Here is a 144,179-nt window from a genome sequence, read left to right on the forward strand (position 1 = left end):
TATTGTGAAGTGGAAACGTCTAGGAGCAACAACGGCTCCGCCACGAAGTGGTAGGCCACACAAGCTAACAGAACGGGACCACAGAGTGCTGAAGTGCATAAAAATCTTCTGTCCCGGGGCCTCCCGAGTGGCGCAGCGGTGCTAGAGCCGTCTCTACAGACCCGGGTTCGATCCCGGCCTGTATCACAACCGGCCGTTATCGGGAGTCCCATAGGGCGGTGCACAATTGGCCCAGGCTCCTGATCTGATTCAAATGGAAAACCAAGACTATTTGCATTATACCCCCCCCCCCTTTATTTAGCACTTACATTCTTACATTGGCTCTGTATACACTCACAACTACTACACTGACACTCCAAGACACACACACACACACACACACACACACACACACACTACATGCACTCACACACACAAAATACACACACACATACATATTGATGACACACACTTACACACTCTTCATATATACGCTGCTGCTATGCTGTTTATTATCTATCCTGATTGCCTAGACACTTTTACGCTTACCTACATTTACATATTATTTAAATCAGTGGTGGAGAAAGTACTCAAATGTCATACTTGAGTAAAAGTAAAGATACCTTACTAGAAAATGACTCAAGTAAAAGTGAAAGTCACCCAGTAAAATACTACTTTAGTAAAAGTCTAAAAGTATTTGGTTTTAAATATACTTTAGCATCAAAAGTAAATGTAATCACAAAAATAGATCAAAAAATTAAAGTATAAATCATTTCAAGTTCCTTATATTCAGCAAAACAGACTGCACAATTTTTTTGGGGACAGATAGCCAGGGGCACACTCCAACACTCAGACATAATTTACAAACAAAGCATTTGTGTTTAGTGACTCCGCCAGATCAGAGGCATTAGGGATGACCAGGAATGTTCTCTTGATAAGTGTGTGAATTGGACCATTTTCCTGTCAAAATGTGACAAGTACTTTTGGGTGTCAGGGAAAATGTATGGAGTTAAAAGTACATTATTTTATTTTGGAATGTAGTGAAGTAAAAGTTGCCAAAAATATAAATAGTGAAGTAAGGTACAGATACCCCAAAAAACTACTTAGTAAAGTAGTACTTTAAACCACTGATCTCAACTACCTAATACCCCTGCACAATGACTCGGTACCGGTACTCCCTGTATATCCTCTTTACTGTTCTTTTATTGTTTTACTATTTCCTTTTTTTTCTTTCTTATTTGCATTTTTTTCTCACTTTTTAACTGAATTGTTGGTTAAGGGCTCATATATATATATTTGTTCACCTTTATTTAACCAGGTAGGCTAGTTGAGAACAAGTTCTCATTTGCAACTGCGACCTGGCCAAGATAAAGCATAGCAATTTGACACATACAACAACACACAGTTACACATGGAATAAACAAAACATACAGTCAATAATACAGTAGGAAAAAAAGTCTATATACAATGTGAGCAAATGAGGTGAGATAAGGGAAGTAAAGGCAAAAAAAGGCCATGGTGGCGAGGTAAATACAATATAGCAAGTAACACACTGGAATGGTAGATTTGCAGTGGAAGAATGTGCAAAGTAGAAATATAAATAATGGGGTGCAAAGGAGCTAAATAAATACAGTAGGGGAAGAGGTAGTTTGGGCTAAATTATAGATAGGCTATGTACAGGTGCAGTAATCTGTGAGCTGCTCTGACAGCTGGTGCTTAAAGCTAGTGAGGGAGATAAGTGTTTCCAGCTTCAGAGATTTTTGCAGTTCGTTCCAGTCTTGGCAGCAGAGAACTGGAAGGAAAGACGACCAAAGGAGGAATTGTCTTTAGGGGTGACCAGTGAGATATACCTGCTGGAGCACGTGCTACGAGTGGGTGCTGCTATGGTGACCAGTGAGCTGAGATAAGCCGGGGCTTTACCTAGCAGAGACTTGTAGATAACCTGTAGCCAGTGGGTTTGGCGACGAATATGAAGCGAGGGCCAACCAACGAGAGCGTACAGGTCTTAATGGTGGGTAGTGTATGGGGCTTTGGTGACAAAACGGATGGCACTGTGATAGACCGCATCCAGTTTGTTGAGTAGAGTGTTGGAGGCTATTTTATAATTAACATCACCGAAGTCGAGGATCGGTAGGATGGTCAGTTTTACGAGGGTATGTTTGGTAGCATGAGTGAAGGATGCTTTGTTACGATATAGGAAGCCGATTCTAGATTTAATTTTGGATTGGAGATGCTTAATGTGACTCTGGAAGGAGAGTTTACAGTCTAACCAGACACCTAGGTATTTGTAGTTGTCCACGTATTCTAAGTCAGAGCCGTCCAGAGTAGTGATGCTGGACGGGCGAGGAGGTGCGGGCAGTGATCGGTTGAATACAATGCATTTAGTTTTACTTGCGTTTAAGAGCAGTTGGAGGCCACGGAAGGAGAGTTATGGCATTGAAGCCCGTCTGGAGGTTAGTTAACACAGTGTCCAAAGAGGGGACAGAAGTATACAGAATGGTGTCGTCTGCGTAGAGGTGTATCAGAGAATCACCAGCAGCAAGAGCAACATCATTGATGTATACAGAGAAGAGAGTCGGCCCGAGGATTGAACCCTGTGGCACCCCCATAGAGACTGCCAGAGGTCCGGACAACAGGCCCTCCGATTTGACATACTGAACTCTATCAGAGAAGTAGTTGGTAAACCAGGCGAGGCAATCATTTGAGAAACCAAGGCTGTCGAGTCTGCCAATAAGAATGTGGTGATTGACAGAGTCGAAAGCCTTGGCCAGGTCGATGTATACGGCTGGAATAATGTCTATGAATAATGTCTCTTATCGATGGCGGTTATAATGTTGTTTAGGACCTTGAGCGTGGCTGAGGTGCACCCATGACCAGCTCTGAAACCAGATTGCATAGCGGAGAAGGTACGGTGGGATTCGAAATGGTCGGTAATCTGTTTGTTAACTTGGATTTCGAAGACCTTAGAAAGACAGGGTAGGATAGATATAGGTCTGTAGCAGTTTGGGTCTAGAGTGTCACCCCCTTTGAAGAGGGGGATGACCGTGGAAGCTTAACAATCTTTGGGAATCTCAGACGATACGAAAGAGAGGTTGAACAGGCTAGTAATAGGGGTTGCAACAATTTCGGCAGATCATTTTAGAAAGAGAGGGTCCAGATTGTCTAGCCAGGCTGATTTGTAGGGGTCCAGATTTTGCAGCTCTTTCAGAACATCAGCTATCTGGATTTGGGTGAAGGAGAAATGGTGGGGGCTTTGGCGGGTTGCTCTGGAGAGTGCCGGGCAGTTGACCGGGGTAGGGGTAGCTAGGTGGAAAGCATGGCCAGCCGTAGAGAAATGCTTATTGAAATTGTCAATTATAGTGGATTTATCGGTGGTGACAGTGTTTCCAAGCCTCAGAGCAGTGGGCAGCTGGGAGGAAGTGCTCTTATTCTCCATGGACTTTACATTGTCCCAGAACTTTTTGAGTTAGTACTACATGATGCAAATTTATGTTTGAAAAAAGCTAGCCTTAGTTTTTCTAACTGTCTGTGTATATTTGTTCCTAACTTCCCTGAAAAGTTGAATATTACGGGGGCTATTCGATGCTAATGCAGAACGCCACAGGATGTTTTTGTGCTGGTCAAGGGCAGTCAGGTCTGGAGTGAACCAAGGGCTATATCTGTTCTTAGTTCTGCATTTTTTGAACGGAGCATACTTGTCTAATATGGTGAGGAAGTAACTTTTAAAGAATGACCAGGCATCATCTACTGAAGGGATGAGGTCAATGTCATTCCAGGATACCCCGGCCAGGTCGATTAGAAAGGCCTGCTCGCAGAAGTGTTTTAGGGACAGTGATGAGGGGTGTTCGTTTGGTCGCAGACCCATTACGGATGCAGGCAAGGAGGCAGTGATAGCTGAGATCTTGATTGAAAACAGCAAAGGTGTATTTGATGGGCAAGTTAGTTAGGATGCCATCTATGAGGGTGCCCGTGTTTACGGATTTGAAGTTGTACCTGGTAGGTTCATTGATAATTTGTGTGAGATTGACGGCATCAAGCTTAGATTGTAGGATGGCCGGGGTGTTAAGCATGTCCCAGTTTAGGTCACCTAGTAGCACGAGCTCAGAGGATAGATGGGGGGCAATCAATTCACATATGGTATCGAGGGCACAGCTGGGGGCAGAGGGAGGTCTATAGCTTGCGGCAACGGTGAGAGACTTGTTTCTGGAAAGGTGCATTTTTAGAAGTAGAAGCTCGAATTGTTTGGGTACAGACTTGGATAGTAATACAGAACTCTGCAGGCTATCTTTGCAGTAGATTGCAACACCGCCCCCTTTGGCAGTTCTATCTTGGTGGAAAATGTTATAGTTTGCGATGGAGATTTCAGTATTTTTTGTGGTTTTCCTAAGCCAGGAATCAGACACGGCTAAGACATCCGGGTTTGCAGAGTGTGCTAAAGCAGTGAGTAAAACAAACTTAGGGAGTAGGCTTCTAATGTTAACACGCATGAAACCAAGGCTTTTACAGTTACAGAAGTCAACAAATGAGAGCACCTGGGGAGTGGGAGTGGGGCTAGGCACTGCAGGACCTGGATGAACCTCTACATCACCAGAGGAACAGAGGAGAAGTAAGATAAGGGTACGGCTAAATGCTATACGAACTGGCCGTCTAGCACGTTCGGAACAGAGAGAAAAAAGGAGCAGGTTTCTGGGCTCGATAGCATAGATTCAAGGCATAGTGTACAGACAAAGGTTAGGTAGGATGTGAGTACATTGGAGGTAAACCTAGGCATTGAGTAATGATGAGAGAGATATAGTCTCTAGAGACGTTTAAACCAGGTGATGTCATTGCATATGTAGGCATATTGAGCAGGGCTAGAGGCTCTACAGTGAAATAAGACAGTAATCACTAACCAGGACAGTAATGGACGAGGCATATTGATATTAGAAAGAGGCATGCGTAGCCAAGTGAACATATGGGTCCAGTGAGTGGTTGGGCTGACTGGGGACACGGCGATTCAGACAGTTAGCAGGCCGATACTAATAAGCTAACAGTTAGTAGGCCGGGGCTAAACAAGCTAGCAGTTAGCAGACCGGGGCTGGCAAGCTAGCAGTTAGCAGACTGGGGCTAGCAAGTTAGCCTTTGGGGGACGTCGCGATGGGGGTAAGTCTGTTTTTGCCTCTTTGTGCAGTGACGTCGATAGACCAGTCGTGGAATTAGTAGGGTTCCAGGTAGCTCTAGGTAGCTAGCAGGCCTAGCAGGTTAGCAGAATGGGCCTTCAGCGGGCGTCACGCCTGAGGGGCCTGTTGGAGTCCTCGGGCAGATTATGTCGGTATTCCAGTCGTAGAGGATCGGCGGGGTTCCGTGCCCCGTACTGGTAGTAGAAGGGGTCCGGATATTGTAGCCCAGGAGTGGGCTTCGGTGGTAGCACAGGAGCCCTGGCCGGGCTAGCTTCAGGCTAATTGGTGCTTGCTCCGGGATGGAAACGCTAGCAAGGAGTGGTCACCCGGGATTGCGGTTAGCTAGTTGCGAAGATCCAGATGAAAATGTTCATCTGGAGTTTGCGGTAGGAATCCGGTGATATGGAGTGAAATAGGTCCGTTATGCTCTGGTTTGAGTCACGTTGTTCGAACTGACGAGAGCTTTCCGAGCTAAAGGTTAGCTGATGACCGCTAGCAGTGGTTTGCTAACTGATAGCTGGTAGGTAGTTGGCTGGCTATCTTCAGTTGAGGGATTCCAGATCCGAAGTAAATAGAAATGCTTTAGAAAAAAAAGCTGATCCACGCCACATTGGGTGAGGCGGGTTGCAGAATAGTATTTAGAAGTTGCTGTTTAGGAAGATATTTTTAAAAGATATGTGAAGAAAAAGATGTAAAAATATATATACAAGGGACAGGACAAAGACAAAGACGTCTGACTGCTACGCCATCTTGGATCTCGTAAGTAAGCATTTCAAGGTAAAGTATACCTGTTGTATTCGGTGCATGTGACAAATACAATTTGATTTGATTTAGAAGTATAATTTAGTTGCTAGTGGCAGCCGACACCGGTCGGGCTTCAAGTTGAGTTACTCAATGAGAGGGGCAGCACTAAGCTACCCTGCAACGTCACTTCCTGGAGTAGCTCAAACTGAGCATGGTATGTCTACATGACTGACTTAATTTGGATTCAGTGCGCTATTAGGTCTTCACATAGGAATGAATGGTGTCATGTAATCAATGGCTTTGTCCATTCATATATGCAGTCATTGACTTAACTAATGAGTCAGTGGTGATGTATCCATCAATCTTCTCCAATAATGCCCCTGGTTGTAACTGCGGCCCCTCAGAAGGCTCGCTGGTGATGAGATTGGAGAGCTTGATTGGTGAGCTGGAGATGTCACTGCTGTCTGTGACTCTGATTGGTTTCAGCTCAATGGATTGCTCCGCCCCCACAGAGGGGAAAAAACTTCTGTTGGTGAGGCTTGTCTGGACTGAGCTATCCCAGACTTCTGTGGGTGACTGTGGACAGTACCCTTTTTGGTGCAGGTGTTGAGTAGAAGAGGATGAGCAGGAAGGTGAGAGGGAGGGCAAGGAGGAAGACATGGATGAAGAGTAGGAGGAAGGGTGCACAGGGCAGAATGAAGAGGAGGGAATGGTGGTGGAAGAGGAAGAAAGGTGGGGGAGTTTGGGGTGAATGAGAGGCGTCCTCTCTGACATGTTTGGCCTGACGCTCAGGATCTCGATGTCACTGCAGACACAGTCCCCCACCTTGAGACACCGCAGCCTCTCACTGGTCTGTAGATGTGATGGACAGAATAGAGGATGAATGGAATCAGGCGAGAAGTTGCACAGTCATTCTATCAGATTGCAAAACAATAATTGTGACTATAACATACTGTACATCCATTTATTCTCATCTGTTTAATTAAGGTAAATCCAAATGAGAGAAAACACCTCGGACAAAGAGGCAGTACTCATCAACTTCAGACCCATGAGACATATGAAAGCCTGAACAGAACTGCACGGTACCTCATGTAGGTGGCGGTCCAGTTCAATTGGTTTGATGTTCATCCCAGCCGGGTACCCAAACAGCTCCACTATACAACTCATCAGCCTGGAGGATAGCCACAGAGGTTAGACAGGGCTCACATTACACATTGACTGTTAAGGATGACATAGTGGTATGGAGGACCAATGTTAATCTTGAAAAATAAATTGTGCATGAAAATGTTGAATGGATAGTGTTTAAAGCTTCTCACATTTTCCAGAATAGACACAGGAGGATGGCGAGCCCCAACAGCAGCAGGAGAGGAGTTAAGATCTTAGCCAGGAGAATAGAGGCTGTCACAGGACACAGCAGCACATACTGTAACACCAGGTCATTACTACTAGGCTCAGAATGTCATGATCTAAAATACAAATGTGCTTTCAGATTTAAAAAGAGTGAGCAACACACCACATAATTGTGTGCTTACGGGACATTAGGCTTTATTTTACAGGTAAAATTTTGTCAAAATGTAGAATTCCACCTAAATAGACATACCCAAAAGTTATTATTTATCTTGAGAGAGCCATAAACAATACCTAGTAATTATTGTACTGCCAGAAAGATCAAAATCTCCCCTTTCTGGTAAAAAATATGTATACATTGCTGAGGTGTAGTCACTTTTGAGGACACGGAAGTGGGGGAATAAGGCATGAAATGATTGAAATGCTTTCTAAACATAGTAACAATCAAATCATAAATAACTTACTATAATATTTTCACTTCTCTTATAACTGTCAAATAAATATGATCATACTTAGTGACCGTGCAAAATTGGCACCATTTCATATAACTTATGACAGAGCGGCATGTGAAGCGGGACAACCAGAGCTTTCACGGTGTGCTGTGCCGTTCACAGAACGTTCTGTACACAGAAAAGTTGGTCTGAAACCAGTCCAGAACCACTCAAAGTCCCCTATTTAAGGGACTTAACGTTTAAGAGGTTTAATTAATACATTTCAGTATGAGCCAGTCTGCCCCTGCCCCTTCCCCTAGAGTGCTCCAGCCGGAGTTTGACTCACGGATTGTCTGGGTCTTGACAGTTACAGTAGTTTGCGGGCCTGGTCCAACATTAGTGAGTGCACTCAGATGGAAGGTGTACTTCTGGTGCTCCTGCAATCCTACTATGGTTAGAGACTTATTGTGGGGGTCCGCCACCGTCTTGGTAAAAGGACCTAGATACAGGAAACACTGTGTCAGAGGAACAAATCCTCTCATGACTTCTTTTAAATTGAATTGCTTGTTACCCATGTTGACATTGATGATACCCACTTGGCACATGACCTGGTGACCTCTGGGACCCTGTCTTGTGCATGGTTACCAAGTAACCAGTGATGAACCCTGGGTGAGAGTGGTCGTCCTCATGGTAACGCCACTCCAGTGTCACAGAAGAGGAAGTTGTTCTAATGGGCTCAACCAGCCTGGGAGACTGGACAGGCTCTATAGGTTGAGAGAAAGGAGGAAGAGAGAAAGAGAGGGGAAGGGGTTGAACATGAGAGAGACATCCCCTACAACTTTCACAAGCCATCTCTTACTTGTCACAACACATAATCACAACGTAACCCACTCACTGAGTTCCTGGGAGTAGCCAGTGCGGATCCCCAGTAGTTTGTCTCCTTCGTCAGTGCAGCCATATATATCAAAGGTGTACCTATGACCCGCTTTAAAATCCCCTGCAAAATATAAATATTGTAACTAAAAGGTAGTGCCAGTAGGCTTTAAGTTGAAATAGATTTTGGACAGTTTCCCTTTTGTTTGTTACTACTGTAATTACAGTATTACTACACAGCAACTTCATGTAAAATGTTACCTACAAGGGTAATGGTGGTGTGTGTAAACCTGTTGTGTGATACCTGCTGGTAGGGACACTGATGTGTTTCCCACTGGCACCCTCCTCCATTGCAGAGTGCAGGAAACTCCGCTTCCCACTGTGCACCACTCCACAGTGTACCCACAAGTGACAGCTTCCTGCTCTTTCCAGATGAGGTGGAAGCCTCCGCTGGCACTGCCACTCACACGCGTGGCATTCCGAAGATACTCTGGACGAAAGACAATACGAGAGCTAGAGACAGTCTCACTCACAGAACTGCTGTAGGCCCAAAGAAGAGCAACCTGTGTACAACTGTAACAGCAGTAAGACAAGAATGTTGGCTCAGTTATCAGCACTGGTATCAGCACAAGAATTGGAAAATATGTTGGTACAGCCGTTTTGGAACAGGTGTTGGCACAAAGCAGGCAGGTATAGAGGGCTTGCAGGTGACGTACGACGCCTCCTGGCGGCCATGTTGGAAGACCACCGCATGAATTCTTACGACATCAACAGCTGAGTGGCTGCCCCAAATTGCATGATAACAGTGCCTAAAAAAATTTACACCGAGGAGATAAGTCTCAAGAACTGTCAGAAAAGCAAAGAAACTGTTTTGCCTGTCAAGACCTGAACCCAGACAGCTGTCATTACAGGGTCTGCTCCGATAATTTCATCACTGGTAAGTCTGATTTCAAGTTTAGTTGTTAGCTGTTATGCTAACCAGGTGTTAAAAACAAGACCAAGTTAGCCAACATTAGCTAGTTAAAAAAACTTGTAGTCTAGCTATTAGCATGAGTCTCTTACATAGGCAGTGCATGAGTTTCAAGTTTTGGGGAAGCAACTTTTTCACCATAAAAATTAACCTTTAATAAAGCATTGCATGCATCTATCATTGCACTTGCATACTAATGTAAGCCTACTATTCCTAATTTGATGAGTAGATTGGGATAGTCATAATTGAGGCTATTAATGAGGGCTTGGTGGTGTAGGCCTATAGGCTATATCAGAGTCGTTTCTTTCCTTTGCACAAGAAAAATGTGGCGTTTGATAAACATGCAATTTTACTATACTTTATATGACTGGAAACAATATTTTTTAATACGGGAAATCACAGGGTAGCCTAGGCCTACTCTGTTGACTACCCAGACTATTTGCATTGCCCCCCCCCCCCCCCCCCCTTTACGCTGCTGCTACTCTCTGTTTATTTTCTATGCATAGTCACTTTAACTCTACCTACATGTACATATTACCTCAATTACCTCGACTAACCGGTGCACCCGCACATTGATTGACTCTTGACCGGTACCCCCTGTATATAGCCTCACTACTGTTATGTTACTGCTGCTCTTTAATATATATATATTTTTTTTACTCATCTATTTTATACTTAACACCTATTTTTCTTACAACTGCATGGTTGGTTAAGGGCTTGTAAGTAAGCATTTCACTGTAAGGTATACCTGTTGTATTCGGCGCATGTGACAAATAAAATGTGATTTGATTTGACACTGACAACAGATCAATTAAAATAACCTTGTCATCGAATGCAACCATGTAATCTAGGCCTATGAAAAGGGGATACACAAATGGTACAATATGACATCCATCTACCCTGGAGGAGGACATTATTTTCCCCAAAACATTCAGTGGCACTGAACCAATGATATTTTGAACTTTATTCAACTGAGGAGGTTAAATGTATGGACATCACAGCATGGGACAAATGCCTCAATGGCATAAGACAACCTGCTGTGTTGACTATTGGTTGTTCCAGCCCAACAATAGATTGAATCTTTATATGACACCAAAACACCTGAATGAATTAAACATAACCAAAATAATCAAGAGCCCTGATGGTATAGTTGACCTGAAAAAGTGATATTCTAACAGCTGGTGTGCTTTTCATTTCTTTATGGTAGGTTTACCAGCTGACCTCTATCAAGACACCCATGCCGACTGGATTCCCACTGTGAAGATGAGCAATGCTGCAGCAGCATCAGTTTTTACTTCTACTTCGCCCTTTTCTAAATATGGAAGGAGACGGTGTCATTGGCTGTGCTTTGGTCAATCTGAATGATTCTGTTGTGCCATTTGAGTAGAGCAACTTCAACTTGTCATCATGATAAAAGTGCCCCTTAAACCACATGAATCATAACATTTAATTTGGAACAACATGTAAAAACTATTGTTCATGATATTGTAAACATACTGTACTTTAATAATAGGCTATATTGTTGTATGGGTGAAAATAAAAGTATTTTGTCATCTCTGCTTTGCCCCATTGAATAAAAATGATTTCTTATAGCCCAACTATTTTCTTTCTTTATATTTTAAACAAATGTAGCATAGACAATGTAATTATTGTGGTAGACTTATGCAAAGCATCTTCATTATCACAGTAGCACCTCCAAGTGCCACTCAGACCTTCTGGGAGAAAAGTATCTAGCTTTACTAGGTGGTAAAAGTTGTGTGTGTGTTTTAAGATAAGGATCCCATTATCTCCTGCTTCCATACCTAGATTACAAGGGTTGGATTTTCTATGTCAGCACAAGGCATGTACAACATCTAGTATAATGATTAGCCTCATACATTGTCTACTGGTATCATTTTTGTATTGAGAAGATACACATTGTTTATATATTGTTGAGATACAGTGTATAAGTTCAGCTATTCTCTGCTTCAGATGCACTATGTCAAGGGGTGCATTGTAAATGCCCATAAGGCTAATGCCATCATATTGTAGGCCAGTGGTTCCCAACTCTGGTCCTCGAGTACCCCCGGCAGTACACATTTGTATTGTAACCCTGGACAAGCACACCTGATTCAACTTCTCGACTAATCATCAGGCCCTCAATGAGTTGAATCAGGTATGTTTGCCGGGTCTACAACCAACATGTGTGCTGTTGGGAACCACTGCTTTATTGCAGGATGGTGATCTGTGATTAATCAACATTGACACTAGTTCATCTTGAACAATAGTTCCCTTCAAAGAATCAACACTCATAAATGTCAAAGTGTACCGTACGATAACTCATATGTAAAGGTCAGACATGTTAGTAACAAGTAGGGTATTATTACAAAAGCATAATTTCAGGTGAACAAAAAAAACGGTAACAGTCTACTTGACACCCATACACAACACACTGTGTGATTCAGGCCGCTACTCCACCACTACCACATATCTACAGTACTAAATCCATATGTATGTGTGTATAGCGCGTATGTTATTGTGTGTGTGTATAAATGTGTCTGTGCCTATGTTTGTGTTCCTTCACAGTCCCCGCTGTTCCATAAAGTGTTTTTTTATCTGTTATTTAAATCTAATTTTACTGCTTGCATCAGTTACTTGATAAGGAATAGAGTTACATGTAGTCATGACTCTATGTAGTACTGTGCGCCTCCCATAGTCTGTTCTGGACTTGGGGACTGTGAAGAGACCTCTGGTGGCATGTGGACCGAGCACGCCCACATTCTCATCGATGGGGCTGCAGTGGAAAAGTTTGAGAGCTTGAAGTTCCTTGGTGTTCACATCACCAACAAACTATCATGGTCCAAGCACACCATGACAGTCGTGAAGAGGGCACAACAAAAACTATTCCCCCTCAGGAGACTGAAAAGATTTGGCATGGGTCCTCAGATCCTCAAAGGGTTCTACAGCTGCACAATTGAGAGCATCCTGACTGGTTGCATCACTGCCTGGTATGGCAAATGCTTGGCCTCCGACCGCAAGGCACTACAGAGGGTAGTGCGAACGGCCCAGTACATCACTGTGGCCAAGCTTCCTGCCATCCAGGACTACTATACCAGGTGGTGTCAGGGGAAGGCCCTAAAAATTGTCAAAGACTCCAGCCACCCTAGTCATAGACTGTCCTCTCTGCTACCGCATGGCAAGCGGTACAGGAGCACCAAGTCTAGGTTAAAAAGGCTTCTAAACAGCTTCTATCCTAAGCCATAAGAGTCCCCCCCTCTCCACACCACTGCCACTCTCTGTTGTCATCTATGCATAGTCACTTTCATTAACTCTACCTACATGTACTGTATATACTACCTCGACTAACCGGTGCCCCCGCACGTTGACTCTGCACCGGCACTGTATATATTGTTATTTTTTTACTGCTGCTCTTTAATTACTTCTTAATTTAATTTCTTATTCTTATCTGTATTTTTTTTTAAACTGCACTGTTGGTTAGGGACTCGTAAGTAAGCATTTCACTGTAAAAACAAGAATGTGTCGTTCTTCCTGGACATGACCTGGCTGGCAAACTACTGGGGTTGTGACGGCAACTCAAAAGTACAATTCTTGTCTTTCAAGATTTTGTCAGATATACTTGGATGTGTAGTGTCAGTGTTTGTTGCTGGCATGTCATCCCTAAGTTTGCTTATCTTGCCAATGAAAAATTCATTAAAGTAGTTGTCAATATCAGTGGGCTTTGTGATGAATGAGCTATGTGATTCAATGAATGATGGAGCCTAGTAGTCTTTTTTCCCCCAAAATGTCATTTAAAGCTTTTTACTATAATTCCTTATATAATTGATCTTTGTTTCATAGTATAGTTTATTATAATTTTTTATTTTGTTTAGACACATGATTTCTTAATTTGCTGTGCGTTTGCCAATCAGTTGGGCTGCCAGATTTACTTTCCATAACTTTTTCCTCATTCCTCTCAACCATACACTTTTTCAATTCCTCATCAATCCAAGGGGATTTAACAGTTTTTACAGTCATTTTCTTAGTGGGTGCTTGCTTATTAGTAGCTGGAATAAGCAATTTCATAAATGTGTCAAGTGCAGCTACTGGTTGCTCCTCATTATACACCACAGACCAGCAAATATTCTTTACACCATCAACATGTAAATCACTACAAAACTTATTGTATGACCTATATTAGGCCCAGCCTTTGGAACTTCAGTTTTCCTAGATATGGCTACTATATTGTGATCACTACATCCTATGGATTTGGATACTGCTTTAAAGCACATTTCTGCAGCATTAGTATAGATGTGATCAATACATGTTGATGATTTAATTCCTGTGATGTTTGTAACTACCCTGGTAGGTTGACTGTCAACCTGAACCAGGTTGCAGGCACTGGTTACAGTTTGAAGTTTTTTCTTGAGTGGGCAGCTTGATGATAGCCAGTAAATATTTAAATCACCCAGAAAATATACTTCTCTGTTGATTTCACACTTATTATCCAGATACTGACTGTTAGCACTTGGTGGTCTATAGCAGCTTCCCACAATAATGGGCTTTAAGTGAGGAAGATGAACCTGTAGCCATATTACTTCAACAGTATTTAACATTAGTTTATCTCTAAGCTTCGCAGGAATGTGGTTCTGAATATAGACCGCAACACCGCCCCCGCCGGAATTTCTGTCTTTTCGGGTAGATGTTATAACCATGTATTGCTACCACGCTTTCTTTGATTTCCACAGCGAGTGACGTACCTCCATTGTTGGTTGGTTGGGTCGAGAACAGCTCCGTTCTCCAGGAAAGGGGGAGACCCCTTCAGGTATGGAACCCTGTCGAGCACCGGCCAGTCGGCTGTAGAGAGCTGAAACGGCGGCCAAACTTCCAGACCAGAGCGGAGTCCGGCTACTGGGGTGGAAGAAAATGAAAAAGTAGGCGGGCGTGGGTTCCCCAGTAGCTTGTGTAGGTTTGCTACTTGCTTGCTAAGAGTAGCTGCTTCGCTCCTGTAGTCCTCCGCAAGCAAGCAGTTGCTACATTGAAAGTCAGCGTGGGTCCACATTGTCCCGGAACAAAGCAAAGTAAACACAGCTCCTGCAGTGCTGGAAACGTTCAATAGCGGCTTCCATTTGAGACTGCCGAGCCAACTAGGTTAGCTGGGTATTCGTGTCTCTCCCCCTATGCGGAATCTGGCAGGATCCCGGGACAGACAGCAGCGCTCACAGCCACTTAGCCTAACAGCCGCAGGATCCAAAATAAATACAATTATATAAAAACACTGTCAGCTTTTAAACCGAGGTCTTTAGTTCAGGTTTCGGCGTTCAACAGCGTTCTGTCACACCCTGATCAGTTTCACCTGTCCTGGTTATTGTCTCCACCCCCTCCAGGTGTCGCTTGTGTTCCCCAGTGTATTTATCCCTGTGTTTCCTGTCTCTCTGTGCCAGTTCGTCTTGTATGTTTCCAAGTCAACCTGTGTGTTTTCCCTTTCTCCTGCTTTTTGCAATCTCCTTTTTCTAGTCCTCCCGGTTTTGACCCTTGCCTGTTTTCTGGACTTTGTACCCGCCTGCCTGACCATTCTGCCTGCCTTGACCATGAGCCTGTCTGCCACTCTGTACCTCCAGAACTCTGATCTGGTTTTGACCTTTTTGCCTGTCCATGACAATTCTCTTGCCTACCCCTTTGAATTAATAAACATTGTAAGACTCCAACCATCTGCCTCCTGTGTCTGCATTTGGGTCTCACCTTGTGTCTTGATACATTCAACAACAATAAACATTTGTTGCACTCTGATGAAGAAGCATTTTAATCATCATAATCATATAAGCGAGATAGGCTTCTCCCGTACATGTCCGTATGATATTCATTAGTCAAAAAAGAGGGTGTCTTGTCCTGATCCTGAAATCTGCTCCTACATTCATCCCAGTCATCAGCAACAGAGCATTAGGGTAGGTGCATGTCGATTTGAGGACTTACACCATATTGACTCTGGTCATCCAACATGGCGCCTGGTGTGTTTGCTAGGTGATTTGTGACGCAACTGCGAGCCCTCTATTGCCACAGGTGTTGATAACTGACCTATTCTCTCCACCGGAGGTATGGTGATGTGGCCTGGGGGGGAGGAGCCAGGCTGAATAATAGCCTGGATGATCATGTCACATTGCCCTGGGCCAATGGAGATCTCAGTCTGTGTCTGCTCTCTGTCCCTCCACAGGATCCACTGGGACCCCTCCTGCCTCCAACGTACCTTGTAGCCCTGGATTTTTACACTAGATGCCGAGCCACTTAATTGCTGAGGAGAAAGAGAGAGATGTTCATGTGCTGAGATTTTATCAGCACAATGTAAGACCGGGTTCAACACTCAATAAACCAATAATCTGAAATGTCTTTCTCTCCTCGTCTCCTCTCTTTCATCTCATCCTGCAGTAAGGCCTCACCGGGGTCCAGAGCAGAGTGACGTTGCGCTGACCATGGGACAGCAATCTGACCCTCCTCCACACATCCAGCCTCACCAGGGAGTCTGCACAAAGAAGCAGGAAGAGGGTTCATCAACCCATCAATAAACCTTCAAAAAGAAGTAACTTCACCACTCCACTATGATTGAACTCACAGGTAGTGAAGTGCGTTGGTTGTGTCCACTCTCCCTCTAGGTTCCCTCTCACAGCACAGCGCGCCCTGGTGGCGTAACGGGTGTTGGGCGAGAGCTGCTCCAGGCTGACATCACAACGTTCGTCCAAGCCTCCATTGCACACCTGATGCTAACACAGCCACAGGACATGACAGAATGTCACTGGGTTTATATCAGACCCATGTGAAACACCTGGGGTGTATTCATGAATGCAAACTGCAGCAAAACATTTTGCAATGGAAAACAGTTTGCAACAAATAGTTTCCACTGGACAAATTCAGGTAGGTCCTTCCCCGTTTTGTCCCGTTTGCTTCTGTTTGTTTCCTTGTGAATACACCACTGATCCATCAGTGGTAGTGTGGTGTAGTTCAGTCTAGACAAAACATCACACATTTGAAGGATAGCCACTAAAAACATGTCAGATCGGACAAGAGACCATTCTGTCAAAGCTGATGAGCTAGTGTGAGCTATATTGATAATTACATTTTGTCACCTGTCAATGATTGTTTTTCCTCACCATGGATGTGCTCTGTAGGTCTGCTGCTTCAGCCAGGCTTGTCGGTCTCCTAGGCTCTACTGGGTCTGCTGTGACCTGGCAGAAGAGCTCCACCCCAGACAGGTTCCCCCTCACAACCCAGGACACGTTGGCTTCAGTCACCCCTGGACTCACTTTCACTCCCTCTGGGACTGGGAACACTTCACACACACAGCATGCAAATACAATAGATCTTATGATCTAGATACCACTGATGATCAAAACGTTGTCACACTAACGGTGGTATAGGAGAAAATTGAGACTTTTTTTCCAATGTTGTGGGTGCACACCAACATTACTCATTGAATGTTAGTCATAAACAGTGTTGTAATATAAGAGCTGCATGACATTTATCTCAGTATTTCCTGTCCTCACCTCTGTCAGTGATGTTGAAGCTGTAGCTTTGTTTCTCCTCTCCTAGCTGGTTTCTGACTACCACTGAGACATGATACCACTCTAAGCCTGGGACAGCCTGGAACCTGCAGGACCACTCATCACACGTAATAGGATCCTCACCAGTGTTCCTGCACAAACACAGTGGAGAGAGAGGTAAGAGATGTGACTGACACAGTATGATCATTATGCCTCCACGTGTGTGTGTGTGTGTGTGTGTGTGTGTGTGTGTGTGTGTGTGTGTGTGTGTGTGTGTGTGTGTGTGTGTGTGTGTGTGTGTGTGTGTGTGTGTGTGTGTGTGTGTGTGTGTGTGTGTGTGTGTGTGTGTGTGGACTCACTTTATGTGAAGGGTGTGTGTGCGTTTGTAGGGTTCATACAGGTTAGCAGGTCTACCAGGGTTCCAGGTGCAGATAACAGTTCTCAGGTCCTCAGTCCTGCAGCTCAGGTTCTCCGGCCTCTGAGGAGAAACTAGATCACAAACAGAAAGTAATGGTGAGGTGAACTAGAAAAGGTACATTTTTTGAAGAAAATGTATGTTCTTGCTTTAGTTGTCTTAAAGGCCCAGTGCAGTCAAAAACGTGATTTCCTGTGTTTTATATATGTATCCAACCTATGAAGTTAGAATAATACTGTGAAATTGTGCAAATGATAATAATGACCTTTTAGTGTAAGAGCTGTTTGAAAAGACCGCCTGCATTGGCCCTTTAATGGGGTATGTGGAATTAGAATGGAGCAACTGACTTAACACAGACATGAAACGTATTTACTTGGCTAGGTCATTCCTACAATCCAGTGCATTTTCTGTCCCCAGGAAATATTACCTCTTAGTGTAAAATGTGGATTCCAAAGGCCTTTAAATATAAAGTTAGGTGTCATTCAGCATAAAACAAAAAGCTATGGATCTCAAAGATAATTTTGGGATTTTGTTTTTAGTGGACGAAGGCGTTTTTGCCACGTCCCCGCTATTCATCAACTTCTAAATTATGAGAAATATAAGCTATTCAAAATCTTTCTTCATTTTTTTATAATCCTACTTAAAATCGCTCTTATTATCCTTTTTTTTCATGATTATTGTATTTATTATTATTATATTTAAGATTCTCTGTGTGTCCTTGATTTCACTTTCCACCCTGTTAGTTTGTAGTAAATCCTCTTTAAAAAAATACCCCCCCTTGAATGTTTTGGTACATCTACCGGAAAGCTTTGTTTACACCTATTCAGCATCGTTAACACCGTCTTAAGACTTAGCCCCACCCATCTCTTTAAGGAGTCATGTCAGGCCATGTGCTAAACAGAGTGACTAAGGTAGTGTAGTAAACAACCAAAGCTTTCAAGACTAAAAGTGCTAAAAGTAGTAGCCTACAATAAGGAAAAACTCCAGGTAAAAATACACTTCATCTAGTCCTTGGCCTATATCCTAGTCTGACTTTGAAAGTGTCCAGATAAAAATAATATATAAATATTTTATCATTATTAGATGAAGCTTACCCGACACACTTGTCTAAATTGATGGGTAATTTGAAGAAAATGCTATAACCACCCCCGAGCCACACCTACTAAGTGGATGGGTCACTATTGTCTAGACATGTACACATGTTCAGGAAATACAATAGATGGCTGTAATCACCCCCAGACACACCTGGCAAATTTGATGGGTCATGTAATAATCCGGCCGAAGTGGAGTCTTTCGTTTAGACATGTAGCTAGCTAAACAATGAACCGGCATAATACCAACTCATACTACTACCAATACAAACATTGTCATAGCTGTAGTATGAATCTGCAGGTAGCTAAAGCTACCTAGCTAACATTAGGCTATAACTAGCAATGCAAATGGATTTCTGATTTAAATAATATTACTACACAGATCATACACCTAACATTAGCTAGCTAGCCAGCAAGCTAACATTTGCTAGCTAACTAACAGTGTGCTTTAACTTGCAATAAAAACAACTTTCTGACAAAATTAGAAGCTTATATCTGAAAATGTAACTAGACTCTTACCCGTATACATGGTTGAATGCTTCACGGCAGACTGGAACCATTTAACTCTGTTTTGTTTGTAGCTAACGTTACATCTTGTTTGGCCAGCGTTGTGTCAAGTCACTCCGGTTCACACTGACCGTGGTGTGTGCCGAAAGTAGCCCATCACTTTTTCCAATTGATCTGGCGATAGCGCCTGCTAAATTCAGGATATCAATGTTGTTGAGAAAAGTAGCAAAACTTTTGTAGTTCTCGAAGACTAATGTTATATCTTTTAAAAACAGAGCGGTAGAAAGGACTGCCAACACATACTGAGCAGTTCACGTTATAAACAGAAGCGAGCTACATGGCCGACCAATCCAAACTCATCTCCCGGCATGTCCAGCCCATCCATTATCTCAGCCAATAATGGCTAGCGGGAAGGTTCCAACTTTTTCTGCACCTAAACCAACTAGGCTCATAATTTAGCAATTGTATTCGTATTTATGGATGGAATAGAAGTTTGTTATTAAAGCACATGAAAGTTCACATGTTCCAGAAGGCATTTCTGCCACAAAAAAAAAGCATTTAGATAAAAAATAAATGTTTACGTTCTACCTGGGGCGGCAGGTAGCCTAGTGGTTAGAGCATTGGGCCTGTAATTGAAAGGTTGCTGAATCGAATCACCGAGCTGACAAGGTAAAAATCTGTCGCTCTGCCCCTGATCATGTCAGTTAACTCTCTGTTTCCCGGTAGGCTGTCATTGTAAATAAGAATTTGTTCTTAACTGACTTGCCTAGTTAAATAAAAGGTTAAAAAAGTATTGATGTGTGACATATCCCTAGTTTCTTGAATCGAGTCACATATTGTGATCACTACATCCGATGGATTTGGATACTGCTTTAAAGCACATTTCTGCAGCATTAGTAACGATGTGATCAATACATGTTGATGATTTCATTCTTGCGCTGTTTGTAACTACCCTGGTAGGTTGACTGATAACCTGAACCAGATTTGCAGGCACTATACTAAATACTTATCTATTTTTCCATGTTTCATGTTGTTCATCTGTTTGTTTCACTCACACTGTTAGGCTACATTTTTTGAGAAAATGAATCAAATTTCTAAATGTTAAAATAGGTTTCATATAGTAGTTCAAATCCTCCAAAAGTGTTTATCATTATGCTACTGTCACTCCCACTGATTTATGGCTAATTTAGGTTCCAAATTTCAACCTTGTTAGGTTCCACCTGGAAAATGCACCTAATAGGGTGGAAATGTTGCTGAAAAATATAGTAAATAAATGACTAATGAAAATATTTCTTTCTTTTTGTATAATATATTAATATTTTATGTATATTTAGATACATATTTGTTACTAATTTCATTACAATTACTAATTACAGTTACATATGTATAAAAAGCCTGATATAAGTAATTGTAATGAAATGTATATATATAATTGTTATTAGTCATTGTGATGTAATTAGCGAGCAACAATGCATATATACTTAAGTGATAATGTAACGCTCGTCATCGGTGGAAGGAAGAGTGGACCAAAGCGCAGCGTGGAAAGTGTTCATGATATTTATTACAAGAAACACTCAAACAAAAATAACAAATCCAAAAACGAAAGCGAACAGTTCCGTCAGGCACAGACACTAAACAGAAAATAACACCCCACAAAACTAAAACGGAAAATCACAACTTATATATGATCCCCAATCAGAGACAACTATAGACAGCTGCCTCTGATTGGGAACCACACTCAGCAAAACAACAAAGAAATAGAAAGCATAGATTTTCCCACCCGAGTCACACCCTGACCCAACCAAACATAGAGAAAAATAGGGATCTCTAAGGTCAGGGCGTGACAGATAATGACATCGAAGCCGGTGTTTGAAAGACATATTGGCAAACTTAAATCGGACTCAACACTGCACTTTCACACCTGGACAAAACACCTATTTTATGTGAGAATGCTGTTCATTGACTACAGCTCAGCGTTCAACACGATAGTGCCCACGAATCGTATCACTAAGCTAAGGACTCTGGGACTAAACACCTCCCTCTGCAACTGGATCCTGGGCTTCCTGACGGGCCGCCTCCAGGTGGTAAGAGTAGGCAACAACACGTCTGCCACGCTGATCCTTAACACCGGGGCCCCTCAGGGCTGTATACTTAGTCCCCTCCTGTATTCCCTGTTAACCCATGACTGCGTGGCCAAACACGACTCCAACACCATCATTAAGTTTGCAGATGAAACAACAGTGGTAGGCCTGATCACCAACAACGATGAGACGGCCTATAGGGAGGAAGTCAGAGAACTTGCAGTGTGGTGCCAGGACAACAACCTCTCCCTCAACGTGAGCAAGACAAAGGAGCTGATTGTGGACTACAGGAAAGGAAGTTACTTGCTGTCCACATCACCAATGAACTATCATGGTCCAAACATACTAAGACAGTCGTGAAGAGGGCAAGACAAATCCTTTTCCCCCCCAGGAGACTGAAAAGATTTGGCATGGGTCCCCAGATCCTCAAAAGGTTCTACAAGCAGCACCATCGAGAGCATCCTGACCGGTTGCATCACCGCCTGGTATGGCAACTACTCGGCATCTGACCATAAGGCGCTGCAGAGGGTAGTACATCACTGGGGCCAAGCTTCGTGCCATCCAGGACCTATGCAATAGGCGGTGTCAGAGGAAAGCCCATAAAATTGTCAGAGACTCCAGTCACCCAAAGTTATAGACTGTTTTCTCTGCTACCGCACGGCAAGAGGTACCGGAGCACAAAGTCTAGGATCAACAGCTTCTACCCCCAAGCCATAAGACTGCTGAATAATTAATTAAATCACCACCGGACAATTTACATTGACCCCCCTCACTTTTGTTCACTGCTGCTACTCACTGTTTATTATCTATGCATAGTCACTTCACCCCCAACTACATGTACAAATTACCTCAACTAACCTGTACCCCCGCACACTGACTCGGTACCAGTGCCCCCTGTATATGGCCTCGTTATTGTTATTCTTATTGTGTTACTTTTTATTATTCATTTTATTTTAGTCTCCTTGGTAAATATTTTCTTAACTCTTCTTGAACTGCACTGTTTGGTTAAGGGCTTGTAAGTAAGCTTTTCACGTTAAAGTTTACACTTCTAGTATTAGGCACATGTCACAAATAATGTTTGATTTGGTGTAGTAACCAAAAAAGTGTTAAACAAATCCAAATATATTTTATATGAAATTCTTCAAAGTAGTCACCCTTTCCTTGATGACAGCATTGCACACTCTTGGCATTCTGGAATGCATTTCAATTAACAGGTGTGCCTTGTTAAAAGTGAATTTGTGGAATTTCTTTCCTCCTTAATGTATTTGAGTCAATCAGTTCTGTTTTGACAAGGTAGGGGTGGTATTTGGTAAAAAAATTGGTAAAAGACAAAGCCCATATTTTGTCAAGAACAGCTCAAATAAGCAAGGAGAAATGACAGTCCATCATTACTTTAAGACATGAAGGTCAGTCCATCCGGAAAATTTGCAATCACAAACACCATCAAGCGCTATCATGAAACTGGCCCTCATGAGGACCGCCACAGGAATGGAAGATCCAGAGTTACCTCTGCTGCAGAAGACAAGTTCATTAGAGTTACCAGCCTCAGAAATTGCAGCCCAAATAAATGCTTCTCAGAGTTCAAGTAACAGACACATCTCAACATCAACTGTTCAGGGGAGACTGTGAATCAGGCCTTCATGGTCGAATTGCTGTAAAGAAACAACTACAAAAGGACACCAATAATAAGAAGAGACTTGCTTGGGCCAAGAAACATTCGATTTGTTTAACACTTTTTTGGATACTACATGATTCCATATGTGTTACTTCATAGTTTTGATGCAAATGGTAGTCCCACTAAGAGCAAAGCAGATTGGAAGGTGTATCGCTGCAGAATGCTGTGGTAGCCATGCTGGTTAAGTGTGCCTTGAGTTCTAAATAAATCACAGACAGTGTCACCAGCAAAGCACGGCCACACCATCACACCTCCTCCTCCATGCTTCACAGTGGGAACCACACATGCGGAGATCATCCGTTCACCTTCTCAACTGTCCTCCGGCTACATCATTGTGCTACTCACAGTGCTGTTGAGGCTACTGTAGACCTTTGCAAAATAGTGTGTTTTAATCAATTGTTTGGTGACGTGAATATATTCAGCATAGTTTTATCTAAAAAGGACAACATTTTAAATGTTTTACAATTGACATGTTTATGAAATTCACTGAGGAGGATGGTCCTCCCCTTCCTCCTATGAGTAGCCTCTACTGGTTCAGCCCTGTTATTGCTTTCCACCCTGTTAAAATAATAATTTGACAATACCATCAAATGTTATGCATTTTCTGGCAACTTGAAGAGGTCAACTTAACATGTAAAAAGGTTGACCAAGTTCTATTGTTATTCACTATTATTTGAGAAAAATAGGCTGCAAATAAAGCGCTGGTTCTGATAATAGCATACGTTTCACTCAATAATCATTGTTTTATAATTATTTTAAGGGGGAAAAATGAATGTTATGGGTTAAGGGACATTTGATGTCTTAGAAAATCTAAATCTAGATATATGCTGTACATGTATTGTTAACACTTTCAGATAGTTACATGCTGACCAGACCGGACACGTCGCGTGAGCGAGCGTCGCAAAATAAATGTAGAAATCCATGTTATTCAATTATTGCACCCACACTGCTCGCGAGCGTCTGCGACGCCAAGGGCTAAAATTGAAATCATTCCTATTTCTGACGCAGATCGCGCTGCAAGTCCTGCCTCTCCCATCTCCTCATTGGTTTATAGAAGCAGGTACCCACGTGCCATCTCCTCTTTGGTTATACCCACGTGGGTGATCGAAAGACGAACTGTTTTGCCGGTAGTCGTGGTAATACAATGAAAGTTTAGATGCGATCACCATATAATTTAAACGATGAAAAAGCCTGGAAGGAGGAGAGATGACTAGAAACGATTCGGTTGGCCGTTTTATGTATGGATTAATTGTCGGAGTAGAGGTCCTTGTGCATTTCAGGTAAAATAACAACTCAATGTTTATATCCCAGGACAAATTAGCTAGCAACAGCAAGCTAGCTAAATAGGACAAATTAACGTTAGCTAGCAAGTGCAAGCTAACTAGCTAAATTGCCATACATGTTTAATGCTTTTCGACCTGTCCCCAAATTAATGTCATTGGTTCAGAGTTTGTTTTGATATTTTAACCTGCGTGTCGTGATCGCGTTTGGTGTGGGGTGGCAAAATACATTTATGCACGATAGCGCACGATGGCGCACGCGCACAGCCGGTTTGGGTTCCGTGTTAGTTTATGTCCCTAACAGGGAGGAAATATCTGATGGTCAATGTTTAAACAATCTGCCTATAATTATTAGGATTTATGTGCCTGAGTTTGACCAATATGTTTTTCTAAGTTTCAAACATGTCCTTTTTCTGACAGAATTATATACACTGCTCAAAAAAATAAAGGGAACACTAAAATAACACATCCTAGATCTGAATGAATGAAATATTCTTATTAAATACTTTTTTCTTTACATAGTTGAATGTGCTGACAACAAAATCACACAAAAATTATCAATGGAAATCAAATTTATCAACCCATGGAGGTCTGGATTTGGAGTCACACTCAAAATTAAAGTGGAAAACCACACTACAGGCTGATCCAACTTTGATGTAATGTCCTTAAAATAAGTCAAAATGAGGCTCAGTAGTGTGTGTGGCCTCCACGTGCCTGTATGACCTCCCTACAACGCCTGGGCATGCTCCTGATGAGGTGGCAGATGGTCTCCTGAGGGATCTCCTCCCACACCTGGACTAAAGCATCCGCCAACTCCTGGACAGTCTGTGGTGCAACGTGGCGTTGGTGGATGGAGCGAGACATGATGTCCCAGATGTGCTCAATTGGATTCAGGTCTGGGGAACGGGCGGGCCAGTCCATAGCATCAATGCCTTCCTCTTGCAGGAACTGCTGACACACTCCAGCCACATGAGGTCTAGCATTGTCTTGCATTAGGAGGAACCCAGGGCCAACCGCACCAGCATATGGTCTCACAAGGGGTCTGAGGATCTCATCTCGGTACCTAATGGCAGTCAGGCTACCTCTGGCGAGCACATGGAGGGCTGTGCGGCTCCCCAAAGAAATGCCACCCCACACCATGACTGACCCACCGCCAAACCGGTCATGCTGGAGGATGTTGCAGGCAGCAGAACGTTCTCCACGGCGTCTCCAGACTCTGTCACGTCTGTCACATGTGCTCAGTGTGAACCTGCTTTCATCTGTGAAGAGCACAGGGCGCCAGGCGAATTTGCCAATCTTGGTGTTCTCTGGCAAATGCCAAACGTCCTGCACGGTGTTGGGCTGTAAGCACATCCCCCCCTGTGGACGTCGGGCCCTCATACCACCCTCATGGAGTCTGTTTCTGACCGTTTGAGCAGACACATGCACATTTGTGGCCTGCTGGAGGTCATTTGTCTCCTGGTAGCGCCTCCATGCTCTGGACACTACGCTGACAGACACAGCAAACCTTCTTGCCACAGCTCGCATTGATGTGCCATCCTGGATGAGCTGCACTACCTGAGCCACTTGTGTGGGTTGTAGACTCCGTCTCATGCTACCACTAGAGTGAAAGCACCGCCAGCATTCAAAAGTGACCAAAACATCAGCCAGGAAGCATAGGAACTGAGAAGTGGTCTGTGGTCACCACCTGCAGAACCACTCCTTTATTGGGGGTGTCTTGCTAATTGCCTATAATTTCCACCTGTTGTCTATTCCATTTGCACAACAGCATGTGAAATTTATTGTCAATCAGTGTTGCTTCCTAAGTGGACAGTTTGATTTCACAGAAGTGTGATTGACTTGGAGTTACATTGTGTTGTTTAAGTGTTCCCTTTATTTTTTTGAGCAGTGTATATATACAGTTGAAGTCGTAAATTTACATACACCTGAGCCAAATACATTTAAACTCAGTTTTTCACAATTCCTGACATATATTCCTAGTAAGGATCACCACTTTATTTTAAGAATGTGAAATGTCAGAATAATAGTAGAGAGAATGATTTATTTCAGCTTTTATTTATTTTGTCACATTCCCAGTGGGTCAGAAGTTTACATACACCCAATTAGTATTTGGTAGCATTGCCTTTAAATTATTTAACTTGGGAAAAACGTTTCGGGTAGCCTTCCACAAGCTTCCCACAATAAGTTGTGTGAATTTTGGCCCATTCCTCCTGACAGAACTGGTGTATCTGAGTCAGGTTTGTACGCCTCCTTGCTCACACGCTTTTTCAGTTCTGCCCGCAAGTTTTCTATAAGATTGAGGTCAGGGCTTTGTGATGGCCACTCCAATACCTTGAGTTTGTTGTCCTTTAGCCATTTTGCCACAACTTTGGAAGTATGCTTGGGGTCATTGTCCATTTGGAAGACCCATTTGCGACCAAGCTTTAACTTCCTGACTGATGTCTTGAGATGTTGCTTCAATATATCTACATAATTTTCCTCCCTCATGATGCCATCTATTTTGTGAAGTACACCAGTCTCTCCTGCAGCAAAGCACCCTCAGAACATGATGCTGCCACATCCGTGCTTCACGGTTGGGATGGTATTCTTAGGGTTGCAAGCCTCCCCCTTTTTCCTCCAAACATAATGATGGTCATTATGGCCAAACAGTTCTATTTTTGTTTCATCAGACCAGAAGTCATTTCTCAAAAAAAAGCACAATCTTTGTCCCTATATGCAGTTGCAAACCATAGTCTGGCTTTTCTATAGCGGTTTTGGAGCAGTGGCTTCTTCCTTGCTGAGTGGCCTTTCAGGTTATGTTGATATAGGACTCGTTTTACTGTGGATATAGATACTTTGTACCTGTTTCCTCCAGCATCTTCACAAGGTCCTTTGCTGTTGTTCTGGGATTGACGTTCATCTCAAGTAGACAGAATGCGTCTCCTTCCTGAGCGGTATGATGGCTGTGTGGTCCCATGGTGTTTATACTTGTGTACTATTGTTTGTACAGATGAACGTGGTACATTCAGGCATTTGGAAATTGCTCCCAAGGATGAACCAGAATTGTGGAGGTCTACAATTTTTTTCTGAGGTCTTGGCTGATTTCTTTTGATTTTCCCATGATGTCAAACAAATAGGCACTGAGTTTGAAGGTTGGCCTTGAAATACATCCACAGGTACACCTCCAATTGACTCAAATGATGTCAATTAGCCTATCAGAAGCTTCTAAAACCATGACGTCATTTTCTCAAATTTTCCAAGCTGTTTAAAGGCACAGTCAACTTAGTGTATGTAAACTTCTGACCCACTGGAATTGTGATACAGTGAATTATAAGTGAAATAATCTGTCTGTAAACAATTGTTGGAAAAATTACTTTCTGTCAATCACTAAGTAGATGTCCTAACCGACTTGCCAAAACTATAGTTTGTTAACAAGAAATTTGCGGAGTGGTTGAAAAACAAGTTTTAATGACTCCAACCTAAGTGTATGTAAACTTCCGACTTCAACTGTATATATATATATATATATATATATAAAGCAAAAGTTATGAGGTCCAAAAGGCACCATAATGACCCGGCTAACATATGCCTAGGACAATGTGAAGTGCTTTAACGTTTGCGAAATCTGCTATAACATTGTAATGAAGGCCTTATGACAGAGGTCAAGATGGGAGAGAAAATACTCCTCCATACTAACAGCTGATGAAGTTGGAGCAGTAGGTGTTCCTCTTCTCTGTTGTATCCTCACACCAGGAGTACACCCCGGAGCCGGATGCTTGTGTGATGTTTAGGTTGTGGACAGCAATGGCTGTGACTCTGTGAGTGATGTTGATCAGGGGGTAGCTGGTGGTGGAGTTGAAGGTCATATTGGTGACGTGGATGCCTCTAGGAGGGACACAGCAGAACAAGATAGTGGAGCCCTCCTTTAACACCTGCTGGTAGGGAAACATCTTGGTCTTTTTCCAAACTCTGTCCACTGTGTCTTGGGCACCTGGATGGGGAAGGAGGAGATATAGATTATTAGGGGTCCAAGCCCCCGAGGGGCTAAAACCAATTAAGGCTACTCCTCCTAAAATGTTTATTCAAATGTCACAAATATTGATATAAATGATGTATGTACTCATGTGATATTAAACATGACATAATCAAGTCTATATCTCATTACTCAAGGCTGCAGTGTCTGTGACCCTATCTGCTGTATGGTAGCTTGACCTGGACCTATCATGTCTGTTGTTTCACCAATTAACATGATTTATTTTTGTACTATTTCCAAGCATACCCAAAACAAACCAATACATTTGTCCAATAATTTGTGCAATAAGCCTGGGGACGAGGTTAAACTTTACAAGTTTTACATAAATATTACAAAATGAATCAAGCAAAAATCCCCAGCCTCTAGCAAGAGTCTTGATTGAGCAACTTTGATGAGATGATAGTTAAAAAGAGAAGAGGAAAAGGAAGAGGTCTTCTTTCTTAAAAATGGCAACGCACAGAGATCTGATAACATGACAAGTGTTAGAAGCATAGCCTTTTCTAACAGACATGAACAACTACATTTTTCACCATAATTTGTCTTCCATTGGCTCCAGTCACTTGGGTCTGCATGGCTGCAGAAACGTCGTATTCTGATTGAATGGTCAGCACATTGTAAAGGCAGAGTAGACACCCAGGTCCATGTTAACGTGGAGTCACTACCCAAAGGACAGCTACTCACTTTACTCTATATGATAGAAATCAGAAATGAAACACATCATGAAAACACAGAACAGCCAAATCTGACTGGTATTACTAATTTTAACTGTCATGTTTATTGTCCTACTGGCATGTCTTTGTTTATTGTCTTGCTGTCAAGTCCTTTCCTGTGTACATACAGTGCATTCGGAAAATAATCAGACACCTTTCCTTTTTCCACATTTCGTTACGTTACAGCCTTATTCTAAAATGGATAAAATGTTCCTCATCAGTCTACACACAATAAAACAGGTTTTTAGAAATGTTTGCAAATATTTTCATAAGTATTCAGACTCTTTGCTATGAGACTCGAAATTGAGAACAGGTGCATCCTGTTTCCATTGATCATCCTTGAGATGTTTCAACAACTTCATTGGAGTCCATCTGTGGTACATTCAATTGATTGGACATGATGTGGAAAGGCACACACCTGTCTATATAAGGTCCCACAGTTGACCGTGCATGTCAGAGCAAAAACCAAGCCATGAGCTCGAAGGAATTGTCAGTAGAGCACTGAGACAGCATTGTGTCGAGGCACAGATCTGGGGAAGTTACCAAAAAAATGGGATTCCCGAGTGGGGCAGTGGTCTAAGGCGCTGCATCCTGGTTCGAGTCCAGGCTCTGTCGCAGCCGGCGGCGACCAGGAGACCCATGGGGCGGCGCACAATTGGCCCAGCGTCGTCCGGGTTAGGGGATGGTTTGACCGGCAGGGATGTCCTTGTCCCATCTCGCTCTCGTGACTTCTGTGGCGGGCCGGGCGCATGCACTCTGACACGGTCGACAGGTGTCTGGTGTTTCCTCCGACACATTGGTGTAGCTGGCTTCCGGGTTATTCGGGCATTGTGTCAAGAAGCAGTGTGGCTTGGTTGAGTTGTGTTTTGGAGGACGCATGGCTCTCGACCTTTGCCTCTCCCGAGTCTGTACGGGAGTTGCAGCGATGAGACAAGACTGTAACTACCAATTGTTTGCCAAAAGGCACCTTAAGGACTCAGAACATGAGAAACAAGATGATTTCGTCTGATGAAACCAAGATTGAACTCTTTGGCCTGAATGCCAAGCATTACATCTGGAGGAAACCTGGCACCATCCCTACGGCGAAGCATGGTGGTGGCAGCATCATGCTGTGGGGAGGTTTTTCAGCGGCAGGGACTGAGAGACTAGTCAGGATCGACGGGAAAGATGAACGGAGCAAAGTACAGAGAGATCCTTGATGAAAACCTGCTCCAGAGCGTTCAGGACCTCAGACTGGGGCGAAGATTCACCTTCCAATAGAACAACGACCCTAAGCACACAGCCAAGGCAACGCACGAGTGGATTCGGGACAAGTTTCTGAATGTCCTTGAGTGACCCAGCCAGAGCCCAGACTTGAACCCGATCGAACATCTCTGGAGAGACTTCTAACCTGACAGAGCTTGAGAGGATCTGCAGAGAGGAATGGGAGAAACTCCCCAAATACAGGTGTTTCAGAAGAATCGAGGTTGTAATCGCTGCCAAAGGTGCTTTAACAATGTACTGAGTAAATGGTCTGAATACTTATGTAAATGTAATACTTCATCTAAAAACCTGTTTTTGCTTTGTCATTATGAGGAATTGTGTGTAGATTGATGAGGGAGAAAAACAATGTAATCAATTTTAGAATAAGGCTGTAACGTAACAAAATGTGGAAAAAGTCAAGGGTTCTAACTACTTTCCGAATGCACTGTATACAGTAATACAAGACAATGGTTCTGCTAGGAAACAAACACATACATAATCAATCAATTGGACAAATGGCCTGAACTGTTACTCACGTTGTGAACGATAGTGAGGTTGTCAGTGCGTCCGACCTGTATTTCATAAGTATCACCGCTTTCCCTTGCTAAACCAGTGTGATTGACCAGCCACTTCACCACAAGGCTCTGTGTAGCAACATTAGCCCGCAGCTCAGAGATTATTGGCCGAGGAGGTTTACTGCCTGCTAAAAAAACATATAGCTAGCTCACTTATAGGCATGCTCTCAATTTAACAATCCCATCTGTTTCTGTGTAGATCATACATTTCATCTGACTGTTAATTGCTATGTACACTTACAATACTATACAACTTTGAGTTGACCTTTGACTTCATACAAGAAAGGTCTTACCTGATTCCAAGCAAGATCCATTTAGATATACAGAGGAAGTTAAAAGGAACAGAAGCACATGAATAAACCAGGATATAACGCAGTGCATCCTCTAACCTCTCAGAGCAAACTGTGCTGTTCAAATTAATGATACTAGTAAAAGTGCAGGTCTTATGTTGCTGCAGGTTCTTGTAGCCTCTGTTCCTGCAGACCGGTGTTCATTCACAGTCCACGCTGACTGACTGTGAGTTGACGTCCAGGAGTGAGTCAGAAGTAGTTATGATATTGACATTGGGCACTGTCATTGTCAGCCGACGGGCTCAGTATTGAGCAATCATGTGGTTGTTTGAGTAGGAGTTGGGGGGACACTAGAGGGCACTGTGGTAAAGCAGGCTTCAGGACGAAATCTGTCCAATGGCAGCCTGTTGATGGTGTGAGTAGCATGAAGTTGCCCCTGGAAACTGATCTAAGGTCAGTAAATGATCTGGGGAGGACGGCATTATGTTGAAAATGTATTATTACTGAGTAATTGCATCAGCTATTATATTGATAGTATCCTGGCACGAATGGGAACAAGACAACATGGCTAGTTACCATGAGGTAGAGCCTATGTAAAACTGTAAACTATTCACACAAAATAAAAATGCTATACAATTGCTGGTTATGCATTTTATAGTATTTAGTTAATATGGCACAAGGCACAGGTTTCTTTCAATTATACATATATTACAACTTAAGGGGGAAGACATCCATATTACACAACATCAACAAAAACATAACATTATACAATGTGTCTTCCGCATTTAACCCAACCCCTCTGACAGTGCAGGAATACGTCACAATAAATAACAAACAAACCAACTAAAAATAAACCAACATACATGTCATCTGTATTTCTCTTTAGAGTAATAAGCAACGTATATTAAACAAACTACATCTTGACAATGGACATTTGGCACATAGTAGAGTATGGGTGCTGAGGGTGCTGCAGATCTGGATAAAAATAAAAATATTAATAAACATTTCCACTTTGCTAGTCCTGTATTAGGGGACCGATATAGCCATCTATAGCGCAGCACCCCCCACCCCCAAACATCTTCCCAATGCCCCTAGTATATAAAAACTCAAAGAGATCCCCAAAACTCCCCCCAAAATGTGCATGTCATCAGTAAAAAAATGTACTACATTTTTTTGCGGTGCACTGAAAGTGCTTTATCTTGAAAACTTAACAGCTGATTAGTGAACCAAATACTCAAATATAGTTTTTGAACAAACTACACCTTTAACACTTTTATGGGAGTGCCCTGCATCCCTGTATTTCAACGAGGGAAATTTAGACCATCATAAAAGTGCAACTAGTTTTGACAAGGGAAGCACAATAACACAAAGCGCACCAAATTAAAATACCTATAGTTTTAAGGAGCTTTTGGGCACAAAGGAAAATTGGTTTGAGTATCCAGTAAAGAGAGGGTTACTTACAAAAAAACACATACTGCACTCCTAGAATTAATGGCGACTCGAGGAACCCCGGAGATCCTCAAGGATCACCTGGAGTTCCTCAAGGAATCATTGCTAGTCAATGGTTCATATTTGCACCTTTGGTTAGTTAAAAGATCCTTGGAGGAACCTTTAACGTTGCAATGTGACAACAGGTTCCTGGAGGAACCATGTAGTGGAGGCGTGGCTTACTTAGGTCGTGGCGATAACATGTATATATTTTTTAAATGTCATTCCTGTTCATCTGTTCTGATCTATTGTCATCACACGTTAAAGTTGAACACTGACAGTTTTGTAGCTTCAATGAGGCTTACAGAGATTTAGGAGTTCCTCGAGAGCCTATGCAATTCCCAAAGTTGGAATAGTTACAATGTATTACTATATGTAATCAGCTATGTTTATATTATTATTATGAAATTCTTATTAATATTATATTAGAATATGTAACATGCATAAATATTGAAGGAAATTTGAAATGTACAAACTTAACATGATGAACAGGAATGACATTTAATCTCATGGGTGCCTAAAAATAACTATCTGAAACCACGCATCCAATCTTCAAAGAGGCTGCCACCTCTACAATATATATACAATATATATAAAATATATATGTATTTTACCCCCTTTTTCTCCCTAATTTCAAACTTGTCTCATCGCTGCCACTCCCCAACAGGCTCTGGAGGCGAAGGTCAAGTCATCCGTCCTCCGAAACATGAACCGCCAAACCGCGCTTCTTAACACCCGCCCGCTTAACCCGGAAACCAGCCACACTAATGTGTCGGAGGAAACACCGTTCACCTGATGACCGAGGTCAGCCTGCAGGTGCCCGGCCCGCCACAAGGAGTCGCTAGAGCGCGTTGAGCCAAGTAAAGGCCCCTAGCCAAACCTTCCCCTAACCCGAACGACGCTGGGCCGCTCTATGGAACTCCTGATCACGGCCGATTGGGATATAGCCCGTGATCGAACTCGGGGCTGTAGTGACGCCTCTAGCACTGCGAAGCAGTGCCTTAGACCGCTGCGCCACTCGGGAGGCCCTATCATATATTATTAAATTGATTCAGAATTGAACCCCTCCCATCACAAAAAGGTTCCAGTTCGAACCTTTACACAGGGGTTCCTCGAAGAGGGGTTCCTCAAACAACCTCTTTGAACTGGAAAGGTTCCGCTCAAAAAGGATCTTCCAGGCAGGTTTACTTCTAACAGTGTGTACAAACAGGCACATATTTCCACAAATCAAAATGCTTTCTTATTTCTGATTACATACAGGAACTCAAAACCTGGCAATATACACCTGTATTTTCTTAAAGATCATACTTTTAGTCATGGCAGTAACTAAATATGGGGACCAAAAAATGAAAAAGTTTACAAAACAATAAGAACACCTGCTCTTTCCATGACATAGAATGAAAAAGTGAATCCAGGTGAAAGCTATGAACCCTTATTGATGTTGCTTGTTAGGTCCACTTCAATTAATGTAGATGAAGAGGAGGAGGTAGGTTAAAGAATTATTTTTAATTCTTGACACAATTTAAACATGGATTGTGTGTATGCCATTCAGAGGGTGAATGGGCAAGACAAAAGATTCAAATGCCTTTGAACGGGGTATGGATAGTAGGTGCCAGGCGCACCAGTTTGAGTGTGTCAATATCTGCACCGCTGCTGGGTTTTTCAACAGTTTTCCATGTGTATCAAGAATAGTCCACCCCCCAAAGGACATCCAGCCAACTTGTCACAACTGAAAGCATTGGAGTCAACACGGGTCAGCATCCCTGTCGAACGCTTTCGACACCTTGTAGAGTCCATGCCCCCTAAGAAATTGAGGCTGTTCTGAGGGCAAAATAGGGGGTGCAACTCAATATTAGAAAGGTGTTCCTAATGTTTGGTATTGTCACATCTTCTCCTGCTCCTCCCCTCTGGCGTATGACGTCGCCGGAATACTAACCATCGGTCCTGGGATTCATCATTACGCACACCTGGCACTCATCATTACGCGCACCTGTTAATCATTATGATTCACACCTGGACTTCATTACCTTCATAATTTCATCCCCTTTATATGTCACTCTCTTAGGTTCACTCACCAGTTGGTATTATTTTTTTGTACCGGAGTGTAGCCATATGGAAATGTTTTGTTGTTTTATTAAACGTTTCAACTGCACCTGCTTCCCGACTCACAGCTCCATTATTACAGGTATACTCAGTGAATAAAGATCTATTAAGGGTCAACATCTAAATATTGCTCCCAGCGTTGATCAAAGCCCAGAATGCTTATATCATTGATCTGACTGAGTTCCAATCACGCCTGCCTCTTTGTGAATGAGTGGAATCATGAACAGTGGTTTGTCCATTATGGTTAACTCTGCCCTTTCGCGGCACAGGCCGAGAGCGACGTGAAATTAACTACCCCAGCTTGCAATCGGCTCAATAGGAAACTAGTCTAGAGACAGTGTTTGCGAGATGCCGGACTAAAGGTAATTTAACTGTCATTTAACAAACATCCCCCAAACAAAAAACGATTCTCAGAGAATGAGTGCACATAAATAGTCGCTTATAGATATTGTATGTCAGTCAGGTGGCCATCTGCTGGCGGAGACTTATTGCAGTAAGTTGAAGTGCTCTGGCTAGTTTTACTTAGCCAGCTGGAAGGATGAAGTAAGAAGCTAACGTTAAACGGAGCCTACCTCAGCAGGAGAAAAAAGTTATAACTTTGCTTTATAGAGTAAGCTACTGATACAGACAGTGATGCGAGGCTAAGGCAGGCTGCAAGGCGGAAGCAGATGAGAGAGGGATGTTAGTACAGTGGTTCCTAAAGTTGGGGTCAAGGCCCAAAGTGGTGTCCCCTGAGAAAATCTGTACTAATCTGATCAAACAAGCTATGAACTTAAATGTTTCAGCATAAACATTCAAATGGCATATCTTCCCTAAAGGCCTACATTAAAATGCAAACAATACAGTACAATACAGCTAAAAATGTAATGCTTTTTTGTTTCGTCGCTTCCGGACCTCACAAACTCAAACCCTAGTTACGGCCCTGCATTCCCATTTTTTTGTAAAAAACATTTACACGCACACACGCACACAAAGGCAGAGAGGGGGTACATTGATAGATGTACATAAGGCAGTTGGCCACTGCACACTTCTCTTCCATCACTCTATCAGTCTTGTCATTCTTCAGAGGTACACAATGTTCTCCTCTCCCCCATCCTCCCTGTTCTTTCCATTCAAAGAGAAGCAGGCCTGTGGGGTGAGCAGAGGAGTGAAGGATGCCGAGGCGGGGAAGTTCTCCTCGTACAGACCCAGGCTTGTGACCCCTGACCCCAATGAACCCAACAACCCCAGGGTCAGCCTGTCCCGAGGAGGGCTGAAATCTAACAGAAGAAAACAAGGAACATTATCGACCGATCCCAAATCAACCTCTTGCCCCTCCCCATATGCATTTGGGTGGATCAGAATGGACAAAATATTTGTAAGAAACATGTCATTGTACCTAGCATATCACAGAACAAGGTGGGGTAACTGTTACCACATTGCTTAAACTAGGGGTTCTCAAACCTTTTCTGTCCGGGGACTCCTTTATGTGATAGAAAATTCATCAGGGACATAATCAGAACACAACTCGAGTGAGATAAAAAATAGCAAACAAGGAGTTCTACTATGACTTTGGCAGTGCACGGCCCGATGAACCAAGTATTGGGCCCCGGAAGGAACATTTTAGGCCCATCTCTTAACATCGGAGAGAAAAAAATTCAAGCACATTTCTTGCAATTCTACCCATTTATCATGGGACAGAGATATTTTTTGTTGTTGCAGTTTTAAAGCTAATATCCTGCAATTCTACACATTTCGCCATGAGGCAGAGAGAAAACTTAGCAGTTTTAAAGCTTAAATTACAGTGCATTTATGGTGTACTGTGGTTACACCAATATCCCTGTGAGCCTCCCAGGCCCTTGTTGCCCAGGGTTAAGAACATCAATTATAGATTAATAATATTACATTGTATAACATTCTTTAAACGTATTCCACGTGTCCCTTGGCCAGAATTAATTTAATATGTTGTTTTTAGTAATGTTCATCAAATAAATGATGACAATAAATAAAAATATCTGTCCGCAGTACCCGCAGACCCCACTTTGAGAACCCCTGGCTTAAAATCCTCTGAGATCCACACAAATCTGCTGTCTATGACAGCATCATACTCACTGTTGTTGTTGGGCCCCTCATGTCCTGTGGTGAACCTGCTCCTAAAGGGGTTGTTTGGGGAGCTTCCTGACTGGAGGTGGCTGTGCTGGGGGTGAGCATAGTGTTGGTGTGTCAGTGATTCTGTGGATGGTTTACTGTGGGCCTGGCTGAGCAGAGTGTTGAGGCTGTTATAGAGGCTGGGCCTGAGGCTCAGGTTGGGGCTATGGATGGGGCTGTGATTGGGGCTGTCCTGGCTCTTTCTCAGGCCAGAGTGGAGGCTCTGGTGCTGGTTGTGGTGGAGACGATTCTGTTGGAGGGAATGGAGAAGAGCAGCCTCGTTGCCGTCCAGGCTGCCTGACCGACTGTGGTTGGACACCTGAGGGGAGAGGAGGGGGAGAGGGTGGGGAGAAGAAAGTTGTTTTAAATCTCAGCAGAGCACACTCACAAACACAGACACACACAATCCTACCAACCTTACACATTCGTTCATATTTCCCATTTTTCTCTCTGTCACACTTATTCACTCACTCCTTCCCTTTCTCTGTCTCAACCCCCACCCCCCCTTTCCCTCCTTGTACCTTCCCCACCCACCTAATCTTGTTCACCACACACTTCCACCCAACCCTCGGAAGGTCTGGTGGATCAATGTGTCAATCCTGACCTTTGTTAACCCAAAGAAAGAATGGAAAAAAGTCCCAGTCCAATAGAAAAAGTCCTGATCCATTGCCATTGATTATACCAGAAGCTACAAATTAGTAATGAAACTTCAAGCTCTTCCTTTGTGGGTGTATATATCCAAACAGCATGCAGAACATCAAGGTGTCAAAAGCATGGTTTCAAAAGCTAGCTAGGGAGACCCTCCCTCCTCTGATTGTTTGTCGGACGGTCACGTTGTCGCCGACTGCTAAGTCACTGAATGTATCCTTGTGTTTCCTGCCCCCATTGAAAACGACTGGTGACTGGTAGTTTGGTTGCTAGAGGTCTGTCCTGGTACTATCGGGCCATAATCAACCACCTTCCTCCAAACCTTCCCCCGAACTTCACGTCTGATGCAACAAGGAGATTTCAGCTGTTTGAGTCCATTTAGTCATTTTTATTAGGATAATTTGTTTTCCCCCACAAGAATGACACACATTGACCACACAGATTTCGATGTATAGCCAGCAAGGCATCTACATTAAGTTAGCTAACTACTGTTTAGCAACTCAAATTTAGGGGAATGCTTTTACTGTCACACACACATGTTTTCTGATTCAGAGCCACGACTTTCAGGTTTAGATATTAGTATTATTTAAAAAATGTACTCCCACATAGGCCAGATTTGAGTCATTGTTCTTCCAGGCTTATCTGCACCAATTAGCCTTGGGAAGGTTACCACCCACCTGGTCCAGGTCCAGCAATATCATAATAGGCAGGGAGCTCTGGCGGTTGTGTCTCCAGCTCTGGAGCAGCCTGTGCTCAGCTTCCACCCTGTCCCTGTCCCTCTCCATGCTCCTCTGACCCTCCCTCAGCCTCTCTAGGTTCTGCTGGTACTCCAACAGCTGCTGCTCCAGCTCTTCCCGCTCGTGGCGCAGCCTCTCAGCCTCCAGGTGGCACTGTCGCTCACGCTGCTCCAACAGACTCACCTGCTCCCCCTATATGCAGAAGAATAGTATTGGCATCAGAGAGATGGGATGATAGCAAGTTAATAAAGGCTTAAAATGAACATAATGTGCTATGACACTCTTATGTCACCCTATGTCATTCTTACAGTACCTGTCAAAAGTTTGGACACACCCACTCATTCAAGGGCTTTTCTTTATTTTTACTATGTTCAACATTGTAGAATAATAGTGAAGACATTAAAACTATGAAAAAACACATATGGAACGATGTAGCAACCAAACAAGTGTTAAACAAATCTAAATATATTTTATATTTGAGATTCTTCAAAGTAGCCACCCTTTGCCTTGATGACAGCTTTGCACACTCTTGGCATTCTCTCAACCAGCTTCCCCTGGAATGCTTTTCCAACAGTTTTGAAGGAGTTCCCACATATGCTGAGCAATTGTTGGCTGCTTTTCCTTCACTCTGCGGTCCAACTCATCCCAAACCATCTCAATTGGGTTGAGGTTGGGTGATTGTGGTGGTCATATCATCTGATGCAGCACTCCATCACTCTCAATCTTGGTCAAATAGCCCTTACACAGCCTGGAGGTGTGTTGGGTCATTGTCCTGTTGAAAAACAAATGATAGTCCCCCTAAGCACAAAGCAGATGGGAAGGCGTATCGCTGCAGAATGCTGTGGTAGCCATGCTGGTTAAGTGTGCCTTGAGTTCTAAATAAATCCCAGACAGTGTCACCAGCCAAGCATCCCTACACCATCACACCTCCTCCTCCATGCTTCACAGTGGGAACCACAAATGCAGAGATCATCCGTTCACCTAGTCAGCTGTCCCCCGGCTATATCATTGTGCTACCCTACAGAGTGCTGTTAAGGCTACTGACGTGAATATATTCAGTATAGTTTTATCTAAGAAGGACAACTTTTTAAATGTTTTACAATTGACATTTTTTATGAAATTCACTGAGGAGGATGGTCCTCCCCTTCCTCCTCTGAGGAGCCTCAACTGGTTCCATCCTGTTATTGCTTTCCACCCTGTTAAAATAATAATTTGACAATACCATCAAATGTTTTGCATTTTTTGGCAACTTGTAGAGATAGAAGAGGTCAACTAAACATGTAAAAATGTTGATCAAGTTCTATTGTTATTCACTCTTATTTGAAAAAGAATAGGCTGCAAACAAATCGCTGGTTCTGATAATAACGTATGTCTCACTCAATAAGCATCCCCACACCATCACACCACCTCCTCCATGCTTCACAGTGGGAACCACACATGCGGAGATCATACGTTCACCTACTCTGCATCTCACAAAGACACGGCGGTTGGAACCAAAAATCTCCAATTTCGACTCATCAGACCAAAGGACAGATTTCCACCAGTCTAATGTCCATTGCTCATGTTTCTTGGCACAAGCAAGTCTCTTCTTCTTATTGGTGTCCTTTAGTAGTGGTTTATTTGCAGCAATTCAACCTTGAAGGCCTGATTCACGCAGTCTCCTCTTGACAGTTGATGTTGAGATGTGTCTGTTACTTGAACTCTGTGAAGCATTTATTTGGGCTGCATTTCTGAGGCTGGTAACTCTAATACACTTAACCTCAGCAGCAGAGATAACTCTGGGTCTTCCTTTCCTGTGGCGGCCCTCAAGGGAGCCAGTTTCATCATAGCGCTTGATGGTTTTTGCGAATACACTTGAAGAATCTTTAAAATTTCTTAAAATTTCCCGCATTGACTGACCTGACTGACTGACCTAAAGTAATGATGGACTGTCATTTATTTTTGCTTATTTGAGCTGTTCTTGCCATAATAAGGACTTGGTATTTTACCAAATAGGGCTATCTTCTCCATACCCACCCCTACCTTGTCACAACAGAACTGATTGCCTCAAACGCATTAAGAAGGAAAGAAATTCTACAAATGACCTTTCAACAGTGCACACCTATTAATTGAATTGTATTCCAGGTGACTACCTCATGAAGCTGGTTGAGAGAATGCCAAGAATGTGCAAATCTGTCATCAAGACAAAGGGTGGCTACTTTGAAGAATCCCAAATATTTGTTTACTTTTTTGTTTACTACATCGTTCCATATGTGTTATTTCATAATTTTGATGTCTTCATTATTATTCTATTATGTAGAAAATAGTAAAAATAGAGAAAAACCCTGGAATGAGAAGGTGTGTTCAAACTTTTGACTGGTACTGTATATCAGCGTTATGAGGGGTGTCAGGTTTTGGCCAGGACTATTCAGGTTTTGGTCACTAGATGCCCCCATTGCGCCTTTTTGAACCTTTTGTTTTTCCCTTGTTCTAGTTATTGTTTTCACCTGTGCCTCATTTTCTTGTAGGTATTTAAACCCTTAGTGTTCCTCAGTTCTTTGCACTGTGTTTGTATGTTAGCACCCAGCCCCAGCCATGCTGTGACCATTGGTGTCTCTAGTTGGATTTTCCTGAGGTACTCTGGTTTTGTTCTTGTTAATTTTTGATTATTCTTTTGAGGTTTGTTTTTTCCCTGCTGTTCTTACCACTTTGTGGATTTTCTTTGTTACTTGGAGGATATTCATTTTTTCCTCTTGGCTTTACTTTTGACGTTGTGGATTTTTATTTTTGCCTGAAGATCTTTTTCCTTTATTAAACCACCGTCTCTAGTACTGCTGTGTCTGCCTCATCTTCTGGGTTCTGCCGACTAATAGTGACTGTTTCTCACACCGGGTCCTGACAAGGGGCTTATGTAGTGTTCTCTTTGACCCTAAATCTCCTATCAGATTGTGCTTTGACAGTACTATGTCACCCTATGTAATTCTAAAGTCAGTGTTCTGACAAGATTATGTATTTTGAGTGCTTACCTGTTGTCTCTCCCTGGCCAGACACTCTCTCTCCCAGCGCTGCTGGTCCTGTCTCAGCCTCCCCTGTAGCTTCTGAATCCCCTCCACCTCCTCTCTCCTCCTTTCCACACTCATCCTCTCTACCTCCTCCTTTTTCTTCTCAGCACTCCGCTGTTTCTCCTGCTCCTGGGCCCCATTGCCATGGAGACAGGAGGGGGTGTGTGGGAGCGGGTGCTCTAGCTCCAGTAGGAGGAGCTTTTGAACCTCATAGCAGCTGTCCTGGATGGTCACAGCTGCCTGCACACACCAATACATGGTATTTACAAACAGACCCTTTGGTGTAGGCGGATCTGAATTGATCAAAATAGGTTTAAGTAATTTGGTGATGGCTATAAGTAGCCTTCCAGGCTAAGGGATGCTACTGCCAGGTGGTTGTTTGGGCACTAGGGTTAAAGAGAGTGTGACGTTTCTCACCTGCAGACTGTAGAGCAGCTGGGTCAGGCTCTGGACACTCTCTGCCACCTGCAGGATAAAATATGCCATTACAAGAGGACAGAGACATAACTATGAAATCTGTTGGGAGTCCTTCGCCACACGAACACACACACACACACACACACACACACACACACACACACGTTATGTTCTATCCTCGTGGTGACCTAAAATTAACTTCCATTCAAAATCATATTTTCCTTAACCTCTAACACTAACCCTTACCCCTGACCTTAACCCGTAACACTAACCTAAACCCTAACCCTTACCCTAATTGTAAACCTAACCCCAAAGCTAAAAATAGCCTTTGTCCTTATGGGGACATGAGGAATGTCCCCAAGAGGGAGAATTTTTCTTGTTTGACATTTTGGGATTTTAGCTCCCCACAAGGACCCACACCTATCCACACACACCTTCATTGGTGTTCCATTGGTGTCTCTTCTCCTCAGCTCGGTTATAGAGTGCCACAAGATGGTGTCTGGCCCTGCCCACTCGCCATCCGACAACAGAGAGGCCGAGCTCCTTCTGAGCGTGCTCAGATAGTCCACTACAGGAAGAGGACACCAAAAACAGTCCATTTAAAGAAACAGTTCATGATTATAGTACAATTGAACACTTTTGACATTCTTTCTATTTTGGGGTAAACTATTCCTTTAATGTGTGGTTGTGTGTCTCATACTCACTCTCTGTAGGCGATTCCTGGGTGATTCCATAGTCGTTGGGGGTCGTGGTTAGGGTTAGAGTTAGGGGGTTATTAGGGTTAGTGTTAGTGTATTGACTCACACTCCGCGGGTAACTCCTGGATCCTGCAATGGCTGTTGTAACTGCAGTACTCTGGGACTCTGACAGGGGGGCTGTGGCTGGGCTCAGTGGGGGCCTCACTGGCCTGCAAGGTAGACATCAGCTTCTCCGCTACATACAAAGAGAGAGCGAGACAGAACAAGAGAGCGAGCGAGGAAAGAGAAAATAGATATCTCTCAATATACTCTCTAATATAAAAGGAGAGTGTGCAGCTGTGCATAGTGCGCCTGTGTGTGTGGTTCTCACCCTCTTTGAGTGCAGCTGTGAGTAGTGCAGTGGTCTGCGGTGGCATCTGAGCATCAGGGTCTGGTTGGACCAGTAGGTGGTGCTGTGGCAGGGGCTCTGGTGTACGAAGGGTTAACTCTGTCAGCTCGGCATACAGCTGTAGCTTCTCCTCCAGACCCCTGCAGATACGCTGGTCCTGACTTGCCAGGGTATCTGAAAGAACGATATAGATCATGGATCACACTCAGTTTAGGGGAAGTCCTGAAAATTGCAACATAATATTGGATGGTTCCTCAACCTGAAATTAGTCTATTGGCCAGGAGAAAATGTAATCTATGGTAATAAAGTCAGCTGAAGTTTGTAATGGCTATTTAAAAGAAAACCGAACAACGGACTACAGTTTCTCCTGGCCCACAGACAAAAAAAAAAACGCTACAAAGTGTTCTGAAATGGGAATGGTTAAGTCCATGATGAATGTGTAGGGATGATTGATGTCTTACCTTGGAGTTTGTAGATCTTCTGAACTCTCAGCTCAGTGTTCCGTCTGACCTCAGTCTCAACACTTCTCTCTTCCTCCTCCTCAGGACAACTAACACACAGCACAGGGGTTTAGGGACACACTCACACACTCTCACACTCTCACACACTCACACACTCACACACTCACTCTCTCACTCTCTCACTCTCTCACTCTCTCACTCTCTCACACACACACACACACACACACACACACACACACACACACACACACACACACACACACACACACACACACACACACATTCTGTTTGGCTCAGTCGGTAGAGCATAGCACTTGAAACGCCAATAGTCGTGGGTTTGATTCCCGCTGGGGCCACCATTACGTATAATGCGTGACTGTATGTCGCTTTGGATAAAAGTGTCTGCTCAATGGCTTATTATTATTATATTATCAACGCACAAACACTCACACACACTCCTCACCTCTCTACGGCCCGTCGTATGTGTCTCATCCAGGCGTTCCTCTCTTCTTTCGAGGAGGTGTGAACCTCGTACATCTCAGGCCCCACTGAGGAGGCAGAGATTAGGAACATCCCTCTCTCCTCATTGGCTACCTCTCTCACAATTAGCTTCTGCAGGGGGATGACTGGGGGCTTCTGGTCCTGGAAAGGGACAGTTTAAATAAGATAATTTTCCGGGAAAGAACACTACTGGCATCCTGTCTGACTGACGGTTCTCCCTGGCTCCCTGTTTAGTTGAATAGTTCTTAGTTTTTTCGTTCTCCTTTTTTGTTTTGTCTACTTTTCAGCCTGTTCTCTGTGAAGTACCGGAGTTCTGCAACTTTTTTTTTGGTAAACAGCTAAATGATGGGGCTGGAGAAATGTATACACTCTTAAATTCATAGATGGAACTATGGATGCAAGGACTGACCATCCATTAAATTAAAATGATAGTACCAATCCCAGTTTACCCCTTTAAATTGCTCTTATGCCATGTACAGTTCATTTGGAAAGTATTCAGACCTCTCCCCCTTTTCCACATTGTGTTACTTTACAGCCTTATTCTAAAATGGATTAAATAAATGTTTTTCCTCATCAATTTACACACAATACTCCATAATGTTTGCACTGAAACGTTTTCAAATTTATTACAAAGTAAAAACAGAAATACCTTATTTCCATAAGTATTTGCTAAGAGACTCGAAATTGAGCTCAGGTGCATCCTCTTTCCATGTATCATCTTTGAGATATTTCTACAACTTGGAGTCCACTTGTAGTAAACTATTTATTTGACATGATTTGGAATGGCACATTCGTAGATCTCCGATACAGGATTGTGTAGAGGCATAGATCTGGGGAAGGGTACCAAGACATTTATGCAGCATTGAAGGTCCCCAAGGACACAATGGCCTCCATCATTCTTAAATGGAAGAAGTTTGGAACCACCATGACTCTTCCTAGAGCTGGCTGCCCGGCCAAACTGAGCAATTGGGGGAGAAGGGCCTTTGTCATGGAGGTGACCAAGATCCCGATGGTCACTCTGACAGAGCTCCAGAGTTCCTCTATGGAGATGGGAGAACCAGAAGGACAACCATCTCTGCAGCTCTCCACCAATCAGGCCTTTATGGTAGCGTGGCCAGACGGAAGCCACTCCTCAGTAAAAGGTATAACAGCCCACTTCGAGTTTGCCAAAAGGCACCCAAAGGACTCTTAGACCATGAGAAACAAGATTCTCTGGTCTGATGAAACCAAGATTGAACTCTGTGGCCTGAATGCCAAGTATCACGTCTAGAGGAAACCTCGCACCATCCCTCCAGTGAAGCATGGTGGTGGCAGCATCATGTTGTGGGGATGTTTTTTCAGCGGCAGGGACTGGGAGATTAGTCAGGATGAGGGAAAGATGAACGGAGCAAAGTACAGAGAGATCCTTGATGAAAACCTGCTCTAGAGCGCTCAAGACCTCAGACTGGGCCGAAGGTTCATCTTCCAACAGGACAAAGACCCTATGCACATAGCCAAGACAATGCAAGAGTGGCTTCAGGACAAGTCTCTGAATGTCCTTGAGTGGTCCAGCCAGAGCCCAGACCCAATTGAACATCTATGGAGAGACCTGTAAAGGGAGTAGTACACAGCGTTGTTCCAGATCTTCAGTTTCTTGGAGATTTCTCGCACGGTATAGCCTTCATTTCTCAGAACAAGAATAGACTGACGAGTTTCAGAAGAAAGTGCTTTGTTTCTGGCTATTTTGAGCCTGTATTCGAACACACAAATGCTGATGTTCCAGATACTCAACTAGGCTGAAGAAGGCCAGTTTTATTGCTTCTTTAATCAGGACAACAATTTTCAGCTGTGCTAAAATTATTGCAAAATGTTTTTCTAATGATCAATTAGCCTTTTAAAATTATAAACTTGGATTAGCTAACACAACGAGCCATTGGAACACAGGAGTGATGGTTGCTGATAATGGGCCTCTGTACGCCTATGTAGATATTCCATTAAAAAGAATCTGCCGTTTCCAGCGAAAATAGTCATTTACAACATTAACAATGTCTACACTGTATTTCTGATCAATTTGATGTTATTTTAATCGACACATTTTTTAGTTTTTCTTTCAAAAACAAGGACATTTCTAAGTGACCCCAAACTTTTGAACGGTAATGTAAGTGTCGAGATGGTGCGTTAAATCCCTGACAAAGCCAATGTATCCCATTGAATTCAGCCATTACAGGGATGTGTTTGAAAGGTCATTACAAACATTGATGGGAAAAATCGACAGGCACAAGCAAAAGTATGAAAGCGTCGCAGGAGTAAAATGGAAGCAATCAATCCAGTGTTACAAGTGGATTTTGCACCTCTCAAACACAGGAAATAGATGGCTAAAAAAGACAGACCCTCAGGTGGGTGGGGGATGCGCAATGCTAGTTTTTGGTAGTTTCGCGAGCCAATCATGCTAGCATGCTAGCTGTCCCCATATACTTCCAGTCATTGTGCTAACACTAATGAGTTCATCTGACTCCGGGGAAGTAGGCAAAGGGCTTGATTGCCAAAATCCCGAAGCATCCCTTTAAATAATCCTTTTTGTTACTTTTTTGGGGTATTTTCTTTTCCTTTTAGGTACGTAATGTAATTGCAGATAAGGCACGAGGTAATGAAATAATGATTGGAGTGTAATGTAACGAGATTGACCAAACCGGCATACCACGGCGGCAAATATGAGTCTCTGGTCCTTCTCCTGCAGGAACACCAGGACGTCAGTCAGCAGCAGAGCCAGGGTGTCTGCAGAGAGAGTGGGTGAGGGAGAGTGTTAGAATAGACACTGTTGTGGCCTAGGTTGGTGCAGCAGTATAAGCCACTGCCTCCGGAATGCATTCCGCTGCAGCATGGGGTTCGAATTCGTCCCACTGCTATTTCAGAAACTCTCTCCTCTATCTTTCCACTTTATCTATCCTATCATATAAAAGGAGCACCATTCCTTTAAAAACAAAAAAAGAACAGAAAAAATAAATACTGTTATACACACACACACTGACCTCACCCTACCTTTCAGTCGTCCCGTAGCGGTTTTCCAGTAGACAAGTCCTTTGTGCTGCAGCGCCCTCTGTTGGTGTTTTCCTAGCAGGTCGTCCTTGCGGAACACCTCGCCGCTCTTCAGCTTGGAAAGGCTCTTGTTCTCCACGCGACTCAACACCTCCTGCAGCTCCTGGGCTTTCTCGTACTTGCTCACACTCATGTCCACTGCAGTGATGATGTCACGCACCTGAGTGAGTGCCTGCGACAGCTCAGTGTGCTCCTCACTGCCCTCTGGAGGTAGAAGGAACAAACCGCTTCAATTCAGCGGCTATTTACGATCTACACTGGCATACTTGACAACGTTTCATTGTATAGTTGTATACATAGTGCAAAGAAGAACATACTTTCTCTCTCATGCTCTCGCTCTCTCAATGTTGCTCTCTCTCTCTCTGTCTCTCTCTCTCTGTCTCTCCCTCCCTCCTTCTCCCCCTCTTTGTAACTGACCGGGTGTATAGTGCAGTATCCTCTCCAGTAGTACAGGGTACTTGGTGATGCGCTGAGTCACTAACAGGATGAACTCTGGCACCTCCCTTCTTCTGACCAGAGAGTTGTTACTCTGTTGCTGAAGAAGAGACAACAACTGGTGTGTGTTGAGTGAAAGATATCGACATTTTAAAAGAGGAGCCGTTGCCAAACAACTTTTCCGGTTAAAAACGGCCTCAGTGGCATCGGTAGTCATAAGAAAAGTGTAATAACACACACAAAATCAAGGTAAATTCATCCTGTTCAGTCCCTCCTTAAGGACATTATTGACCAAACATAAAAACCAAGTTGGACTAAAAAAAGAAAGCTTCCATCAGAAACATACTTTGACAAACACCTGGAACTTCTTGTTCTGCTGCTGCAGCTCTTTGAAGACTTTGACAGCCTCCGTGTGGTGACTACAAAACTCTCCGTACACTTGCTTCATCTTCACAGCGTTGTCTTCTGAGAACTAACAGAAATAGGGAATATGAATAGGCCTTGAGTTGTCCAGAAGTGTGTAAATGTGGTGTTTGTATGAGTGTTCACAGTGAATGTGCATGTGTGAGTAATACATCTGTTGTTGTGTGTGTGTGTGTCAACCTGTTGCAACAGTATATCCCCTATACTGTGGATGCAGTAGTTGTGTGGGTGTCCTGGCTGGGCTGAAGCGTATCGCCGCTCCTGTAGAGATCCGAAGAGATTCCTGTGGAAGAGCAGGAGAGGATCCAGACAGGGAAAGATGCGAGCCACACACTCCCAGTCCAGTTGGAGCTCATCCAGCATCCCTCGACGAAACACCTCGGACATCACCGTCAGTGTCTGGATGTGGTGCAACTCTGTCTGCATCAGCTCTACACGGGGAGAGAGAGAGACAGACATGCTTGTTCACGCACACACACACACCAACACACCGTAGATATGAGACACTGAAATGTGTTGCCATTCCTTTGTCATAGGTACATGACCCTTGTACGTACACACACTCTCACACATACACACTAACACACCGTAGATGACATCCTGACGTTTGACGGTGTGTTTGTCGTGTTTTCTGCAGAACTCAGTTGTGACGGCCAGACTCCAGGACTCCACCTCAAACCCCAACAGGTCAGCCGATAGGTCGCTGAGCAGGGGGGTGTCGACCGACTCTGATGGAGAGGGGGCAATGGTCAAATTATTAGGAAAGGCACTGCAATAGACTAGCGTCCTGTCCAGGGGTGTATTTGTGCTTTCAGCTGCCTCACATTACAGAAACAGGAGATGGAACAGAAACAGCTCCTGTCCTATGGGCCATTCTGGCTTGGACAAGGCTCCATCTGAGAAACTTAACACACACTTCTGCTGTTGAATCTTGTCTGTTTGTATGTTTACAGTAGGTGTTGATGGTGTACTTTAACAGGTCTGGTCCTTCTAGTACCCTGGTGTTGTGCAGTTGTACAGTTCAAGCCATTACCCTGTGTGGTGAGATGGTGGTCTGTGGATGGGGCGGTCCCTGTGACCTGTACCCCCTCTTCATTAAGGGAGCAGCTGTTCCACACATCACTGTCCACACTGACCCCCACAGCATCCCTCAGCCTCCTAGAGAGAGCGAGACGGGATCTATTAGTGGAGCTGGAGAGACCTGTAGAGTGTGTGTGTGTGTGTGTACTCACCTGTCTGTAGACTCAGAGGGGCTCTTAGATAGGGGAGCAGTCATATATTTTCTGCCTCGGGGCAGCATCGTGAGGAGGGAGGAGGAAGAGGTGAGTGAGGCAGGGGAACCCTCCCTCATCACTGAGTATGGGGGGGGGGGGGGGGGCAGGAGAGAGAGGAGGGAGAAGAGGGAACATGTCAAAGATGACAACATTCATCCAGCTCCATTAGAGTTGTATATAACAACACCAATTCTACTAATTGTGTTTCAAACTTCTTAACTTGACCTCTGTGTCACAAACACCCATAACAGGGACAACGCCTAACACTGTAGTTATAGCGCAATGGCACATTCATTCAGTGTGTGAGAAATGCTCAATGTCCTCACACTGCAGGCACAAGCACACGCACACGCACATGGCCCCCATTAAACTTTAACACATTAACAGTGAGGAGGAGGGAGGAAGGGGTAAGGGAGGGAGAAGGAATACCTAACTTACTCGGCAGGAGAGATGAAGGAGAAGAGGAGGAGGATGTTGATGAATGGAGATAGTAGAGGAGAGAAGGAATGGCAAACTCACTGTGTGGGAGAGATTTGGTCTTTAACATCGCCACATTCTTCTCCAGAGGCCTCTGAGGACAGGATAATCAAACCAAGATTTATTAGTAGCACTTACTTAGTAGTTCATTATCAGTACATCTACTAGCCTTCTCTAATTTGCACATGAGATTGACTTAACAGTATGGGGATGGTCCCGATAAATCTGCAGTTTGTCATTCAGGGCAGGTGGAGCATGTTATTTTGCCATTAATACGTGTCACATATCAGTTTGCAAACAATATATATATATTTTTAAATCATTGAGTTAATAAAGCCGCACACAAACTAGGTCTCTTTTTTGCTTTCATGGGTAAGGCGACTTCCAAATGCAGGTGTTTCAGCCTATTTCAGTGCTTTCTGTGTTGGTGGGGCAGCCAGTGGAAAATACGGAGCGTAGGGGTTGGTAAGGGAAGAACCCCATGAAATGGACAAAAACTAATGGCATCTTATTGGCATTGGGCCAACCATACACACAATCGCAAATACCACTCAATTGGGTGGCAGTTGGTCAAAAACATATTGCAAGTGGAACATGTCAAATGCCAGATGTTATAAACCAAAAATACAAAAGGTGGCGAGCGCGCTCCGCCGTAGGATTTCATATATGAAATGGTCAGAAAGTCAGGTCTCAAACGTGAAATCTTAAAAATGTAAAACATTTATTTTACCTCGTAAAAAGTGTGTTTTTGGACCGTTTTTTAAAATGTTTTCAATTTTTGGGTCAATTATACATACACTACCGGTCAAAAGTTTTAGAACACCTACTCATTCAAGGGATTTTAGTTATTTTTACTATTTTATACATTGTAGAATAATAGTGAAGGCATCAAAACCATGAAATAACACATATGGAATCATGTAGTAACCAAAAAAGTGTTAAACAAATCAAAATATATTTTAGATTTAAGATTCTTCAAATAGCCACCCTTTGCCTTGATGACAGCTTTGCACACTCTTGGCATTCTCTCAACCAGCTTCATGAGGTAGTAACCTGGAATGCATTTCAATTAACAGTTGTGCCTTCTTAAAAGTTTTAAGTTTAATCTGTGGAATTTCTTTCCTTTTTAATGTGTTTGAGCCAATCAGTTGTGTTGTGACAAGGTAGGGGTGGTATACAGAAGATAGCCCTATTTGGTAAAAAAACAAGTCCATATTATTGCAAGAACAGCTCAAATAAGCAAAGATTAACAACAGTTTATCATTACTTTAAGATATGAAGGTCAGTCAATACAGAAAATTTCAAGAACTTGTGCAGTCGCAAAAAACATCAAGCGATATAATGACACTGGCTCTAGCCACAGGAATGGAAGACCCAGAGTTACCTCTGCTGCAGATGATAAGTTCATTAGAGTTACCAGCCTCAGAAATTGCAGCCCAAATAAGTGCTTCACAGAATTCAAGTAACAGACACATCTCAACATCAGCTGTTCAGAGGAGACTATGTGAATCAGGTCATCATGGTTGAATTGCTGCAAAGAAACCACTATGAAAGAACACCAATAATAAGAAGAGACTTGCTTGGGCCAAGAAACACGAGCAATGGTCTGGAGTCCAAATTGGTGTGGGTGAACGGATGATCTCCGCATGTGAGGTTCCCACCGTAAAGCATGGAGGAGGAGGTGTTATGGTGTGGGGGTGCTTTGCTGGTGACACTGTCTGTGATTTATTTAGAATTCAAAACACACTTAACCAGCATGGCTACCACAGCATTCTGCAGCAATATGCAATCCCATCTGGTTTGGGCTTAGGGGGACTATCATTTGTTTTTCAACAGGAAAATGACCCAACACACTTCCAGGCTGTGTAAGGGCTATTTTACTAAGAAGGAGAGTGATGGAGTGCTGCATCAGATGACCTGGCCTCCACAATCCCCCGACTTGAGATGGTTTGGGATGAGTCGGACCGCAGAGTGAAGGAAAAGCAGCCAACAAGTTCTGAGCATATGTGGGAACTCCTTCAAGACTGTTGAAAAAGCATTCCAGGTGAAGCTGATTGAAAGAATGCCAAGTATGTGGAAAGCTGTCATCAAGGCAAAGGGTGGCTATTTGAAGAATCTCAAATATAAAATACATTTTCATTTGTTTAACACTTTTTTAGTCACTACATGATTCCATATGTGTTATTTCATAGTTTTGATGTCTTCACTACTTTTCTACGATGTAGAAAATAGTAAAACTAAAGAAAAGCCCTTGAATGGGTAGGTGTTCTCAAACTTTTGAGCAGTAGTGTATGAACACATTTTAGAGAATTGTAATCATCGAATAATGTAAGAGCTTTCATTGTCTGCTTATATGCCCCCTTTATTTATCCCACGGTTCTGACTGTACAGGGAGAATACTGTAAGAACGGCCCATGTTCTGAATTCTGTCGCTATACAAGTGCTGAACAAATAGTTATATTGACTATATCCGTCCTAGCTCTCTCATTAATGTCTTAATCGAAATGACAGATTGCCTCTTATTGTCACGGATCCCTCCGGAACTTTCATCACGCACACCTGTCCCCTATTCCCACTGATTAGTATTTGTATATATGTGCCCTTTGGTTTCCATGGTCTTGTCGATTATTGTTCCCATGTCCGTTGGTCGTGTGAGTACCTCTGCGTTGGTGCAGCTGTTATGCTACGTGCTTTATATATTGTGTATTACGGGTATCGTCCCGTGTTGTTTAACGAGGTTTACCCTCGCTCTTTTGTTTGGGTACAGCCCAGTGTTTTTGGATACATGTTTGTTTTGGGTGTATTAAAAACCCCTATTGTGTATTCCTGTGCCTGTCTCCAAATCCTTTATATCAACGTGACAGAATAATCGACCATTGAGGGAGACCGAGGGAATGGCCGGTCCGACAACGCTGCAACTGGTCTGTCCGGCGCCGCCGTAACTTCGGCACCTGCAACTTGGTCGTCCGACGTCGCCACAACGGGTCCGTCCGACACCGCCACAACCGGGCCGTCCGACCCCACTGCTACTGGTCCATCCGACGGCACCGCAACTTCAGCAGCAGCAACTGGCCCGTCCGACGACGACGCAACTTCGGCAGTTGCATCGGGTACTGATCGACCTGCACTGCGTTCTTGCGATCGTCGTCGAGGCCGGTGTAATTGCGCTACTGGTGCAGCGCATCTGGAGGGGGGTACTGTCACGAATCCCTCCCGGAACTTTCATCACATACACCTGTCACCTATTCCCACTGATTAGTATTTGTATTTATTAAGTACCCTTTGGTTTCCATGGTCTTGTCGATTATTGTTCCCATGTCCGTTGGTCGTGTGAGTACCTATGCGTTGGTGCAGTATGTCATTTTAGGCGAAAATTAAAAAAAAGGGGCTAATCCTTTACGAGGTTTTAAGCAAGGCAGCCATATCAGCCTTGTTTTTTTTAAAGGCAGTAAATGATGCTGAATGAACTGTTTCGCTGCTATACAAGGCTTCTCTGATAGCCAGGTGTAGCAGTGGTAAGTTGGGACTGCTGTTTGGACAGCTCTATGTAGGCCCTAACAGTTTGTTGGCACAGTTTCTCACCGTTATAGTGCAATTAATGTATTGTTTAGTGCTATGTTGTGTTGTGTAGTGGCTTTGCTGGCATGCATTTTTTGGTTTGCCACACCAAGATTGACATGCTAAAATCAACACTGGCGAGTACATTTACAAGACAAAGCTAGACTGGATGCCATGTATTCTCCCAGCTCAGCTATAGCGTGAATAGGATCCTAGCATAGGTCTCCATGTTCTTTATGACGCGTTCAAAACATGTCTGAAACTCGGAAATTGTAGTTTCCGAGGGTAAAAAATCAATTTGAATGGCCCTCCAACTCTTAATTACAAATCGGAAACTCGGGTAAGATATGAGTACTCCAACTTCTCCGACATGCTGAACTCTGATATCACCTACCAAGGAAATTACCGTTGACGACATAATTTTTTCGGCAGTTAATTACAAACAACAAAATGTTATTCATCAAAAACAGCCTATTTATATAAATATGTTTTAGAACACAATAATTTGTTTGTTTGCGAGCATGTTAGCCGTAATTCTCTTTTATGGTTGAAGTAACTAGTCAGGCGTTAGTCAATTGTCATTCTCTCTGAATTCAAAGCACATGAATGCAAACAACTTGTTGCTCTGAGTTTAGAAGTTGTATTTCCGAACACATGGCATGAATGTAGCATTAGTTCTCAGTGATATACAGTACTCATGGGGTCAAAGGTGAAAGAATATGTTCAGTAGGTGACCCATACCTTCCCACAGGCTGCAGCCGAGTCACGACAACCCTTATGGACACTCAGAGAGCAGTCTAGGGAGGAAGTGACATTTTATGACTTTCACTCAGTATGTTAATTGTCACAGTAATCAGATACTAGTGCTCAGCAGAGCCAATTGTGCACAGAGTTTGACCAAACTATCCTCCATGTTAGCATTAAAGCTTCTATAAATAAATTCTAATTAGCAATCTCATTGGATTGGAATTGCTATCAAATTGCCTTGTTATTAGACATGGCCAAAGACCTGAGCAATGGTCCCCTACAGGGAATAGAGTGCGACAAAAAGTACAGTACTCACTGGTACACTGCAGCAACTCTTTCCCAGGGACAGGCTTGTCACAGGCCACATATACAGACAGACCAGAGGGTCCTGAGGGAGAGACTGGCACAAACTGGTGTACGTTAGTTGCTCCTGTCTTCTCCTTTCCAGTCTTCTCTTTTCCCTCCTTCACCTACAGTGCAGAAAGCCCCAGAGAAGCCACAGCCATGGGTGGGGGTGTTTTATTTGATGTACCAGTGAGTAAGAGAGAGCTTGAGAGAGAGATTAAAGCACAGTCAGATGTTGCTATTACCTGCTAATGTTGTTTAGACAGTGACATATTCTATTGCACAGTAATTTGTAGAGTTGAAGTCAGAAGTTTAAATACACTTAGGTTGGAGTCATTAAAACTCCTTTTTCAACCACTCCACGAATTTCTTGTTAAAAAACTATAATTTTGGCAAGTCAGTTAGGACATCTACTTTTTGCATGACACAAGTAATTTTCACGAGAAAAACAAAAGAAATCAGCCAAGACAGCAGAAAAAATTGTAGACCTCCACAAGTCTGGTTCATCCTTGGGAGCAAACACCTGAAGGTACCACGTTCATCTGTACAAACAATAGTATGCAAGTATAAACACCATGGGACTACACAGCCGTCATACCACTCAGGAAGGAGAGACGTGTTCTGTTTCCTAGAGATGAACGTACTTTGGTGCGAAAAGTGCAAATCAATCCCAGAACAACAGCAAAGGACCTTGTGGAGATGCTGGAGGAAACAGGTACAAAAGTATCTATATCCAAAGTAAAACAAGTCCTATATCGACATAACCTGAAAGGCAGCTCAGCAAGGAAGAAGCCACTGCTCCAAAACCACCATAAAAAAGCCAGACTACGGTTTGCAACTGCACATGGGGACAAAGATTGTGCTTTTTGGAGAAATGTCCTCTGGTCTGATGAAACAAAAATATAACTGTTTGGCCATAATGACCATCGTTATGTTTGGAGGAAAAAGGGGGACGCTTGCAAGCCGAAGAACACCATCCCAACCGTGAAGCATGGAGGTGGCAGCATCATGTTGTGGGGGTGCTTTGCTGCAGGAGGGACTGGTGAACTTTACAAAATTGATGGCATCATGAGGAGGGAAAATTATGTGGATTTATCGAAGCAACATCTCATTACATCAGTCAGGAAGTTAAAGGGGCGGCAGGGTAGCCTAGTGGTTAGAGTGTTGGACTAGTAACCGAAAGGTTGCAAGTTCGAATCCCCGAGCTGACAAGGTACAAATCTGTCGTTCTGCCCCTGAACAGGCAGTTAACCCACTGGCCAATGACCCCAAGTATACTTACAAAGTTGTGGCAAAATGGCTTAAAGACAACAAAGTTGGAGTGGCCATCACAAAGCCCTGACTTCAGTCCCATAGAAAATTTGTGGGCAGAACTGAAAAAGTGTGTGTGAGCAAGGTGGCTTACAAACCTGACTCAGTTACACCAGCTCTGTCAGGAGGAATGTGCCAAAATTCACCCAACTTATTGTGGGAAGCTTGTGCAAGGCTACCTGAAATGTTTGACCCAAGTGAAACAATTTAAAAGGCAAATACTAATTGAGTGTATGTAAACTTCTGACCGACTGGGAATGTGATGAAAGAAATAAAAGCTGAAATAAATCATTCTCTCTACAATTATTCTGACATTTTACATTCTTAAAATAAAGTGGAGATCCTAACTGACATAAAACAGGGAATATTTACAAGGATTAAATGTCAGGAATTGTGAAAAACTGAGTTTAAATGTATTTAGCTAAAGTGTACGTAAACTTCCGACTTCAAGCTAAGTATAAGCTAAGTTATTGTTTGTCATTGTGTTATTATTTTTCTATTGTTTCTCTTTGTTTCTCTCTGCCTTGTCGGAAGGGCCCTTAAGTAAGCATTTCACTGTTAGTCTACACCTGCTGTTCAGGAAGCATGTGACAAATAAAAGTTTATTGGATTTGTGTGTGCTTTTCAGTGCACATGGGTATATGAGTGATTGTGTATAATGGAATGTGTTTTGGATCCCGGCCCTGCGCTGGGGGTCTGTAGATTATATTAAAGGATGTTTTCATTGTGTCCTGTTGCTAAGATGTATGGAAAGGGAATTTTCCCTTCCCCGAGCAAAGGCACCATTCCCAGACAATGGATCCCAGCAGAATAGTAATCCTGACAGAATAGTAATCCTGACAGAGGTGTAAAAAAGTTTGTGTGGGAGAGTCCAACAGGTCCAGTAGCACGTCTGGTTTGGATAATCTTAAACTTTTAACCCAAGAACTGGATTTTGCTGTAGTACTACAGTATATTTTGTTGTAACTTGGAGAATAACCAACAGAGTGTTTGTTGTCTATTTCACTTGGGTGTACGTAGGTTGAATTTGCCACTAGATGCTGATCTTGGGTCAGTCTTGCATTTCTGCTACTTATGGTTAAGGTTAGGATTGGGGGAGGGGAGCTGATCCTAGATCTGTACCTAGGGGAAACTACACCCCGGGGCGCTCACCTTGATCTTGTTACGTGGGCTGGACATCCTGCTCTTCAGGAAGCTGAAGGTTCTGCTCACTTTGTATTTCTCTGACTCAACCTTGGAGGGAATTATGTATTTATCCCACTCCTCATCTTCAATCCTGTTTTTAGGAAAGGAATTTCAGTATGACATTCCATAGTACAGTGAAGCTAGGTTTTAACCTGGGTTACAGTCTGTTTCTGGCTTGACAGTGAGCCATGGAGTTGGCAAGAGCACACACAGATCTGGGACCAGGCTAGCTAGGTTTATCTCATTAATCTAGACCAGGAGTGGTCAACTCAAACACATTAACACCTGAGCAAAACTATTCAGGGTGTAGAGATTGAAGACCATGATAAATTGATTGGCCTCCAGGATTGGCCACCCCTGGTCAAAAATACCATCACTCTTAGTAACATACTTGGAAAGTTTGGAATAACCCAACAGTTTAAATTATGTCTCGATGGTATTCATGGCATGACCTTGACACATAATATGTCAGCTATTCATAACACTACTAGTAGGTAGAGTAGACATTCCAGGTGATAGGTATTCTGTTAGAGGCAGGAGGACATTTAGAGTACATGCAATGCAATACACAGTTTTTCCATGACAAAGCAGAACCGAGCCATACTGATAACATCTGGTGTAACAGAGTTCAAAGACAAGGGTTGCCTCCCAAATGGCACCCTATTCCATATATAGTGCCTTACTTTTAAACAAAAGCCCGTTGGGCTCTGGTCAAAATGCCCATTGGGATCTGGTCATTAAGTTGACTGAGAATGTGTTCTCAGTCAACTTACCTGGTAAAACAAGGGTAAAATAAAAATAAAATTAAAGTAGGGCACTACATAGGGAATAGGGTGCCATTTGGGATTCTTAACTATCCTGCCATAAGCCTGAATTATAGTTGGCATCAGGTAGGAGCTCCACTTCTCTTCAGATGGACGAAGTAGCGATGAACCCTGTAACTAATGAGTTCTCAGTCAATTTACCTGGTAAGGTAAAATAAGGGTGAAATAAATAATAATAATATATAGATATAAAAAAAACTTTAGGATAGGGTTAAGACAAGTGTATCGTGGCTGGTTAAGAAGTTGCGGTATGGTTCAGTTTTGTAAAGAGGTAGGTGTCATATTGAGTTGTTATTAGATTAGTTTAAAAAAATGATTAGATCGGGTGAACAAGACAGAGTTGCCACTAGACACTGATCATAGGTCAGTTTTGCCTTTCCCCCACTAATGGTTAAAGTTAAGATTGGCTGAGGGTAATCTGATCCTAGATCTGTAACCAGGGGAAACTTCACCCTGGAGCATACCAGGCTTAGTCTAAGAAAATGGTGGCCAGGGTTAATGGGTTAATGGGTTATTATAGGTTATGCCAGGCGGGTGTTGCGCTACACATGCGTGGCATGGGAGCCAGATTAGTGAAATGGGACATACTCTTTGAGGAACTCTGAGAGGGTGAGGTGTTGGAGTGATGATGACGAGCTGCCTTCGTCCTCAGCAGACTGGGCCCTCTTATGGAAACCCACATCCCTATGGTGAAACACACTGGATGACTGAGTTCTGGAGGTCACTGCTTACCAGGTCTGTCTTGAGCCCTTTTCAACAGATCTTGAGGCTACTGCACAGGCCTCATGGCCTGGTGGTCTAAGCACATGTACGCTAGGGTTTAATATTTTCCAGGTATTTTACAAATGTTCCATCCTGAGAATAAATCACCTTTCCCGGTATTTCCAGCCAAAACCGTAACTGTCATTCTGAAGCATATTGCATTTAAATATGTCTGGATTTGATTTGGTCACCAACATTTTCTGAGTCATGATCACTTTGAGTACCGCTCAGATTTTTTAAACATGACTTAAAAAACATAAGCTTATGCAACATGAATCTACTAAAAACAGTTCTATAGCAATAAGGATTGTGCAGTAGGCTATAAGCCCAATACATTATCACTATATATTGGCTATGCTTGAACTGCCCTGCCAATGTTGTTTTCTCAGACCATTTTTTTATTATATTTCCAAAAGTTAAGTATATGATCACACTGGTATGGATAATTTGTTGTATTACTTGTGAGGTAAAGCTGAGTGAGCGTAATAATTTGCTTTTTTTTTTTAATTCTACTGGACTGATGGCCTGCTTCTGATGGGAGGGAGGGAGAGCGCAGCAGTGAGGCTGCCTCTTACCTGACTCACCGTCCCTCCTCTCTCCCTTCCTCCTCATCTGCGAAAAGGGGACACAGTCTTCCAGCTGATGGTGAAACTCAAGTCGCATTGCATTATTTCTGCCTCATGCACCAATTCATGTTGTTACTCCTATGACCAGAGAAAGTGAAATATTCCTTGAAATGAAAAAATACACAAGGTGTTAATAGTAACAACCCAAGCTTATTGAAACACTTCAACTCATTCATTGCAGCTGCAGGGCTGGTTGTAGCCTTAGTGAAAGTAGGGAGAACGTGCATTTTATGGCTTATAAAAGTGATGAACAAATTGTTGACAGTACTGAATAACAACTTAAACATGAACTTATAAAAACAGCATATTTTTTGCTGTATTAATTGAGTCTCTCTCTAGTCGTGGTTTTAAACGTTTTTAAATCCTACAGTATCGAATTTGCTGTTCTTTTTACAGCCCATGGCACGAGGAAACTGTGGAGAAACAGTGATCTGAGCTATCTGATTGACCAGCGGTAGGCCTATAGGTGCACTTGATTTGCTCTCTGGGCCTGCCAAGTATAACACAGATAGAACAATGAAACAGACATTTCACCAGATGTATAAATGTGAAGCATCCGTTTGGCATTTCCGCTACCAAATATGGTGATGAGTGGAAGCCCAGTGGCCGGCACTGGGAGAAGATGGAGCGAGATGGATTTTGGCTGACATTCTTCAGATTTTCTCATCGATGAAACATTTGATCTCCATACAGTTTTCTGTTTCCAAAACTATAATATGTACAAAACAGAGTGGACTGCATTTTGTAGACTTTACCTTTTGCCAAAGTTCCAAAAAATAGTTTTTAGTTATTGCACACGCACTCGTTACAGAGTAGGCCTTCCCTATCGAAAATATGCAAATAAATGCTAGAATGCGCCAATAGGATCTCACTAGCTCGTGCTTGGCTCTGTCCACCTGGTTCTACCTTCAGACACATGAAATGGTTTAAAATGGGAACACTTTACCTTCTCGGCGCTAGGGCTGCTGAATCAAATGCAACTACTGCCAACAGCGGGGGAAAAAGAAAAAAATTAGGAACGCAAGGCTTTATCGTTGTTGTTTTTTACAGAAATGTTTGGTGACCAACTTTGAATGCCTTGGATGTTGAGCCACCAAAACAACAGTCACAAATTGCCATACCCCTTAATCCTGGTTGATGTGTCAACAATCATCTGCAAATTAATAGCAGTCAGCAGTTCACACACTAAGTAGGCTAATGGGAAGACAGGCAGTCTACTAAAGTAGATGGCCCTAGTTAGCAAAAGAACAGTACTAGACAATAACAGATGAAGACAAAAGCTATAGAAGCTAAGCTATAGAATCGTCAAGCTATAGAATGAAGTGCACTGAGATGGAGCCTGAGAAGCTGGTTATATACTCAGAAAAGAGGTGAAACCACTCTACCTCCAACACAGCAACGGAATACCAAAACTGATTACACACCTGGATTGCGCAACATTTACCGATCATTATTTTCAAAATTCTTCAAGCTCTGTCAAATTGTTTTTTTAACCTGTTATGGCTGCAAGGGGCAGTATTGAGTAGCCAGTTAAATAGTGCCCATTTCAAACGGCCTCGTACTCAATTCTTGCTCGTACAATATGCATATTAGTATTACTATTGGATAGAAAACACTCTCTAGTTTCTAAAACCGTTTGAATTATTTCTCTGAGTGAAACAGAACTCATTCTGCAGCACTTTTCCTGACCAGGAAGTGGAATGTCAGAAATATATGCTCTGTTCAACTTCCTGCCTATACATTGTCATGATACGTAAGAGTCTACATACACTTCATACGCCTTCCTCTGGGTGTCAAGAGGCTGTGAGAGAAGAAATTTTGTGTTTATCTTCATCTGAATTGGAATACAAGCTCTTTGTATGACGTGACCGTCATTTCCGGTACTCTGAAGCGCGCGACTTGGACAGTGGGATTGCCTTCTGTTTTGCTGCCGTTATGGACGACAACTATCTCCGGCTCGGATTTTATTTGATACATGTGACCATATCATCGTAACGTATGTTTTTTCAATATAGTTTAATCAGATTATTGACATTTTTTCGGGAGTTTTGCCGTGTTCCGTTCTCTGACTTTGTTGACGTTGGAGTGATCCGTGCCACTTGGCAAGTGCCCATGCTAAATGAAGAGGGATATTTGCCGTTCCAGATCAAAACAACGACTGTTCTGGACAAAGGACACCTTGTCCAACATTCTGACGGAAGATCACCAAAAGTAAGAAACATTTTATGATGCTATTTCTAATATCTGTCGTGCATGTGAACTGGTCGTGGGCGCCCAAGTGTTTCTGGCTATTGTGGCTACGCTAATATAGCGCTACATTTTGTTTTCGCTGTAAAACATTTAATAAATCGGAAATATTGTCTGGAATCACAAGATGCCTGTCTTTCAATTGCTGTACACTATGTATTTTTCAGAAATGTTTTATGATGAGTAATTAGGTATTTGACGTTGGTGTCTGTAAATATTATGGCTGCTTTCGGTGCAATTTCTGATTGTAGCTGAAATGTAAACTATGATTTATACCTGAAATATGCAAATTTTTCGAACAAAACATATGCTATACAATAAATATGTTATCAGACTGTCATCTGATGAAGTTGTTTCTTGGTTAGTGGCTATTTATATCTTTATTTGGTCGAATTTGTGATAGCTACTGATGGAGTAAAAAACTGATGGAGTAAGAATAGTGGTGTCTTTTGCTAACGTGGTTAGCTAATAGATTTACATATTGTGTCTTCCCTGTAAAAATCGGACATGTTGGCTTGATTCACAAGATGTGTACCTTTCATCTGGTGTCTTGGACTTGTTAATGTGTGAAAGTTAAATATTTTTAAAAAATATGTTTTGAATTTCGCGCCCTGCACTTGAGCTGGATGTTGTCATAAGTGTACCGGTGTCGGGCTGCAGCCATAAGAAGTTAACATTGCTAGACAACCATTTTTAGGTCTTGCCATCGATTTCCAAGAAGATTTAAGTCAAAACTGTAACTTGGCCACTCAGGAACATTCACTGTCTTCTTGGTAAGCAACCCCAGTTATTGTCTTGCTGAAAAGGGAATTAATCTCCCTGTGTCTGGTGGAAAGCAGACTGAACCAGGTTTTCCTCTAGGATTTTACCTGTGCTTAGCGCCATTCCATATATTTTAAATCCTGAAGAACTTCCCTGTCCTTAACAATTACAAGCATACCCATAACAAGCATACCCGGAGCCCGACGAGCCGGCTGAGGCGTGGGAGCCCGACGAGCCGGCTGAGGTATGACTTGGGATGGGAGCCTGCCGAGCCAATCGAGGCAAGAAAACCTCTCGAGCCAGCCATGGCATGGAAGTCTGACGAGCCAGCTGGGGCACCCCCAGATTCCTTCGGCAGAGCACCCGGACCAGACGTCACCAACAAAAAAACTCCCTGATGCTTCCAATAATCTGGTGTCAACATTATGTGAGGACAGATGCTGGTAGACGAGAAGCAAGTACAGTGAGTGAACATTTAATAAATAACCGACATGAAACAAAACAAGGACAGCGTCTGCACAAGGGGAACAAAAACAAAATTCATGCTGACATGGGGATGAAACTGAGGAATAGACAGATATAGGGGAGGCAATCAATAAGTGATGGAGTCCAGATGAGTCCAATGAAGCACTGATGTGCGTAACGATGGTGACAGGTGTGCGTAATGATGGGCCGCCTGGCATCCTCAAGCGCCAGAGAGGGGGAGTGGGAGCAGGCGTGACAACATTGGCATCATGTTGAAATCCCTGAGTGGATTTCTTCCTCTCCAGCAACTGAGTTAGGAAAGACGCATGTATCTTTGTAGTGACTTTATAATTAATAACTTCACCATGCTCAAACAAATATTCAATGTCTGCCTTTTTTATTATTACCCAACTACCATTAGGCGCCCTTTGCGAGGCACTGGAAAACCTCCCTGGTCTTTGTGGTTGAATCTGTGTTTGAAATTCCAAAATCATGTTATATACTATTATTGCACACAGAGTGAATCCATGCAAATTGTTATGTGACTTGTTAAGCACATTTTTACTCCTGAACTTATTTAGAATAGCCATAACAAAATGACTCAAGACATTTGTCACGTTGGTATGAAGAGATTCGGGAGACAGGCGCAGAAATGCGTAATACGGGTTTTTACTATACCCCAAATTCCGGCTTGCCGTGTAAGGGCACGAAGACCAAACAAACAAGTAACAAAAGAGCGAGGAGTACCTTTAATAAATACACACGCAGACAATGATTAACCCATGGGACGAGACCCGTAATCATCTGCGCAATCCACAATGGCACGAAAGCTACCCGGAACATATCCCAGTGCACATGATCAAAACAATCCTGAAGCATGGATTCCGATTGGTCAGACCAGGGTTGAATAGTTCTTAGCGCGGGTACTTCCTGTTTAAGTTTCTGCCTATAGGAAGGGAGGAGCAAGATGGAGTCGTGGTCAGATTTGCCGAAATGAGGGCGGGGGAGGGCCTTGTAAGCATTCCGGAAGTTTGAATAGCAATGGTTGAGAGTCTTAGCAGCGCGAGTAGTACAGTCGATATATTGATAGACTTCGGCAGCCTAGTCCTTAACCTTTTCTCAATAGGGGGTGCTGTTTTCACTTTGTAAAAATTTCGTTCCCAAATTAAACTGCCTCGTACTCAATTCTTGCTCGTACAATATGCATATTATTATTACTATTGGATAGAAAACACTCTCTAGTTTCTAAAACCGTTTGAATTATATCTGTGAGTAAAACAGAACTCAAGTTGGAGCAAACTTCCTGTGAGGAAGTGAGAAATCTGAAATCAGGCAGGCTGTTCTAGGGTCAGTTTATTAATTTGCATGTCTTCTATTGGTCGACATGCACTGCATACGCCTTCCCCTAGATGTCAGCAAATAGTGAGAATTGGAATGGAGTTGCTAGGCAGATCTGAGGCCATATAAGGGCTCTTGGAACCGGGGGTGCACTCTTTTCAACATTCGCCATGACGCAAGACAGACCTCAGGATGGCGTTCTGGAAAGCTCCCGTTATAGGCCTTAGATATATCCGGCTCTGATTTTATTCGATATAGGTGTTAAGAACGTCATAATGTAGTTATTTTAAACCGAGTTATATCATTTTATATCAGTATATTGCGATTTTCGGAATTTTCTTTGTGCTGCGTTATAGTGAGTTGGGCACGTCTTCGCCACATGGCTAATGTTTACTGCTAATTCCAAAGTTGAAGGCGACAATCTACAACCGAGCAACGATTCTTCTGGACAAAGGACAACTTGCCCAAGATTCTGATGAAAGCTCATCAAAAAGTAAGAACTATTTATGATGTTAATTCGTTGTTCTGTTGAAAAATGTAAAACTCCTATTCCGCCATTAATTTCGGTGCGGTCTCGCTTTAACGCACGCTGTATGTCGTAGTAACGTTAATTTTTAAAATCTAACACAGCGGTTGCATTAAGAACTAATGTATCTTTCATTTGCTGTCCAACCTGTATTTTTTAGTCAAGTTTATGATTAGTTAATGATTAGATTAGGTGCCTCTCCCAAATTTCTCCCGACATTTTGTTGGCAGCTTGGCTACTATTCTCATTGTATAACCACGATTTGTGCCGCTAAATATGCACATTTTCTAACAAACTCTATATGTATTGTGTAATATGATGTTATAGGACTGTCATCTGAAGAAGTTTGAGAAGGTTAGTGAAAAAATTTATATATTTTGCTGGTTTATTCGTTATCGCTATTGTTGGCTTGAATCAATGCTGTTGTGTGGTTGGCTATTGTAGTAAGCTAATATAATGCTATATTGTGTTTTCGCTGTAAAACACTTAAAAAATCTGAAATATTGTCTGGATTCACAAGATCTTTGTCTTTCATTTGCTGTACGCTGTGTATTTTTCATAAATGTTTTATGATGAGTAATTAGGTAATTCACGTTGGTCTCTGTAGTTATTCTAGTTGCTTTGGTGAGAGTTGTGATGGTGGCTGCAATGTAAAACTATGATTTATACCTGAAATATGCACATTTTTCTAACAAAACATATGCTATACAATAAATATGTTATCAGACTGTCATCTGATGAAGTTGTTTCTTGGTTAGTGACTATTTATATCTTTATTTGGTCGAAATTGTGATAGCTATCTATGCAGGAAAAAAATGGTGGAAAAAAAAAGTTGTGTCTTTTGCTATCGTGGTTAGCTAATAGAAATACATATTGTGTCTTCCCTGTAAAACATTTTAAAAATCTGAAATGATGGCTGGATTCACAAGATGTGTATCTTTCATCTGGTGTCTTGGACTTGTGATTTAATGATATTTAGATGCTAGTATTTACTTGTGACGCTATGCTAGGCTATGCTAGTCAGCTTTTTTACTGATGGGGGTGCTCCCGGATCCGTGATTATGTTCAAGTAGAAGTTAAATTTGCTTTGATAAAATCCCCAGCTACAATAAATGCAACCTCAGGATATGTGGTTTCCAGTTTGCACAAAGTCCAGTGAAGTTCTTTGAGGGCTGTCGTGGTATCGGCTTGAGGGGGGATGTAAATGGCCGTGGCAATGACGGTGGAGAATTCTCTTGGGAGATAATATGGTCGGCATTTGATTGTGAGGTATTCGAGGTCGGGTGAACAAAAGGACTTGAGTTCCTGTATGTTCCTAGAATTACACCATGAGTCGCTAATCATGAAACACACCCCTCCGCCCTTCTGCTTCCTTGAGAGATATTTATTCTTGTCTGAGCGATGTACTGAGAATCCTGCTGGCTTTACCAACTCTGACAGAGTATCCAGAGAGAGCCATGTTTCCGTGAAATAAAGTACACTGCTCAAAAAAATAAAGGGAACACTAAAATAACACATCCTAGATCTGAATGAATTTTTTCTTTACATAGTTGAATGTGCTGACAACAAAATCACACAAAAATTATCAATGGAAATCAAATTTATCAACCCATGGAGGTCTGGATTTGGAGTCACACTCAAAATTAAAGTGGAAAACCACACTACAGGCTGATCCAACTTTGATGTAATGTCCTTAAAACAAGTCCAAATGAGGCTCAGTAGTGTGTGTGGCCTCCACGTGCCTGTATGACCTCCCTACAACGCCTGGGCATGCTCCTGATGAGGTGGCGGATGGTCTCCTGAGGGATCTCCTCCCAGACCTGGACTAAAGCATCCGCCAACTCCTGGACAGTCTGTGGTGCAACGTGGCGTTGGTGGATGGAGCGAGACATGATGTCCCAGATGTGCTCAATTGGATTCAGGTCTGGGGAACGGGCGGGCCAGTCCATAGCATCAATGCCTTCCTCTTGCAGGAACTGCTGACACACTCCAGCCATATGAGGTCTAGCATTGTCTTGCATTAGGAGGAACCCAGGGCCAACCGCACCAGCATATGGTCTCACAAGGGGTCTGAGGATCTCATCTCGGTACCTAATGGCAGTCGGGCTACCTCTGGCGAGCACATGGAGGGCTGTGCGGCCCCCCAAAGAAATGCTACCCCACACCATGACTGACCCACCGCCAAACCGGTCATGCTGGAGGATGTTGCAGGCAGCAGAACGTTCTCCACGGCGTCTCCAGACTCTGTCACGTCTGTCACATGTGCTCATGTGCTCAGTGTGAACCTGCTTTCATCTGTGAAGAGCACAGGGCGCCAGTGGCGAATTTGCCAATCTTGGTGTTCTCTGGCAAATGCCAAACGTCCTGCACGGTGTTGGGCTGTAAGCACAACCCCCACCTGTGGACGTCGGGCCCTCATACCACCCTCATGGAGTCTGTTTCTGACCGTTTGAGCAGACACATGCACATTTGTGGCCTGCTGGAGGTCATTTTGCAGGGCTCTGGCAGTGCTCCTCCTACTCCTCCTTGCACAAAGGCGGAGGTAGCGGTCCTGCTGCTGGGTTGTTGCCCTCCTACGGCCTCCTCCACGTCTCCTGATGTACTGGCCTGTCTCCTGGTGGCGCCTCCATGCTCTGGACACTACGCTGACAGACACAGGAAACCTTCTTGCCACAGCTCGCATTGATGTGCCATCCTGGATGAGCTGCACTACCTGAGCCACTTGTGTGGGTTGTAGACTCCGTCTCATGCTACCACTTGAGTGAAAGCACCGCCAGCATTCAAAAGTGACCAAAACATCAGCCAGGAAGCATAGGAACTGAGAAGTGGTCTGTGGTCACCACCTGCAGAACCACTCCTTTATTGGGGGTGTCTTGCTAATTGCCTATAATTTCCACCTGTTGTCAATTCCATTTGCACAACAGCATGTGAAATTTATTGTCAATCAGTGTTGCTTCCTAAGTGGACAGTTTGATTTCACAGAAGTGTGATTGACTTGGAGTTACATTGTGTTGTTTAAGTGTTCCCTTTATTTTTTTGAGCAGTGTATATTACATGCCCCGATGTCTCTCTGGAAAGAAATCCTTGCTCTCAGCTCATCTACTTTGTTATCCAAAGACTGAACATTAGCAAGTAATACACTTGGAAACCGTGGGTGTTGTGCACGCATCCTAAGTCGAACCAGCAGGCCGCCTCAAGTGACTCTCCTCCACCTGCAATGTTTTAGGTCAGCCTCTGGAATAAGTTAAATTGCTCTGGGGAGAGTGAACTAAGGATCTGCTCCAGGGAAGTCGTATTCCTGGTCGTAATGCTGGTAGTTCTGATGAGTTACCGCTGCTCTAATATCCAATAGTTCTTCCCGGCTGTATGTAATGACACAAAACATTTCCTGAGCTAATAATGTAAAAATAGTACACAAAAAACAAAATACTGCAAAGTTTCCCTAGAGCTAGTTTCCATCTCTGTTGGCGCCATCCCTTTTACTGAGCTGTGTAAAGACAGACTGACAGGGGTGAGACAATTAATTATAATTTGTCTTACTGTTCTTTTGTTGTTTGCAGGTGCTCTATCCTTCTGACTCTATGCAGCCAGGTCCCATCTACTTTTTAACTCCTCGCAAGAGCGGCTTGTTTGATGTCTGCTGTGAAGGAATACCACAACAAGTCAACTACTTGATTGATGAAGGCACGTCATGGTGTTGTGAAGGACAGCACTGTCACAGGGGTCAACATCCCATAGCTGGTTGGATTGGAGGATGATACGGTGCAGGTGGAAAGCTACAACACCTGACTCAATACTTCAGGCCGCTGCCACTTCAGGTGAAAGTAATTTTCATTGCATCATATGAGGTTATTCTTCTTATATAAACTTGGGAGCTGAATTGATGTTGTGCAAGGTTGTAATGTCTTCAGATTTTTTGTTATTCCCTGTTCTACATTTTCGATTCTCTGGAGCCTGGTGATGTTGTCGCCAAGGAGTGTTCGGACTCAGTCTGGACCAGGTTTCAGCTGCTGCGCAACGCTGACATCCTTCCTCCCATAGATGGTCTGCCTGTACAAGCACCACCTGGACTGGACACAGCTAGACAAACTTATCTTTTTGAGAAGATCAGGACGTTTTGCGACGAAAAAGCTATGGACTTCACATGCCCTAAACCAAAGTCAAGGGCAGGACATTAACAGGCTCTGTTAATATAGATTCCCTTGTTCATGCGTGGTTCGGACAGACCAGTCATCAGCACTATCTGCATTGCCTCTATTCAAATGACTCTCTCCTAACACACACGCCATACGTTGCTGCTACAAAAAAAAAAATTATCCTGATGCTCAGCCACTTTACCCCTGATTTTATGTATGTAACTACCTCGTCTATCACTGATATTGTTATTGATATTGTTCTTGTACATACTGCATATTATTTTAATTATATTGACACTATCTATTTCTGATATTGCTACTATGCAAGTAACCATTTGGCTGAACCGTTTACACATTCTGTAGAGGCCCATCCACTTAGCAAGACTTGCATATTGACAATAATATGGACATCATCCGTCTTGTGTTAAAATGGAATACCATTTAGAATGTCGATGTTATAGAGACGGGGTAAGACTGTCTGTGTGCTAACTGAGATAATGTATGTATTAACTAGCTATACCATCATCTCATATGCTCTCTCTGCTGTTAGCAATGCATTACTGTTTCTTTAGCGATGGCAATATATTAGGGAATGAGACCTCATATTTATGAGACGTTAGCGAGATGAGAGTATGAGATGAAAGCTGAGATGAAAGTATGAGTCATCATGAATGATTAAAAAAAACATACATGGAAAAGACTCTTTACAAACTAAATCTGATAACGTCACCAGATAAATAATATGTTATGGACAAGTAAATAATTAAATTGTATCAACTGTATCTGTTTCAAATGATGATGCATGTTGTTATTGTATTAGTATCACTTCCAAAACTACAGCATTCAAAACGTTGTGTCTGAGTTCAGATATTTAGGAAAGACCTGTTTGTGGTGTCTCTGTGTGTGTTGTATTTGGGGTTATCTTGAGGTTGTAATCAGAGCTTATTCTGACCCGTGGGCTGTGTAACAGGGAGAATGTCACATCCTGCCCAGCCAGACCCTGACCACAGGCCTAAACTAGAGAGGCAACTAAGAGCGTGTTACACACACACACACACACGCACAATTGCGCACACACACTCACACAAACACACACGCATGCATACACACACTAGAGAGGTGGGGCATTGCAAAGACTAAAATAAATACAGTAGAATGAAAGATTGTCCATACCTCTTCTCTCTGGGTGTCTCAGTCAAGTTGAAGTCTCTATGCTCTGGAAGGGTAACAAGGAATGACAGTAATGTGAGTAAAAAGGAAAGTGAGACTCACCAGGAGTCCCCATCAACTAATAAACACCAGAAGCAGAGTTAAAATCTACGTCCCAAATGGCACCATATTTCCTATATAGTGCACTACTTTTGACCAGGGCAGATACTACTCTGGTCAAAAGTAGTGCACTATATAGGGAACAGGATGCCATTTAGGATGTAACTTAGAACATTTATAAATCCCCAGGTCCAGCAGACCCCTGTAGAGAGAGAAACAACACACACAGGAAAGAGCTGCTGAGGAAGAACAGATCACAGAAAGAGAGAACAGGAGGAGAAAAAGATAACAACAGAAAAACGGTAGCAATTCCAAAACATTTACCCATGAGAGAAACAAAACATCTCCTCATAAAGAACCACAACATTTCCACGAAACAAAACCAAACCAACCCTCAAAGACAATTACTGTCAAGCCTCAAAGTACAAAACACATGTACTGCATCCCAAATGGAAACCTATTCCCTATATAGTGTAGTAATTTAAACCAGTGCCCTATGCTAAATAGGAATAGGGTACCATTTGGGACAAGCCCATGTTCATTTCAAATCCTGTTATCATTGTATTAGACTGGCCTCAAGTTAATGTGAGATTAATATTCCAAATAGGATTCTGACAGGACCATGCACTTTGTAACCATAGCTACACCCCCACCATAGCCTGGGCACCAGTCTAGTTCCTGTTTCAGCCAGTTTGTCTTGATATGATAATGATGTAGTTAAGACTGCTGAATGTAGAAGTCAGGCACCCAGGCTACATCACTGCAACAATACTGACGATATGGTCAGCCCCATACATCAGCAAGCGCAACCATAGATTCATATAGCAGAACTCGGGGGACCGGTGTTTCTAAAGGGGCTGTTCAAGACTGTACTTACTAACTGGGTTAAGGAGAGAGTTTAGAGAGAGAGAGAGCCTGAAGAAGGGAGCAGCCACTGCTGCTGAATGCACCACCTACACAGGATAATGACACATGATGGCTAACTGAGTAGAAGTTATACACACACACACACACACACACACACACACACACACACACACACACACACACACACACACACACACACACACACACACACACACACACACACACACACACACACACACACACACACACACACACACACTTCACTGTGTTGACCCCAGGTCCTGAAGAGGTACAGAGAGAACCCAGCTGCAAAGCTATCCTAAACAGGCTTCTGTCTGACACATGGCCCTGGGAAGAGAGAAGTCAGGTGTCAGGGGTTTAAGATGACTGACCTTCTGTCAGGTCGGAGATCGCTGCATCTCGAGTGAACAGGGGGCGTGAAAGCTGGGCCTTGGGGGAGGAGTAGGAGTAAGAGCGCAGACGAAGCTGTGGGTCTGACTGATCCTGAGGGAAACACACAAGAACCATGGATTATTAGCGAAGGGAGTATCATTAAAATTAGAGAAAGCAAGTGATGCTTTCAGCCACATTTAGCCAGTAACCAAATATGGGGATAACTATAACAGCACAATACAATAACACGTCTGTCTATGTGGAACCTTGGCAGGTGAGTGTGTGCAGTGTGAGTGTATGTCTGTGAAGTACCTTGGCAGGTGTGTACGTGCAGTGGGGGTGTATGTGTGTGAAGTACCTTGGAAGGTGTGTGTGAATTGTTAGAGTGTGTACTGTTGAAGTACGACGAGTTGTCAAAGGAGTCCCTCTCGTCCCCAGAGCTAGTATGCAGGTCAGAGCGTTGCCAGGGAGATGAAAAGTTGGGGAGGGAGGGGGGAGACTGGCACAGGGTGTCCTCCTCCCAACTGTCACACTCTACTGGTTCCAGACTGGAACTGAGAGAGAAAGAAAGAGAGAATATATATATATATAGTTGAAGTCAGATGTTTACATACACTTAGGTTGGAGTCATTAAAACTCGTTTTTTAACCACTCCAAAAATGTCTTGTTAACAAACTATAGTTTTGGCAAGTCGATTAGGACATCTACTTACTGATTGACAAACGTACTTTTTCCAACAATTGTTTACAGACAGATTATTTCACTTATAATTCACTGTATCACAATTCCAGTGGGTCAGAAGTTTACATACACTAAGTTGACTGTGCCTTTAAACAGCTCGGAAAATTCCAGAAAATGATTTCAAGGCTTTAGAAGCTCCTTTTAGGCTAATTGACATCATTTGAGTCAATTGGAGGTGTACCTGTGGATGTATTTCAAGGCCTACCTTCAAACTCAGTGCCTATTTGTTTGACATCATGGGAAAATCAAAAGAAATCAGCCAAGACCTCAGAAAAGAATTGTAGACCTCCACAAGTCTGGTTCATCCTTGGGATCAATTTCCAAATGCCTGAAGGTACCACGTGCATCTGTACAAACAATAGTACGCAAGTATAAACACCATGGGACCACGCAGCCGTCATACCGCTCAGGAAGGAGACTCGTTATGTCTCCTAGAGATGAACGTACTTTGGTGCGAAAAGTGCAAATCAATCCCAGAACAACAGCAAAGGACCTTGTGAAGATGCTGGAGGAAACAGGTACAAAAAAATCTATATTCACAGTAAAACGAGTCCTATATCAACATAACCTGAAAGGCCGCTCAGCAAGGAAGAAGCTACTGCTCCAAAACTGCCAAAAAAAAGCCAGACTACGGTTTGCAACTGCACATGGGGACAAAGATTGTGCTTTTTGGAGAAATCTCCTCTGGTCTGATGAAAAAAAAATAGAACTGTTTGGCCATAATGACCATCGTTATGTTTAGAAGAAAAAGGGGGAGGCTTGCAAGCCGAAGAACACCATCCCAACCGTGAAGCACGGGGGTGGCAGCATCATGTTGTGGGGGTGCTTTGCTGCAGGAGGGACTGGTGCATTTCACAAAATAGATGGCTTCATGAGGAAAGAAAATTATGTGGATATATTGAAGCAACATCTCAAGACATCTGTCAGGAAGTTAAAGCTTGGTCGCCAGTGGGTCTTCCAAATGGACAATGACCCCAAGCATACTTCCAAAGTTGTGGCAAAATGGCTTAAGGACAACAAAGTCAAGGTAGTGGAGTGGCCATCACAAAGCCCTGACCTCAAACATATAGAATATTTGTGGGCAGAACTGAAAAAGAGTGTGCGAGCAAGGAGGCATACAAACCTGACTCAGTTACACCAGCTCTGTCAGAAGGAATGGGCCAAAATTCACCCAACTTATTGTGCGAAGCTTGTGGAAGGCTACCCAAAACATTTGACCCAAGTTAAACAATTTAGAGGCAATGCTAATACTAATTGAGTGTTTGTAAACTTCTGACCCACTGGGAATGTGATAAAAGGGATAAAAGCTGAAATAAACCATTCTCTCTACTATTATTCTGACATTTCACATTTTTTAAATAAAGTGGTGATCTTAACTGACCTAAGACATGGAATTTTTACTAGGATTGAATGTCAGGAATTGTGAAAATGTATTTGGCTAAGGTGTATGTAGACTTCCGACTTCAACTGTATCTAACATCCTATTGGTTGCAAGAATTTTGTATATTCATTTTTGAATCCGGCGTCATTTTGCATATCAGTTCATCAACCATGTGCCATGGATTCGGTACATCGAAAATCTCTTCCCAACTATTTTCCAATCTATATGACACAGCTGTCAATTTTTTGGTCCTTAAATGAAACTGGTATACTTTTTTATTTATCACAATTTTCTTTAACCAATTATGGTCTTTAATGCATTGCAGACAGACAAGTTCCACTTTACTATTCCATTTTAGTACATTTACCTTCTACTAGACTTTGATGAATATTCATCCTTTTGTCTTTCGTAAAATAAGCTGAAACCATAAGTCCTTGGGTGCAGAATGATCGCACTGTTCAGTGTCTGCTCACTCCGGCATCTTGACCAAAGAGAATGGTTCATTGTGACTTCCTGTGACTTTCACCCCTACTGCTGTTACAGCTACTGTACTGGATACAGTAATGGACCAAAATGCTTATTTTACGCTTAAGTTAGTTTCAGTTTTGTTTTTTGTTTGACACCTTTAGAGGAATTACATTGTAAAATACATTAACATGGAGATCTTTGAGACCCCAGTAAGTATGCAACAATAACATATTATGAGACCCACAGAAATATTTTTGACCTTACTTAACTATAACTAACCAAGCATGGTAGAGCAGAGCGCGGGTGTTTGGGTGTGGTACTTACCTCAGTACACAGGTCTTCTCAGGCCGACTGGTTCCTCTGTGACTGAGCCCAGAGGAGAGGGAGACGGACGGCTGGATCCTCCCCCTATTACCACCACCAGAGAAAGGAAAGGGGTAGGCCAAGGGAGATGAAGGAAGGGGGAAGGCCTGGTCCCTGTGAGGAGCCGTGGAGCCAGGGAGACTTCCAAAGAAGGAGTCCCAGGCAGGGCTGTTCCTCTGTGGCACAGAGCTCACCTCCTCCTCCACTGGAGAACGGTACTTTATATCCAGGTCATCCACCTGAGCAGGGGCACAGGTGAGAGGTCAGTGTCTGGCACAAAAGCAGTTCAATACCTGGTTATGGCTGGTTATAACCTGGTCCACCAGCATCTACCTGGTTGTAACCTCGTTATGACAGATCACCTGGTCCACCAGAATCTACCTGGTTAAAAACCTGGTTACGACAACTCACCTGGTCCACCAGCATGGCATTAGCATACACCTGGTCCTTCCCTGGTTGGTGGATCATGGCTGAGAGTCTGGAGGCAGCAGCCAGAGTAGAGGACAGAGCCTGGGCCCTCCTCATTGACTGGCTCTTCTCTACACACGAGAGATAGGGAACATTTTATATTACGTTATTAGTTACCTTTCCTACTAGTACAATCAATACAACTTAATTAATCCCAAGGGGCAATTCATTCCGGGTTGACAGGGTACTTCAAAGAGGACAAACACAACACTGACAATATAAAAAACAAATATAAACACTTATTAAGGCATCAGTTACAGTCAGTTTAGTACATTAGTACAGTATGTAACTACAGTATGTTCCTCTCAATATGTGAAAGTTCTGTTTTTCCATGTTTTTCCAAACACAGGATGTGACATCATACATCCTGCACGGTAGCTTGTCTTTGTTTGGGAACATGAGGCTGACACCCAGTGTTTCTGCATGACTCCAACGCAGACTAGGGCTGTACCTCAATAATGTATGTGGCCTCTCCTCACTTCCCCTCTCCTCTCATATATGGCCTCCTACCAACATGATATTGATCTTAATGGCTCAGAAGGTTGTGCACAACAGGGTCACTGGTTCCCTTTCTTAATTTGGTCATTTTTTTTGGTGCGGTCCAGACCGGCCTTGATCTCAACGTCAACTGACATAGATTTTTGGTCCAGAACGGCCTTGATTTAGCCCAAACATACAGTAGATGTCTCTGATTGGTTCAGATTGGGTCCGGTTTCACAAATTTGGACAGCACAGTATAGCAAAGAAATGCCCCAAAATATGGTATGGGCAGGCAGGCATAAGCTATGGACAATGAACACAATTGCATTTTATCGTTGGCTAATTGAATGCACAGAGATATCGTGACGATATCCTGAATCAACAGCTTGATCAACTCTATGCTAAGGAGATGTGTCGCATTGCATGAGGCAAATGTGGTCACAATATATACTGCTTTTCTGATCCACCCCCCTACCTTTTCTTATCTGTGGTATATGTGACCAACAGATGCATATCTATATTCCCATGTGAAATCCAAAGATTATGGACTAACGAATTATTCCAAGTGACTGATTTCCTTATATGAAACAGGTAAAATTGTTGCACATGTGGTCTGCGGTTGTGAGGCCGGTTGGACGCAATGCCAAATTCTCTAAAACAAAGGAGGAGGATGCTTATGGTAATTCACATTAAATTATCTGGCAACAGTTCTGGTAGACAGTCTTGCAGTCAGCATGCCAAGTGCACACTCCCTCAAAACTTGACACATTTGTGCACATTTTAGTGTGGCCTTTTTTTGTCCCCAGCACAAGGTGCACCTGTGTAAAGATCATGCTGTTTAATCAGCTTCTTGATATGCCACACCTGTCAGGTGGATGGTTTATCTTGGCAAAGGTGAAATTCTCACTAACAGGGATGTAAACAAATTTGTGCACAAAATTTGAGAGAAATCAGCTTTTTGTGCTTATGCAAAATTTCTGGGATCTTTAATTTCAGCTCATGAAAAATGGAACCAATGCTTAACATATTGCGTTTATATTTTTGATCAGTGTCAATTAAGAACGGTCTGGCACGCTTAAGAGCTTTGCTTGATATACCGATTGGTTTCATACAACCGCTCTCAACACTGTGGCAGACTTCCTCGTTGGTTTTGGGTCAAATTCAAGCATAACACATAGCGGAAGAGGCGAAGCGAAAGGTTTTACGCAGCCCAAAGTCTGTCCACAAAAATAAATAATCATATTTTTGAATGGAGGTCAAGAAGTGTAGAATTTGGTCAATAAAAATGTAATTGCTAATTTGCTACGTGAGGCTTATTTGATCTAAAATCATTTTCGGAATGGTTAGGTTGGTACGAATGCACTGATATAAGTTGATTCACATGGCATTTCGGAGTTGTGCCTGTTGTCATGAAGATAGATAGAGGACTCATCATGGATATAACACGTTTTAGCATGGACATTGCCATTTTAGAGGAGTCAACTGGGAGGGGATTCCTATGAGTTGGGAGCAATAAGCCAATGGTGTGCACACATTTGTTTACATCCCTGTTAGTAAGCATTTCTTCCTTTGCCAAGATAATCCATCCACCTGACAGGTGTGGCATATCAAGAAGCTGATTAAACAGCATGATCATTACACAGGTGCACCTTGTGATGGGAACAATAAAAGGCCACTAAAATGGGCAGTTTTGTCACACAACACAATTCCACTGATGTCTCAAGTTTTGAGGGAGTGTGCAATTGGAATGCTGACTGCAGGAATGTCCACCAGAGCTGTTGCTAGAGAATTGAATGTTCATTTCTCCACCATAAGCCGCCTCCAACATTGGTGGCTTATTGTTGGTGGGTTATTTTATGCAAATGTGTGCACATTTACATACAGTTGAAGTTGGAAGATTACATACACCTTAGCCAAATACATTTAAACTCAGTTTTTCACAATTCCTGACATTTAATGCTACTAAAAATTCCCTGTCTTAGGTCAGTTAGGATCACCACTTTAGTTTAAGAATATGAAATGTCAGAAAAATAGTAGAGAGAATGATTTATTTCAGCTTTTATTTCTTTCATCACATTCCCAGTGGGTCAGAAGTTTACACACACTCAATTAGTATTTGGTAACATTGCCTTTAAATTGTTTAACTTGGGTAAAACGTTTTGGGTAGCCTTGCACAAGCTTCCCACAATAAGTTGGGGGAAATTTGGCCCATTCCTTCTGACAGAGCTGGTGTAACTGAGTCAGGTTTGTAGGGCTCCTTGCTCACACACTCTTTATCAATTCTGCCCACAAATTGTCTGTAGGATGGAGGTCAGGGCTTTGTGATGTCCACTCCAATACCTTTACTTTGTTGTCCTAAAGCCATTTTGCTACAACTTGGAAGTATGCTTGGGATCATTGTCCATTTGGAAGACCCATTTGCGACCAATCTTTAACTTCCTGACTGATGTTGTAACGTCAGGAGAATGATGGGTGTGGAGTCAGGCGCAGAGAGCAGAAGTTAACGGGAAAAACGCTTTAATGTCCACAGGAAACAGGAACAAGTACAAAAATAGGGTGAAGCCAAAACACAGGCGCAAACACAACCCAAAACCCACTGTTACAAAAACCGGACAGCGAAAACCCAAAATCAAATAATACACCTCCTACTTACAATAACAACAAGCCCGCACAAAAACAAGCGGGCTAAACGAACTTAAATAGTACCCAACCCCAAAAACCAAACAAGGAACAGGTGAAACCAATTAGACAAAAACAAACGAAAAGGAAAAAGGGATCGGTGGCAGCAAGTAGACCGGCGACGACGACCGCCGAGCGCCACCCGAACAGGAAGGGGAGCCACCTTCGGTGATATTCGTGACAGATGTCTTGAGATGTTGCTTCAACATAGCCACATAATTTTTATTCCTCATGAAGCCATCTATTTTGTGAAGTGCACCTGTCCCTCCTGCAGCAAAGCACCACCACAACATGATGCTGCCACCCCCGTGCTTCACGGTTGGGATGGTGTTCTTCGGCTTGCAAGCCTCCCCATTTTTCCTCCAAACATAGCAATGGTCATTATGGCCAAACAGTTCTATTTTTGTTTCATCAGACCAGAGGACATTTCTACAAAAAGTGCAATCTTTGTCCCCATGGGCAGTGGCAAAACGTAGTCTGGCTTTTTTTTGGCAGTTTTGGAGCAGTGGCTTCTTCCTTGCTGAGCGGCCTTTCAGGTTATGTCGATATAGGACTCGTTTTACTGTGGATATAGATTTTTTTGTACCTGTTTCCTCCAGCATCTTCACAAGGTCGTTTGCTGTTGTTCTGGGATTGATTTGCAATTTTCGCACCCAAGTACGTTCATCTCTAGGAGACAGAACGCATCTCCTTCCTGAGTGGTATGATGGCTGTGTGGTCCCATGGTGTTTATACTTGCGTACTATTGTTTGTACAGATGGACGTGGTACCTTCAGGCATTTGGAAATTGATCCCAAGGATGAACCAGACTTGTGGAGGTCTACAATTCTTTTTCTGAGGTCTTGGCTGATTTATTTATTTATTTTCCCATGATGTCAAGCAAAGAGGCACTGAGTTTGAAGGTAGGCCTTGAAATACATCCACAGGTACACCTCCAATTGACTCAAATGATGTCAATTAGCCTAAAAGGAGCTTCTAAAGCCTTGAAATTATTTTCTGGAATTTTCCGAGCTGTTTAAAGGCACAGTCAACTTAGTGTATGTAAACTTCTGACCCACTGGAATTGTGATACAGTGATATATAAGTGAAATAAGTGAAATAATCTGTCTGTAAACAATTGTTGGAAAAATTACTTGTGTCATGCACAAAGTAGATGTCCTAACCGACTTGCCAAAACTATAGTTTGTTAACAAGAAATGTGTGGAGTGGTTGAAAGACGAGTTTTAATGACTCCAACCTAAGTGTATTTAAACTTCCGACTTCAACTGAAGTTATAGTTGATACAAATTTCAAAGAATGCAGTTCATTTGGTGCCTGTAGCTTAAACGGTACAAGACTTACTGTTGATGGGTTATCTTATGCAAATTCATGCACATTTATTTAGATTTAGTTGATACAAGATTTTAAGAATTTGAAATTAAGATCGCCTGAACCATTTGCAAAATAGTTGGTTAGAGATTTTCCATGTGCCAATTCCGTGTCACATGGTTAACTGACACGCAAAACAATGCTTGACTCAAAACGCAGTTTTTCAAATTAAATTATCATACAAAAATTGCCACAAACAGAATGATATCTACAGTGCATTCGGAAAGTATTCACACCCCTTGAATGTTTCCACATTTCCACAGCCTTATTCAAAAATGTATTACATTTATTTTTATACTCATCAATCTACACACAATACCGAATAATGACAAAGCAAAAAAACCTGAAACACCGTATTAACATAAGTATTCAAACCCTTTGCTATGAGACAGTGGCCTCTATCATTCTTAAATGGAAGAAGTTTGGAACCACCAAGACTTTTCCTGGAGCTGGCCAAACTAAACAATCCGGGGAGAAAGGTCTTGGTCAGGGAGGTGACCAAGAACCCGATGGTCACTCTAACAGAGCTTCAGAGTTCCTCTGTGGAGATGGGAGAACTTCCCAGAAAGACAAACATTTCTGCAGCACTCCATCAATCAGGCCTTTATGGTGGAGTGGCCAGACAGAAGCCACTCCCCAGTAAAAGGCAAATGACAGCCTGCTTGGAGTTTGCCAAAAGGGACCTAAAGGACTCTCAGACCATGAGAAACAAAATTATCTGGTTTGATAAAACCAAGATTGAACTCTTTTGCATGAATGCCAAGTGTCACATCTGGAAAAATCCTGGCACCATCCCTCCGGTCAAGCATGGTGGTGGCAGCATCATTCTGTGGAGATATTTTTCAGCGTCAGGGACTGGGCGACTAGTCAGGATTGAGTTAAAGATGAATGGAGCAACGTACAGAGAGATCCTTGATGAAAACCTGCTCCAGAAGGCTCAGGACCTCAGGCTGGTGCGAAGGTTCACGTTTCAAGAGGACAACGACCCTAAGCACACAGCCAAGACAACGCAGGAGTGGCTTCGGGACAAGTCTCTGAATGTCCTTGAGTGGCCCAGCCAGAGCCCAGACCTGAACCCGATTGAATATCTCTGGAGAGACCTGAAAATAGTGTGCCAGGCTTGTAGCGTCATACCCAAGAAGACTCGAGGCTGTAATCGCTGCCGAAGGTGCTTCAACAAAGTACTCAGTAAAGGGTCTGAATACTCATCTAAATGTATATGAAACATTTAAAAACAATCTGTTTTCACTTTGTCATTATGGGGTATTGTGTGTATATTGATGAGGGAAAAAAAGATTTCATCAATTTTAGAATGAGGCTGTAACGTAACAAAATGTGGAAGAAGTGAAGGGGTCTGACAACTTTCCAAATGCATATAGCCATCTTAGTGCTGCAGATTTTGCTACAAAGAGACAGAATCATCAGATCAGTTATTTTGGTATTGACCCTATGTAGTTTGTTTCTGCTCACAGGTTCAGGAATGGCTGAAAAATCACAACGTTTATCTAAAATTAACCATAGCACTGTTGTGAGATTTAGAAACCATTGTCAATCACAATCAACAATATAATATTAGTTTTAGTAAATATAATTTTCTTTAACTTACAATCTGTAGATACTGTGCAATTAGACAGGTTCAGAATTTATGTTAAGTATCACAGCACAGTTGAAAAATATATGGCACATGGATATCAGAAGAGGGCGGTTTACAGAGATAGGTGGGTTGGACTGAGAATAGCTGAGGGTTGGGTTTAAAAGCTCATGTTCTAAAATAGTTATGACTGAAAACACAATGAATAATGTATTTTTATTTAACCTTTATTTAACTAGGTAAGTCAGTTAAGAACAAATTCTTATTTACAATGACGGCCTAAAGGCCTCCTACGGGGACATGAGCAGGGATTCAAAATAAAAATAATATAGGACCAAACACACATTACGACAAGAGAGACCACAACACTACATAAAGAGAGACCTAAGACAACAATATAGCATGGCAGCAACACATGAAAACACAGCATGGTAGCAACACAACATGACAACAACATGGTAGCAACACAACATGGCAGCAGCACAACATGGTAGCAGCACAAAACATGGTACAAACATTATTGGGCACAGACAACAGCACAAAGGGCAAGAAGGTAAAGACAACAATACATTACGCGAAGGAGCCACAACTGTCAGTAAGAGTGTCCATGATTGAGCCTTGAATGTAGAGATGGCGATAAAACGGTCCAGTTTGAGTGTTTTTTTGCAGCTCCTTCCAGTTGCTAGGTGCAGCGAACTGAAAAGAGGAGTGACCCATGGATGTGTGTCCTTTGGAGACCTTTAACAGAATGTGACTGGCAGAACGGGTGTTGTATGTGGAGGATGAGGGCTGCAGTAGGTATCCCAGATAGGGGGGAGTGAGGCCTAAAAGGGTTTTATAAATAAGCATTGACCATAGGGTCTTGCAATGGGTATACAAAGATAACCAGTTTACAGAGTGCAGTGATGAGTCCTATAAGGAGCATTGGGGGCAAATCTGATGGCCGAACGATGAAGAACATCTAGCTGCTCGAGAGCCTTACCTGCCGATCTATAAATTACGTCTCCGTAATCTAGCATGGGTAAGGATGGTCATCTGAATCAGGGTTAGTTTGGCAGCTGGGGTGAAAGAGGAGCGATTACGATAGAGGAAACCAAGTCTAGATGTAACTTTAGCCTGCAGCTTTGATATGTGCTGAGAGAAGGACAGTGTACCATCTAGCCATACTCCCAAGTACTTGTATGAGGTGACTACCTCAAGCCCTAAACCCTCAGAGGTAGTAATCACACCTGTGGGGAGAGGGGCATTCTTCTTACCAAACCACATGACCATTGTTTTGGAGGTTTTCAGAACAAGGTTAAGGGCAGAGAAAGCTTGTTGGACACTTCGACATCTTTGTTGTAGAACGTTTAACACAAAAAGTACTATCTATCTAGATGTAATGTAAATCAAAACTACTATGTAATTATATATTTTTTAAGTGCCATGTATGTCAAATGTGTATAGAATGTACTTGTAGAAACAAAAGAAAAAGCTGTAAAAACAAAGTACATTTTTGTACTGGGAATGAAGTATGAAGGATAGGCCCAAAAAAATTGAAGATAAAAAAAAAAGATAGCCTGAACATGACAAAGTTTGTTTGGTATTCGTAGCTTGAACAGTTCAACAGTTACTATTGGTTGGTTATTTTATGCAAATTAATGCAATTTTATATAGTTATAATTGATACAAGTTTAAGAATTTGAAGTTAATATAGCCTGAACATGTGAAAATTGGTTTGGTGTCTCTAGCTTGAACAGTTCAACAGTTACTGTCAGTGAGCTATTTTATGCTAATGTGTGTTAATTTGTATAGTTACAGTTGATACAAATTTCTAGCTTGAATGGTTCAAGAGTTACTGTTGGTAGGTTATTATATGCAAATGTATTTACATTTACATACAGTCTATCCGGAAAGTATTCAGACCCTTTCCTTTTTCCAGTTGTGTTAAGTTACAGCCTATGGTAGAAAATTACAAGATTATGTTTTAATACTGTTCATGCATCGAATAGCTTTGATGAGTACTCTCTCATCTGTGTGAGTGTGACTGAGTTGGGCCTCTGGGGCTTGGCGCTAGTAATTGATTTGTGATGGCTTGGTAATAAAACCTACAGTCTGCATTCCATATAATTAGTTGGTGTTTGTGACCCGAGATAGAGATAGCCAGGAGGAGTAGAACAAACCCCTCTTAGTCTAAAATCATCTTTGTGTCTGAGAAACAACATCCGGAGCACATAACTCACAAGATGAACCCAAGATAGCTCGTGATGCCCCGAGCTGCCGGGGAGGGGTGGAACCAGCCATGACTAAGCATTTTTAGTGTCAGCTATATAAGACCCATGATTCCTCTGTAAGGTTGGGCTGGTCGTTGACCAGCTTCATTATTGCAATTCTTAATTGATAACAAAGATTGATTGTTTGAAGAAATAACAAAGTCTCTCACACATAATAAATAATTTTCCACGACATTTATGGCGACGAGGAAGGGATCCTTATCTCTGTCTGCTGACTACTCCTGAGGACCAGGGTCAACCGTGCTTGGGAATCACTCTAGGTGTGATTCAAGGCAACCCGCACTTCACTAAGGGAGCAGAGAGGGACCTGCCCAAGGTCCTCCGGAGGGTGGACTGATACAGGATCTCGAAAAAAGACAAATTTAATAGGGTGAGACTAACATTTCTTGGAAACAATAAACAAAACGAACGTACTGTCGTTTTAGAGATTATGAGATCCTGATGGTATTGTCATAATAAAGAGGGAGTCGTGACCGTACTGCCATTCTTAAGAGTATAAGATTTTGAAGCCATCGTCATAATAGAAAGGAAGTCGTGGCTGTACTCTACTGAGAAGAGAAAAACAGAGTTGTGAATTTACTGCCGTTTTCAGGTTATGAGATTCTGAAGATATCGTTGTTATAATAAAAAGGAAGTTCTGATGATACTGTCCTAAGACAAGAAAACACAGAGTCATGAACGTACTATCGTTGTAAGGAGAGGTGTGAAATTAATTATAATGCCCTGGGTTAGTATCGTAAGATGCAAATGTGGAAATTCTGTAATTCCATGAACTAGTCCTGAAGTAGAAACGTGTAGAAGTAAGAAAATATTCCTGCAGGTTATAAAAATATTGATTAAGTATGTTTGGGAACAGTACTGTGAGAATGTGATATGAGAGTTGTGTGAGGGTGAAAATAAGTGTTAAACTGGAGTTTGGGTAATAAGAGATTGAAATTTGGGGATTATATGGGGATTCTGTGAAGATATGAAAACGTGAGTATTTGTATGTGGGTATAATCGATTACTAGAGATTTGATAAAGTAACAATGGGAAATAATAATAATATACAAACTTGCACACCCAAACGTAGGTGTACGTAAGTGGTGAAAAAGGTATTCTGAGTTGGTACCTTTATGGATAATTCAATAAAAATAAGGTTTTGCATTGTATGACTGTCTAGAAAGATCTGGGAAATATGCTCAGAAAAAGATTAACATATATCCACTTTTGGTAAAGGTACGAGACTTGACTTACCCCTAACCAAGAAAACTATAAATGCTCATGGGATTTTCTGGTCCTGGTAATACAGGTTTTTTGCTATCTCTCTTTTTCGGGGGCATCATATTCATCGAATAAACCCTTTCCCCCCCCATAAAGTTAGAGTGAATTAACACGGAATATAGAATGAATGACGTAAGAAGCCAATTTAGGTTTGCCATCAAAATAATAATAATTGCGGAGCAATTGTGATGTAATAACAGAATTTCAATATGTAGCAAAAGAAAAGATAATCCGCTTTTATTAAACTCGCCAGATCTGTTTCCAAATCAATGGATGTCGATTTACTCATTTGACTGCTATGATTGTAAATAAATCCCCTTAGCGCAAGTGAAATCTTTGCAGAGAAACACTTGGACGAACTTTATGGCTATTTTCTGGTCATTGTGTTGTTATTATAACCCAGAGGTTAAGACGAGCTGTGACCATGATCATGATAAAACAAGGCTACAACTGCAATGAATTGAAGTTTTGGGCAGAAAGAGGCTCTAGTATTGTGGACTATTTTAGCTCCCACCGAAATGTATCTTTTCCCTTAGGAATTGGCTAATGTATTTTATAAATTTGGTGCATTCCATGTCAATCTTAAAATAATAGACATTCAATATGTGTGAAGCAGAAAGGGAATATTCAATAGAGGTTGGTATTAAAAATATAGAGTAACATTGTTTGGGGAGACTAATATGAAAACAATAAATCAAATCAAAATGAATGTCACATGCGCCCGAATACAACAGGTGTAGAACTTACAGTGAAATGCTTACTTACGAGCCTCAAACCAACAATGCAGTTGAAAAAATATATACAAAATACAAACAAGAAAAACAAATACATGTAATAAGTCATTAAAGAGCACCAGTAAAATAACAATAGCGAGACTATATACAGGGGGGTACTGGTACAGAGTCAATGTGTGGGGGCACCGGTTAGTCATGGTAATATGTACATACAGGTAGAGTTATTAAAGTGACTATGCATAGATGATAACAACAGAGAGTAGCAGCGGTGTAAGGGGGGGGGGGCAATGCAAACAGTTTGGGTAGCCATTTCATTTCCTGTTCAGGAGTCTTATGGGGTAGAAGCTGTTTAGAAGCCTCTTGGACCTAGACCTGGCGCTCCGGTACCGCTTGCAATGCGGTAGGCTGGAGTCTCTCTTGAAGGAGAAGCTGGGGAGGCTCGGGCGAGTAGCTGCGGGGGGGGGGAGCTGTTGGCCAGGGTTGGAGTAGCCAGGAGGAAGGCATGGCCAGCCATAGAAAAATGCTTATTGAAATATTCGATTATCATGGATTTATTGGTGGTGACCGTGTTACCTAGTCTCAGTGCAGTGGGCAGCTGGGAGGAGGTGCTCTTGTTCTCTATGGACTTTACAGTGTCCCATAACTCTTTGGAGTTAGAGCTACAGGATGCAATTTTCTGCTTGAAAAAGCTAGCCTAGACCATCACCCCTGGTGAGACAAAACCGCGACTCATTAGTGAAGAGCACTTTTTGCCAGTCCTGTCTGGTCCAGCGGCGGTGGGTTTGTGCCCATAGGCGACGTTGTTATGGCTGGTGAGAACCTGCTTTACAACAGGCCTACAAGCCCTCAGTCCAGCTTCTCTCAGCCTATTGCGGACAGTCTGAGCACTGATGGAGGGATTGTGCGTTCCTGGTGTAACTCGGGCAGTTGTTGTTGTCATCCTGTACCTGTCCCGCAGGTGTGATGTTCGGATGTACCGATCCTGTGCAGGTGTTGTTCACGTTGTCTGCCACTGCGAGGACGATCAGATGTCCGTCCTGTCTCCCCGTAGCGCTGTCTTAGGCGTCTCACAGTACCGACATTGCACTGTATTTACCTGGCCACATCTGCAGTCCTCATGCCTCCTTGCAGCATGCCTAAGGCACGTTCACGCAGATGAGCAGGGACCCTGGGCATCTTTCTTTTGGTGTTTTTCAGATTCAGTAGAAAGGCCTCTTTAGTCTCCTAAGTTTTCATAACTGTAACCTTAATTGCCTACCGTCTGTAAGCTGTTAGTGTCTTAACGACCGTTCCACAGGTGCATATTCATTAATTGTTTATGGTTCATTGAACAAGCATGGTAAACATAGTTTAAACCCTCTACAATGAAGATCTGTGATGTTACAAATTATCTTTTAAAGACAGGGTCCTGAAAAAGGGACGTTTCTTTTTTTGCTGAGTTCATGGATATGTATATATGTATATATGTATATGTATATGTATATATATATAAGTGTATGTATATATATACAGTGGGGCAAAAAAATATTTATTCAGCCACCAATTGTGCAAGTTCTCCCACTTAAAAAGATGAGAGAGGCCTGTAATTTTCATCATAGGTACTTCAACTATGACAGACAAAATGAGAAGAAAAAAATCCAGAAAAACACATTGTAGGATTTTTTATGAATTTATTTGCAAATTATGGTGGAAAATAAGTATTTGGTCAATAACAAAAGTTTATCTCAATACTTTGTTATATACCCTTTGTTGGCAATGACAGAGGTCAAACGTTTTCTCTAAGTCTTCACAAGGTTTTCACACACTGTTGCTAGTATTTTGGCCCATTCCTCCATGCAGATCTCCTCTAGAGCAGTGATGTTTTGGGGCTGTTGCTGGGCAACACGGACTTTCAACTCCCTCCAAAGATTTTCTATGGGGTTGAGATCTGGAGACTGGCTAGGCCACTCCAGGACCTTGAAATGCTTCTTTCGAAGCCACTCCTTCGTTGCCCGGGCAGTGTGTTTGAGATCATTGTCATGCTGAAAGACCCAGCCACGTTTCATCTTCAATGCCCTTGCTGATGGTAGGCTTTGTTACTTTGGTCCCAGCTCTCTGCAGGTCATTCACTAGGTCCCCCCGTGTGGTTCTGGGATTTTTGCTCACCGTTCTTGTGATCATTTTGACCCCACGGGGTGAGATCTTGCATGGAGCCCCAGATCGAGGGAGATTATCAGTGGTCTTGTATGTCTTCCATTTCCTAATAATTGCTCCCACAGTTGATTTCTTCAAACCAAGCTGCTTACCTATTGCAGATTCAGTCTTCCCAGCCTGGTGCAGGTCTACAATTTTGTTTCTGGTGTCCTTTGACAACTCTTTGGTCTTGGCCATAGTGGAGTTTGGAGTGTGACTGTTTGAGGTTGTGGACAAGTTCAAATAACAAGTTCAAACAGGTGCCATTAATACAGGTAACGAGTGGAGGACAGAGGAGTCTCTTAAAGAGGAAGTTACAGGTCTGTGAGAGCCAGAAATCTTGCTTGTTTGTAGGTGACCAAATATTTTCCACCATAATTTGCAAATTAATTCATTAAAAATCCTACAATGTGATTTTCAGGATTTTTTTTCTCTCATTTTGTCTGTCATAGTTGAAGTGTACCTATGATGAACATTACAGGCCTCTCTCATCTTTTTAAGTGGGAGAACTTGCACAATTGGTGGCTGACTAAATACTGTATATACTGTGTTCATAAAATGTATATAGTGTGTAAAAGCTGGAAGTAGAAGCCTAAGTGTTGTTCTCCATTAGTTTACTCAAATTAGGGGAAGGGTGGAATGGTTAGGGAAAATAATAACGTAAAATATATTTAAAAAACAACAAATACATCAAATATATATTTTAACAATTTTTTTATGGGGATTGGGTATGATGCAGACAATTACATTGATAGAAGCCACAATCTGTCTGCAATATTTAAGCTTTTTCTTTTATTGAGCCACAATTTGCGGATTTTTCAATCTCTCTTTGACTGACAATTGAGCAAAGCTAGCAGTGCACAAACATACGCCAAGAAACACTTGACCTGTTTTAGCAGCTTTCCAATTCTACACTGCAGGGAGAGAGAGGGGGAGAAGGCAAACTCCACATAATAGTTTCAATCTATGGAATCACTTGGGAAATGTTGGATTTTAGGTAAACTTCCCTTTTAAGAGTATGATTTATTGGTCTACAAAACTGCTATTTAAATCTGGAATCAGAACTGAAGTATCTACAACCTGTCACGACTTCCGCCGAAGTCGGCTCCTCTCCTTGTTCGGGCGGCGTTCGGCGGTCGACGTCACCGGCTCTCTAGCCATTGTCGCTCCATTTTTCATTGATCCATTTGTTTTGTCTTGTTCCCTGCACACCTGGTTTACATTCCCCAATCACACTGCATGTATTTATTCCTCTGTTCCCCCTCATGTCTTTGTGTAATATTATTTGTGTTACGTGTCAGACTGGTGTTCTTATAATCTGTGTTGTTCACGAGGTATGTTTATTTGTTAAACATGATTTTTGTGACTATTTGCACTTTTGCCAATTGGCTGGAGGTTGACGAAGTTGCGTCCGTCTGTTGGTTTCTCCTGCCTCAATAAAGTGTGCGCTTGTTCACAACCCTCTTCTCTCCTGCACCTGACTTCGCTACCAGTACGCACACCCTTGAAACAACCAATGAAGAGGGTACTGCTGTTTTAGTTACCACATCTACTAATTAAACTTCACACTGTTGAATTAACTGGAAAATATGTGACCGACCGCCTTGATTCGTTCTTGGAGGAACAATGGGACAGTAATTCTGCTTTGAAGGTTGATAAGCTTGTAACCACACTTCTGAGAATGTTTTGGTACATACTGGAGACCTCTTCTTTGTTTACACCCATTCAGGATCATTCACACCCACTTAAGCTTTAGCCCCTACCCAAACTCTGACATTTTCCTCGCCCTAGCAGAGCTAGTTAGGCTGTTTTCATGTTATCCAGAACGTTGGTGACTAACTGTGCCGCTGGCAACAATTTAATTACGCTTTTTTGCTGATGTTTACTCACAGCGGCCATATTCAACGGGTGTAGCTAGATAGCTAAACAATAAACCATAACATTAGGCTACAACCAGCCAAGCAAATGGATCTGAAATACAAATAATAAGATCATACATGTAACATTAGCCAGCCAGCTAACATTAGCTAGCTAACAGTACACTTCAACTCGAAATGAAATCACTTTCTGTAAAAATGTAAAACGTGTAATATCTGAAAATGTAGATAGTTAGACTATCTTACCCATATACATCATAGATGGACTTGTCACGGACGCCATGGTTGCCCTTAGTTTGAAGATGTAATCCAAAGATAGGTGGTGTTTTCTTAATCTCCTTAGCTATCATACTCGAATTCCACTGATTTCAAAATTCGGTCCTCCAGAAAGTGGAAAGCAACACTTATGAAGTTTTACTGCGCAATACATTTTTTAAACAGCAGCGTTAGAGAGGATTGCGTACACATACTGACCGGCTCAAATAGAAAGAAGTGTGCTATATGGTAAACCCATTCAAACTCATCTCTCGACATGTCCAGCCCACTCATTATCTCAGCCAATCATGGCTAGCGGGAAGGTTGCTGACTTTTTCTGTGGCTAAACCAACTAGGCTCGTAATTTAACAATTGTATTCATATTTACAGATTGTATACAAATTTTGTTATTAAGGTACATGTTCGAGAAGGAATTTCTTCAAAAAAACACATTTTGATGTAAAAAAAATATGTTTGTTAAAATGGCTTGCCTGTGAAGTAGTGACCCGTGACATATCCCTAGTTTCCTAAAAAAAAGGGTCACATATTAACAATGGGGGAACACATTCTAAGCATGAGACAATGAGTAAACATTGTGACTTTTGACACATATCAGCTACTTTGACCACTTTTCCCAAAAACGTAGACAAAAACTTTTAGGCTATTACACTGAAATGAGAACAGAAATATCTACTATCAATCAAGAGGTACAGCTGTTTTAGTAACCACATCATTTGCAAAGACTAGCCAATGATGTGCTTTGATGAGATCACATGACGTGCACCTCTGTGTCGCTCTCTTCCCCACACTCATACTGTAGAGCTAGCTACTGAAATGCCCCACAAATTGTTCTCACAAAACAAGTTGTGATCTAACTGCCCCACAATCCAAAGTAATAAGGTTGATAGTGTGGTCTATCAAAGTAATCAGACCAATTATTTTGCTAAATGTAACTTTGACTATACTGCTTGGTTAAGTAAAGCATTTTAAACGTCTTCCACTACCACACAAATACTTTCAAAGAGTTAACACCTCCCTCTGCAACTGGATCCTGGAATTCCTGATGGGCTACCCCCAGGTGGTAATGGTAGGGGAAAACATATCTGATCCTCATCATTAAGTTTGCTGACGACACAAGGGTGTTATGCCTGATCACCAACAACGATGAGACAGCCTATAGGGAGGAGGTCAGAGACCTGGCAGTGTGATGCCTGGACAACAACCTCTCCCTCAACATGAGCAAGACAAAGGAACTGATCGTGGACCACAGGAAAAGGAGGGCCGAGCACGCCCCCATTCACATCAACGGGGCTGTAGTGGAGCGGGTCGAGAGTTTCAAGATCCTTAGTGTCCACATCACTAAAAACAATCATTTTTATTTTTCTAACCTTTATTTAACTAGGCAAGTCAGTCAAGAACAAATTCGTATTTACAATGGAGGCCTAGGAACAGTGGGTTAACTGCCTTGTTCAGGGACAGAACAACAGATTTTTACCTTGTCGGCTCGGGGATTCGAGCTAGCAACCTTTCGGTTACTGGCCCAAAGCTCTAACCACTAGGCCACCTGCCGCCCCGGCAGTCTTGAAGAGTTCACGACAACGCATCTTCCATTTCAGGAGACTGAAAAGATTTGGCATGCGTCCTCAGATTCAAAAGTTATACAGCTGCACCATCAAGAGCATCCTGACTGGTTGCATCACCGCAAGGCGCTACAGAGGGCAGTGTGTACGGCCCAGTACATCGCTGGGGCCAAGCTTCCTGCCATCCAGGAACTCCATAGGGGGCGGTGTCAGAGGAAGGCCCTAAAAATTGTCAAAGACCCCAGCCACCCCAGTCATAGACTGTTCTCTCTACTACCGCATGGCAAGCGGTAACGGAGTGCCAAGTCTTGGACAAAAAGGCTTCTCAACAGTTTTTACCCCCAAGCCATAAGACTCCTGAACAGGTAATCAAATGGCTACCCGGACTATTTGCATTGTGTGCCCCCCCCCCAACTCCTCTTTTTACGCTGCTGCTACTCTCTGTTTATCATATATGCATAGTCACTTTAACTATACATTCATGTACATACTACCTCATTTGGGCCGACCAACCAGTGCTCCCGCACAGTGGCTAACCGGGCTATCTGCATTGTGTCCCGCCACCCGCCAACCCCTCTTTTACGCTACTGCTACTCTCTGTTCATCATATATGCATAGTCACTTTAACCATATCTATATGTACATACTACCTCAATCAGCCTGACTAACCGGTGTCTGTATGTAGCCTCGCTACATTTATAGCCTCGCTACTGTATATAGCCTGTTTTTTTTACTGTTGTTTCATTTCTTTACCTATCTATTGTTCACCAAATACCTTTTTTGCACTATTGGTTATAGCCTGTAAGTAAGCATTTCACTGTAAGGTCTACACCTGTTGTATTCAGCACACGTGACAAATAAACTTTGATTTGATTTGATCATCAAGCTTCAAGTGGTATTCATGTATTAATTTGTGACGCTATCCTTTATATGATCCTGCTATTGTCACATGCTACACATACACATGTATCCATCTATCCAATGTTATCATGATTTGTTTCAAGGGATATTATACTTTAGTAATTCACAATGATCTGGTAATGTAAAAGTCTAATAATGACATTATCTTCTATTGTTTGTCCTCATGTGTCTGTTTTTCAACATAAAGTACTCTGTAGCCACTTAGTGTGGACACCAGGTGAGACTGCACACACACAGATTCCTGTTGAACACAGTCTCTTTATCTTATTTTCTCAATAACAGTCTCTCTCCTTCACTTCATCCCTCAAATTCAACATTGGAACCAATCGATATGATTGGTTATATAAAAACCTTTTGACCCAAATGCATAATGAGTGCTCTAACTCCCCCTTGTGGTGGTCTGGAGCAATGAAGCCGTGACGCTGGGTACCTCTAAGTCCTGCGGTGTAAGCTCGCAATGTTTAAAGGAGGAACCACTGTACACTGCAGAAACCACTGTAGAATGATCATGTACAACAACCATCTAGTTTTGAAATAAGGACTATAAAAAAAGCACAGCCAGACAGACACCCATTGTGTCTACAAGCCAACAGCAGCAGCCACCTCAGAGACTCTGTGAACATTACTGCCAGAGATGAGATTAGTGTTTAACATCAGTAAACAAGGAGAATAACACAGATAGGCAACTCATATTACTGATGAAGCTTCAGACAGGACAAGCACTAGTGTATGTGGTAGAATCACAGCTGATTAAAGTACAACAAAGTACCACATGTCATTTAATGGAAGCTATTAAATTATATATATTTTTTTATGTGATATTTCTTACCCTTCATATATTCCAAAGCAATAAAGGCATTGGAACCTTTTACCAATCAAAGAGTGCATTGAGCCTGTCTTTGACTACATAGCATGAGCATGAACTTTCCAGTTGAGGGCATCAGCCCAGCTAGAGCTCCAACAGCCAACAGAGGAAAAAGACAAAGACCGCAGTTAGAGCCAGGTTTCTAGAGTTTCCAGTAAAACAGAGCGTGCCCTCCAAACAGCTTACAGACCCCCGGGAGAGAGATGGAGATGGAGGAGGGAGGGAGGGAGAGAAAGAGAGGGAGGGGGCAGAGCTGTCACAAGGGCCTTTTCCAAGGTTCTGTTCTGTTTAGAAGCTGTTGTGCTTCATTTGAGAAAATAACCCCTTGGAAAAACACACGATTTATACAATGATCACCTGTGAGGCTTGTTTATCAAGACTGTAAAGACCTGATTTGATTGTGAAATCAAATGAGTACACAGTGTCACAATATCAATATCATAGAGTGAATAGTTACACTTGCTCAAGACCAGCATACATCATGGAAATTGAATTGGGAGAGTGAAAAATAACAAAATCTTGGCTAAAAGATAGCTATAATTATTTCACTTGAACTGTTCTTGAGAATAGGTAAATCGTTCAAACAACCTCTATAAAGTCCAAGCAACTATTCTGTGCTATGACACCTGTGCAGTCAAACAACCATGATCATTACAATGTGTGTGTTTAAGCGTTTTCACATATTTCTCAGTCGGAGAGCTCAAATTCACAAATAATTAAGAAATACACTTTCGCACACCTGATGTTTACCTCACAGATGCATGGGAGAGGTGCAAAAACAACCAGGAAAACAGACTTCCACACACTTTGTATACACAAAATGAACACTTAAATTGGACATATATCATCATTTATTCAGCCAGTCATGTTTATGCAGATAACATTTTATTAAGAAGAATACACTGTGGGCTTGATTCCATTCAGCTAATCTTCATATGAATAACATAAATAACACTTACAGGATCATCTTACAGTATCATTCTCAATTATGAGGCAATAATGTGTGTTATCGCCTATCACATCCAGCAGTGCAACAGGAGGAGAAGAGAGTTCAGCAGTGATGAAACAGACATGGCAGTAACTTGATCTCTCCCAAAGCTGAACTGTTTAAATCATTACAGAGAGAATATCTTGACACCAAAATACTGTGATTCTACAAAACTCTTTCCATACTCTACAGATATCGACACGGGCATTTCTAACAGACACCAGCCCATTTGATCCCCTTGAGACCCCTACTCCGGCTTCTCGAGGCCCCTATTATCAGCCAAGTCATGATCATGCTGTGCAAACCCCCCAATTTAGACAGGACTACCAGCCCTTCGGGCATTTGTCAAAACTGACCTACGGGCAGTCTGTTGCTGCAGGGACTGATTTAACTTCTTATGGCTGCAATCCCGTTAACTTCTTTGATATAGGGGGCAGCATTTTCACTTTTGGATAAATTGCGTGCCCATAGTGAACTGCCTCCTACTCTGTCCCAGATGCTAATATATGCATATTATTATACTATTGGATAGAAAACACTCTGAAGTTTCTAAAACTGTTTGAATGATGTCTGTGAGTATAACAGAACTCATATGGCAGGCAAAAACCTGAGAAAAAATCCAAACAGGAAGTGGGAATTCTGAGAGTGGTCGATGTTAAAGTCATCGCCTATTCAATTGCCTGTAATATATGGATCTGTTTGCACTTCCTATGCCTTCCACTAGATGTCAACAGTCAGTAGAACGTGGAATGAAGCTTATGCTGTGTTGTGGGACCGGATGGGAGGTGTTTGGGTCAGTGGTCTGGCAGAGTGCCAGTTCTTGGTCACGCACTTTCCTCGTAATATCGTCATGCATTCCATTACTTATAGAGACTGAAAAGAATGCTCCGGTTGGAACGTTATTGGATATATATATGATAACATCCTGAAGATTGATTCTCTACTAAGTTTGACCAGTTTATTTGACTTGTAATATAACTTTTTGAAGTTTTCGTCCGACGTTTGCCTGCATCTGCGCGAGCGTTTGGACATGTGTACTACACATGCTAGCAAAATTAGCTAATTGGACATAAGTAATGGACATTATCGAACAAAACAACGATTTATTGTGGAACTAGGATTCCTGGCACTGCATTCTGATGAAGATAATCAAAGGTAAGGGAATATGTATGATGTAATTTTGTATTTCTGTTGACTCCAACATAGTGGAGAAATGTTGTTAAATCTGAGCACCGTCTCAGATTATTGCATGGTGTGCTTTTTACAAAAGTTTTTATTTAATCTGACACAGCGGTTGCATTAAGAACAAGTGATCTTTAATTATATGTAAAACATGTATCTTTCATCAAAGTTTATGATGAGTATTTCTGTTATTTGACGTGGCTCTCTGTAATTACTCCGGATTTTTTGGAGGCATTTCTGAACATGGCGCCAATGTAAACCGAGATTTGTGGATATAAATATGCACATTATCGAACAAAACATAAATGTATTGTGTAACATGATGTTATCATGACGTCGCCTGCTTGGGTATTGCAAACCCCATGCCCCTCTCCCTGCCTTTCCCTTTCCTCCTTCAACCCATGCTGTGATCACAGAGAGACGTCGTAAATTCCTGAGAATCTCCTCATGGCCAAACAGTATTAAGAGAGAGGGTAAACTTTCAGGACAAAGGAATTTTCTCCCACCTCACAGAACTTGAGGTACGAACATATTTCATGTTCCTGCAAAAGTATAAAAGATCGGTGGAGAGTCCAGCTATTAACATGCCCATTGGCCACCACGTGGGAAACTCATGAGAGACTGTACCACATTACCATACCGCTGTTTATATAATAACCTCAGATATGAGGTTTACATCTGTTTGTTGTATAAAATGAATGAGTGAGTATGATACCGTTTGTATAATTGTGTAATATGATTTTGGACTGTTTAATTAAAAATACAAATCCCTTTTTGATTTGAACTAAACCCGAGGACCCGCCCCTGAGCCAGTTGGGTCAGACATCCAGGGACAGCCCCTTCCTGCTATCTGAATAAAAGTCGACTCTGAGAAATTACCATTAGACCATGTTTTCTCTCCATGGGAGGAGAACTAAGGTTAAGTACCATTGCTGAATCTTTAACCATACCATGTGGTTAAACTCTTAGGCGAATAAGAACAAGTTTTGATATTGACTACTAGTCTGCAGCTAGGAATTCGGTATCATTGAACGCGAAGAAAGACAACCGCCGAAACATCCTTTCTATAACGAATGACTCTGAACTATCCACAATAACCGAGACAGAAGGAACTCCAACAGAAACTAACTTCACTCCAACAGAAACGAACTTCTCTCCAACGATCAAGATGACACACACCGAGCGTAAATATATATATATTGATTGCAATTGTTCCCGAATGAGTGAGCGTTCATGTGTAAAGGATTAGCATGTCAATTGTTATAGTTATGAACTCTGTGGTGACTACTGAGTCGACCCCCAACTTTCCCTTTGTCTAACAAGCCGCCATGCCGGTTCAGCCCACTAGGGCATATTTCTCCCATCATTTTCATGTAACCATTTTTAAGTTTGTTTGTTTGTTTGTGCATTTCTGTGAATTAATTAGTTAGTAATAAATAAATGATTTAAGACAATTGATGTATGGATGACTCATAGTGAAGACTGGGCTCGTGCAGATAATCAACAATTTACGACGTTTGGAATGAGACTAACGTGAGGTAAAGTAAATAAATCATTAATTAGAAGACTATTGATCAGATATGAAAATATCTGAAAGGTTATATTGGGAAATTATAACTTTGTAATCTAATAACTTTCCCTGGTGCCCTCGAATTCATAGTTAATTAGTTACGTTATTACTCAAGTGATCGCGTAATCCCTAATTACAGGAATCTTTGATAAAAACTATAAGTCTTCAATTTAACGATAGCAAAGACACGACAATGTCATATGAGTGTCATCTGATGAAGATGTTCAAAGGTTAGTGATTAATTTTATCTCTATTTCTGCTTTTTGTTACTACTATATTTGGCTGGGAAAATGGCTGTGTTTTTCTGTGGCTATGTACTGAGCTAACATAATTGTTTGGTGTGCTTTCCCCGTAAATCCTTTTTGAAATCAGACATGTTGGCTGGATTCACAACATGTGTAACTTTAATTTGGTGTCTTTCATGTGTGATTTCATGAAAGATAGATTTTTATAGTAATATATTTGAATTTGGCGCGCTACATTTTTTCTGGATTTTGGCCAAGTGGGACGCTACGGTCCCACCTATCATAGAGAAGTTAACGGGATGATATGACAACAGCCAGTGAAAGTGCAGGGCGCCAAATTCAAAAAACAGAAATCTCATAATTAAAATTCCTCAGACATACATGTGTCTTATACCATTTTAAAGGTAATCTTGTTGTTAATCCCACCAAAGTGTCCGATTTCAAATATCCTTTTCAGCGAAAGCACTACAAACTACTATGTTAGGTCACCACCAAACCACAATAAGCACAGCCATTTTTCCAGCGAAAGATAGCAGTCACAAAAAGCACAAATCGAGATAAAATGTATCACTAACCTTTGATGATCTTCATCAGATGACACTCATAGGACTTCATCTTACACAATACATGTATGTTTTGTTTGATAAAGTTCATATTTATATAAAAAAATCTGAGTTTACATTGGCGCGTTACATTCACAAGTTCCAAACACATTGAGGGATTTTGCATAGCTACATCGTGTCAACAGAAATACTCATCATAAATGTAAATGATAATACAAGTTATACACATGGAATTATAGATATACCTCTCCTTAATGCAACCGCTGTGTCAGATTTTTTTTTAAACTTTACGGAAAAAGCAAACCATGCAATATTCTGAGACGGAGCTCAGAACAATAGTCGCCATGTTGGAGTCAACAGAAACCAGAAATTACATGATAAATATTCCCTTACCTTTGATGATCTTCATCAGAATGCACTCCCAGGAATCCCAGGTCCACAATAAATGCTTGATTTGTTCGATAATGTCCATTATTTATGTCCAATTAGCTACTTTGGTTAGCGCGTTTGGTAAACAATTCCAAAGTCACGAAGCGCGTTCACTAAAAGCTGACGAAATGTCCAAAAGTTCCGTAACAGTCAGTAGAAACATGTCAAACGATGTATTGAATCAATCTTTAGAATGTTGTTAACATATATCTTGAATAACGTTCCAACCGGAGAATTACATTGACTTCAGATGAGCGATGGAACGGAGCTGCCTCTCATGGGAACGCGCGTGGTCAAAGAATGTTCACCTCATGGCAGTGGTGACTCATTCTACTCTCATTCGGGCTCCCCTTCACAGTGGAGTCATCAGACAAGGTTCTACAGACTGTTGGCATCTAGTGGAAGCCGTAGGAAGTGAATACTTATTCATATCTCGCTGTGATTTCAATGGGATCTTGGTTGAAACTCGACCAGCCTAATAATTTCCACTTCCTGTTTGGATTTTTTCTCAGGTTTTTTGCCTGCCATATGAGTTCTGTTATACTCACAGACATAATTCAAACAGTTTTAGAAACTTCAGAGTGTTTTCTATCCAATACTACTAATAATATGCATATATTAGTAACTGGGATCGAGGAGCAGGCCATTTACTCTGGGCACCTTTCATCCAAGCTACTCAAAGAAGTTATTCTGGTGGAGTTCATCTAGAACAAAACATGGGATTACATTAGCATACATTAAGGATTACTTGTGGACTTTGCAGTTCGGGACTACAATTTTTCAAATACAGCCTAGCCACTATACAAACCTGTGTTAATAAACCATGTCCATGAAATAAATATCATAATCTCACTCATCTTGATTAGAAGAGTGATTAGGCCAAGAGTAATTTGCATTATATTTTGGTCATTTAGCAGACACTCTTATCAAAAGCAATTTACAATCAGTGCATTCAACTATTTGAATCAGAGGACTCAAAAATACTGTGTTGAAATGTTAAGAGAGCAAGTGGGTAAAATTGACTGGTCACCTGTGCTGGATAGTGTAAGGGTACACAGTGCCCCATAAGACTTTAAATGTAGATTCCTTGATGTGGTGAATGTGATGGCTCCCATTAGATAGGAGCAAAGCAGAGATCTAGCCCTTGGTTTAATCATGAAATTCTAGAATCTATGCAAGCAAGGAATACGGCCTTTAAGAAGTGTAAGAACACTCAAGAGCAGCCTGATTTTCTCCTGCATTTGGGAAGTATACAGACCCCTTCACTTTTTCCACATTTTGTTACGTTACTGCCTTATCCTAAAATTGATTAAATTATTTTTTTCCTCATCAATCTACACACAATACCCTATAATGACTAAGCAAAAACTGTTTTTAGAAGTGTTTTCAAATGTATAAGATTAAATAAATAAATGTCCATTTATATAAGTAATCAGACCCTTTACTCAGTACTTTGTTGAAGCACCTTTGGCAGCGATTACAGCCTTGAGTCTTCTTGGGTATGACGCTACACGCTTGGCACACCTGTATTTGGGGAGTTTCTCCCATTCTTCTTTGCAGATCCTCTCAAGCTCAGTCAGGTTGGATGGGGAGAGTTGCTGCGCAGCTATGTTCAGGTCTCTCCAAAGATGTTCGATCGGGTTCAGTCTGAGGTCATGAGCGCTCTGGAACAGGGTTTCATCAAGGATCTTCCTGTACTTTGCTCCGTTCATCTTTCCCTCGACCCTAACTAGTCTCCCAGTCCCTGCCGCTGAAATACATTCACACAGCATGATGCTGCCACCACCATAATTCACAATAGAGATGGTGCCAGGTTTCCTCCAGACGTGACGCTTGGAATTCAGGCCAAAGAGTTCAATCTTGGTTTCATCAGACCAGAGAATCTTGTTTCTCATGGTCTGAGAGTCCTTTAGGTGCCTTTTGGCAAACTCCAAGCAGGCTGTCATGTGACGTTTACTGAGGAGTGGCTTCTGTCTGGCCACTCTACCATAAAGGCCTGATTGGTGTAGTGCTGCAGAGACGGTTGTCCTTCTGGAAGGTTCTCCCATCTCCACAGAGGGAGGTTCTCCCATCTTCACCTCCCTGACCAAGGCCCTTTTCCCCTGATTGCTCAGTTTGGTCGGTCGGCCAGCTCTAGGAACAGTGTTGTTAGTTCCAAACTTCTTCCATTTAAGAATGATGGAGGCCACTGTGTTCTTGGGGACCTTCAATGCTGAAGAAATGTTTTGGTACCCTTCCCCAAATCTCTGCCTCGACACAATCCTGTCTTGGAGCTCTATGGACCATTCCTTTGACCTCATGATTTCGTTTTTGCTCTGACATGCACTGTCAACTGTGGGACCTTCTATAAACAGGTTTGTGCCTTTCCAAATCATGTCCAATCAATTGAATTTACCACAGGTGGACTCTAATCAAGTTGTAGAAACATCTCAAGGATGATCAATGGAAACAGGATGCATCTGAGCTCAATTTCGAGTTTCATAGCAAAGGGTCTGAATACTTATGTAAATAAGGTATCTATTTTTTATTTATAATACATTTGCAAATATTTCTAAAAACCTGTTTTCACTTTGTCAGTATGGGGAATTCCGAATGCACTGTAAACGTCACAGAAATGAAGCACAGAGCAGAATGGATGAAGCTAAGAGAGGTTACTTTACTGATAAAATCATTGAGAACAAAAGTTACCCTAAAAAGCTTTGGAAATCATTTAAGGAACTAGGCTGTAGTACTACTACAAAAAACAAACTAAACAGTATTGGACTGAGCATCAGGGCGGAGATGGTATATGACAAAGCAGAGGTTGCCAATGAATTTAACTATTTTACTTCTGCTTGGGGGGTGTGAACATGGTCACTAAAGTGCTAGGGAAGGTTAATGCCAGAAACAAGTTTTTGTCTAGAATGTCCAAGCTGCTTGATAAGGACTCTTTGAGAGTGCGTGCCACTGCTCTCATTCAATGCCATTTTGACTACGCTTCCTGGTTTGGGGGCTTATTTAAGCTTCTGAAGGGGAAACTCCAGGTAGCCCAGAATAAGCTGATCAGGGTAGTATTGAAGGTGAGTCCACATACTCACATAGGCAGGAGCTGCTTTCAGAAACTCAATCTGCTGCATGTTGAGGTTAGGGTGTCCCAGATTAGACTGGGTTTGGTTTACAGGAGTATTTATACACTGCTCAAAAAAATAAAGGGAACACTAAAATAACACATCCTAGATCTGAATGAATTTTTTCTTTACATAGTTGAATGTGCTGACAACAAAATCACACAAAAATTATCAATGGAAATCAAATTTATCAACCCATGGAGGTCTGGATTTGGAGTCACACTCAAAATTAAAGTGGAAAACCACACTACAGGCTGATCCAACTTTGATGTAATGTCCTTAAAATAAGTCTAAATGAGGCTCAGTAGTGTGTGTGGCCTCCACGTGCCTGTATGACCTCCCTACAACGCCTGGGCATGCTCCTGATGAGGTGGCGGATGGTCTCCTGAGGGATCTCCTCCCAGACCTGGACTAAAGCATCCGCCAACTCCTGGACAGTCTGTGGTGCAACGTGGCGTTGGTGGATGGAGCGAGACATGATGTCCCAGATGTGCTCAATTGGATTCAGGTCTGGGGAACGGGCGGGCCAGTCCATAGCATCAATGCCTTCCTCTTGCAGGAACTGCTGACACACTCCAGCCATATGAGGTCTAGCATTGTCTTGCATTAGGAGGAACCCAGGGCCAACCGCACCAGCATATGGTCTCACAAGGGGTCTGAGGATCTCATCTCGGTACCTAATGGCAGTCGGGCTACCTCTGGCGAGCACATGGAGGGCTGTGCGGCCCCCCAAAGAAATGCTACCCCACACCATGACTGACCCACTGCCAAACCGGTCATGCTGGAGGATGTTGCAGGCAGCAGAACGTTCTCCACGGCGTCTCCAGACTCTGTCACGTCTGTCACATGTGCTCATGTGCTCAGTGTGAACCTGCTTTCATCTGTGAAGAGCACAGGGCGCCAGTGGCGAATTTGCCAATCTTGGTGTTCTCTGGCAAATGCCAAACGTCCTGCACGGTGTTGGGCTGTAAGCACAACCCCCACCTGTGGACGTCGGGCCCTCATACCACCCTCATGGAGTCTGTTTCTGACCGTTTGAGCAGACACATGCACATTTGTGGCCTGCTGGAGGTCATTTTGCAGGGCTCTGGCAGTGCTCCTCCTACTCCTCCTTGCACAAAGGCGGAGGTAGCGGTCCTGCTGCTGGGTTGTTGCCCTCCTACGGCCTCCTCCACGTCTCCTGATGTACTGGCCTGTCTCCTGGTGGCGCCTCCATGCTCTGGACACTACGCTGACAGACACAGGAAACCTTCTTGCCACAGCTCGCATTGATGTGCCATCCTGGATGAGCTGCACTACCTGAGCCACTTGTGTGGGTTGTAGACTCCGTCTCATGCTACCACTTGAGTGAAAGCACCGCCAGCATTCAAAAGTGACCAAAACATCAGCCAGGAAGCATAGGAACTGAGAAGTGGTCTGTGGTCACCACCTGCAGAACCACTCCTTTATTGGGGGTGTCTTGCTAATTGCCTATAATTTCCACCTGTTGTCAATTCCATTTGCACAACAGCATGTGAAATTTATTGTCAATCAGTGTTGCTTCCTAAGTGGACAGTTTGATTTCACAGAAGTGTGATTGACTTGGAGTTACATTGTGTTGTTTAAGTGTTCCCTTTATTTTTTTGAGCAGTGTAGTTCTGCACCCAGATATCTAACTGATTACTTTCCCCATGTTAGGGATGCACAAAATCACAGCACCAGATCAGGTGTTGCTAATGTGTGCTTATACAGGTTCAGGAGTAATGCTAGGAAAGGTACTTGTATACTGGAGCATCAGCGTGGAATGAGTTGCCTCTGCCCATAAAAATGACGTCCTCTCTGGGCAGCTTTGAAAATAAAGTAAAAAACAGTTTGATGTCTTCTGTGTAACTGCAATGATGAGATGGATGTTCTTCTTCTTTGTTTTTATATTTTATTATCTCGCTCCATACTGTGTTCAACCATGTTCGATCTTGCCTCGCCATCTTGTCTCAAGATGACCACAATTGAAATAAATCCCAGACTTTATTGTGTGTAATCCTCAATGATTTTACTCATGTGCATATATGGCTTTTATGTGTGCTTGTTTTGTTTTTTATGATCGAGTTAATAAACTAAACTAAAATAAGGTAGGTAAGACAACCAAATATCACAGTCATTGCAAGAAAACATTCCTCAGCAAAGCAGCTGATCAGGGAAATCAGTTATAGTAAGAAAATACAAATAGTTCAACTGGGTTGAGTAGCTACAGACAGTGTCAGTCACTGTCAATGAAGTACAACAGTCACGCAGAGGGCAACATTTATGTTCTCCCTGACAGCATAGGAAGTGCGTGTGATCTGGCCTAAGGAGATGTCTGTCCACAAGATACAAGCCAATCCGTTATCCTAGACAGAATGTCTGACATTCCAATATTAGTTGTCAGCTATCCTAGTTAAATCATTAGCAAACACACTCTCACTGCAACTGTATACAGCTAAATATGGGCAATAAGGAGAAAAAAAACATTAAAACATCACTGCCAAAAAGACTGATTATCATTCTTCATTCTGCTGATGTCTTTGTGGAATATAACATTGTGACTATCACTCCAAGCTTTCCTGTAAACCTTGTATGACTTAGGGACATGAATGATAGGTAAGGAAACACAGACTTACTGCACAACTTCTGCTATATACCAACTAATTACAAACAGAACATAATATCTGGGATATTGACTGGAATGGGTTTTTGGGCAAAAATAAATATCATTTGGAGACAGTATCAAGGTAATCAAAACCAAAGCATTGATGGCTGTCATACCTTGTCTATAGACTGCTTACAGGGTAAGGAAACCCATATGTCATTTTGTAATTTGGGTGAACTATCCCTTCAACTCGGTCATACTCTGCAACAGAGTAAGGATGAAGTCACAAATCTTTGGACATTGCTCTCAACATGTCAGTGACCAGATTGTTTTCTAGGAGATGTTCCACTAAGGGAAAACATTTTAAAGGGAAAACACATTCTGAAAAAGATTCAAAATTCAAGCATTTAGTCCACATGGAAAGTGATCCTCTCACAATCCATTGAACCAAATCTAACCATCAATGTAAATTGCAATCAATGGATAGTTAAAGCATAGGAGACTCCAAGGTCTTTCTTAAAAATACATTTAATCCGGACCAACCTGGATGAATAAAGGTTTCATAAAATTCAATGAAAAGATGTCAAATAGTCCCAGTGTTACCTTGCTTGTCCATCTTCTTGCGTATCCTCGTCTTGGGGAAAGAGGGCCAGGAGTAGTTAAAAGGAGAGTCAGAGTATGAATCCATGAATCTGTGTTTCGTCTATGAGTCTCAGAGCACCCTGCAGCCTGACCAAGGCTTTAACACCAAAACACCTTTGTTTTTAATATAAAAAAAACAACATATTTTACTGAACTTCAATTTTCCTCCAGGTTGGATATTCCTGACTATCTCTTGTACATTCAGTGTGTTCTTCAGGAGTCTTGGTTGGACTGATGTTGTACCAGTTTACTCCTTCCTTCCGTCTGAGTCTCAGCAGAGTGCAGACACTGACACCTCAGCAGTGAGCCAGCATGTTCCCACATCTCCCCCTCCCCCTTCTCCGACTCCAAAACGCCCCTCCTACCCTGTCCCCTTCAAAACTCCAAATCATCTAGCATATCGAGACCGCTTTCTTTGTCTAATTTTTCTCTTGCTTTCTCACCTTCTCCACCTCCTTTTCTCTTTTTTCTCCCTTCTTCCCCAACCTTCGCTCTATCCTACTCTCTCCCGTCCTGTCTCTCTTTCTCACCTTCTCCTCCTCCATTTCTCTTTTTTCTCCCTTCCCCAACCTTCGCTCTATCCTACCCTCTCCTGTCCAGTCTCTCTTTCTCACCTTCTCCTCCTCCATTTCTCTTTTTTCTCCCTTCTTCCCCAACCCTCGCTCTATCCTACCCTCTCCCATCCTGTCTCTCTTTCTCACCTTCTCCTCCTCCATTTCTCTTTTTTCTCCCTTCTTCCCCAACCCTCGCTCTATCCTACCCTCTCCTGTCCAGTCTCTCTTTCTCACCTTCTCCTCCTCCATTTCTCTTTTTTCTCCCTTCTTCCCCAACCCTCGCTCTATCCTACCCTCTCCTGTCCAGTCTCTCTTTCTCACCTTCTCCTCCTCCATTTCTCTTTTTTCTCCCTTCTTCCCCAACCCTCGCTCTATCCTACCCTCTCCCATCCAGCCTCTCTTTCTTTCATTCTCTTCCTCCTTTTCTCTTTTTTCTCCCTTCTTCCCCCAACCCTCGCTCTATCCTACCCTCTCCCGTCCAGCCTCTCTTTTTTTCCTTTTCCCTCCCTCACTCACCACGCTCAGCAGAGAGGGGGAGAGACCAGAACATGGGGGGAGGAGGAACGAGTGACTGAGGGATAAAAATGACTAAAGGAGAAGTAGAGAGAGAGAAACAGAGTAGAGAGGAGTGCCCGCCTCAGACCATCTTGAAAGACAAACACAGGGCCAGACAGCTGGTCCTGACCTGAGGAACCCACAAGGAGGTCAGTTAGAGTCAGACGAGTCAGAGATAAGAATAATTAATCTCAGTCCTAGAGTTAACGCTGTGTAGAGAACACAACACACACGGCAACACTACACATCCCCCTACTGCACAAGCCCAGGGCACAACACTACTCACTAAACACACGGCCACACCACTCATACGCACAGAGGAATGTTCTAAATGAGTCCTCAGAGAGAGGCTGTATCCTAAATGACACCCTATTCCTGATATAGTGCACTACTTTTGACAAGGGCCCATAGGGTCAAAGTAGACATAACCAGTCTTCAGAAAGGAAGAAAGCTCTTGGAGAGGATAGTGACTGAGAAACAGAGGGGTTTCAAGGCAGATTGCCATGTCAGTAAAGTGGAAACAGGCAGAAGCAGCACAAAGAAACCAAGAGACTCTCAGAGACTCTCACACACACACCAAGTTGCCAGTGCAGTATTCTATATCCAAACACAGTTAGTACTCCCCCCTGGAGGTCTGATCGAGAGTTAAAAACAGAGACACCGCGTGTCCACTCTATTCCACTACAGTTGGCTGCATCAAACCCTTCAGACAAAAACCTTAAGAGGAGACGAGGAGAGGAAAGAGGGAGCGTCAAAGTCTGGCACTTTAACAACTCGCTTTCTTTCCCTGGGGGGGGATCAAGGTGTAGAGGAGGATGAGAGCAAACAAAAGGAGAGAGTGTAGTAGCAAGATGGGGCAAAGGGATAGGGACAGAGGGTTAGAGAGCGGCATGTGTTAATTGGAGGTAAAGAGCAATAAAGAGACAGCTTATCAAGAGAGGAACAGGAAGAACATGAAAACTACACTCCAGAGTCCTCATCCCCTGACTGAAACTTCATCTACTGGAGTAATGTTTGTCTATTAGCTACCAAATTAAGTGCAGTATGAGCACCATATTTCAGGTATACATATTGCTTTGTGGATACTTGTCATACTCCACAAACTTGTTAACAAAAATACTGGAGGTCATTTGTAATGCTTGAGAGCCTGACAAATATTTTGAACATGTCATGTTTGGTATTTGTGGTAAGGAATTTCAATGGATTGCATGTGTGTGTCCACTTTATTCCACTACAGTTCTGTGAATGACAGTGTATGTGTGGTAACCAATACAAAGAACAGAGAGACTAGTAAATCTGTTAACACATACATAAAATGTACACACACACGCGCACGCTTGCACTCACATACAGACCCATCGGCACACAAACATGCACACACATTTTAGTCACTAAAATGGCTTAACCATACAGGGTGAAAACAACACCGACCGCGGGATATTACAATTACAGCTGCCAGTGCCAAGTGTTAAACCTCGAGCCCTGAGCATGCAGCCACAACATTCTTACCCAGAAACATGTGTCTGATTCCTAAATGTTACCCTATTCCCTGCATAGTGCGCTACCTTGGTCCAGGGCTGGTAATGCACTATGTAGGAAATAAGGGGCCATTTAGGACGCAGCTCACACCAGCCAATCTTTAACCCGCACGATGTTCACCAGCCAATCATTAACTCGCAGGATGTTCACACCGTCTCCAACCAAAGGTCAGCCAAACCCAGTACCACTAGACCCTGATCTAAGGTGAGTTTTGTGTTTTCTCTTCAAATGGTAAAGGTAAGAATCTGGGGAAGGGTAAGCTGATCCCATATCTGTGCTAATGCAGAGCGAAAGGACTCCAGGAAATGTTGGAAAGGCCCAGTGGAGGCCAGCAAGCAGAAACATGATCCTACATTTTGTGGAGAGATTATGGCTAGGGGAGACAAGGAAAGGAAAGAGGGAGAGAGACTAGAAGAGAGAGAGAGAGAAGTGGTGATAGAGTACACGAAAGAGAGGTAGAGAGAAGAGTGTGGTTTTCTGAAGTATAGTACAGTAATGGTGCCCTTGTGGAGTCTGCTAGCTTAAATCTTCCTTTTCCATTCGCCAATTAGATCCTGCAGATGAGGTCTCCTCACTTGAGCAGCGTCAAAGTCTGACACTTCAACTCTCTCTCTCTTTTCCTTCTAGGTTCAGTTACAAACATAATAATCTATGGTAGGAAGGACGCTATAGGCCACATTCACTGTGAAATTCATTTTGTGTGAATTATTTCACGATACACCTGGCCCTGTATTCATAAAGCGTCTCAGAGTAGGATCTAGGATCAGTTTGGCCTTTTAGATTATAATGAATACGTTTACATGGGCAGAGAGGACCTGATCCTAGATCAGCACTCCTACTCTGATTATATGGACAGAGAGGACCTGATCCTAGATCAGCACACATAAAAAGCCTTACCAGAGTATGTCAGTGATTCTTGTTCTTGTTCTTCTTCTTTTAGACAAAACATGAGGGGCTCCTCCAAGTCCTGAATGGAGACACAAAGAGGCTTTTCACAATGCTACACACACTGAGAAAAATGGGAGTGAGAAGAACGTTTGTGCATGGTACCTGGACTCTCTGTGTGTGTGTTGTGCACGCGCCCATGTCTGTGTGTGCGTGTATGTGTGTGCGCACGTGTGTGTTTGTGTGTGTGTGTGTGTGTGTGTGTGTATGTGTAGTCAATTTCCTACCACCTGCATCACATAAATCTATCCTGAAGGATGTAGCACACTATGAGCATGAACACAAACACGAGCACACACACACACCTCTCATAAAAGCCACTTTTTACCAGTTTGATGCCAACTTGAACACCCTAACAATACTTCAGAATTTAACAATGTAGAATATTGAATCAGAAGACAAATCCCCAATGTTCTGTTTTAGCCAACATTCTACCATTTCGCCGGTTGAATTCACTTTCATATACAGTATGTAACATGGAGTAAGGTAAAGACATTGGGGGTCATAATATAGGTAATACTCAAAGAATAAAAGGTATTTCTTAGTCAATACTCACATTGTCTACTGTAGCGGTACTGCCTGCAGTGATAACAGGATACAAACCTCGACAAAGAAATGGTAAAATAAGCATGATGATGATAAGGTCATACAGAAATCATAACATTTCAAACAGCCATTTAAAACAAGTCCAGTAGTTGTTCAAAGACTGCTCTATGACATACAGGTAACTGTAACTAAAGGAAACACCAACATAGTGTCTTAATAAGGTGTTGGTCACCAGAACAGATTCAATGCACCTTGGCATAGATTCTACAAGTGTCTGGAACTCTATTGGAGGGATCCAACACCATTCATTTAGTGTTTTGACAGGAAGCACAAATGTCAGTTCAACGTCTAGTTTTGATTTACATTTTTGTTGAGTTGTCAACTAAAGTTATTTCAAAAAATATATCAAAACATTTCAACATGTCATTGTATTTAGGTTAAAAGTTGGGTGAAAAAAAAGACGAAATGCCCTTAAGTTGATTACTTTTTGCAAATCCAATTAGTTTTGGGTTGAAATGACGTGGCAGCAACGTTGGGTTTTTGATGGTGGTTGAAAACGTTGTCTCAGGCGCCGCTCCAGAATCTCCGAAAAGTGTTAAATTAGGTTGAGATCTGGTGACTGAGACACACACACACACACTTTAAACCCCCTATTCTCCTTTGAGACCCCTCTTTCAAAGTCACGGAGACATCTTCTTCTAGCCATGGTATTTGTATTTATTATGGATCCCCATTAGCTAGGCAGCAGCTACTCTTCCTGGGGTCCAGCAAAATTAAGGCAGTTATAACATTTTAAAAACATTACAATACATCCACAACAGATTTCACAACACATTAAGTGTGTGCCCTCAGGATACTACTCTACTACCACATATCTACAACACAAAATCCATGTGTACGTGTGTGTATCGTGCGTATGTTATCTTGTGTGTGTATGCATATGTCTATGCCTTTGTTTGTGTCTATTCACAGTCCCCGCTGTTCCACAAGGTGCATTTTTATCTGTTTTTTAAAATCTAATTTTACTGCTTGCATGAGTTACTTGATGTGGAATAAAGTTCCATGTAGTCAAGACTCTATGTAGTACTGTGCATCTCCCTTAGTCTGTTCTGGACTTGGGGACAGTGAAGAGACCTCTGGTGGCATGTCTTGTGGGGTATGCATGGGTGTCCGAGCTGTGTGCCAGTAGTTCAAACAGTCAGCTCGGTGCATTCAACATGTCAATACCTCTCACAAATACAAGCAGTGATGAAGTCAATCTCTCCTCCACTTTGAGCCAGGAGAGATTGACATGCATATTATTAATGTTAGCTCTCTGTGTACATCCAAGGGCCAGTCGTGCTGCCCTGTTCTGAGCCAATTGCAAATTTTCCTAAGTCTCTCTGTGGCACCAGACCAAACGACTGAACATTCGTCTAGGTGCGACAACTAGGGCCTGTAGGACTTGCCTTGTTGATAGTGCTGTTAAGAAGGCAGAGCAGCGCTTTATTATGGAGAGACTTCGCCCAATCTTAGGGAAAGGGGGATACCTAGTCAGTTGTACAACTGAATGCCTTCACTGAAATGTGTCTTCCGCATTTAACCCAACCCCTCTGAATCTTAGCTATTGTTGTATCAATATGTTTTGACCATGACAGTTTACAATCCAGGGTTACTCCAAACAGTTTAGTCACCTCAACTTTCTCAATTTCCACATTATTCATTTCAAGATTTTGGTGAGGTTTAGAGTTAAGTGAATGATTCGTCCCAAATACAATGCTTTTAGGTTTTGAAATATTTAGGTTAATTTATTCCTTGCCACCCATTTTGAATATAACTGTAGCTCTTTGTTAAGTGTTTCAGTCATTTCAGTCGCTGTAGTAGCTGACATGTATAGTGTTGAGTCATCCGCATACATAGACACACTGGCTTTACTCAAAGGCATGTCGTTAGAAAAGATTGAAAGAAGTAAGGGGCCTAGACAGCTGCCCTGGGGAATTCCTGATTCTAACTGGATTATGTTAGAGAGGCTTCCATTAAAAAACACCCTCTGTGGTTCTGTTAGAGAGGTAACTCTTTATGCAAAATATAGCAAGGGGGTGTAAAGCTATAACACAGTTATGGTATACGAAACAATGGGCAACTGGGCATTTGTATACATGACCCTATGTATAATCACATGTTGTAATTGCTTAAATTACTCAGGAACCACACCTGTTTGGAAGCACCTGCTTTCAATATATTTTGTAGTGTTTCCTTAATTTTGGCAGTTAACTGTAAATGATCTCCATTTGCTATCAAATGTTTTTAGAATGTTGCTAGCTCCATACCAGGGTTGGGGTCGATTCCATTTCAGCGTTTTTTAATTAGGAACATTTGGTTTACTTTCTGAATTGACAAAAAGTTAAATGTAGTTTCACCATTAATTGTAGTTCTTGCACCCAAACGTAGGAGAGTTCTTTCGTCTTTTACGTGGTAGTGTACACATTAATAAATACATTTTGGGAGAGAGAGAGAGAGAGGGGTTTGGAGAACCTTTAGACACCCTATGGGCGGACCCTTGTCAAAGTAGTGCAATACATAGATAATAAGGTAACATTTGGAACTAACTCTGGGCCAACCCTGTCTGTCTGCAAGCCAGGCCTGATCCAGTTATATAGAGGTTTGGAGAACGTTTAGAGACCTTATGGACGCTTGTCAAACTATTGCAGTACATAGAGAATAAGGTACCATTTGGAAATCACTCTGGGTGTGCCCTGTCTGCCTGCCAGGCCTGATCCAGTTATATAAAGGTTTGGAGAAGGTTTAGAGACCCTATGCACCATTGTCAAAGAAGAGCACTACAAAGAGAGTAAGGTACCATTTGGAGCTAACTCTGGGCCTGCCCTAATAGGCCGCCTGCCAAGCCTGATCTAGTTATATAGAGGTTTGGAGAACTTTTATAGGGACCCTATGGACCCTTGTCTAAGTAGTGCACTACATAGAGAATAAGGTACCATTTGGAACTCATTCTGGGCCTGCCCTGTCTACTTGCCAGGCCTGAATCAGCTATATATAGAGGGTTGAAGAAAGTTTAGAGACCCTATGGACCCATGTCAAAGTAGTGCACTGCATAGAGAATAAGGTACCATTTCGAACTCACTCTAGGTGTGCCCTGTCTGTCTGCCTGGCCTGATCCAGTTAATTAGAGGTTTGGAGAAGGTTTAAAGACCCTTTGGACCCTTGTCTAAGTAGTGCACTACACAGAGAATAAGGTGCCATTTGGAACTCACACTAGGCCTCTCTTGTCTGCCAGCCTGCAAGGCATGATCCATTTATGTAGAGGTTTGGAGAACGTTTAGCGACCCTGTGGACCATTGTCAAAGAAGTGCACTACATAGAGAATAAGGTACCATTTGGAACTCACTCTGGGCCTGCCTTGTCTGTGTGCCAGGCCTGATCCAGTTATTTACAGGCATGGAGAATGTTTAGAGACCCTATGGACTATTGTCAAAGTTGTGCACTACATAGAGAATAAGGTGCACTTTGGAACTCACTCTGGGCCTGCCCTGTCTGCCTGCCCGGCCTGATCCAGTTATTTAGAGGTTTGGAGAACGTTTAGAGACCCTATGGACCATTGTAAAAGTAATGCACTACACAGAGAATAAGGTAACGTTTGGAAATCACCCTGCCCTGTCTGCCTGGCATGATCTAGAATTATAAAGGTTTGGAGAAAGTTTAGAGAACCGAAGAACCCTTGTGAAAAGAAGTACACTACACAGAGAATAAGATGTCATTTTGGAACTAATGCTGGACCTGCCCTGACTTTGCCATTGTAATTGTTTGTAAGCTTGTGTAGTCTAAAATGAATCTATGATCGTATGCTATCCATTTGGTTTTTGTATGCTGTTCTTTGTATGCCATTTTAATATTTGAGAATTAACCAATGATATTAGGCCACTCTTGGCCATGATTACAGACACCTGTGTGTCTTTTGACACTATATAAACGAGTCATCCCGCAGTGTTTGTGATTATACCCTGGTGAAGACAGCTTGGCTGTTGAAACACTTATTACATTTTTGCATCTGAGCTCCTAGAGTGTGCGGCTCTCCTTGATTTTCAAGGACCTGCCCTGTCTGCCTGCTAGGCCAAATCCAGTTTTATAGAGGATTGGAGAACGTTTACAGACCATTTGGACACTTGTCAAAGTACTGCACTTCAAAGCAAAAAAAGGAGCCATTTGGAACTCTCACTGGAAATGCCCTGTCTAACTGCCAGGCCTGATCCAGACAAATAGAGGTTTGGAGAATGTTTAGAGACACTATGGACCCTTGTCAAAGTAGGGCACTACATAGAGAATGAGGTACCACTTTGAACTCACCCTGGGCCTGCCCTGTCTGTCTGCATGCCAAGACTGATCAGGATATAGATGTCATGACGTGGCCCTCTTTGGGTATAGCGAGTACCTTCCCCTCTCTCTCCCTCTCATACACCAAGGTTCTGTTATCTCAGGTCATAAATTCCTGGAGGAGGCTCTCTCCCCCTGGCCAGGCAGTATAGAGAGAGAGAGTTTCACAGTAGAACAAAGGAACTTCTTCTACACCACAGAACTTGAGAACTGAACAATATCCATGTTTTGGAGAATGTGTAAACGGTCGGTGGAGTAGCCAGCTACGACCCGGTCCGTTTTGTTTCAGGCTGTGACCTCATGAAAGACAATACAGCAACATTACTCATACCTCCGTTATGAGGTTTGCATCTAATTATTGTATAAAATGAATGAGTAAAGATGAAACTATTTGTGAAATTATGTCATGTGATTTTAAACCGTTAACGTGAGAGAATTGTATTCCCTTTGAAGTTTAGCTAAGTCATTGGCCTGCCCCCATGAACACAGACATGATCTGGCTCATGGGACAGCCATTTTCTACTGTTCCGAATAAAACCCCCACCTGAAGAAACCCACTTCAGACCATGCGAACCTCGATCACAGAGGGGGCGAAGGTTTGAATAGAGACCACAAAAACCTCACTATAAGCTAAGGTGGTAATGGTTTGTTGAATTCCCAACCAAACCCCGTGGAGCATTGGCTAGATGGGTGGAAATGGTTAAAATCTGAGACTATCAATACCGACAGAATAATAGCACATCTTCGATACTAATTACTAGTCTGCAGCTAGGAATTATGTCGACCTGGAATGCGAAGACCGACAACCGCCGAAACATCTATCTATAAGGACATTTCTGAATGGGACTCTTAAGTACCTATTCTAACAACATAAGACTCCAGGGAAGCAGAGAGAAGCTTGGATGAACTTTCCAACAGAAAGACGAACGATTCAAATCAAATCAAAATGTTTGTCACATGCAGATGTTAATGCGAGCGTAGCGAAATGCTTGTGCTTCTAGTTCCGACAATGCAGTAATAACCAACGAGTAATCTAACCTAACAATTTCACAACAACTACCTTATACACACAAGTGTAAAGGAATGAAGAACATGTACATAAAAATATATGAATGAGTGATGGTACAGAACGGCATAGGCAAGATGCAGTAGATGGTATCGAGTACAGTATATACATATGAGATGAGTAATGTAGGGTATATTAAAGTGGCATTGTTTAAAGTGGCTAGTGATACATGTATTACATCAAGAAGGCAAGATGCAGTAGATGGTATAGAGTACAGTATATACATATGAGATGAGTAATGTAGGGTATGTAAACATTATATGAAGTGGCATTGTTTAAAGTGGCTAGTGATACATTTTTTACATACATTTTCCATTATTAAAGTGGCTTGAGTTGAGTCAGTATGTTGGCAGCAGCCACTCAATGTTAGTGGTGGCTGTTTAACAGTCTGATGGCCTTGAGATAGAAGCTGTTTTTCAGTCTCTCGGTCCCTGCCTTGAATCACCTCTACTAACCTCTCCTTCTGGATGATAGCGGGGTGAACAGGCAGTGGCTCGGGTGGTTGTTGTCCTTGATCTTTATGGCCTTCCTGTGACATCGGGTGGTGTAGGTGTCCTGGAGGGCAGGTAGTTTGCCCCCGGTGATGCTTTGTGCAGAACTCACTACCCTCTGGAGAGCCTTGTGGTTGTGGGCGGAGCAGTTGCCGTACCAGGCGGTGATACAGCCCGACAGGATGCTCTCGATTGTGCATCTGTAAAATTTTGTGAGTGCTTTTGGTGACAAGCCGAATTTCTTCAGCCTCCTGAGGTTGAAGAGGCGCTGCTGCGCCTTCTTCACCACGCTGTCTGTGTGGGTGGACAAATTCAGTTTGTCTGTGATGTGAACGCCGAGGAACTTTAAACTTACTACCCTCTCCACTACTGTCCCGTCGATGTGGATAGGGGGGTGATCCCTCTGCTGTTTCCTGAAGTCCACGATCATCTCCTTTGTTTTATTGACGTTGAGTGTGAGGTTATTTTCCTGACACCACATTCCAAGGGCCCTCACCTCCTCCCTGTAGGCTGTCTCGTCGTTGTTGGTAATCAAGCCTACCACTGTAGTGTCATCTGCAAACTTGATGATTGAGTTGGAGGCGTGCATGGCCAAGCAGTCGTGGGTGAACAGGGAGTACAGGAGAGGGCTCAGAATGCACCCTTGTGGGGCTCCAGTGTTGAGGATCAGCGGGGTGGAGATGTTGTTACCTACCCTCACCACCTGGGGGCGGCCCGTCAGGAAGTCCCCAGGTGGAAGTCGCTATATCATCTACTGCATCTTGCCATCTTTATGTAATACATGTATCACTAGCCACTTTAAACTATGCCACTTTATGTTTACATACCCTACATTACTCATCTCATATGTATAGACTGTACTCTATACCATCTACTGCATCTTGCCTATGCCCTTCTGTACCATCACTCATTCATATATCTTTATGTACATATTCTTTATCCCTTTACACTTGTGTGTATAAGGTAGTAGTTGTGGAATTGTTAGGTTAGATTACTTGTTGGTTATTACTGCATTGTCGGAACTAGAAGCACAAGCATTTCGCTACACTCGCATTAACATCTGGTAACCATGTGTATGTGACAAATAAAATTTGATTTGATTTGATATCTACTATTTGTTTGTTTATGCATTTCTCTGATTATTTAGTTAGTAAATAAATGATTAAGACAATTGATGTATGGATGATTCATAGTAAAGGCTGGGTTCGTGCAGATAACCAGCGATTTACAACGTTCGGAATGAGACTAACGTGAGGTAAAGAATAATTCATTAATAAGAAGACTAATTCATCAGATATTAAAATATCTGAAGAGTTATATTAGGAAAATTATAACTTTGTAATCTGAAGATTTTCCTTGGTGCCCCAACTTCCTAGTTAATTACATTTACATGATTAGTTTAATCATGTAATAATAATTACAGAAAATTGATTTGATAAAATAAGTCTTCAATTTAATGATGCCAAAGACACGACATATAGATGTTTGGAGAACATTTAGACACCCTATGGAGCCTTGTCAAAGTAGTGCACTACAAAGAGAATAAGGTGCATTTGGAACTCAATCTTGGCCTTCCCTGTCTGTATGCCTGCCAGGCCCGATCCTGTTAGATAGAGCTTTAGAGAACGTTTAGAGACCATATGGACCCTTGTCAACGTAGTGCACTACATAGAGAATAAGGTACCAATTGCCTACTTTAGAATGAATCCCATCTTGAGCACTAAACTCGAGCTATTGTGAAATGTATAATTTACATAAAGGTCATGAGCATAAAGTTAAAGTTGCCTCACTGTGCCCTAGATAGTTTCAGACTATATAAATAAGTTTGATCCGCTTGGGCTTGGTTTACTTAGACTGGTAGTACTCCTATATCCCATTGGAGGGCAATACAGTTCAGTGATTCAAACAATCTGAGCCAACGAGAGCTTGGCTCAATACCAACCACTAGTTCTTCTTTCTCCAGTATGGTCTCTGACTGCCCTCTTCTCAGGCCACCTAATCAAATCAAATTGGTGAGACTTCCACCTTGTCTATCAGAGGGCAAGATGGAGATATTACCATACTGCTTACACCTGTCAAATCTAGTCAGATCTCCACAAATGTATAGGGTATAGGGGTAAATTTTCGATTGGGCCCTTCTGTCCTGGCAAAGTCAGAGTAAGTTGCCCAATGGTTAGGATTTGGGGAGTGTACTAAGAGTGGAACAGGCTGTGTTAGCTAGAATAAGTGCTTTGGACTGCACGGATTGATCAAATCACACAGACAAAGACTAATGATGCATCCTTAGTGCAGTATATAGGGAATAGGGTGCCATTTGGGATACACACAAAAACTAAAGTACCATTCTCTCCTGGTTCATCCACTAGTTCTTCTTTCTCCAGTGTGGTCTCTGACTGCTCTCTTCTCAGGGCCTTGATCTAAGAGCAAATAGATGAGAACAGTTCAATCATGTTATCATCAGATTGGCATCTATTCCATCTCAGTTCCGTCAGTCAATTATTAGGGGTTCACAGGGGTTCACAGTCAAATATTTCATGCATAGATTGGTACCTTTTTTCTCATTTGGCAGACCAACAGGAACTCGGTCAAAAATAATGGCACCGATTGGCGGCACTGTTGTAAGCAGTCTCACTTAAACCCTCATATCCGCCACCCCATTTGACCTAGAGACTTAAGATGTGTATGCTGGTGTCTTTCCTCATGCTGAATACATGTTCCTCAAGGACACATAAGGTCTGTCAGGATCTCTCTCTCTCTATCTAAAAATAAGGAAACTATTATCAATTCTCTTTTTCGACCATGTAATGGTAATGCTTACAATTATTATACAAAAATCTTATTTTCATGGATTTAAAGTCAATTTCACTCCAAATTTGGTATTTTGACTCATCACAATGGCCGCTAAAGTGTTTGAGAAAATAACTTCATTCATAGATGGCCACACTATACCAGTAGATGCATATTAGCACATATGCTACAATCTGCTCAAAAATACACTCCACAGTGTTCTATCAAATTGAAATGTATCGACGCTGTCATAGATATCCCTAAGATGAATCACACTGAATTTGGTATTGATTGTCTGATTGTCTCAAAAAACAAGGAAACTAGTCATTATTTGCTTATATGACACTAATGCAAAAAAATATTTTCGCCTCATGAACCATATGTCAGATTCACTCCAGATGTTGTATTTAGACTCATAGTTGCACATCAGTTAAGATAGTTCCTACATGGTAGAGTGCTTGCTTTGTTATCCAACTGATCTTGTGTCCTTTTGTCATCCTGTGAACCCCGTTCATTGCCGCGCGCAACTAAAAATGTTTTTTCAAGTCTTTTAAAATACACTGCTCAAAAAAATAAAGGGAACACTTAAACAACACAATGTAACTCCAAGTCAATCACACTTCTGTGAAATCAAACTGTCCACTTAGGAAGCAACACTGATTGACAATAAATTTCACATGCTGTTGTGCAAATGGAATAGACAACAGGTGGAAATTATAGGCAATTAGCAAGACACCCCCAATAAAGGAGTGGTTTTGCAGGTGGTGACCACAGACCACTTCTCAGTTCCTATGCTTCCTGGCTGATGTTTTGGTCACGTTTGAATGCTGGCGGTGCTTTCACTCTAGTGGTAGCATGAGACGGAGTCTACAACCCACACAAGCGGCTCAGGTAGTGCAGCTCATCCAGGATGGCACATCAATGCGAGCTGTGGCAAGAAGGTTTGCTGTGTCTGTCAGCGTAGTGTCCAGAGCATGGAGGCGCAACCAGGAGACAGGCCAGTACATCAGGAGATGTGGAGGAGGCCGTAGGAGGGCAACAACCCAGCAGCAGGACCGCTACCTCCGCCTTTGTGCAAGGAGGAGCAGGAGGAGCACTGTCAGAGCCCTGCAAAATGACCTCCAGCAGGCCACAAATGTGCATGTGTCTGCTCAAACGGTCAGAAACAGACTCCATGAGGGTGGTATGAGGGCCCGACGTCCACAGGTGGGGGTTGTGCTTACAGCTCAAAACCGTGCAGGACGTTTGGCATTTGCCAGAGAACACCAAGATTGGCAAATTCGCCACTGGCTCCCTGTGCTCTTCACAGATGAAAGCAGGTTCACACTGAGCACATGTGACAGACGTGACAGAGTCTGGAGACGCCGTGGAGAATGTTCTGCTGCCTGCAACATCCTCCAGCATGACCGGTTTGGCGGTGGGTCAGTCATGGTGTGGGGTGGCACTTCTTTGGGGGGCCGCACAGCCCTCTATGTGCTCGCCAGAGGTAGCCTGACTGCCATTAGGTACCGAGATGAGATTCTCAGACCCCTTGTGAGACCATATGCTGGTGCGGTTGGCCCTGGGTTCCTCCTAATGCAAGACAATGCTAGACCTCATGTGGCTGGAGTGTGTCAGCAGTTCCTGTAAGAGGAAGGCATTGATGCTATGGACTGGCCCGCCCGTTCCCCAGACCTGAATCCAATTGAGCACATCTGGGACATCATGTCTCGCTCCATCCACCAACGCCACGTTGCACCACAGACTGTCCAGGAGTTGGCGGATGCTTTAGTCCAGGTCTGGGAGGAGATCCCTCAGGAGACCATCCGCCACCTCATCAGGAGCATGCCCAGGCGTTGTAGGGAGGTCATACAGGCACGTGGAGGCCACACACACTACTGAGCCTCATTTTGACTTGTTTTAAGGACATTAGTGTGGTTTTCCACTTTAATTTTGAGTGTGACTCCAAATCCAGACCTCAATGGGTTGATACATTTGATTTCCATTGATAATTTTTGTGTGATTTTGTTGTCAGCACATTCAACTATGTAAAGAAAAAAGTATTTAATAAGAATATTTCATTCATTCAGATCTAGGATGTGTTATTTTAGTGTTCCCTTTATTTTTTTGAGCAGTGTATATATGTTTAGGTGTTTAACACTTTATTCAGACAGTATTTAAATGATATGGGGAAGCAGGCAAGAGTGAGAAACAATGGGAAGGGTGGACGCAGGGATTGAACCCTGGTTTCCTATTGGGAGATATACAGTGTATGTGACATTTCAAGCCTTGAATTGGAATTTTACGGACCTGTCGGAGGAAGTTGTCATCTCTCAGTCTGTCTCTCAGGAGGAGAATATCAGCCTGTCGGTTCTGCTGGTGGTTCCACTGTGGGTTCTGTCGGACAGTCAGGGTCAGGTTCTCCGAGTCGTGACAGAACCTCAGCAGATGAGAGTGGACAGCCCACACCTGGGACAGACCGGCCGGAGGCGTGGCCAGGGGGTTGGGGGGGCTGATGAAAGACAGGCAATCAATCATTCAATCAATCAATTATGCCAAAGGGAAATTTGGTTGTCAAGCAGTAATCACACAAAAACAAAAAAATACATACAATTTAGACTCAATTCATTTAAATGGATAGCAAACATGTTGTGATATACATCACATGGTCAACTTGAATACAGGTGGTTGACGTTAACAACCCTTGTCGAATTTTCAAAAATCTATTCAAATAATGAGATGTATCCACCAATCCAAAAAGAGGAATAGTTTGACAGCCTGCCGTAATGCTTTGTGGACAACGACTCTCACTGTTAGGGCAGAGAGACAAGTACACTACATGACCAAAAGTATGCTCATTGAACATCTCATTCCAAAAACATGTTGGTCCCCCATTTGCTGCTAAGGATACCTGCCTGAGGCGGCACGTAGCCTAGTGGTTAGAGCGTTGGGCCAGTAACTGAAAGCTTGACAAGGTAAAAAATGTGTTGTTCTGCCCCTGAACAAGGCAGTTAACCCACTGTTCCTAGGCCGTCAATGTAAATAAGAATTTGTTCTTAACTGACTTGCCTAGAAAGGTTATATAAAACAGCCTCCACTATTCTGGGAAGGCTTTCCACTAGATGTTGGAACATTGCTGTGGGGACTTGCTTCCATTCAGCCACAAGAGCATTAGTGAGGTCGGGCACTGGTGTTGGGCAATTAGGCCTGGCTCGCAGTTGGAGTTGAGGGTCAGTCAAGTTCTTTCACACCCAGCTTGGCAAACCTTTTCTGTATGGAACTTGCTTTGTGCACGGGGGCATTGTCATGCTGATACAGGAAAGGGCCTTCCCCAAACTGTTGCCACAAAGTTGGATGCACAGAATCGTTTAGAATGTCATTTTATGCAGAAGCGTTATGATTTCCCTTCAATTGAACTAAGGGGTCTAGCCTGAACCATGAAAAAAAGCCCCAGACCATTATTCCTCCCCCACAAATCTTTACTGTTGGCACTATGCATTGGGGCAGGTAGCGTTCTCCTGGCATCCTCCAAACCCAGATTCGTCCGTCGGACTGCCAGATGGTGAAGCGTGATTCATCACTCCAGAGAACGTGTTTCCACTGCTCCAGAGTCCAATGGCGGTGAGCTTTACACCACTCCAGCCAACGCTTGGCATTGCGCATGGTGATCTATATGCTTGTGTGTGGCTGCTGGGCCATGGAAACCCATTTCATGAAGCTCCCGATGAACAGTTTGGAACTCGGTAGTGAGCTATGGGCTTCAGCACTCTGTGAGCTTGTGTAGCCTACCACTTCGCGACTGAGCTGTTGTTGCTCCTAGAAGTTTCCATTTCACAAAAACAGCACTTACCGTTGATCGGGGCAGCTCTAGCACGGCAGGACATTTACAAACTGTCTTGGTGGAAAGGTGGCATCCTATGACGGTGCCATGTTGAAAGTCACTGAGCTCTTCAGTATGGGCCATTCTACTGCCAATGTTTGTCTATGGGGATTGCATGGCTGTGTGCTCGATTTTATACACCTGTCAGCAACGGGTTTGGCTGAAATAGCCGAATCACATACTTTTGGACATGTACTGTATAAACTAGACCAGTAGCTGAAAGGGTGATCACATGACATCCCCTCAGTTTAACATGTGACTTAAGAGACCAAGACAGTCAACTATACAGTGCCAAATGTGTGTGACTGAATGTGACAGTGTTCAGTGTAGGAGTGTGCCATTGATGATCCTGTCACATCTTGGGAATAGAGACATGAGGGTTATACTTAACCCTTAAAGATAAGATCTAGTCCCTATCGTTCCATATTCTAATAGTATCCTGACAAGGGTTGAAAAGACTGGCTTAATCATTATTTATTTTTATGATTTATGAGTGGGCCAGATTGGTAGGGCATACTGCTTTAGAAATTCCCATTTTTCCCTTTCACATATTTTTTGCATGCTTATCTGATTTGGAGGAGGTTTCAGGGAGTTTCTATCTAATACCTACACCTTTTTGCCATGTTGCTTCCACCTATTCAATCCTCTCATTTCTCCACAAGGGTATAGAGCTAGAGGTCGATTTGGAATTGGGCATGACTGTGTGAGCAGCACCAGAGGCTCTGCATACCTGCTTACCCCTGTTTCATAGTATACAGATGATACAGTATAAGAGTAATAGTTTGATGTAATATAATGTCATGGTATATATCTTACTGTGTGAGTAGCTCCAGAAGCTGTGTGTGCCCTCTGTTGTGTGCTAGCTGCAGGGGGGTGACCCCCTCCTCGTTGGGCAGAGTCACTGCCATCAGTCCTCCCGGCTGGCACAGCAGCAGCTCAGCCAGGCAACACAGACCCCAGCGCACAGCCAAGTGAAGAGGGGATTCTCTGGGACGCAACTCTGAGGAAAAAGGTAGAGAAGGAAGAGGTGTGAGGCGGAGGGGAGAGTGAGAGAGAGAAAATTCGCACATAATATGACACTTGAAATGTCTTTATTCTTTTGGAACATTTGTGAGCGTAATATTTACTGTTCATTTGAATTGTTTATTTCACTTTTGTTTATTATTTACTTCACTTTCTTTGGCAATGTAAACATATGTTTCCCATGCCAATAAAGCCCTTGAATTACATGTAATATAATTGAGAGAGAGAGAGAGAGAGGTAAAGAGAGGAAGGGTGTAAGGGAGAAGGTGTAAGTGAGAGAGAGAGAGGTGGGTGGAGGGAGGGAGAGAGGGAAGAGGAGTGAGGCGGTGGGGAGAGAGAGAGAAGGAGCATGGAAGGGAGAGAGACAGAGGTAAAGAGATGGAGGGAGGGTGTAAGGGAGAGGGTGTAAGTGAGAGGGGGGGCAGAGGGAAGAGGAGTGAGGCGGTGGAGAGAGAGAGAGAGAGAGCATGGAAGGGAGAGAGAGAGGTAAAGAGATGGAAGGAGGGTGTAACGGAGAGAGAGAGAGAGCTTTGTAACTTCAATTAGCCTCAATAACCAACATCCAGTGATAAGACCAGGAGGGGTTTATTAGAGACCCACTTCCAACACTGCTGTTTGTCCCAATGATCTCCTCTCCTTTGCTAAACTGTACACCTCTGCTCTACTAACCTAGTTAACGCAATTTACAGTTTACCCTAATAAAGGCCCACTAACATACTGCCTGACTGGCACCAAACAAGATGGCGCCGGAGGGTAGGGCTGCCGTCTCATCGGCTCTTAATTAACCAACCATGCTATTTTGTTTGTTTTTTCGCGCTGTTCGTAACTTGTTTTGTACATAATGATGCTGCTACCGTCTCTTATCACCGAAAAAATCTTCTGGATATCATAACTAGGATTACTCACCTCAAATTGGACGAGGAGTTATTTTTCAATTGGTCGGACGTGAGGGATATACTACAGACACCCGACCAGGCCCAGATCCCCGTGATTCGCAGGAAAAGAAAACGCAGGTTTCGCGGAAAGAGATCAGGATGCCTTGTGAGGATCACGTGACGAGTGGCTAATTTGCCCTTGCCTTCCGTTCTGATGGCTAATCTTCAATAGCTGGAAAATTAATGGGACGAACTGAAAGCACATATATCCTACCAATGGGACATTAAAACTGTAATATCTTATGTTTCACCAAGTCGTGGCTGAAAGACGACATTAAGAACATACAGCTGGTGCGTTATACACTCTATCGGCAAGATAGACCAGCAGCCTCTGGTAAGACACGGGGCGGGGGCCTATGCATATTTGTAAACAATAGCTTGTGCACAATATCTATGGAAGTCTCAGGGTTTTGCTCGCCTGACGTAGAGTATCTCATGATAAGCTGTAGACCACACTATCTACCTAGAGAGTTTATCTGTATTTTTCATAGCTGTCTACATACCAACACAGACTGAGGCTGGCACTAAACCGCACTCAATGAGCTGTATTCCGCCATAAGCAAACAGGAAAACGCTCATCTAGAGGTGGCGCTCGCAGTGGCCGTGGACTTTAATGCAGGGAAACTTACATCAGTTTTACCTCATTTCTATCAGCATGTAAAATGTGCAACCAGAGGGAAAACAATTCTAGACCACCTTTACTCCAAACACACAGAGACGCATACAAAGCTCTCCCTTGCCCTCCATTTGGCAAATCTGACCATAACTCTATCCTCCTGATTCTTGCTTACAAGCTAAAATTAAAGCAGGAAGCACCAGTGACTCAATAAAGAAGTGGTCAGATGAAGCACATGCTAAACTACAGGACTGTTTTGCAAGCCCAGACTGTAACATGTTCTGGGATTCTTCCAATGGCATTGAGGAGTACACCACATCAGTCACTGGCTTTATCAACAAGTGCATCGAGGACGTCGTCCACACAGTGACTGTACGTACATACCCCAACCAGAAGCCATGGATTACAGGCAACATTCGCACTGAGCTAAAGGGTAGAGCTGTCGCGTTCAAGGAGTGAGAAGCGTATAAGAAATCCCGCTATGCCCTCCGACGAACCATCAAACAGGCAAAGCATCAATACAGGACTAAGATTGAATCGTACTACACCGTCTCCGGCGCTCGTCGTATGTGGCAGGGCTTGCAAACTATTACAGACTACAAAGGGAAGCACAGCAGAGAGCTGCCCAGTGACATGAGCCTACCAGATGAGCTAAATAACTTCAATACTTGCTTCGAGGCAAGTAACACTGAAACATTCATGAGAGCATTAGCTGTTCAGGAATAACTGTGTGATCACGCTCTCCGCAGCAGATGTGAGTAAGACCTTTAAACAGGTCAACATTCACAAGGCCACTGGGCCAGACGGATTACCAGGACATGTACTCAGAGTAAGCGCTGACCAACAGGCAAGTGTCTTCACTGACATTTTCAACCTCTCCCTGTCTGAGTCTGTAATACCAACATGTTTCAAGCAGACCACCATAGTCCCTGTGCCCAAGAACACTAAGGTATCCTGCCTAAATGACTACCGACCCGTAGCACTCACGTCAGTAGCCATGAAATGCTTTGAAAGGTTGGTAATGGCTCACATCAACACCATTATCCCAGAAACCCTAGACCTACTCCAATTTGCATACCGCACCAACAGATCCACAGATGATGCAATCTCTATTGCACTCCACACTGCCCTTTCCCAGCTGGACAAAAGAAACACCTACACTACCATTCAAAAGTTTGGGTTAACTAAGAAAGAAAGAAGAAAAAAAAAACTTTTAAAATAACATAAAATTGATCAGAAATACAGTGAGACATTGTTAATGTTGTAAATTACATTTGTTGCTGGAAACGGCTGATTTTTTATGGAATAATCAGTCCCAACGTCAACAGTGAAGAGGCGACTCCTGGATGCTGGCCTTCTAGACAGGTGTTGGTGTTTTGCGGGTACTATTTAATGAAGCTGCCAGTTGAGGACTTGTGAGGCGTCTGTTTCTCAAACTAGACACTAATGTACTTGTCCTCTTGCTCAGTTGTGCACCTCCCACTCCTCTTCGTATTCTGGTTAAAGACAGTTTGCACTGTTCTGTAAAGGGAGTAGTACACAGCGTTGTACGGGATCTTCAGTTTCTTGGCAATTTCCAGCATGGAAGCCCCTTCATTTCTCAGAACAAGAATAGACTAACGAGTTTCAGAAGAAAGTTCTTTGTTTCTTGCCATTTTGAGCCTGTAATTGAACCCACAAAGGCTGATGCTCCAGATACTCTACTAGTCTAAAGAAGCCAGTTTTAATGCTTCTTTAATCAGAACAACAGTTTTCAGCTGTGCAAACATAATTGCAAAAGGGTTTTCTAATGATCAATTAGCCTTTTAAAATGATCAACTGGATTAGCTAACACAACGTGCCATTGGAACACAGGAGTGATGGTTGCTGATAATGGGCCTCTGTACGCCTATGTAGATATTCCATAAAAAGTCTGCTGTTTCCAGCTACAATAGTCATTTACAACATGAACAATGTCTACACTGTATTTTTGATCAATTTGATGTTTATCTTAATGGACAAAAAAATTGTTTTTATTTAAAAAACAAGCACATTTCTAAGTGACCACAAACTTTTGAACGGTAGTCTATGTGAGAATGCTATTCATTGACAATAGCTCAGCGTTCAACACCATAGTGCCCTCAAAGCTCATCACTAAGCTAAGGACCCTGGGACTAAACACCTCCCTCTGCAACTGGACCCTGGACTTCCGGACGAGCCGCCCTCAGGTGGTAAGGTTAGGTAACAACACATCCGCCACGCTGATCCTCAACACAGGGGCCCCTCAAGGGTGCGTGCTCAGTCCTCTTCTGTACTCCATGTTCATGACTGCATGGCCAGACACGACTCCAACACCATCATTAAGTTTGATGATGACACAAAAGTGGTAGGCCTGATCACCGACAACGATGAGACAGCCTATTGGGAGGAGGTCAGAGACCTGGCAGTGTGGTGCATGGACAACAACCTCTCCCTCAACGTGATCAAGACAAAGGAGATGATTGTGGACTACAGGAAAAGGAGGACCGAGCACACCCCCATTCTCATCGACGGGGCTGTAGTGGAGCAGGTTGAGAGCTTCAAGTTCCTTGGCATCCACATCACCAACAAACTAACATGGTCCAAGTACACCAAGACAGTCATGAAGAGGGCATGACAACCTATTCCCCCTCAGGAGACTGAAAAGATTTGTCATGGGTCCTAAGATCATCAGAAGGTTTTACAGCTGCACCGTCGAGGGCATCCTGACGGGTTGCATCACTGCCTGGTATGGCAACTGCTCGGCCTCCAACCGCAAGGCACTACAGAGGGTAGTGCGTACGACCCAGTACATCACAGGGGCCAAGCTTCCTGCCATCCAGGACCTCTTCACCAGGCGGTGTAAAGAGGAAGGCCCTAAAAATTGTCAAAGACTCCAGCCACCCTAGTCATAGACTGTTCTCTCTGTTACCACACGGCAAGCGGTACCAGAGCACCAAGTCTAGTTCCAAGAGGCTTCTAAACAGCTTCTACCCCCAAGCCATAAGACTCCTGAACATCTAATAAAATGGCTACCCAGACTATTTGCATTGTCCCCCCCTCCCCACTACGCTGCTGCTACTCTCTGTTATTATCTATGCATAGCCACTTTAATAACTCTACCTGCATGTACATAATTACCTCAATTACCTCGACACCAGTGCCCCCCGCACATTGACACATTGACTCTGTACAGGTACCCCCCGTATATAGCCCCTGCTATTGTTATTTACTGCTGCTCTTTAATTATTTGTTATTCTTATCGAGATTTTCTTAAAACTGCATTGTTGGTTAAAGGCTTGTAAGTAAGCATTTCACTGTAAGGTCTACACCTGTTGTATTCGGCACGTGACAAATTAAATGTGATTTGATTTAGTCCCATAACCCTACAACTGTTACTCTTCATGGTAACACCACGGGTTGTTTGCATGAAGCTGGTCTCAAGTCGAGCGGATAACTTTACAATATCCACTTTTTACGTTTGGAAACAACAGACAAACTAGGATTTAGCGGTGAACACCTACCACTGATTCTATATTCACTTGCCTAATATACCCTAATATATGCCTAGTATACCCTAAATATTCAAACAGAGGGTAAGTGGGGTTTTCATATTCTGCTCAGAATGGTAATAGGCTGATGTCATAGGCCATGTTACCCAATTAGATCACTTAACTGTGGAAATTCATGGAAAGACATTTGTGTCGTTTTGCTATGAAACAGACTGCCATAACTACATTATCGCCTTAATGAGATTTGTCATTTACATTAGAGGTTTACACACACCCACGTGAAACACACACACACAGAGACAAATACACATGCAGGCGCACACACACACGCTTATTTAACCCTGCCTATACCCTAGGGCTACTTCCAGTCCGTGAAGCTCTCCTAATCAAATAACACGCTGGTTAATTGGCATTGATGAATTTAACAGAGCTCCACATGTCATGTAGCCATGGCCACTTTCCGACTGCTGGGCAGCAAGCATGCAAAAATGAACTGAATGACAGAGGAAAGAGAGAAGGGATGGAAGGAGATAAAGAAAAGGGAACTTAGAGGAAAGAAAAGTTGAAGAGTTCACCTTCTTTGGAGTCTTGGACACGGTTGAGACAAGACAATGGGAAGAACAACTAAGAATTCGGTCCAACTTTTCACTCATCCAAAATAATCCCACACAAGAATTCGTATGTAGCACGTGTGGATACATCTGAAACTCCATACTTGTAAAGTATTTTCTTTATTGTATGCATTCACTTAGACCTAGCAGTCCGCTCTCTATGTTGATGCTTGTATTGTATGACAACAATAGAAATGTCACATGAAACTTAGACCTAGCAGTTGTATCATGTAAAGAAACCCACTCTCACCCTCTCCAGATGGACTAGCCAGTACATTCCAGCTGTGGGGGATATCCAAGTTGGCCATGGCCAGGGCCACACGGCGGTCCATTGCCCAGCGAGAGCTCTCCTCGCTCAGGCAGAAGCGGCTGCTCAGCTCCCTGTGGTCGCTGGAGCTCAGGCGGTGACCGTGGGTTACTAGGTGCTCAGCCAGATCCTGTGGGTAGGGTTGAGACAACAATATCAAATCAATCTTTATTTACACTGAACAAAAATATAAACGTAACATGCAACAATTTCAAAGATTTTACTGAGTTACATTTCATATAAGGAAATCAGTCACTTGAAATGAATTCATTAGACCCTAATCTATGATTTCTACATGACTGGGTCAAGATACCTTAACAAAAGGTGGGGGCATGGATCAGAAAACCAGTCAGTATCTAGTGTGACCACCATTTGCCTCCTGCAGCATGACACATCTCCTTCACATTGAGTTGATCAGGCTGTTGATTGTGGCCTGTGGAATGTTGCCCCACTCCTCAATTACTATGCGAAGTTACTGGATATTGGCGAGAACTGGAACACCCTGTTGTACACGTAAATCCAGAGCATCCTAAACATACTCAATGGGTGGCACGTCTGGTGAGAATGCTGGCCATGGAAGAACTGGGACATTTTCTTCTAGGAATTGTGTACAGATCTTTGCGACATGGGGCCATGCATTATCATGCTGAAACATGAGTTGATGGCAGCGGATGAATGGCACGACAATGAGCCTCAAGAGCTTGTCACGGTATCTCTGTGCATTCAAATTGCCACTGATAAAATGCCATTGTGTTTGCCTACCCATACCATAACCCCACCCCACCATCGGGCACTCTGTTCACAACATTGAATCTGCTCGCCCACACGACGCCATGCACACTTTCTGCCATCTGCCCGATACAGTTGAAACTGGGATTAATCCTTGAAGAGCACACTTCTCAAGGGTGCCAGTGGCTATCGAAGGTCATTTGACACTGAAGTCGGTTACAATGCCATCTGCGGTCCAGTAAAGACCCTGGCGAGGACACAGGTTAGCTTCTCGAGATGGTTTCTGACAGTTTGTTCAGAAATTCTTTGCTTGTACAAACCCACAGTTTCATCAGCTTTTCATGTGGCTTGTTTCAGATGATTCCACAGGTGAAGAAGCCGGATGTGGAGGTCCTGGGCTGGCGTGGTTACATGTGTTCTGCAGTTGTGAGGCCGGTTGGACATACTGCCAAATTCTCTAAAACGACGTTGGAGGTGTTTTATGGTAGAGAAATTAACATTAAATTCTCTGGCAACAGCTCTGGTGGACATTCCTGCAGTCAGCATGCGAATTGCACGCTCCCTCAAAACGTCAGACATGTGTTGCATTGTGTTGTATGACAAAGCTGCACATTTTAGAGTGGCCTTTTATTTTCCCCAGCACAAGGTGCACCTGTGTAATGATCATGCTGTTTATTCCTTTTCTTGATATGCCACACATGTCAGGTGGATGGATTATCTTGGCAAAGTAGAAATACTCACTAAAAGGAATGTAAACTAATTTGTGCACAACATTTTTGAGAAATAAACTTTTGGTGCATATGGAACATTTCTGGTATATTTTATTTCTTTACATGTTGCGTTGATATTTTAGCTAAATAGCACATTTCATACAATAGTAGCAGTGCAAAGTGCTTCGCATACAATATTATATTATGATCATATTATTCCACCATAGCTGCTTTTATCACCATACATTTTTTGTGTTTGTGTGTGTAGCAATGTGCATGCCACCCAACCTGAGAATCTATCTTTTTCAGCTATCTATTTCCTGTGTTTGAGGGGTGCAAAATACACTTGTCACTGTATCTCGCAAAGTTGACTGTTTTGATTGATTGATTGATTGATTGCGACTCCTTCACACTCTTGCTTGTGCCGGTCGTTTTTTCCTATTTACATTACGACCGTCAAATTGTTTGAAACGACCTGTCAACACAAACTGTGTTGAAATGGGCTCAATTGGATGTAGTGTCTTTCTGTTGAATCTACAGTACCAGTCAAAAGTTTGGACAAACCTACTCATTCAAGGATTTTTCTTAATTTGTTTACAATTTTCTACATCGTAGAATAATAGTGAAGACATCAAAAGCATGAAATAACACATATGGAATCATGGAGTAACCAAAAAAGTGTTTAAACAAATCAAAATATATTTTAGAGTTTAGATTCTTCAAAGTAGCCACCCTTTGCCTTGATGACAGCTTCGCACACTCTTGGGATTCTCTCAACCAGCTTCACCTGGAATACTTTTCTAACAGTCTTGAAAGAGTTCCTACATATGCTGAGCACTTGTTGGCTGCTTTTCCTTCACTCTGCGGTCCAACTCATCCCAAATTATCTCAGTTGGGTTGAGGTCGGGTGATTGTGGAGCACTCCATCATTCTCCTTCTTGGTCAAATAACCCTTACACAGCCTGGAGGTGAGTTGGGTCATTGTCCTGTTGAAAAACAAATGATAGTCCCACTAAGCGCAAACCAGATGGGATGGCTTATCACTGCAGAATGCTGTTGTAGCCATGCTGGTTAAGTGTGCCATTGAATTCTAAATAAATCACTGACAGTGTCACCAGCAAAGCACCCCCATACCGCCACACCTCCTCCTCCATGCTTGGTGGGAACTTATATGTGGAGATCATCCGCATCTCACAAAGACAGGGCAGTTGGAACCAAAAATCGAATATTTGCACTCATCAGTCCCAAGGACAGATTTCCACTGGTCTAATGTCCATTGTTCCTTTTTCTTGGCCCGAGCAAGGGTCTTCTTCTTATTGGTGTCCGTTAGTAGTGGTTTCTTTGCAGCAATTCGATCATGAAGGCCTGATTCACGCAGTCTCCTCTGAACAGTTCATGTTGAGATGTGTCTGTTACTTGAATTCTGTGAAATATTTATTTGGGCTACAATTTCTGAGGATGGTAACTCTAATGAACTTATTCTCTGCGTCAGTGGGTAACTCTGGGTCTTCCTTTCCTGTGGCGGTCCTCATTAGAGCCAGTTTCATCATAGCACTTGTTGGTTTTTGCGACTGCTCTTGAAGAAATGTTTAAGTTCTTGACATTTTCCAGATTGACTGACCTTCAGGTCTTCAAGTAATGATGGACTGTCGTTTCTCTTGGCTTATTTGTTATTTTGCTGTTCTTCACAAAATATGGACTGGTTCTTTTAGCAAATAAGGCTATATTCTGTATACCAACACTACCTTGTCACAACACAACTGATTGGTTCAAATGCATTAAGAATGAAAGAAATTGCCAAAATGTACTTTTAACAAAGCATACCTGTTCATTGAAATGCATTCCAGGTGACTACCTCATGAAGCTGGTTGAGAGAATGCCAAGAGTGTGCAAAGCTGTCATCAAGGCAAAGGGTGGCTATTTGAAGAATCTCAAATATAAAATATATTTTGATTGTTTAACACTTTTTTGGTTACTACATTATTCCATATGTGTTATTTCGGTGTCTTCACTATTATTCTACAATGTATAAATAAATAAAAACCCTTGAACGAGTAGGTGTGTCAACTTTTGCCTGGTGCTGTATATGAATGCTAAAGTTTTGTTGGTATTTAACGCACTGTCCGACAATTACATCACAAGAAAGAGAAGAAATATAACTTTATTTTGATGAGTGTTCATTTTTTTGTGGAATTGAAGAAACAAATAATTTAATACAGTTGAAATGTTCACAAATTAGATGCGCTGAAATGAAAGCAACTTCCAAAAAGGAACACTCGGATTATAGTGATATTATGCCTGATCTCGCAAACAATGTAAGGTGTGTTTAGATAGATATAATCGAGAGCCAAGCCCGTTGATTTTTTATCTGATGGTATCCTGCTATTGACACACTTGATGAAATACTCAAGAGAAATCGCCAACAGAAATTAATGATGCAGTCTATGTAGGGTAGACAGAGTAAAGGCGCCCGCATACTAGGTTCCGTTTTCTCCTAACAGAACTCGGCAAGGCTAAGCGAATTTCTGTGTATGGGAAATACTCCCTTGAAACCCTTTTCTGCAGTGGGCTAAATTAGGGTCCCACAGAGTGTTTCTTGGTAGTCTTAAACAAATCTACTTTGAAACAAAAGTATACACCTCATACACATGGTTATGGGCATAAAAAAAAAAAATCAGACACCTGTACCATGTCAGATATATAGTTGAAATGTATTACATTTTGCATCCCAATATTACACTTCATATGAAACCATTTCACATACAGTAGAAACACTTGATTGTCAGTGTTAAAAAAACAAGGAAAAGTTGATTCATTATGAAATTATGAAAAAAATGAATAACTTTTCACCCATGAGGTCACTCGAGGGTGATTTGGTAATATGACTGCAGGAAAGGGCTCTAAGACCTTCCTTCGCTTGAAAAACTTGAAACCCCCCCCGCAATATTATGGTATGTCCCTCTTGAGACGATGTAGCAACAACATAGCCAGTATACACTTCCTCGAAATAGTCTGAATTAATCTCAGCTAAATCAAGAAATCTGTAATTCATTTTGAAGTTTTTGCCGAGGAGGTCTTAGTAGTGCAAGTTTACATCTAACTGAGGTTTTTGGTGTAGTATTTCTCAAGTAAAAAAATGTGCAAGAAAACTAGTCTCTCGTCGATTGACAACAAACACTTCATTGAAGAATCCTGTCCACAGTTCCCACCTCTACTAAATCAAATCACATTTTATTTGTCACATACACGTGTTTGCAAATGTTATGTAGCGAAATGCTTGTACTAGGAGTTGTACTGTTGACCAATCACCGGTGAAGGTGCACAGACTTAAGCTGCCGAACTTCGACTTGCCTCAAGAAAAAATTTTGTTTGCGCGACCAGCCCCAAAAAAAGCTGCCGAACACCAAAACGAACGAATACGTCACAAAATGTAATCATAATATAAGCGACTGGGAAGCATGTGACAGGCTTTAGTGTTTGGTGCTTTGTTCCTCCACTCTATGTTAATTGATTCATATATGCAAATACGTATGTTTATGCAAATTATGCACATATAATTGTTTAGATTTTTACACACACACAAACATACCTGGTACAATAAGAACATGTATATACAGTATGAGTACATTCTACAAAAAACAATAGTGACATTTTACAAGAAATGTAATACCTGAATTGCCACCAAAATCCCTGAACTCCATTCATTATTTGTCTGCGCCAGTAAAATGTTTTATGTGCTACAATTCAGTCAATATCTGCTGGATAATAAAAGTTGATCATTTTTACAAAATTCAGTTTGGAGTATCTTCATCCAAATGTTCCAACCGTTACACTTATTATAATTGTTTTTAAAACCTTTAAACATTTTCAATGACTGTTGCTAGTGTGTGTGTTTGTGTAACTGTGTATGTTTGTGCACATGCTCGTGTGTGTGTGTGTGCGTGTGTGCGTGCAAACACTACCTGAGCGTCGTCCTGGACGTACTTGAGCCTGGACCCTCCCACACAGGTAAAAGGTGTGGTCTCAGAGTAGAGGTAAGCACAGACTGAGACAGTCTCAGCCAGGTTATGACCTACAAAACATTGGGAAAGGATGTCACACCACAGTGTGTTTACAATGGTGTAGAGTAGTGTTACCCAACTCCAATCCTTGAGCACACATTTTTGTTGTTGCCCCAGACAAACCCACCTGATTCAGCTCGAGGGCTTAATGATTAGTTGACAAATTTAATCAGTTGTGCTTGTCCGGGGCTACAACAAAAATGTGTACTGTTGGGGGTACTCGACGACTGGAGTTGGGAAACACTGATGTAGGATGAAGTTGCAGCAGGTTAGCGCTTTCATCATGAATCTTGTTCTGGAGGCAACTTTGCAGAGTGGTCACTAGCTGGCACAGTCACAAAGTAATAAAATCGGATTTTAAACATAACCTTTACCCGTAACCTTAACCACACCGCTAACCCGAATGCCTAACCCTAAATGAATATCATACATTTTTACAATATAGCCAATTTTGACTTTGTAGCTTGTCCATCTAGAGTAAATTGCTCAGTTCTGCTTCAAGGACAAGACTCATCCCAATAAACATCAACCTGCGAAGTTGCCCCTAGACGTGGATCTTTGGTCGGTTTAGAAATTTCCTCACTAATGGTTAAGTTTAGGATCGGCAGAGGGGAAGTTGATCCTAGATCTGTCCCTGGGGGAAACTGTTGAGAAAAAGCATTTACAACAGGAGGCCACACAAGGTGCAGGCTTTTGTTCCAGCCCAGCACCAACACACCTGATTCAACTAATTAGGCTAGATTTGAAGAAATAATGTCAGGTTTGCTAGTGCTGAGATGGAGCAAAACCCCAGGGGAGTGGTATTGTAGTAATGTGTATTGTAACCAGCCAGCTAGGGGAGAGTTTACAGTTCTCCAGGGGTCTCTCCATTGTTGGGGTTGTTTATGGGGTGCTGAGTCTGACTGTTTCCCTCCTGAGAGAAAGCTGATAGCCCAGTCTCACACGCAACATACTGTATGTGTCACAAATTGCTCCCTATTCCTAAATTAGTGCACTACTTTTGACCAGGGCCCATAGGACGCTGGGCAAAAGTAGTGTACTATGTAGGGAATAGGGTGCCATTTGGGAAGCACTTTTTGTGGTTGATCCCCACGGGTCATAGGGTTCACTCACAGAGAAGTCTGGGCACATGCACACACACAGGTCATAGAGATGGTCATAGGTCATAGGCATCTTTACGATGGCAGTTACACACAACACACACACTCACCTCTCTCACTTTTGGGTGAAGTTTCTTGTTTTTCCTCCCCAATCCTAACCATTAGTAGGGAAATGCTAAACTGAACACAGATCAGTGTCTAGGGACAACTTCACTCTACACCGTTTCTCTCACCAGGCACGATGAAGCAGAGCATGACATCGTTCTGGGCTCTGATGACATGGGCAAGCGTAGAACCTTCTAGAACGATGAAGATCTCTGCCTCCTTTGGCAAGGGGTCTAGGGCCTGCAGCAACGCAAACACCTTGGCCTGCCCCTGGGGGGAGGGGTAAGGGAGAGAGAGAGAGAGAGAGCGGGGGAAAGATAGAGATAGAGAGACAGGTATTTGATAAGATAATTTACAGTTAGGATGATCTAGTAAAGATATACAATAAATCCTCCCGCAGCATACTTTATGAAGACATCTTACCCCCCAACTCAATAAAAAGAGGAATGTTCCAGTCTCTGCTCAGATCTGATCTACCCTGATCTTCACAGGCCAGAACACATAAGACAACTTATCTGGGAGCTGTGCGCCAAACAACTAGAGATGTGTAGACTTTTACATTAAACCTTCGATTGATGTGAATGGTATATTTGCATGAAAATTCAAGTTATCTCCATGTCGCTCAAGTTTGGAGTCATTCTTGGAGACCTATAAGACAAATGGAGAGCAACTGTTTTGGGCTTGGTTGTCTTCCATTCTTGTCAGGATAGCTCCTGGATTTAAAGGTGCATGAGATACAGTATAATAGTGAATTGAAGGTAGACAAAAGGGGCCACTTTTGTCTACCTCTTGACCCCATCTCTCTCTCACTGGGGAAACCTTATCTGTTTCTGTTCCACTCCAGCTGACCTGGTCTCCCACCATCGTAACACAGGCACAGCTCTCCTTCCCTCCACCAAACTCTCTCACACACTCTACTGTCCAACACTGTCTAGCCTAAAAACCAAACTATTGAGATAAACCCAATTTTTGCGTCAAACAATCTCATTCGTGCCCTCAACATAAACCGAGCCAACCTATAGGACACCAGGTGCGGAAGTCTCAAATGTAGAACTCTGGCTAATATTGAACATAAATGAGAGAATGGGGGTGTGAAACCACAGATCGGGAAGTAAGGGTGCTGAGGGTGCTGCAGCAACCCCTGAAATATCCCAAAAATAACATATACAGTTGAAGTCGGAAGTTTACATAGACCTTAGCCAAATACATTTAAACTCAGTTTTTCACAATTCCTGACATTTTATTCCAGTAAAAATTCCCTCTCTTAGGTCAGTTAGGATCCCCACTTTATTTTAAATGCGAAATGTCAGAATAATAGTGGAGAGAATGATTTACTTCAGCTTTTATTTCTTTCATCACATTCCCAGTGGGTCAGAAGTTTACATCCACTCAATTAGTATTTGGTGGCATTGCCTTTAAATTGTTTAACTTGGGTCAAACATTTTGGGTTGCCTTCCACAAGCTTCCCACAATAAGTTGGGTGAATTTTGGCCCATTCCTCCTGACAGAGCTGGTGTAACTGAGTTAGGTCTGTAGGCCTCCTTGCTCGCACACGCTTTTTCAGTTCTGCCAACAAATTTTCCATAGGATTGAGGTCAGGGCTTTGTGATGGCCACTCCACTACCTTGACTTTGTTGTCCTTAAGCCATTTTGCCACAACTTTGGAAGTATGCTTGGGGTCATTGTCCATTTGGAAGACTCATTTGCAACCAAGCTTTAACTTCCTGACTGATGTATTGAGATGTTGCTTCAATATATCCAGATAACTTTCCTACCTCATGATGCCATCTATTTTGTGAAGTGCACCAGTCCCTCCTGCAGCAAAGCACCCCCACAACATGATGCTGCCACCCCCGTGCTTCACAGTTGGAATGGTGTTCTTTGGCCTGCAAGCCTCCCCCTTTTTCCTCCAAACATAACGATGGCCATAATGACCAAACAGTTCTATTCTTGTTTCATCAGACCAGAGGACATTTCTCCAAAAAGCACGATCTTCGTCCCCATGTGCAGTTGCAAACCGTAGTCTGGCTTTTTCATGGCAGTTTTGGAGCAGTGGCTTCTTCCTTGCTGAGCGGCCTTTCAGGCTGTGTCGATATAGGACTCGTTTTACTGTGGATATAGATACTTTTCTACCCGTTTCCTCCAGCATCTTCACAAGGTCCTTTGCTGTTTGCACTTTTTGCACCAAAGTACTTTCATCTCTAGGAGACAGAACGAGTCTCCTTCCTGAGCGGTATGACGGCTGCGTGGTCCCATGGTGTTTATACTTGCATACTATTGTTTGTACAGATGAACGTGGTACCTTCAGGCATTTGGAAATTGCTCCCAAGGATGAACCAGACTTGTAGAGGTCTACAATTTTTCTTCTGAGGTCTTGGCTAATTTCTTTTGATTTTCCCATGATGTCAAGTAAAGAGCCACTGAGTTTGAAGGTAGGCCTTGAAATACATCCACAGGTACACCTCCAATTGACTCAAATTATGTCAATTAGCCTATCAGAAGCTTCTAATGCTATGACATAATTTTCTGGAATTTTCCAAGCTGTTTAAAGGCACAGTCAACTTAGTGTATGTAAACTTCTGACCCAGTGGAATTGTGATACAGTGAATTATAAGTGAAATAATCTGTCTGTAAACAATTATTGGAAAAATTACTTGTGTCATGCACAACGTAGATGCCCTAACCAACTTGCCAAAACTATAGTGTTAACAAGACATTTGTGGAGTGGTTGAAAAACGAGTTTCAACGACTCCAACCTAAGTGTATGTAAACTTCCGACTTCAACTGTATATATACACATACAGTACCAGTCAAAAGTTTGGACACACCTACTCATTCAAGAGTTTTTCTTTATTTTTACTATTTTCTACATGGTAGAATAACAGTGAAGACATCAAAACTATGAAATAACACATATGAAATAATGTAGTAACCAAAAAAGTGTTAAACAAATCAAAATATATTTAACATTTGAGATTCTTCAAAGTAGCCACCCTTTGCCTTAATGACAGCTTTGCATAATTCAAATCACATAGAGGGCTTGAGCTGTAACACGATAGCAACCAAAGCCCATGTAAGTCAGTTTAAAACATTCCATCTCTGGGAACATTCTGGACACTGACAGACAGGGTAGAGGTGGTGGAGTGGCCATTCCAATTAAAAATGATTTCTCTGTCTCTTTACTGATATCCATTTCCTTTGCCAAAACATTTCAGCTACTATCTTTAAGCCTTTGTCTGGGGAAAAATATATCCATAACTGTTGTAGGAGTCTACCATCCTCCCTCGGCTAACCTTTGTGCACTCGAGGAGTTAACTAGTTTGTTGTCTTATTTTATTAAATCAGAAGTTATTATCCTGGGTGACCTAAATTATGATTGGGAAATGGAGGCTTCAGACAATCTAAAAGACACGCAATGATCTAAACCTAACCCAGCTGGTGACTAAGCCTACACATCCCAACCCTGAAGATCCTTCAAAATCTGATTGATCTTATCTTAATGAATACACCAGATAAATATGTTTCTACATGGAAACCATGTGTTTGATGTATTTGATACCATTCCACTGATTCCGCTCCAGCCATTACCACGAGCCTGTCCTCCCCAATTAAGATGTCACCAGCCTCCTGTGGTGAGAATAGAAAAATCTCAGCCTTGTTTCATCATAAAGAGGAACTTTAAAAACTTCAATGAACATAATTTTTTATATGATCTTTATTTTAGTGACCTTGGTGGTATTTCAGCCATCCCTGAACTTGATTTAGCTTTGAGCCTTTTTGCAGATGTCTTCAATACTATTGTGGATAATCAAGCTCTCTTCAAAAAATTAAGGATTAAAGGTAGATCGAATGCCTGGTACACTCCAGAATTATCTGAAGTCATTCATTAAAAGAGATGATGCTTGGGTTAAGGCCAGGAACACAGGTTTAGGCCCAGACTGGCAAGCTTTTAAGCAACTGAGGAATCATTGTGTAAGGCAAATCAGAAAGGCTAAATCTGATTATTATGTAACCGCTCTTTCAGATTGTAATGGGAACCCGGCTAAATTAAAAAAAACCTGTCAAATAGCTGAAGGGTATATCTCTCCCACAAAAAAAGTATTCAAACACTGGCCTCATTACGGAAAAAAATGCTCACCATTGTATTTCAACGGGCTCTCTTTGAAAGAACTTCTAAGCCTATTCACAATGATATTGGGCTAGATGCTGATAGGGGAAATTTGCTGAATGATCAGAGCAATTATAATCAAAGCTTTTCTTTTAGGCTATTTACAGAAAAATAATTATTGGATGCTTTGCTAGCAATAGACAACAAGAAATCCACAGAGGCCGACCAATTGGAGCCCGGTCTGTTTAACTGTTGTCTCAATAACCCACATTTATATATTCAAATTGTTATCAAGAAATATTCCAAACGTATAGAAATCAGCAATAAGTTTAATAAGCACCTCAGGGGTTTGTGATATATGGTAAATTTACCACGACTAAGGGCTATGTCCAGGCACTTCACATTGCGTCGTGCCTTAAGAATAAGGCCTCCTCTGGCCTTATTGCTTAATTAACCAATTTACCGCATGGTGATGTCACCAGGAAAAGCCGAAACTCCCACCCATGCAAACCTGTTGATTAGAAGGTCCTGTATAGATTGTATCTTCAAACAGCAACTATCAGGAAATAACACCGATCCAATTTTTTCACACTTCTACCGTGTTGGTTCTATCAACTGTTATACAATATAATATAAAACACATAAAACAGATTTTGACTGTACTGGGCCTTTAACTAAAAACAAGTACTACAGGTATAGTAAGTACTTATTAAGTATCAAATAAAGTAACAGGGTTGATGATTTCTACTTAATTCGGCCATAAATCCTATTGTGATTAGAAGCTTGTTGTGTGCAACAGGGAGTGGCAATTGAATGCACATTTCACAAATTTTTTTTAACTGTTAGACAGGCTAGAAATGTGTTCTCAGTTTTCAACCACAAAACAACAGAAAATGCCCAAAAAGAGTAGAACCAGTTCACCTACTTTTACTCTATGATTTGACAATATTAGATGTTCAATCTTCCTTTTGAAAAAAATATTTAAAAAGGAGTAGTTTCACCGTATTAAAACGAGAGTCCAGTTCACGTAACAGGGTTGACCCTAAAATGAGGGACAGACATAAATGAATCACTAATCACATTAAATAAATAATCATCTTCAGAAATGACTTTGTCAATGTCACATTCGTCGTAACATTTAAGTGAGGAGGACCAAGGCGCAGCGTGATAACAATACATTCTTATTTTTATTAGAAGACGAAACGAACACTCTACAAACTAATCAAAAGAACAAACGTGAAGCTATACAAACAATAAGTGCAGACACTGGCAACTTACACATAGACATAGACAATCACCCACAAACTACCTAATGACTATGGCTGCCTAAATATGGCTCCCAATCAGAGACAACGATAGACAGCTGTCTCTAATTGAGAACCAATCTAGGCAACCATAGACATACATACACCTAGACTAAACACTGCCCCATAAACATACAAAAACCCCTAGACAATACAAAACACATACATCCCCCATGTCACACCCTGGCATAACTAAAATAATAAAGAAAACAAAGATAACTAAGGCCAGGGCGTGAAAGTCAAAGCAACAAAATTACTAGAGCTTGACAATGATGGTAAAACTTGAGAAATGTGGAGATTAAGTGGGTTAAAATCTTCCTAGAAGTGACACAGGGTTGATGGAGAAGCATGTCAAAATGCTGAATTTGGCACTTTAGCAAGCTTTTTTTCATATTCACACTCAGATGTATTGAATTCTCCTTGTGGCCTATATTAAAGTGCACTTCATTTAGTTTAACAGGCTGTTACAATTCAAAATTGGTGCACAATTTTTACTTAAAATACCAAAAGGGATGCAAAAGGCACTAATTTCATGAAATGACCAACCATTCCTTCTCTTGCCAATGCAATATAAATGCACACCATACAGTGGTTGCTCCACTAAAAGTTTTGCGATTTTGCTGCGGGACTTAGAGGTCATTTGTGGTTTATTACGGTACCCTGCGTCACTCTTTCATTGCTCCAGACCAGAGCAAGGGGGAGTTATAATTGTGCATGACTTCAGTATTACTTTCTAAAACTGTTGTTAAACTAAGGTTTTCATTATTTTAATTTGTTAGGATTATTTTGGTCTTACTGTAGTACTGTAGGCCACTCCCGACTGGTTACATTATACAGTGCCTGGGTGGCGCAACGGTCTAAGACATTGCATAGCAAGCTGTGTTGCTACAGATGCTGGTTAAATACCCGTGCCGGCCCTTGACTGGGAGATCCATGAGATTATTGTAGGTTTTTGGTTTCTCTCCCTCTAAATACATAAATAATTCTCAATAACAAACTGGCTTTATTTACATATTGGTAACAATGTCTCACCCCATGTTCAAGAATGGCCTTTTTCTTGACTCATTTTACATTATTTGAAAACAAAATATTGTTATTTTTTAAACAAAGCAATTATTATTATTAATTTAGAATTATATAAAAGCCTGTTGGATATTCTCATAGATATATTATTAACCCTGTTATTAGCAGGACAATGTATATTGGTCATAATGTTCATGGCTCCCGAGTGGCGCACAATGGGATTACCTTGCAATTATCCAGCTGTATCCACTGAAAGCGCTAGGTTCAAGGCTCGAGGACAGGGGGCACGGGATGGGCCGCAGAACCACACACAGAAAACTGACCTAGCCCATGTGGAAGTAATCGACGGAGGCTCAGGGTGGTACCATTCTGCTCATCTGATGAAGTTGCACATGGATCAGATTCAAACTTTGAAGACCGAGATCGAGTCATTTTTATTTTTTATTTTTTTATTTCACCTTTATTTAACCAGGTAGGCTAGTTGAGAACAAGTTCTCATTTGCAACTGCGACCTGGCCAAGATAAAGCATAGCAGTGTGAACAGACAACAACACAGAGTTACACATGGAGTAAACAATAAACAAGTCAATAACATGGTAGAAAAAAAGAGAATCTATATACAATGTGTGCAAAAGGCATGAGGAGGTAGGCAATAAATCGAATAATTACAATTTAGCAGATTAACACTGGAGTGATAAATCATCAGATGATCATGTGCAAGTAGAGATACTGGTGTGCAAAAGAGCAGAAAAGTAAATAAATAAAAGCAGTATGGGGGTGAGGTAGGTAAATTGGGTGGGCTATATACCGATGGACTATGTACAGCTGCAGCGATCGGTTAGCTGCTCAGATAGCAGATGTTTAAAGTTGTTGAGGGAGATAAAAGTCTCCAACTTCAGAGATTTTTGCAATTCATTCCAGTCGCAGGCAGCAGACTGTAAGGAAAGGCGGCCAAATGAGGTTTTGGCTTTAGGGATGATCAGTGAGATACACCTGCTGGAGCGCGTGCTACGGGTGGGTGTAGCCATCGTGACCAGTGAACTGAGATAAGGCGGCACTTTACCTAGCATAGCCTTGTAGATGACCTGGAGCCAGTGGGTCTGACGACGAACATGTAGCGAGGGCCAGCCGACTAGGGCATACAGGTCGCAGTGGTGGGTAGTATATGGGGCTTTGGTGACAAAACGGATGGCACTGTGATAAACTGCATCCAGTTTGCTGAGTAGAGTATTGGAAGCTATTTTGTAGATGACATCGCCGAAGTCGAGGATCGGTAGGATAGTCAGTTTTACTAGGGTAAGTTTCGCGGCGTGAGTGAAGGAGGCTTTGTTGCGAAATAGAAAGCCGACTCTAGATTTGATTTTGGATTGGAGATGTTTGATATGAGTCGGGAAGGAGAGTTTGCAGTCTAGCCAGACACCTAGGTACTTATAGATGTCCACATATTCTAGGTCGGAACCGTCCAGGGTGGTGATGCTAGTCGGGCGTGCGGGTGCAGGCAGCGATCGGTTGAAAAGCATGCATTTGGTTTTACTAGCGTTTAAGAGCAGTTGGAGGCCACGGAAGGAGTGTTGTATGGCATAGAAGCTCGTTTGGAGGTTAGATAGCACAGTGTCCAAGGAAGGGCCAGAAGTATACAGAATGGTGTCGTCTGCGTAGAGGTGGATCAGGGAATCGCCCGCAGCAAGAGCAACATCATTGATATATACAGAGAAAAGAGTCGGCCCGAGAATTGAACCCTGTGGTACCCCCATAGAGACTGCCAGAGGACCGGACAACATGCCCTCCGATTTGACACACTGAACTCTGTCTGCAAAGTAGTTGGTGAACCAGGCAAGGCAGTCATTAGAAAAACCGAGGCTACTGAGTCTGCCGATAAGAATATGGTGATTGACAGAGTCGAAAGCCTTGGCCAGGTCGATGTAGACGGCTGCACAGTACTGTCTTTTATCGATGTCGGATATGATATCGTTTAGTACCTTGAGCGTGTCTGAGGTGCACCCGTGACCGGCTCGGAAACCGGATTGCACAGCGGAGAAGGTACGGTGGGATTCGAGATGGTCAGTGATCTGTTTGTTGACTTGGCTTTCGAAGACCTTAGATAGGCAGGGCAGGATGGATATAGGTCTGTAACAGTTTGGGTCCAGGGTGTCTCCCCCTTTGAAGAGGGGGATGACCGCGGCAGCTTTCCAATCCTTGGGGATCTCAGATGATACGAAGGAGAGGTTGAACAGGCTGGTAATAGGGGGTGCGACAATGGCGGCGGACAGTTTCAGAAATAGGGGGTCCAGATTGTCAAGCCCAGCTGATTTGTATGGGTCCAGGTTTTGCAGCTCTTTCAGAACATCTGCTATCTGGATTTGGGTAAAGGAGAAGCTGGGGAGGCTTGGGCGAGTAGCAGCGGGGGGGGGCGGAGCTGTTGGCCAAGGTTGGAGTCGCCAGGAGGAAGGCATGGCCAGCCGTTGAGAAATGCTTGTTGAAGTTTTCGATTATCACGGATTTATCGGTGGTGACCGTGTTACCTAGCCTCAGTGCAGTGGGCAGCTGGGAGGAGGTGCTCTTGTTCTCCATGGACTTTACAGTATCCCAGAACATTTTGGAGTTAGAGCTACAGGATGCAAATTTCTGCTTGAAAAAGCTGGCCTTTGCTTTCCTGACTGACTGCGTATATTGGTTCCTGACTTCCCTGAACAGTTGCATATCGCGGGGACTCTTCGATGCTATTGCAGTTCGCCACAGGATGTTTTTGGGCTGGTCGAGGGCAGTCAGGTCTGGAGTGAACCAAGGGCTATATCTGTTCTTGGTTCTGCATTTTTTGAACGGAGCATGCTTGTCTAATATGGTGAGGAAGTAACTTTTAAAGAATGACCAGGCATCCTCAACTGACGGGATGAGGTCAATATCCTTCCAGGGTACCCGGGCCAGGTCGAATAGAAAGGCCTGCTCGCAGAAGTGTTTTAGGGAGCGTTTGACAGTGATGAGGGGTGGTCGTTTGACCGCGGACCCGTAGCGGATACAGGCAATGAGGCAGTGATCGCTGAGATCTTGATTGAAGACAGCAGAGGTATATTTGGAGGGCAAGTTGGTCAGGATAATGTCTATTAGGGTGCCCATGTTTACGGTATTAGGGTTGTACCTGGTGGGTTCCTTGATGATTTGTGTGAGATTGAGGGCATCTAGCTTAGATTGTAGGACTGCCGGGGTGTTAAGCATATCCCAGTTTAGGTCACCTAACAGAACAAACTCTGAAGCTAGATGGGGGGGCGATCAATTCACAGATGGTGTCCAGGGCACAGCTGGGAGCTGAGGGGGGTCGGTAGCAGGCGACATGTAGCGAGGGCCAGCTCTGAAGGCAGACCAGCAGAAAGAGAAACATTATTGAAGGGCAGAGATACGGGCGACAGCTGATGCATCGGTCCAGAGCCAGGCGGCATTGGCGGAGAGTCAAGCGGAGAATGACGTGATGAACAGAGCGAGGACCGAGATGGAGTCACAATCCATGCCAGGCACACCTCTGAGCTCTGGAACTCCACCTACGACAAGGCAGAGTCAACATACCTGGCTGGTTCATCAGGTCATCAGTTCACCCTGACATTTCCATTCCTCTTCTGACAACAGAACTTGACCAACTGCTTACCAGGCACAGCAAGGGCCGTCCAGATTGTTATGCTGTTCTGCTATTCCAAGGATGTGTAACCGAAAAGAGAGATACCACGAGTGGGCACAGAATACCAACTGGGATAGATGCCGAGGCAAATGTGGCTTACCAGTGAACCTCCGGGTGTTCATCATTAATACTGTGTGTCAGAAGTTTCTGTCCATGACTGATGCAACCAGAAAAAGCATTAAAGACAGAGTTAATGAGTACTTGAGGTCACCGAGAAAGTCTGGACATGGCCTGCTCTCCCTTATGCAAGAAAATAGGCACTGTCCCATGTTTACTACAATATGTACTGTAGGCTATGTTTACTTGTC

At 42.6% G+C, this 144,179-nt stretch overlaps 2 protein-coding genes across 2 annotated transcripts; both read right to left on the reverse strand.

Annotated features, from left to right (window-relative positions):
* Positions 1-6,173: 6,173 nt before the first annotated feature.
* osmr (oncostatin M receptor) lies at positions 6,174-33,593 on the reverse strand. Its single transcript, XM_038998863.1, has 15 exons — positions 33,473-33,593; positions 27,737-28,030; positions 17,371-17,500; positions 17,015-17,163; positions 16,622-16,800; positions 16,087-16,234; positions 15,914-15,996; positions 15,555-15,768; positions 8,838-9,023; positions 8,556-8,657; positions 8,269-8,424; positions 8,007-8,159; positions 7,199-7,280; positions 6,969-7,053; positions 6,174-6,734 (listed from the first exon to the last, which is right to left on the reverse strand). Exons 1-15 carry the CDS (start codon positions 33,591-33,593, stop codon positions 6,174-6,176), a joined length of 2,643 nt encoding a protein of 880 aa, XP_038854791.1.
* A 1,949-nt stretch (positions 33,594-35,542) lies between these two features.
* LOC120051993 (rho guanine nucleotide exchange factor 28-like) lies at positions 35,543-103,399 on the reverse strand. The gene is made up of 23 exons (XM_038998875.1): positions 103,315-103,399; positions 73,908-74,035; positions 73,458-73,735; positions 70,902-71,097; positions 70,543-70,654; positions 49,225-49,276; positions 48,465-48,589; positions 48,019-48,159; positions 47,612-47,862; positions 47,355-47,480; positions 46,991-47,108; positions 46,517-46,777; positions 46,176-46,252; positions 43,461-43,639; positions 42,998-43,086; positions 42,519-42,710; positions 42,255-42,383; positions 41,885-42,018; positions 41,451-41,498; positions 41,121-41,273; positions 37,933-38,184; positions 36,488-36,926; positions 35,543-35,739 (listed from the first exon to the last, which is right to left on the reverse strand). Exons 1-23 carry the CDS (start codon positions 103,397-103,399, stop codon positions 35,543-35,545), a joined length of 3,762 nt encoding a protein of 1,253 aa, XP_038854803.1.
* Positions 103,400-144,179: the final 40,780 nt, after the last annotated feature.

The sequence above is a fragment of the Salvelinus namaycush genome, chromosome 1, assembly GCF_016432855.1.
Source record: "Salvelinus namaycush isolate Seneca chromosome 1, SaNama_1.0, whole genome shotgun sequence".
NCBI classification, from domain to species: Eukaryota; Metazoa; Chordata; class Actinopteri; order Salmoniformes; family Salmonidae; genus Salvelinus; species Salvelinus namaycush.

What these genes read in the sequence shown, in the direction of transcription:
- osmr (XM_038998863.1), bottom strand. Translation starts at nt 33,593, where the DNA reads ATGTGCCTGTTTGTACACACTGTTAGAAGTAAACCTGCCTGGAAGATC. An exon ending in AGGGTCCCAGAGGTCACCAG is followed by an intron (nt 8,160 to 8,268) that starts GTCATGTGCCAA and finishes TCCTGTATCTAG; the next exon opens with GTCCTTTTACCAAGACGGTG. An exon ending in TGTCAAGACCCAGACAATCC is followed by an intron (nt 7,281 to 8,006) that starts GTGAGTCAAACT and finishes GTCCTGTGACAG; the next exon opens with CCTCTATTCTCCTGGCTAAG.
- LOC120051993 (XM_038998875.1), bottom strand. Translation starts at nt 103,399, where the DNA reads ATGGATTCATACTCTGACTCTCCTTTTAACTACTCCTGGCCCTCTTTC. An exon ending in CCACCATCTCACCACACAGG is followed by an intron (nt 48,160 to 48,464) that starts GTAATGGCTTGA and finishes CCTCTCCATCAG; the next exon opens with AGTCGGTCGACACCCCCCTG. An exon ending in GGGATATACTGTTGCAACAG is followed by an intron (nt 47,481 to 47,611) that starts GTTGACACACAC and finishes TATTTCTGTTAG; the next exon opens with TTCTCAGAAGACAACGCTGT.